Source organism: Leopardus geoffroyi, chromosome B1, assembly GCF_018350155.1.
Source record: "Leopardus geoffroyi isolate Oge1 chromosome B1, O.geoffroyi_Oge1_pat1.0, whole genome shotgun sequence".
NCBI lineage: Eukaryota > Metazoa > Chordata > Mammalia > Carnivora > Felidae > Leopardus > Leopardus geoffroyi.
Window position 1 is genome coordinate 44,455,069 of NC_059327.1, and position 104,398 is coordinate 44,559,466.

A 104,398-nucleotide genomic window follows, 5' to 3' on the forward strand; every position below is an offset into this window, starting at 1 on the left:
CTGCTTCCAGGATTCCCTGTCTCAGTCAATGGCATCATCGTGTGCACAGTTAGGCAAGCCAGAGGCCGAGAGCCAGAATATAATCTTCCTAAGGGCAGGGACCTGGCCTGGCTTGTTTTCTGCTGTGCCTTCATGACCTAGAACAGAGCATGGCACAGAGTGGGTATTGATTGAGTTCTGTGGGATAACTGCCTGCGCTCATTTTCCTCCATCTCCACCATTACTATTCAGTCCAGGCTGCTGTAACTTCTCGCCAGCACTGCTGCAAGAGCCTCCTGACTAATATTTCTATATATCTTCCACTCTAGCCAGTGATCGTTTCAAAACAAATCTGAATCTAAGGCAAGCGTTCTTGCCGTGGACTCTGAGGTCATACATGGTATGCATCCTATGACTCTTCTAGCCTTGTCTCGTATCACGATCACCGTTGCTTTTGAGATCCAGCCAAGTAGCCTTTTTTACAGTGCTTATCATTGCTTGCTCTGTCCTGCCACAGGGCCTTTGCACGTATTGCTTTCTCTGCTTGGAACATTCTTCTTCTCTTTAGCCACTTAATTTCTACTCATCCTCCTGATGTCACTGTCAGAGCTTAAAGTACTAGTTCCTGTGTGTCCCGATGTCAAATGTATTTGACAGAAAAATTGTAGTCAAAATAGCTTGAAAAAGAAAAAACTGCTGACAAGAGATAGCTCCATAGCACTTGTCATGGTTTCATTTTTACATTTGTCTGCATAATTACTTTCTGCATGAAACTAAGTTTTTGTCTGTCTTCCTGTATGAAGACAAGGATCTAGTTGAGGACCCTTAAAACATAAGCCAACCAGGGGCGCCTGGGTCGCGCAGTCGGTTAAGCGTCCGACTTCAGCCAGGTCACGATCTCGCGGTCCGTGGGTTCGAGCCCCGCGTCAGGCTCTGGGCTGATGGCTCAGAGCCTGGAGCCTGTTTCCGATTCTGTGTCTCCCTCTCTCTCTGCCCCTCCCCCGTTCATTCTCTGTCCCAAAAATAAAGAAACGTTGGAAAAAAAAAAAAAACCAAAACATAAGCCAACCTTTCTTTTTCTTCATGTATTTTTGGAAAGTACCATTAAATATATTTATCTGTATTCTTTTTTTCTATTGGATATACATCTTCAGAAGATTAGTAATGTTTGATTAAAATATCCCAGGAAGCTTTTCTCTCAGTGAGTTCCTCCTTAGTTCATGAATGCTATGGGATGGTTTAAGTGTCGTTCATCCTGGAGACAGGCTATGGACATTTAGAAGATAGAGCTTTTGCCTGTGATATCAGGATTCAATAAAATCAAGCAAAGAGGGCTCAACCAAGTTATCTTCTCCACTGTATATCTTCTCTTTTCTTGAAAGTTCCCAAAATGGGTAAGTTGACGGAATCTTATATATTATTAAGATGATTAGAATCACTCGGGCAGACTAAGTGTTTCAAACAGACCCTGTAAATATAAGAATTATATGATAAGGAAGGATTATAAATCCAATTAGGGAAGAGTCAGGTTATTCAACAAATTCCGTTTGAATATTTAAGTAGCACTTTGTGGGAAAAAGTAAAATTTATCTTTAAACCACATCATGTACTAATATAAGTTCCTGAAAGATTAACATGTAAAATGGTAAGAACTTAGGCCAAAAAAGGCTGTATGAAAACATAAGTGAATCGCACATCCAGAGGAAGACATTCTAAGCTTGAGAGCAATGGAAAACATGGCTTTCATCCCCCCAAGACAAAATGTTTGACTACATGAAAATGAAAAATTAATGACGAAGTTAAAAGGTAAACAACAAGGAGACCCTGAGTGGCTCAGTTGGTTGTCTGACTTCGGCTCCGGTCATGATCTCATGGTTCATGAATTTGAGCCCCGTGTCAGGCTCTGTGCTGACAGCTCAGAGTCTGGAACCTGCTTCGGATACTGTGTCTCCCTCTTGTGTCTGCCCCTACCCCTGCTCACACTCTGTCTGTCTCAAAAATAAACATTAAAAAAAAAAAGGTAAACAACAAAATGGTGAAAAAATAGGCTATCAGAAACTATGCAAAGGGTCAATGTCTGTATTACATAAGGACATTTATAAATCAGTAACCAAGTGCTAAGACCCCAGTAAAGAAATTGGGCAAAGGATACGAACAGACACTTCGCGTGTAAGATAAAATAATTGATTTGACGCGCAAGAAAATATTCAAACTTGCTAGAAATCGGGGGCTCCTAGGTGGCTCAGTTGGTTGGGCATCTGACTTCGGCCCAGGTCATGATCTCGCAGTCTGTGAGTTCAAGCCCCGCATCCGGCTCTGTGCTGACAGCTTGGAGACTGGAGCCTGCTTCAGATGATTCTGTGTCTCCCTCTCTCTATGCCCCTCCCCTGCTCATACTCTGTCTCTCTTTGTCAAAAATAAGTAAACATTAAAAAAAATTAAAAAAGGGGCGCCTGGGTGGCTCAGTTGGTTAAGCGCTGACTTCAGCTCAGGTCACGATCTCGTGGTCTGTGAGTTCGAGCCCCGCATTGGGCTCTGAGCTGATGGCTCAGAGCCTGGAGCCTGCTTCCGGTTCTGTGTCTCCCTCTCTCTCTGCCCCTCCCCCGTTCATGCTCTGTCTCTCTCTGTCTCAAAAATAAATAAACGTTAAAAAAAAAAAATTAAAAAAAAAAAAAACTTGCTAGAAATCAAAGAAATGCAAATTGCCTATTTTGCAGTCGCATAAATGCAAAAATTACATTTCAACCTATCAAATTAACAGAAATAAAAAGTGTATTATACTCAGTATTGGAGAAGGATGGATGAAATAGCTTTTCATCCAATACTTTGCTGTGGGGAAGTGACATTCATCATTATGTATAACGAATATTAAAAATGTTCACAACTTTTGATCCATTTCCCAGAATGTATCATTAGGAAATGTGTTAAGGAAGTAAGTCTAAATATAAGCAGTGTTTTATGCACAAAGATTTTCATGGAAGTATTACGTATAGTATTATGTGTGATAAGAGGGAGATCTCTAAAAAACGAGGGGACATTCACATAATGAAATTAAACCACCATTGGAAATTAAGTATATGAAATTTTCCAATAAAATGAGAAAATGTGGGCAAAATGGGATACAAAAGTGTGTGCTCCATATACTCTCAGCTACATAAAAGACAAGTGGGCAGAGAGAAACACCGGGAAGAAATATACTGAAACAGGAACAAAACCAGTCATTATTTTTCCAAGGTAGAATATAAGTGAATTTTTATTTTTACTTGTTTCTCTTTGTTTTCAAGATTTCCTACGAACCAATCCTCACTCCCTTCCTGTGGGAAAACAGAGGCCATGCCATAAAAACGCATTAAGTACTAACACAGGCTATGACCTGGACGAATCTCGAAGACACGAGGCTACGTGTAAGAAGCCAGACACAAAAGGCCACATATTGTATGATTCCATGTACATGAAACGCAAATCTACAGAGACAGAAAGCAGATTAGCGTTTGCCAGGGGCCGGGAAAGAGGAATTGGACTGATTGCTCATAGGCATGGGGTTTCTTTTTTGGGTGATGGAAATGTTCTGGCATCAGTGGCGATGGTTACACAACACAGCGAAGATACTAAAAAACCACTGCACTGCACACTTGAAAATGGCTAATTTTATGTTATGTGAATTAGATCTCAAATAAATAAATAAAGCTTGATATTAAACAAAGACAGAAACCGAAGTAAATGAGGGCTTTAGGTGAAGAACTAAAAGTCCATTTTCAAATGGTCATCTCTGCATTCTCAAGGGAGCCTCTCACTTTTTCCTGATAGGCGTCAAGGACCTCACTGGGTGGTGCGTAGTTCAGAGAAGAAGACAAGGAAAATGAGGGGCGCCTTGGTGGCTCAGTTGGTTGAGCGACCAACTCTTGATTTCAGCTCAGGTCATGATCCTAGGGTCGTGGGACTGAGCCCTGCGTAGGGCTCTGCACTGAGTGTGAGCCTGCTTAAGATTCTCCTTCACTCTCTCTTTCCCTACCCATCCCTCTCCCCCACCATGCTCCCTGCCCCATCCCTCTGTTCTCCCCATGCCCCTCTTTCCCCCCACCATCTCCCTCTCTCCTCCTACCGTCCCTCTCTCTCCCTCCCCCCTCCCCCCCATTTCTCTCTCCCCACCCCACCACCCTTCTCTCCCCACTCTGCCCCCCCCCTCGTGCTCTTTCTCTCAAATAAAAAGTAAAAAAATTGAAAAAAAGAGAGAAGGAAGACCAAACATTGCTTTGTGTTTTTAAGATTAAAAAAAAATTTTTTTTTTTTTAACATGAGACAGAGCACCGTAGGGAAGAGGCAGAGAGAGAAGGAGACACAGAATCTGAAGCAGGCTCCAGGCTCTGAGCTGTTAGCACAGAGCCTGATGCGGGGCTTGAACCCGCGAACTGTGACATCATGACCTGAGCCAAAGTTGGACGCTTAACCAACTGAGCCACCCAGGCACCCCTTTTAAGATTTTATTTTTAAGTAATCCCAATGTGGGGCTTGAACTTACAACCCTGAGATCAAAAGCCATGTGCTCTACCCACTGAGCAAGCCACGTGCCCCAGGATCAGAGAGACTTTACAAATTATGAATGGCTATTAAAAATGAAAATGGGGGCGCCTGGGTGGCGCAGTCGGTTAAGCGTCCGACTTCAGCCAGGTCACGATCTCGCGGTCCGTGAGTTCGAGCCCCGCGTCGGGCTCTGGGCTGATGGCTCAGAGCCTGGAGCCTGTTTCCGATTCTGTGTCTCCCCTCTCTCTCTGCCCCTCCCCTGTTCATGCTCTGTCTCTCTCTGTCCCAAAAATAAATAAACGATGAAAAAAAAAAATTTAAAAAAAAAAAAAAAATGAAAATGTAAAGTGATACTGTTTACAATAGAATCAAGAACATCAAATACCTAGGAATAAACCCAACAAAAGATGAGCAAGACCTACATAGAAAACTATAAACATTGAGGGAAATTAAATTTGAAAACGGTATATCTTGCACATTGTTTAGAAGATTCAATATTATAAGGATATTAAATTTCCCCACATTGATCTATAAATTCAACGCAATCTCAATTGAAATTTGAGCAAGTTTTTGTTGTTGTTTTGTTTGGTCTTGTTTTGTTTTAGAAATGAACAAGTTGATTCTAAAATGAACATGAAAATGCAACGGGCCAAGAATAGTCAAGAAATCTAGAAGGAGGGATGACAAAGCTGAGGCTTTACATTAGCAGATATCAAGAACTATTAGAAAGCTATAATAATTAAGACAGTGTGGTATTGGCTCAAGAATAGACTAATAGACCAATGGACCAGAATAGAGGTCAGAAACAAATCTGACATAACTGTGACAGTGAAGAGCTAGGTTTTTCAATAAATAGGGCTGGGTCTATGGGATATATTTGTGAAAAAACTAAAAAAGAATCTTGATTCTTATCTGATACTATATGGTAGGAAAAATTTATGCTTCCGTGGAAAACTGCATTTTTGTAGCATACCCTCTGGGTTATCTGATTGTGATTTTATGGCAACTATTTTATAACTCTGTAACTTGTAGATAACTGATAGCAAAGCAAAATTCATGAAAATAAATTCTGTCTCATGGAAGGATACCATCTCCCCCAGAGAAAAATTTATTTTGCCTCAATTTGCATATTCATTTCAATATTCCTGATCTATCAATGTGTGTGTTCTTTGGACTCACCTTTGAACAGGTTGAAACACCTTGCCAGTTTTGCTTCTTTATAAACTAAATAAAATTTTAACATATGTTTATTTTCTTTTTAAAAAAATTTTTTAATGCTTATTTATTTTTGAGAGGGAGAGTCAGAGTGTGAGCAGCGGAGGGGCAGAGAGAGGGAGACACAGAATCCGAAACAGGCTCCAGGCTCCGAGCTGTCAGCACAGAGCCCGACACGGGGCTCGAACTCACCAACCATGAGATCATGACCTGAACCAAAGACAGACGCTCAACCGACTGAGCCACCCAGGCGCCCCTACATGTGTTTATTTTCATATGTGTATGAGTGTCATGATTTTATGTTTTAAAATTTTTTTTAAGTTTATTTATTTGAGAGAGAGAGAGAGAGAGCGCGTGTGTGCTCACATGTGGGGGAGGGGCAGAGAGAGAGGAAGAGAGAATCCCAAGCAGAGATCCACTGACAACAAGAAGCCCGATGCAAGGCTTGATCCAGTGAATGTTGAGATCATCACCTGAACTGGAATCAAGAGTTAGAGTCTTAACTAACTGAGCCACCAGGTGCCCCATGATTTTATCTTAAAAAAAAAAAATTATCTTTTAACAATACATGCAGATTAATTCCAGATGGATAACGAACCTAAATGTGAAAGGTAAAGCAATAAAGCTTCTAGAAGATTATAAAGGAGAATATATTCATGACTTTGAGGGCAGCAAAGATTTCGTAAACAGGACACAAAAGCACTAACCATAAAAGAAAAGATGAATAACTCAAATTTCATTCAAACTAAGTACTTTTTACCCAGGAACACCACTGAGAGTGAAAAGGCAAGCCACAGAGTGGGAGAAGATATTTGCAAAGCATTTTTATGTGTTACATATATAAGTTATTATATATTATATGTATGATATGATAGAAATATGTTATATATATTATGTAACAATACAAATATTTATTACAAATCAATAAAATAGATAACAGAAAAGAAAAATGGACAAAAGACCTGAATAGCACATCACAAAAGACCATATCCAGATGGCTAATAAACAAGTGCTCAACCTCACGAGTCATCAGGGAAATACAAACTAAAACCACCGTGCATCTCCCAGAAGGGCCACATATAAAAGACTGACGATGCCAAGGTTGACAAAAATGTGGAGAAACTGGATCTCTCGAACAGCATTGGTGGGAGTATAAATTGGTGTAACTGCTTTAAAATATTATTTGGCAATATCTCCAAGTGCTAAACATATACCCAACCCTACGACCTGGCAATTGCATTCTTAGGGGTGTGTGTGTATGTTTATGTACATGTATGAAAAGACACATGAGAATGTACAGCAATTTACTCTTAATAGCTCTTTGTTGGTTTCCCGTGGCTGCCATAATGAACTACCACAAACTCAGTGGCTTAAAACAGTAATTAAATCTCTCTCTGTTGTCTCTGGAGCTCAGAAGTCTGAAGTCAAGATGTCAGGGCTACACTCCTTCCCGAGGCTCTAGAGGAGATGCTGTTCCTTGCCTCTTCCAGCTGCCAGTAGTGGCTATGGGCATTCGTTGGCTTGTGGATGCCTTTGCCTCTTCTCATGGCCTTGGCCCCTTCTGTATAACCTCTGTGACTCCTTCCTTTAAGAACGTCTGTCATTGGATCTAGGGCCCACTTGGACAATCCAGGATGATCTCCTCATCTCAAATCCTTAATTATATCTGCAGAAACACATTTTCTAAACAAGTAGCGTTCACAGGTTCCAGGGATTAGGACGTGCATACATTTGTTTTTGTTTTTTTTTTTTTTTTGGTCGGGGGGAGAGCGTCATTCAACCCACTACAAGCCATGTCTGTCAACTGTAGAATGAAAAATAAATTGTGATGTATTGCTATAAAACAATAAAGGTGAGGGGCGCCTGGGTGGCGCAGTCGGTTAAGCGTCCGACTTCAGCCAGGTCACGATCTCGCGGTCCGTGAGTTCGAGCCCCGCGTCGGGCTCTGGGCTGATGGCTCAGAGCCTGGAGCCTGTTTCCGATTCTGTGTCTCCCTCTCTCTCTGCCCCTCCCCTGTTCATGCTCTGTCTCTCTCTGTCCCAAAAATAAAAAAAAAAAAACAAAAAAAAAAAAAAACGTTGAAAAAAAAACAATAAAGGTGAACAAATTACTATACACGAACACCACTGGTGACTCTCGTAATACTGAGTGAAAGGAGCCTGACTCCAAATAAATACCTAATGTATGATTCATTTATACAATGTTCAAAAATAGCAAGACTAATGTAGAAGACAGAACCTGGGTTGGTGGTAGGTACCTTATGGAAAGGAGGGGACCCAGGGACTGAGAGGGACTCTAGCATGGTTTCTGCAGGTGTGGATACTGTCCTGTTTCCCGATCTGGGTGCTGAAGACTCACCAAGCTGAACGCTTTTCTGCACTTTTCTGCTGATAATGTTTATAGTACATTTTCCTTTTCACCTTCTTTCCTTTACTATGGCTGTGATTTAAAAAAAAATCTGTTTCTATGTTATACAGTTTCTTCTCTTTTCTGAATATATTAGATTCCAATACCTATGTTTATGAAAAATTATGAATGGAGGCACCTGGGTGGCTCAGTTGGTTAAATCTCTCAGTCTTGATCTCAGCTCAGGTCTTGATCTCAGAGTTGTGAGTTCAAGCCCGGTGTTGGGCTGCAGCTGGGCATGAAGCCTACTTAAAAAAAAAAAAAAAAATTATTAAAAAAATTTTTTTAACATTTATTTTTGAGAGAGAGAAGGGCAAAGAGAGAAGGAGACACAGAATCCGAAGCAGGCTCCAGGCTCTGAGCTGTCAGCACAGAGCCCAATGAGGGGCTCAAACCCACGAACTGAACTGTGAGATCATGACCTGAGCCAAAGTCAGATGCTTAGCCAACTGAGCCACCCAGGTATTATGATTATTGACAATATTTTCTTTCTTATTTCCTGAAGGTGGGCAGAGATTTCATCAGAGGGACTATAAGGGCAGGTAAGAAGAGGGTGCTTAAAGATAGGACCTGGTTTGAACCTGGTTCAAAAGGTTGCCTCCTAGAGGGAACCCCTAGGTAAGGAGCTTTATTCTGGCTGTGCTCCCCACCCCCAACCTTGGACTTAGTGAACTGTCAAATGCTGGGCTTGCCTTGAGGCTTCCCGGCCTGCGTTACAGTTCCTTAGGGTCAACAGTCGACATGCCCGTCAGCGCTGTGCCATGTGCTGTGGTTTTGAAGGGGAAGCGACGTGAAGGGACGGTGGGCTGCTTACACCACGTCTTGACCGGCTCTGCCTCCACAGGTCTGTGCCCAGGGCCCCAGCGGTTGAGAAAGTAGAGGCTCATGGACCAGCCAGGAGAACAAGGCCCTGAGGGGTAGCTTCCAATGGGACAGTTTGCAGAGGAGTAAATGCTCGGAACTTCTGCCTTCCTTCCCCCTATGCCGTGACACTGATTATGGAAAGACGAAGCATGGCTTGTATCTACAATGAACACATATTTCTTTTATAATCAGAAAGAATCAACCTATGTTTTCAAAAGACGGTTCTATTGGGTTGTGCTACCAGTGGCCTTGACTGGACAAATGCTGGAGGCTTCAAAGTCCTTTATGCCTCTCCTGCCTAACCTGACCTGCCTTCTGCTAGCAGGGCATCGGGAGATCTGGAAATGGGGAAGCCCACATTTCCTGCTTCCAGACGCTTACAGGTGAACGAAACAAGTGCCGAATCAGAGCGCAAGAAATAAGCTAGGAAACCAGAAGGAATTTCTCAAAGGGAGAGGTGCAGGGAAAGGTAAGGGGTCCACATTCTCTAGACAACTTTTCACTTGGAAGATTCCAGGGCCTTCTCTGAAGAGACTTGGCAAATTAGAAAGAGAATGCCTTTGTGTCTTTCATGACGCAAGCTTTGTTAAACAAAGTAACATTGCCAGCAAGACCCAGGGGGAAATGTTAGCCATTTGCCTCTTGGGACCATCCTCTGTCCAGTGCGGCCACAGTTTTAACCTCCGCATTGCCACACCCACTGGGGCAGTGGAAAGACAGCCTGATGTTGGGGACTTGTTTCCCTGGCTCGCTGACCCCTGAGAGCGGAGCCCCTTGCTCACAGATCCTACGCACCTTGATCGTCTCCTTGGTTAGTCGGGCAGCTGGACTTGAAGCCAGAAGGCTGTTTACCAAGCACGGCAGTGAATGAGTCATGTGTGGACATTTGTCACCACACCCCAGAGTCCGAGGCAAAGGAGAAAGACAAGCAGCCATTACCGGCCTCTCTCTGCTCCTCCCTGGGGCTGGCTAGCACATTAGCTCGTTCAGCGCCTCCAGAGGTGGGTTTTGAGTTGGATCTCTTGCAGTTGGGGGTGGACTGAGGAGCTGTGGGCAGGAGCGATTGGTTGGCAGTGGCAGAGTAGTGAACGGCTCTCCCTCTGTTCGCTCTTCCCACCCCCAGCATGGCTCTACCGGAGACCTCATCCTGGGGGATTGCTCCCGGCTCCTCCTAAAAGCAAATACCCCCCCTGGTCACCCAACCGCACAGCAGGTGTCTGAAGTCCTGGTGTGCTCCTCTGTGGGAGGAGGGCAGGAGGGCTAACCTGTCCAGTCCAACCTGCCAGGCACCTTGTCCACGTGCTCAGGGCTCACAGAAACTCTTTTCCTCTTTCCATCAGGGCTAGAGGCCAGCTGGCCAGAGGAAGGAGAAGTCATCTTGCCCCACCCCGGCCGGCCGTGGGAGGTGTTTATAAACACTCCCGGAATGCAGTGAACCTGCAAGGGGTCAGCCGCCCCAGGACCGCCCAGGCTGCCGGAGAGGGTGGGAGGGACACCCAGGTGGATTCCTCCGAGTGCAAGTGGGGAACAGGGCTCCTGGTCCTTGTCATTGCACCTGCACACCCCCCGGTCTGGACTGGGGGGCTGTAATATTGGGAGAAGACAGGCTCACCCCCGGGTGGTCAGCAAGTGAGTCTTGAGGGACAATGTGCTCTGGCTCCTGGCTTCTCTCTTCTCCGACAAATCTCCAGTGCCTGGCTCTGGTGAGCCCACACTCCTCTGAGTGAGCCCCTGCCGGTGTCCTGTGTCTGGAAGGATCTTCATCTTGATTTCTTGAGGTGGTGGGGCAGCCATGTCCTCCCCAGTCTACCTACCACCTCTGCTCTAACCACAGAGCCCATGTGTCTGACAGAAACCCAAACACGTGATGTCACAAGGTGCTCGTAATTTTTCCTCCCTCCTTCCCTCCCTCCCCACACTTTGTCTTCTAATCCTGTCCATGAATGCAAGGGATGCTTTGTGTCATACTCAGCCAATGAAGCTCTCCAGCTAGGTTTAATTCCTTGCTATCTTTATTGTGGGGCTGCACTAACAATGTGAGTATGGGGGAGGATAGGAGATGAGAGCTGAAAAACTTTATTCCCAGGGTCAGCTTTTTTTTTTTTTGATTAAAAATTTTTTTTAATGTTTATTTTTGAGAGACAGAGACAGAGCGCGAGCAGGGGAGGGCAGAGAGAGAGAGGGACACACATATACAGAATCCGAAGCAGGCTCCAGGCTCTGAGCAGTCAGCTCAGAACCCCATGTGGGGCTTGAACTCACGGAGCGGTGAGATCATGACCTGAGCTGAAGTCAAACGCTCAACCGACTGAGCCACCCAGGTGCCCCTCCCAGGGTCAGTTTTGACCCCAAATCTCTGACTTTGTTCAGCTGGGGTGTAGTTGAGCAGTGCACAGGTAGGAAAACCGGGAGGGAAGCATATGCCTTATTTAATACGGTACCAACTTGAAATAGACCCCGAGGATTAGTAAGTGGCAGGGTAGAATGGCACCAGAGGCAGGCAGTCCCCAGGTGAAAATGAAGCCATCTGGCTGTGACCTGCCATGATATTGGCTGCCAGGCTACTTCAGCTCATACCTGCCTTACAACTTGAAGCACAGCCTCATCACACCAGTGCTCAAAATCCTCTGAAGGTGGCTCACCCTGGCCTAACACGGTGGTATAAACTCCTTAGCCTGGTGTTCATGATCTACATGATCTGGGCTCGCCTACCTCGGCTGTCTTACCAAGGTATCTCTACGACCCACCCCCAGTGTCCTCCTAAAATATCCCACATTCCAGCCCCAATGGGGTGTTCATAACCCCTGCACATGCCATGAACTCTCTGGCCCTCATACCTTTGCATAGGCTGTTCTGTTCTTTCTGAAATATTCTTCCCCCATGCCCCCCTCTCTGCCTGTCAAATGCGGTATATGCCTTAGGGCTCAGCTCAACCGCACTTCCTTCATAAAAATCCACCCGCCAAGAAAAATCACTCCAACCTCAAAACCCCCAAAGCATTTTATTAGTACAGAACTTCCTTACAGCAGTTGTCAGTGTGTGCCTTGGAACTGGATCTTGTTCAGAAGGCTTTGTGCCCTCCGTAGTTCCTAGCACATGCCGGGCACCAAGTAAGTTCTCAATAAATCTTTATGATAGTGAATGCAGTCATGAGGTTGAATGACACTAATATATTGTCAAGAAAGGGAAATGGTTGGGGTGTCTGGGTGGCTCAGTAGGTTAAGTGTCTGATTCTTTTTTACTTTTTTTAATTTTTTTTTTTCAACGTTTATTTATTTTTGGGACAGAGAGAGACAGAGCATGAACGGGGGAGGGGCAGAGAGAGAGGGAGGCACAGAATCGGAAACAGGCTCCAGGCTCTGGGCCATCAGCCCAGAGCCTGACGCGGGGCTCGAACTCACGGGCCGCGAGATCGTGACCTGGCTGAAGTCGGACGCTTAACCGACTGCGCCACCCAGGCGCCCCTTGATTTTTTTTAATGTTTATCTACTTTTGAGAAAGAGAAAGCCAGAGCACGAGCAAGGGAGGGGCAGATAGAGAGGGAGACATAGAATCCAAAGCAGGTTCCAGGCTTTGAGCTGTCAGCACAGAGCCCAATGCGGGGCTCGAACCCACGAACCGCAAGATCGTGACCTGAGCTGAAGCCTGGGGCTTAAACAACTGAGCCACCCAGGTGCCCCAAGTGTCTGATTCTTGATTTTGGTTCAGGTCACGATCTCACCATTTGTGAGTTTGAACCTGGCATGGAGCTCCATGCTGACAGTGTGGAGCCTGCTTGGGATTCTCTCTCTCTCCCTCTCTCTGCCCCTCCCACAGGCTGTCTCTCTCTCTCTCAAAATAAATAAACTTAAAAAAAAAGGGGGGGAGGGGAATGGCACCAAAACAACAGAGTTCTGTTAGGCTTTCCCATCACTTACCTGTCTGGTGCCTCCTTTCTTTTCCCTTTCTATCACCATTAAATATTTATAATGTACTGAATAGGTCTTACCCACAGGGTGGCTACCCTCCTTTGCAAACCTGAGGCATAATGTATCTTCTAATCTCCTCCATGGTAACAGGAAATGCTATGTACTGACATAGGCTGGAACAACCGGCAAACTCTTCAATTCCACGGCACTTTGTGAGTACCTACGGTGTACCCAGGTTTCTGCCAGGGGCTATGGAAGACACAAGTAAGTCACCACCTGGTCCCCGCTCTGACAGGGACTACTGGAAGCTAAACCGTGGGGGAAATCTGAGCGAAGTCTCGCAGGATGGGGGTAGGCAGAGGGGTTGGCAGGGCAGCTACAGGACAACCGAGTGAGTACAGGCCTGGAGGTTTGTTTGGGAGATAGAGGATGAGTTAGGGTGGGGACAAAATAGGAATGCCTTGAAATCTGAAGTCTGAAGTATATGCAGTTGGTGGTGAGGCAAAATCGCAGGTTTAAACAGGTCGGTGAAGCAATGTGTAGTGTGAATTGAAGGGAGGATAGCCTAGTGATCAGGTGAGAAACTAGCAGCAATTCAAGATTGGAGTTCTGTAGCAAAAACATTGGACAGGAGTCAGGACACCTAGGTTCTAGTCCTGGCTCTGTTGTGGGACCCTGAACGAGTTACTTCTCTCCTCTGGGCCTTTCCTTAGCTGTATAACCTAAAACGTTCAAAGTGCCCTTTCCAATCTGATGACCCACCCATGGTTGAGCCTTTGAGGTAGCATATTGGGAACGAAGGGAATCTGCCAATCCAATGGATATCTGGAACAAGGAAGTAAATGATTGGGAGGCGAGAGATAAAAAGAAGGGAGAGACTGAAAAGGATCCAGCCAGGGAGAATTGGGGAACTGGGGGGGGGGGGGTGCGGGGGAATGGCACTCTGTTCCTGAGGTCTGGTTTAGCAATCCTAATTTCAGTTCCTCTTTCATTCTCCTTCCCTAATTTAGCCTCTTAGCCTCACCTTTTTTGGTGAGGGCAGGGCAAAATAAGACACTCCCACACCACCTCCAGGTCGTCTCCCCCGCCTTACCTTCCCCTTTTCTAGCCCTCGAACGATCCTCCTCCTCCCCCGCCCACCTGGCGCCATCCCAGAACCCACCGTTCTCCAGAGTAAGCCGCCGACTGTCCCAAACAGAAAAAGCGGTGAATTTGAAATCGCGTTCATTATCACCCTCATAGCTACTCTTGATTGAGAACTCACCGCGTGCCAGGCTACGTTATTATTATTATTTTTTTTTACAGCACTTGTTTGAGGTGATTGTTATCTCATTTTATGGATGAAGAAACTGAGACCAAAAGATGTTAAGTAACCTGTGCCAGCTCACACACCTGCCAGTTGGCGGTGCCAGATTGGAAAAGAGGTCTGACTCCCAAGGCAGTGCCCCGACCAGTTCCGGTTGGGCCGTGCGACCTTTGGCAGTTGGGGACCTCGTCCCTTAACTAACCACACCTCTCACGCCGGAATTCTCCAAGTCCCCGCCCCCGCCCGGCCGCGCCGGCCTCCCGCGCCCCGGTATTCTCCAGCCAGTGCGGCGGAGGCCCGGCCCGGCGCGGCAGGTGGGGCGGGCGGGGCGGGCGGGGCGGCCCGGGAGGGGGAGGCGGGCCCTGGGGGGGGCGTGGCCGGAAGCCTTAAAGCGGCTGGGGTGGCGGGTTGGGCCGCAGGGGCCGCACATCCCGGTGATCTTCTCTTCGCTTCAGAGCCGGCCGCGGCGCGGTCACCATGTCCCTGGCGGCCTCGGCTGGCCGGGGCCCGGGGGCCGTGTGGTCCCCAACGCACGTGCAGGTGACGGTGCTGCAGGCGCGGGGCCTGCGGGCCAAGGGTCCCGGGGGCACGAGCGATGCGTACGCGGTGATCCAGGTGGGCAAAGAGAAGTACGCCACCTCCGTGTCGGAGCGCAGCTTGGGCGCGCCGGTGTGGCGGGAGGAGGCCACCTTCGAGCTGCCGCCGCTGCTGTCCGCCGGGGCCGCGCCCGCGGCCGCCGCCACCCTGCAGCTCACCGTGCTGCACCGCGCGCTGCTCGGCCTCGACAAGTTCCTGGGCCGGGCCGAGGTGGACCTGCGGGAGCTGCACCGGGACCAGGGCCGCAGGAAGACCCAGTGAGTGCGGGCCGGGGGAGGGACGCGGAGCGGGGAGGTGCGGGGCGAACGTGTGGCTTGGCGCTGAGATCCACTTAGCGCGCGGCAGACACCGCGCCGCTGCGTCCCAAAGGGACGGACGGAGAGAGGCCTTTCGAGAGGGATCTCCCCGGCCGGTCACCGTATTCTCACCTAACTTCAACTTCTCCTTCGGCTGTCCCGCCCCAGCTCTCCCAGCGTGTGGGCTCTTTGCGGCGGGCGTGCGGGGTGGGGGCGGGGAGTACCTGGGGTAGTTTTGAATCTGCAGGGAGACGCTCAGCGCCCGGAACTTAGTAAGCGCTTAATGAATTTTTGATGAATTGAAAATACATGTGGGCTGACGAATTCTTCTTATTACTGTGGGTAGTGTGTATGTGTGATACACACATTAGCTTCTGTGGAAAGCCTCCTGGGTATTTCACTGTCCTAGCCACTGAGCTGGGAATGGCGGGGCCAGAACGCAGGGAGGATTAAGTGGAGGAGTGAAACCCACTGACACTCTTCGGGCCCCAGAGGCTCACCGAGGGGCAGAGCAGAGGCACTGCAGTGTGACCGCGCTGCTTAAGGGGTTGGTGAAGAGAATTTGCCTCTCTCTCCTCCCCTTTTCAGCCCCCCCCCCCCCCCCCCCCCCCGCTCCCCTGCCTCCCCAAAGCATGCTAAAACAATTTAACTTTTCAGACTGAAAATTATTAACCCTGTTTGTCCTGGGCCCCAGATTAGTAAGGTATGCTGGTTGGAGCCAGGGTCTGCCCTTGGCCAAGCTAAAGTGGGTGGTAGGCACTGTTTCTCTTGGGGGTTTGTCAGGTTCTCTCTGGTCGTACTCAGAATGGATGACTGCTCACCCGTGGCTTCTCGGTGGCTTCTAGGTGTGGAGTTCTGTGCTAGGGTATCTCGCTCCCACAGGGAAAGCTGGACAACACCCAGTTCACTTCAAGGTGGCACTCATTTGTTTGTTCTCTTTCACACGTGTTTGGCATGGAGCATTTGATTATGGAACATTTGATTATGCTCATATCCTATACCAAAAGCTGGGCTCCTTAGCTTAATCGGTTGCTTTGTGCTGGATGGTAAATAGGCACGTCAGTCATATTACCACAGGTCCTCCAGTTGGTGAAGCATACTGATTCACATTGGGTGTTTTAGATATACACGGCATTTTCACTTTCCCTTGTGAACAGGACAGTAAAAGCCAGAGGGTTTGAAGTTACCAGATTCCCTTTTCTGCAGGGTGGGTCCAATTTCAGCTTGCATGCTTGTGAATGTATTACCTGATTCACTTATCTGGCCAAAGATGAATAGGCATTTTCTGAATTCAAATCAGATAAAAATAGAGAGCCTTGAGGTGAGGATGGATAGGATATCTCTTGGCATCAACTTACAAGCCAGAAGGTGAGCAGTGTCTTTGCTAAGGAGGTGCTGAAGCAATGCTAATTTTCCATTTGATTAAATGACATTTGGGGCCTTGGGTTGGCTTCCTTTCCGGCTTCAACTGGGCGCCATTGGCTGTCCTTTGTCTTGTCCCATCCCAAGATGTGTGGATATTATCATCTGTTTCTGCCGTCTGTTTCTGTTGGAACATTTTATTCCCTTGAAGGATAGATCACATGTCCCTGCCAGAGATGAGGGTTCCAGATTCCTGGGTCGGGTGCCCACTTTGGTCCTGACTCATTGTTAGGCTTCAAGCGACTCGATCTCTAAACACCCAAGTTTCCCTATTTATACGTGGAGCTTGTTACCGGCTTAATTGATGTTTATAAGATGTTTCCAGGTTCCTGGATTAATGGGGCCTGTGTATAGGCTCAGAAGGTTCTGTTAACTGCTTTGTGAGGAATGAAAACCTCCTTAAATTCCCTATTTCAGAAAGGGTTCAGAGGTCTACATCTTCCTTTCTGTCATTCTCTCCAGTGTAATCCTAAACCTAGATGGTTCCTCCTGTCTATTGTAGGAGCTGATTACCACTTAGTCGCAGTATCAACTTCGTAGGAAAATGATGCTTAGTTGGTGTGTGTGTGTGTGTGTGTTTTTTTTCGTAACTGCAAAGGAAGTCTTCTTTGCCCCATCAGCAGTAGGTGAAATTGCAAGCTTTCCATCTGCCACTTCCTGGGACTTTCCAGGGCGCTAGGGAACCTAGTGAAACCGAGCTTCTCTGATGCCTTGGTACATCACTTGGGTGCTCAAGATGGCTGATATGTGGAGAGTGATGCATACCGAGAGAGGTGGAAGTTTACCAGAAGGAAACTGGTTGGGCTAGGAAAATCATTTGAACTAGTTATTAATGGTTTGACTCCACCTTAGACATTAAAAACCAAAAACAGGGGCACCTGGGTGGCTCGGTTTGTTAAGCGTCCGACTTCAGCTGGGTCATGATGTCACGGTGCGTGAGTTCGAGCCCTGCGTCGGGCTCGGGGCTGACAGCTCAGAGCCTAGAGCCTGTTTCGGTTCTGTGTCTCCCTTTCTCTCTGCCCCTCGCCTGCTCATGCTCTTTCTCTGTCTCGCTCTCAAAAATAAAAAACATTAAAACAGGATTTTTTAAAAAATAAAAACCAGAAACAAAACATAAGTTCAATTTTGGTTTCCAGGTGTGTGTGTGTGTGTGTGTGTGTGTGTGCGCGCACGCGCGCGTGCATGCATGTGTGTTAATCTCTAGCAAAGAAGAGTTGCTGCTATTTAGAGTATGACTTTCGTCACGGGTCCAGAAACTCAAGACGTTAAGAGTTAACTGTGCTCATACTTCCCTTTGTTCTCTTGATAAGCCCTCATCCATCATATGTTTGGAGTTCAGAAAATATGCTTTTCATGACTCAAATTTGGGGGACCTCAAATTTAGTGTGATGACACACATCTTTAAAATACCAAGTGGAGACTGACAGAGGTAGGATACTTCTAATAGGGAATAGTGTGTGGCCCCTTTTGTTAAGAAGAAATTGAAATGGGGGCACCTGGGTGGCTCAGTCAGTTGGGCATCTGACTTTGGCTCAGGTCATGATCTCACGTTTTGTGGGTTTGAGCCCCGCGTCAGGTTCTGTGCTGACAGCTCAGAGCCTGGAGCCTGCTTCGGATTCTGTGTCTCCCTCTCTCTCTGCTCCTACCCCACTCATGCTCTCTCTCTCTCTCTCTCTCTCTCTCTCTCTCAAAAATGAATAAACATTAAAAAATATTTTTAAAAAAGAAGAAGAAATTGAAATGTGTTTATTTTGCACTTATTAAAGACCTGGGGTCACAGTTGGGCCTTGCTGAAATGGGAACCAGTTAAGTCTCACGCTCATAAAACAGACCTGAAGCTGAGAGGCCAGAAGGGTGGGGGGAACCTTTTTAGGATACTAAGAGCAACAAAATTTGGGGGAAATAATCTGTTAAAAACAGATTAAAATAAACATCCATTTAGGCTAGTGACCGAAAGGCCATTGTGTAACTAAATATCATGACACTTAATACTGTAATAGTCTTCCAGCTGTGAAGGGAGAGTGAGTGATGGAGAGTCATTTTCTTATGTCTCTTGAAGATGCAAGAGGGAGTTTGGTTGCACATGAAAGATTTGAGATTTTGAAGAACTATAAGTGTAGTAAGCTGCTATAATAAGTTGCCAGAGGAAATCCAGGTTATTAAAAAGAAATAAAGGCTCAATGGTTGTTTTCCTGGGAGAGTTGGATGTGGAGAAATGATTTAATTGACCAGAGAGATAAATAATCTGTCAGGGGTACCTGGTTGGCTCAGTTGGTTAAACGTCCGACTTTGGCTCAGGTCATGCTCTCACGGTTCATGGGTTCAAGCCCCGAACTGTCAGCACAGAGCCTGCTTCAGATCCTCTGTCTCCCTCTCTCTCTGCCCCTCTGCTGCTCTCTCTTGTAAATAAATAAACATTAAGAAAAAAAAAAAAAGCAGTCAGTGTTTGTGCTTGTACTGTTAAGTTTCCTAAGTGCAGTTAGGTTTTTTTTGTAACCGATTGGAAAATTGGAGCAGTGTTACTGATTAAATTTTTCCTTTCTTGGGATTCCCCTTAAAGGTAACATTGGGCCTTTCTGGAAACCCTCCTGCCTCTCACAGTCCCCTTCTACTCCAGTGTAGGAAACTGACAGCTCAGTGCTTGAGACAGAGTTGTCTGTCAGCTCTGGGACAAGTAACCCCAACCTGGTTGTAGCCATGGAATGAAATGACTAAGAAGGGGAGAGTCATTGTTCCGGTGATGGGCAAGATGCTCCCTCATGTTCCTCATGGTATTATTTGTTTATTATTATTTTTTGAAGGGCAGGGGAGAGAGAGAGAGAGAGGGAGAAGGGGAGAGAGAGAGAGAGAGAGAAAGCCTGGGAAGGGCAGAGAGAGAGGGAGAGAGAAATCCCAAGCAGGCTCTGGGCTGTCAGTGCAGAGCCAGACTCAGGGCTCGAACTCAAGAACTGTGAGATCATGACCTGAGCCGAAACCAGGAGCCGGACGCTTACTTGACTGAGCCACCTGGGAGCTCATGGTATTGTTTGGTTACGATTTCATTTATAAGATATTTACTTAGCTTGGGGAAAGTTCCAACCACCCCCCCCCCTTTTTTTGGTCTTTAAAGTCCATATTTTTAGTACTTTTTTTTTTTTTTTTTTTTTTTTTTTTTTTACTGAAGTATAGTTGACCCACAATACTACGTTAGTTTCAGGTGTATACCATAGTGATTCGACAGTGCTATATGCTGTGCTATACTCACCGCCATCCGTCAATGCAGTGCTGTTACAGTACCACTGACTGTTCCCTATGCTGCACGTTCACGGCTATGACCGATGCCTTTCACACCTGGAAGCCTGTGTCTCCCACTCCCCTTTACCCCTTTTGCCCATTGCCACCCCCTCCCTTCTAGCAGCCACCACTTTGTTCTCACTGTATTTATGGGCCTGTTTCTGCCATTTGTTCCGGTTTTTAGATTCCACATAGAAGTGAACTCGTATGTATTTGTCTTTCTCAGTCTGACTTATTTCACTTAGCGTAATACCCTCTAGGTCCACCCATGTTGTGGCAGATGGCAAGATCTCATGCTTGTACTTTTAGTAGATGTATTTTAATACCTTCTAGGTGCCAAGCACTGGGGTGTAAACAATAGTGACCAAAACAGACATGATCCTTGCTTTCAGGAAGTTCAGAGCCTTGTGGGGGAGACAGACGTTAGGCAAATGAACACATAAATAAATAATCATGGATTATGATAAGTACTGTGGAGGAAGAGAACAGGGTGTCATAAGAGGAAAGAACAGGAAGGACATGGCTTAAAGAAGGGGATGCTTCTCTGAGGCAGAAACCTGAAGTACAAAGAGATTTTTCTGGTGAGAAGTAGAGGAAAAGGGCCTGAGGCAGAGGGAACAGCCTGCACAAAGGCCCTGAGGCTGGAACACCTGGGAAGCTGGAGGGATTGTATAGATTGAGGCTGAAGAGGAAGGCAGGGTTTTATTTAAGAGCAGTGAGAAGTCACCGAGTATTAAAATCAAAGGCTGTTGTGATCAGCGTTGTCAAAAACCACTGTGGCTGTTGGGTGGAGAATGGATTCAAAGCAGGCCTAGCCTGGAATCAGATAGACAAAATGGGAGGCTGTTACAGTAATCTAGGCCACCAGTGGTGGTGGCTTGCACTTGGGTGATGGCCATGGAGGTGGACAGAGGTGGTGGATTTCAGAGATATTTTGGAAGTTTAGCCGGCCTGATTTGTGATAGATTGGATGTGGGTGGGGGGAGAGAAGAGGAAGTGATAAGAATGAACTAATAAAATAAAGAGAGCTTGCTGTTGAAAATGAACCAGGAAGTGATGGTGCCTTCTTTCCCCAGCAGAGTGAGGTCACCATTACAAAGACAGCTTTGGGCAGTGACACCTGTGAGTTGAGTCTTCTGTTGGAAGGAATTAGTAGGAAACACCATTGAAACCAGGGTGGAAACCAGGGTGTGTATATGTGTGTCTCCAAGTATTTACAGTTTTAAAACAGGCCGAGTCTCTGTTTTGTAATAGTGTACGTAGCTAGTAAAATCTCACTGGTGCGCTCTAACACAGCTGATGAGGTCACTGCTTCAAGGAATATAGGACTAAGAAAAGGGAAAATAATACATAACATTAGGAAAAAGAAACCTATAAGTGAGAAATAAAACTCTAGTAAGTTAACCATTTACATGTTTTTCACATTAGGGAAGGTGAGCGTACAGGAGAGTCTTGTGCCTTTTTTGTTGTGCTTAAACTTCCTTTTGGTTACAAAGACCTCTATTGTAGTTCTGTAACTACCACCGGAGGGAGGTTTTTATAAATAGTATTTGATATGTCATTTTAATTGTAGCGATTAACCAAAAAATGTTATAATTACATGGAAAGCAATACATGTGCTTATTAAAATGTCACCCACTCTGACATAGGCTTGCTGACCTTACCCTTTTCGCCCTTAACAGTAATCTTAGGTATCTATTAAAAATAGTACAATTTTAGTTGCCATACATCCTAGAAAACTGTGCTCCTCACTCTACACTTTGGAGACGCCAGCCCTGGCTAATTCCAGAAGGATGAAGCCCTAGGCTAATGGAGAAAGTGATAGGAGGTCATTTTGGGCTTTATTTTCATCTCAAGCAGTTCCTTGTGTGACCTTTGGTTCTGGGTCTTGTGCAGATCTCTAAATCTCTGGGCCTTTGAATTCCCACAAAATCAACACCGGGACCCTTGTATTGGCTTTTGAAGAAAATCGGTCCACTGCCAAGATATTTGTTTGGGAAAAGACTTGGCAGTGAGTGCTTCTCCTCTTAAGGTGTCCTGGGTCAGATCTTGCGCCCGAGCTGTGGCTTAGGAGACCAAGTCTGACTCTGCCTGCCTTTCCCTTGGCCCCGGACCACTTTGGTCTTGTTCTTTGTTGTGTGACCCAACGCAGGGGCTCGTAACATCTGTGTGAGTGAGTGAATGGTTGAGGTCCCTGTAGGCACAGAGCTGGCGGTCGTTTGCCTGCGTGGACACGGAAAACTGTTTAATCTTAGAATTAGCCCAGTGGATCAAAGACCAGGGGTGCCGGAGGTATGAAGTCAAAGCTCTGCTCTTTCAGCTTCTTAGTTTGGGCTGTGGCTTGTCAGTTGCCTTTTCTTAACACCAAGGAAGCAGGTTCCCTTCTGCTAATGATGCCTTTGGCGAGGGAGCTGCAGTTAGCCACTAATGAGATGAGAAATTCCTTTCCTGCAGAGAGAAGGCTGTAGATCTTCTGTTAGAGAAAAAGCAAGGATTTTAGTCTCCAGGGTGTCCCTGAGGGACACATTTAGGAATGTGCCTGCGGAGAGAAAAAAGGCAGCGCTAATTAAGTGTCCTTTCCTGAATGCTGGGCTTTGAATGGAGTAGAGGGGAGGCATTTATAAGAAATCCCAGAAAAATGTTTCTAGAGGTGTGGCTGCTGTACGCTTCACCTTTTAAACACTCTTTTATGAGAAGGGACTTGGCTAACCTAGGTGGAACAATTCAGGCTTCCAGAAAGCCTGGTCTGAAAAGGCCTCTTGTGATCATGAAGAATGGATGTCCTGTGTGGAGGGCACCAGGCGGCACGCTGGGTCCCGGGATATTTCTTCAAGGGTGTTGCCTCTTCTAGCACCAAAACTGGGGTTTTCCTTTTATGCTAATGGAACTTTGCGTTTTTGCTAGTCATTTGTTGTTAAAACAGGATTTTAAAATGTGGGTTCCCCTCCTCCTCTTTCTTGGGCCTTAGCTGATTACACGATAAATCATGGACACTCTGCTTTCTTGCCAGGAACTCTCATAGAAAGAGTGTGAACCTGTTTGTGGGGTGGGGAGTGGACTGTTGGATCCCTTATGCTAGAGTGCATTTGTTTCCTTTTGTCCTGGTCCTTAGAAGGTGAACAAAAACCATTGCATGTTTGTCCCAAGTCTCTTTGCATGAATAATAAAGGACCCTGTGGTTGCCTTGACATTGTTCTTTGAGGGACCAATTGGGCAAGAGGCGAGATACCTGATCTGATGGTAGAATATTAACATTTGTGGCTTTTTGAGATATGATCAAGTAAAAAAAAAAAACAAAAACCGGCAAGTAAATGAATACAGGAGGGGTGCACTTCCATGTTTAAAAACGAGTTGATGTTTTTCTAATTTGTAGAGAATCTTAAAATACCGATACTTGCTATTTCTTATAGTCTTCACCTATAAGGAGTCTAGCATTGAGTGATTTCAACTTAGAAAACATGTCTTGATCCTTATACTTCAGTCACGCCATCTCGGCATATCCCTGCAGTAGTTTGGAAGCCCTGTGTCTTGTCTGCTGTGTAGAAACCCTGAAGGGTTTGATCTGAGGATCGTTACATCTCTCAGTAAGTTACAGAAAATACACACTGACTGTGGTGTTTTAAAAGACTCTCATGTACTTTTTAATTTTGGAGATTGCGTAATACAGACTTACTTTGTAACTGAGCCATTTCCTCCTCCCTTCAAATGCAAATCTTTATTGTTTGTGTTTGTTGGATAGGTTTGGTTATCTAGGGGCAGAGCCAGTCAGAAATGTTGAGATCTTAAATTCCCTTCTGAGAACTATCTGCGGGGGTAAACCACGGTATAGACGCGTTTGGCGGGAAATCATACAGCCACTAGAAATGGTGGGTATGAAGACTGTAGGGCAAGAACGCACCACACGCTATAAAAATAAAATCACATGTAAACTCTGGTTACAACCAAGTAAGGATTATAGCTAATACTTATTGAATGCTTATTAAGTGCCAGGCACTACATATATTAAGTCCCTTAATCTTCATTAGCATCCTTATGAATTAGGTGCTTTCAGCCCTGTTTCAGAGGAACCTGAGCCACAGAGAGGTTAAGTAACTTGCCTGAAGTGTCTCAGCTAGTGGTTGTTAAAATGTACAGGAAGGGGCGCCTGGGTGGCTCAGTGGGTTAGGCGGCCGACTTCGGCTCAGATCATGATCTCGCGGTCCGTGAGTTCGAGCCCCGCGTCAGGCTCTGTGCTGACAGCTCATAGCCTGGAGCCTGTTTCAGATTCTGTGTCTCCCTCTCTCTGACCCTCCCCCGTTCATGCTCTGTCTCTCTCTGTCTCAAAAATAAATAAACGTTAAAAAAAAAATTAAAATGTACAGGAAAAACACTTCAAGAAGATATGTAAAAAGGAATAATGGTCACATTAGCATGAAAGTAAGTCCATTAAAAAAATTAACAAAAAATTCTCTGTAACTTGTTGTGCTCACTTTCTAAGAGAATTTCTGTAGAGCAAATAATAGGGAAGGGACCCAGGGCGTTTTCAACCTGCTTTTTCTGTTCTGCCTCCTTTAGCACACCACTTAACCAGTTTTTAGGATGGAGTTTGGTGGCTACAGGTGGCCTTTCAGTGCCGCTAGAATGGCTGTTTTAGGGGTTGGGGTAAAAAATGAGCCATTTGCCACTCTCAGGAGTTCTTCCAAGTTGTTAACAACGGGCAGAGAGGAAGCGTCACCGAGGGAGGCAAGGTTGGCCGATTGGTCATTCTGTAGTCAGAGTAAGGTAATCAAGACCAGCTACAAAGGGCAGTAACAAAACATGTGAAACTGCCTCGCCTGTGTAGGGAACACCACAGACGTTTTATAGGCCATAAACATTTCTGTCCCTGTTTGCTCTCCATTGCTTCTAGGCTACTGGGAGAAGAGTCTGGACATTTCACCCATATAGAATCACTCCTTTTCAGAACCCCATTCAGATGTTCTCAACTGCTAACCCCACATGTTCAGCCTTCTTTTTATTCCCTGGGGAAGACAACGAATGAGTTGCTTTTTAAAAATTCTTCATCCATGAAAGATTGAGAGTGTCCTCTGTGTCAAACACTACATCAGGTGCCTTTCTGTTCTTCCTGCTTCTTCCCTCACCTGAGGCCATAATCCCCTGTGTCATGATGCTTGGTTACCATGGAGATGACTCATGCTGTAAGTCACGGTTGAGATTTTGCAGGGAACAGGTTGGGGCCGGGGCCAGTCTACCACTGACCCTGAGTCCAGACCAGACCCACAGACAGAGAGCCCTGGAAATTAACACTCATGAAAATGTTGAAGTGACTCGTAGAGCCATAGTGGTCTTTCTTTCCCTGCCTTCCCTGGAGCCTCCTGTGTCTAATACAAGTATGCAGTATTAATTCGTTTTGCTGGAGCCCCTAGGTAGGTGGTTCATATTTAATTTTGCTGAGGATCTTATTTGTGTGTGAGAGCCCTTATTTGGGATGAAATTGTATACGTTAGCAGGCATTTCTTTCCGTGTCTAATTATTTTCTCATGCTTCAAAGTCAGAAAGAAAAGGCAACAGTGGTTCTAATGGAGCACTTTGTGATGTTTGGTGAGCCAGCTCTCTCTCTTTCCCACTGGAGGGTATGCCTTTTAGGGCAGAATCTGGCCTTTTCATTTTGTATTTCCAGTGGCTGCTATGTAAAAAAAAAATTGGAAGCGAATCTTTGAAGTCATCATTTCTCTGTACGTGTCTGCCCTGCGGAATGTTTCAAAGGAAAAACATGTTTGTTTCAGCTGCAGAAAGGTTATTTTTGAGACATACCGGTCAGTCCTTTACAAGGATAATCCCGAAAGCCTGCATTGCTGTGAGACTTCTCATTTCCCAAGAGTAGGAACCATACTCCCCTCACCCTGCCGCATTCCGATGGAAGGCCCCCTGTGATCAGCTTTCCACGTATTTGAGCCGCGGAGTGAGACACGGTGCATTCTGAAAGCAGACTGGCCCTGAGAATTGGGCATGGTTGGATAATTCTAGCTCTTCTCAAAATGACTATTGAAAGGCCCAGAAGATTTAACGATGCGGGCCCAGGCAATAGAAGACATAAATGAATTTTTCTGTATTTTTAGCTCTTGCCTTGTCTTGTGTTCGATTAAAAAAACCTAAAACCCCAAACCCCCCAAAACTCTAAAATAGCAGGGTAGCCTGTTTGGATAATGGGCGTTTTTGTTTTTGTGTGCCCAGGACCATCATCCCTTGACTGAGGGGCATGGAGGGGTGGGAAGATTGAAGTTTTCATTTTGTACCATTTTGTATGATTTGAATTTTTACCCTATGCCTGTTATTACTTTCGAATATAGTTTTTTTTTATGTTTCCTATCACTTTTTATGTATTCAGAGATCCTTTTAATTTCTAAAGAATTGAATTTTTAATTATAAGTTAAAATAATTACTTGATTACAGAAGGGATCATTTGATTTTCTTGATAGGTTGCAGGAATTTTTCAGAAATATGGGCTTAAAAACAAACTCACTACCTTGGGATTATGGCTTTCTTTCTGTACCCTGCCCTTTGGACTAGGAAAATCAACCCAGCCCTGATTTTTGAGATAATTCAAGCTTTCTGGGCCTACCTGAAAGGTAATGCTGGAACACACCCACGCTGCCACCTTACCTACACTGGGTGGCTTTGCTGGGACTTTGTTATTCAAGAATTGCTTCCGTGAGGTGCTAGAATTAAGTGAGCTAAAAAACAAATGCATAAAAAGGCACTTAAAATAAAATTGATGCTTGAATGCAGAAACCCACAAAAGTATCTGGTTTGGGATTTCTTAGGGTGAGAGACATTTATGAATCATGGCTTTCATTTATTATAAAATTATCCTTGTGCCAAAGATTCCTTGCTTAAGTGGTTTGAATGTCATGTTGTTAGACGGAACAATTCCTGTATTCTTTTCCAGCTTTAACAAATCCAGCACAGATTGTTAAAAATTCTGAACGTTTGCATGGGACGCTTACCTGTGATTCAGTCTGCTTTTCACACCTTAAATAGCTCTGTGGCTGTTCTTGGCTACCTGGTCTTTGGTTTGAGGTTTGCCTGTGAAAATAAAGGATAGGAACAGTTGCTGGAGCGTCTATTCACACCTCCTAGTGGTTTCAGAAGTTCCCCAAACAGATCCCACTTTAGTTCCCTGGGGACTGATCCTGGGCATAGGTGCCCAGGGAGGATTCTAGAGTCGGTTGTAGCTTCGCTCAAAGTAAACAGGCTGGTGGTGATACTTTTGGAAAGGAGGGCTGGTCCCAGGAACTGTCGATGGCACGCTTTGAAGGTCATCTTTGCATCCCCTGCTTGGCTAACAGTACGAGTTGTGTGGAGGAGGCTGGGGAGAAGGCCGGACTGACCCCGCTTCCGTGGGCAGAGAGGTCAAACTTCTTGCGGCCGGTGTGGTCATCGGAACCTCTGCATTCAGCTTCAGCAACTTCCCCTTTCAGGTGCCTGCAGTGGGTATTTATCAAAGCTAACCACCCTTCATCACCAGGGCTACCATTTAGCCGCATGACGGGCAGATGAGAAAAAGAAATAATCCTCTGGACATCTAAACGACAAATAAACAAGCTATTCCAGGCTAGGTCTTGGAAAATATATTGTGAAGACACTAGGCTGGCAAGGGTGAGGTTGTCCATAAACACCTTGCGTCTCCCCCTGCCCCGCCCCCCCCGGCCCCCCAGCTGTGGATTGTGGTTTTAAAAACCATAAAAAATTTCCTCTAAAAGTCCAGAATCGTAGCTTATATTATTTTCTCCAATTTTTGGATGTATTTTTTAAATCAAGTTTAAGTTGTTCTTGATGACTTTGTATACTGGACTCTATATGTAATCTCATGATTTATGGTTGGTGGTGACTGTGGTGGGATTTCCCCCTTTTCTTCCTAGAACATTTCTTAGTACTTTTTTCCTCGGTACTTTCTTTCTTATGGTAGGGCCTTTTAAATGAGAAGCTTAAACCTGCCTCAGAAAGAATTTATTTATTTTCTTAAGTTTTATTTATTTATTTATTTATTTATTTGTTTTGAGAAAGAGAGAGAGCTGGTGAGGGACAGAGACACCTAGAGAGAGAATCCCAAGCAGGCTCACCACTCAGCACAGAGCCCAACACGGGTTCAGTCTCACAACCTTGAGACCGTGACCTGAGCCAAAATCAAAAGTCAGCCGCTTAACCGACTGAGCCACCCAGGCACCCCTCACAGCCCCCCCCCCCCCGCTTTTTTTTTTAAGTTTATTTATTTAGAAAGAATTTAAATTTGAATCTCCTCTCTGTGTGTTGCGAACATGGCCCATGGGAGGTGAGTTAGCAAAGAGTGTAAAGCAGGAATCTTGGGGTTAGAGAATGAATAGGACCTTTGGAGAAATGCGGAACTGATTCAGAATCCTGGCTGTGCCCCTTAACAGTGGTAAGACCTTGTACGAAACACCTAACTTGTGAGCCTCAGTGTCTTTGTAAAGTGAGTATAATGTCTACTGTGTGTCATTCTGGGGACACTAATTCCAGGATGTTCCTGAGTGTGCACAGTGCCAGGTTATGTTGTAGATGCTATTTAAGTGTTAGGTTTCTGCTTCCTTCTGCCCCTTTCCTCTCAGTTGTAAAACGAGCTAAGGTAGTGGGGCAGGGATCTGCCCTGCGAGCAAGACAGGCTGAGAGTGAAGGAGGAAACTGTGCTGTTTTGAGCAAACCCGTCATTTCCTTTACGTCCACGGCCCTCAGCTCTTAAGTAGGTCACCCCAAAGAACATCCAAATGCGGTTTCTCAGTTTGTACGGGAATGCCGGGGATGGCTGTCGGTGGACTGTGGATTCAGACCTATTTGCTCTGTAGTGGTCATGCCATGGATCCGCCTCACCTTCTTGGAGGTCACCAGATGGAACATGCCAAGGGGAGATTTCTTTTTCTGAAGTTTGTCTTTCAGTTGAGTTGGACTGATACAATACTTGCCCTGTCTTGAAGTAGTTTGCAAATGACCCATTGAAATACTTGGATAATGTTTGAAATCTTCTCTTTTTAGGAGTATTAAGCTAGGGAAGAATGCCTCCTTTCCACTTCTAATTCTTATTATTTTTTTAGTGTGGTAAAATATACGTAACAAAATTTACCAACCGTTTTTTAGTGTATGGCTCAGTCCAATACATTCACACTTGTGCCACCGCCAACCGTCCTTGTCCAGACTTTTTTATTTCCCGAAACTGAGACTGTACCCATTAAGGACTAATTCTTATTCACTTCTGGCCCCGGCCCTGGACATCCACCGTTTTACTCTGTGGATTGGACTGCTCTGGGTACTTCATAGAAATCGAATCATACCATATCTGTCATCTCGTGACTAGCTTATTGCACTCTTTTTGAAAAACAATTTTTTTTTTTTATTCTGTCCTGTGTTTTCTATCAACTCCCCGGCAGGGATGGTTCTACAAACCCTTGCCCTTTTTTCTGAGATTTATGTGTCAATTTCCATTTTGCCTCCTGTTTGTGTATGATCTTTGCATCTTTCCCCTATTGAAGCCAAATACCAGTCCTAGGAGAGGATTTGATGGAATGTTTGTTATATTTATTTTATTTTTAGAAATAGCTATCAAATAAAGATTTTAAGTGACTGTACGTTAAGTACAGAATCAGATCCTATCTTTGCCTACGGGGTGTCTTCTCAAAAATAAAACCACAGGTTCTGCCTTCATTCCCCCCCCCCCCCCGCCCCACCCTCTACTCTCCAAAGAAGAGAGCCCAGGAATGCATTTATGTAAGAGGTTGGTAGTAGCAGAGAAGAAGAGAGGCCAAGTTAATGGACATTGTGAACATTGTTTTAGGCCCAATTCAAAGGTAACCTCTCAGCCTTTCTCCTTGTAGGTGGTATACCTTGAAATCCAAACCAGGAAAGAAGGATAAAGAGCGAGGCGAAATTGAGGTTGACATCCAGTTTATGAGAAACAACATGACCGCCAGCATGTTTGACCTTTCCATGAAAGACAAGTCTCGGAATCCATTTGGGAAGCTGAAGGACAAGATCAAGGGGAAGCATAAGGATAGCGCGTCTGATACTGCTTCAGCCGTCATTCCCAGCGTCACACCCTCCGCCGACAGCGATGATGAATCTACTTCAAAAGACAAGAAAAAGAAGTCGAAGATCAAGACCTTGTTTTCCAAGTCAAATTTGCAGAAAACACCACTTTCCCAGTCCATGTCTGTCCTGCCTACTTCAAAGTCAGACAAAGTGCTGCTTCGTCCTGGAGGCTTTCAGTCCCGGTGGGAGGATGATGAAAATGAGGATGAGTCCTCCTCTGCCTCGGATGGTGAGTTTTCTCCTCCTCCTTACTTGGCGCTCGCTCTCTCTCTCTCTCTCTCTCTGTCTCTCAGTCTACTTTGCTTTAAGAGAGAAGAAACAATGTGGTGTCCTGGTGGCTCAGTCAGTTCAGCATCTGGCTCTTGACTTTGCCTCAGGTCATGATCTCACGGTTCCTGGGATCGAGCCCCGCATCGGGCTCTGTGCTGACAGCATGGAGCCTGCGTGGGATTCTCTGTCTCCCTCTCTCTTTCTGCCCTGATCCTGCTCACCTCACTCGCTCTCTCTCTCTCTCTCAAAGTAAATAAATAAACTTTAAAAAAAAAAAGAAGAAACAAATCTTAAGAGAAAGATTTTAATTCAGTTCCTCAGTTACTAAAATGGTGATGATGGTCATGATGATGGATGATCTTGGTTAGAAAGGCTTCTCGGGCCGCTTGGGTGGCTTAGTCAGTTAAGTGTCTGACTCTTCATTTCGGCTCACGGTTATAATCTCATGGATTGTGGGATTGAGTCCCGCATTGGGCTCTGTGTTGACAGTGCAGAGCCTGCTTGGGATTCTCTCTCTCTCCTTCTGTCTCTGCTTCTCCCCTGCTTGTTCATGCATGCACGCCCTCTTTCTCTCTCAAAATAAATAAATGAATGAATAAATAAATAAATAAAAAGAAAGGCTTCTCTATTTCTAAGCACTCTGGTTTCTAAGAATGCATAAATTCTTTTCTAAAACGTCTGGCTCTGTAACTGATGTACATTAATATAAGCTTTTGGAATTAACAAAATGTATGTATCCGGGTTTGTTTTTTTTTTTTTTTTCTAGTTAAGGGTAAAATCATGCAACCTTAGGGTAATTCTGATATTTCATTTATTCATCAGGTATTTATTGAGGTCCTATTGATGTGCGTAACCTTCATGGGCTACATCCTTAATGAAAGTTGAGGAATTCAGTTCCTTTAACTGTGAATTAAATGTGTGTTTTGAACTTCAATTTCAATGACCAAATCGTTGCTGTTGGCCAGATTCTGCCCTTCGCATTGGTTTAATGCAGGGCTTCTCAATCCCAGCACTATTGGTAGTTTGGGCCAGATAATTCTTTGTTGTGGGGCTGCCCCCTGTGCTGTAGGATCTTTAGCAGCAACCCTGACCTCTACCTGCTAGATGCCAATAACACACCCAATGGCGGTTTACCAAAAATGTATTCAGACGTGGAGAGACGGACCCCCTTCCAGTTGTGAACCACTCGTTTAACATCTTGTTTCCTTTGGATCTTTGCTTTTCTTCCCATAGTCCTGTCTCCCAAGAGAACAGAGAGTGCACATCCTAAGCAACTGAACCAGATCAATTTCAACCTTCCCAAGAAGGAAGGAGGACTCCCCTTTCTTGGTGGCCTTCGGTCTAAGAATGACTTCCTTTCTCGCTCTAATGTCTGTATCAATGGGAACCATGTTTATGTGGAGCAGCCAGAAGCCAAGAGCGAGACCAAGGACAGCACCCCTTCTTCTTCCCCGTCCCCCCAGGGCTTCAGGAAGAAGCATTTGTTCTCCTCCACCGAAAACCTGGCCACTCGGTCCTGGAAGGAGCCTGGGGACGTTGGGGCGGTGTCTTCCGAGAGACAGTTCTCTGAGTCTTCCACAAAAGACTCTCTGAAATCTATGTCTCTGCCATCCTACCGGCCACAGATCAGTGGGGACATTCAGGAGAACACGGCTCCAGTGAGCTTGGAGGCGGCAAAAGAAACCAAGGAGAGCAAGAAGCAAGAGAACAAGAAGTCCTCTTTGCTATCTCTGGTGACAGGAAAGAAGGATGCGGCTAAGGGCAGTGAAGGCGGAAGCCCCCCTACGGTCCCAGGAAAGGAGAAGGAAGGCACGCTTATGGAAGTCACACCGAGGGGGGACCAGGCGGGGCCTGACGGAGACCTAGTAGAAAGATCCGAGAAGGATACCACGGCTGTTGTCTCCGGACGCGGTAAATCCCTGAATCCCTTTGAGGACGTGCAGATCACAGAATCGGAAGCTGACCGAGAGCCCAAGTCTGAACCTACACCACCTGCTCCCTCTGTAAGGGCTCCGCAGACCAAAGCTGTCAAGCCTCGGTGAGTCTTGTTCCTTCTCATGCAGGGCCTGCCCCTCACTGCTCGGTGTAATCAGCGGGGTCTACCGTTACAGCACCTCTTGCGCGTCGTTCTATGGCGGTCCCTGTGTGTGGCAAGCATTTGATAGTCTAAGTGGTTTTCAACCAGCCCGGCCTGCCTGCCTGCCTGCCTGGTCCGCCCTGCACAGACGGCAGTGATGTGTCCCGGCCCAAAGCCACGGCCACCATGTGTGGTCTGCCCGTCTCAGTAGGACGTTCAGACCCCGATGGACTGCCGCAGGGTGTAGCAGATTCTAAGTATTGCAAGTTGGGAATACCAGATTGGGGTTGTGGTTATGCGCAGAACATGTGTGTATTTAAAGTTCTTACCACATATTTCCATTTGAGGCAGATGTTATGTCTCCTCCTTGCACTTCGGCTCTGGTCTGCTGGCACCAGAGACCCTTGATCCACCCTTGAGTGTGCCCGAGACAGTTCTCAGAGTGTTTAGGGTGCCCCTCGTGGCAGGAGCCTGGTGGGGGGGGGGGGTGATGCGTCGGGAACTTTCTGCCTTCAGCATGACTCACGTTCGCACGAACAGTATTTCTGTGGTCTGGGGTGGGGAGACTTTTTTTGAGATTCTGCTTACTTTGATTTCAGACACACAGACACATACACGCAGGCCATTCCTCTTCAAAATTTGTACCTGTTGCCTTGAGGTGCCTCTTGTACTGCTTTGAACTTTTTAGATGCTTTTTGTTTATCACCAAAAGACACTGTAAACTGTTGCTTTACCTGGAGCTTTCTCTTTCTGTGGCAACAGCCCTTGTGTGGCAGGTGTGCTTGGTGATCAAAGTGTCCCTTTTATGGGGCACCTGGGTGGCTCAGTCGGTTGAGTGTCCGACTTTGGCTCAGGTCGTGATCTCACAGTTCATGGGTTTGAGCCCCGTGTTGGGTTCTGTGCTGTCAGCTCGGAGCCTGCTTCAGATCCTCCCTCCAGCCCCTTTCTCTGCCCCTCCCCTGCACGCTCACGCACTCTCTCTCTCTCTCTCAAAAATGAATAAACATTTTTTAAAAATGTTTTAAAAAGTGTCCCTTTTATGTGTTAAATAATTCGTGTTTCATCCTTAACTTCTTTTTGTTGTTGTTGTTTCTTCCTTAACTTTTTTTTTTTTTTAAAGTTCACTTATTTATTTTCAAGAGAGGGAGAGGGAGAGAGAGAGCAAGGGAGGGGCAAAGAGAAAGGGAGAGAGAGAATCCCAAGCCAGCTCCACACTGTCAGCAAGGAGCCTGATGCGGGGCTCAAACTCACAAACCATGAGGTTATGACCTAAGCCAAAACCAGAAGTCAGATGCTTAACCAGCTGACCCACCCAGAAGCTCCCTCCTTCTTTAACTCCTTAAGATACTGCCCCAAGTATAAAAAAGCTCTCCCCTTTGGATCAACTTTATTTTTACATGTTTTTTTTTGTTTTTGTTTTTGTTTTTGTTTTTTTTTTTTTTTCTCTTCTGATGCATCTGCAACTGACCTGCAGATTTTATTTTGTCCTTTTTGCAGACTGGAAGTGTCTCCAGAGGCTCAACCCACAGCCAGGCTTCCTTCTTCCCCTGACTCTCCTCTCTTTTTGTCCGCTCTTCTTTCCAGCTCTGGCCAGACACCTGTCCTTTCTAAATCAGGTCATGGCTCAGAGACACTGTCCTCTGAATCTCCTTCTGTCTTCTTCTCTTTCTCATCTCCCGTAGCGGCCCCCATTTCCACATCCACACCGGTTGAAAACTGGCCTTCCACAGACAAGGGCCAGGCCGGTCCTGAAGAACCATCCTTACTCCTTAAAGCAGAATTGCAAAAGGAGAGTTTAACACAAGTTCCAAAGACTGTTTCTTGTGCCTCGGGGTCACTTTCTAAACAGCTACCCACTCCAGTGAGGAAAGGGCCAGAAGATTCTCCGAGGAAGACCAGTGAGGTAGGCCCAGAGAACACCATCAGTAATGACTCAGCAAAGTCTCTCCTGAAGCAGCCTGAGACCGAGCCACAAGAAGTTCTGAGGTTGCCCCCCTCAGAACAAGCCTCTGTCCCTTCATCTGAAGGGACCCAAGAAATGACATTCGCCCTTTCATCCCCAAGTGGCGAGATTGAAAACCCAGCTGGGAAGCCTCCGATGGGGGAAGACACAGATGTCACAAGTCCATGTGGGTCTTGTGGGGAGAACAGAGTGAAGGACGGCAGAACGGCTTCTGTGGTTCCAGAAGCAGTGTCCCCTCTTCAGATGGCAGAATCATCCCCCACTCTTGGCTGTGCGATGCAGACGCACGAGGAGAATGTCCACGAGGGCCGAAAGAAAATCAAGAAGCGGGTGTCATTTTCTGAGCAGCTCTTTACGGAGGAGGAGTTAGAGAAGTCCCCCGGGTTGGAGGAGGAGGATGAAGGGAACCCCCAGGAGCCGCCATGGGAAGGAGCCACGGCTGGAAATGGGTCAGATGGGGAGCCTGCCGGGTCTGTCTACACAGAGGACTCCAAGAGGGAAGCGGCCAGTCAGGGTGTGCTAGCTTCCACGGCCGATCCCCTTGCCCTCCCCTGCGAGGAGAGTTTCTCAGAAGGCCCCGTGAGTGAAGCAAGCTCGGGGCAAGACCTTCCCCTCTGTGGGGTCGAGGGAGACCATCTGCTCATGGCCGAGAATCAGAGCAAAGCCAGTGATCATGAAGGCTTATTGTCCGACCCCCTGGGCGGCCTTCCCTCTGCCCCAGGTGTTAGCTCTCCAGTCCTGGCTGACCTGGGCTTAACCCTTCCTTCCATCCCCGAAGTGGCATCGGATGACGAAAGAGTGGATCAGGTTGAAGATGACGGAGATGGAGAGACGGCCCGGGTGGCAGCCCCGGAAGCCGGGCCTTCTTCCTTGAGCGCGTCACCTGCCCGTCCTGAGATGGGAAAGGGGCCAAGAGGCCAGGTGGTTGGGTGGGCGGCGCCCACCGAGAGCCTGCATGACCCCCAGTCGAAGGCGCCCAAAGCATCCGTTACAGCTTCTTCTTCGGACCACAGCTTCCCGACCACAGCTTTGGGAATTCATAAACCAGATCGTGGCAAGAGTTCACGCTCGGATAAACAGCGGTCAGGTCCTGGCGGTGGCGAGAAGGAAGAGTTGCCGGGAAATGGGGGGCCAAGCCAGTGTCCTGAAGCGGCCCTGGATTCTCCTGTACCCAGCCCCTCCTTTTCTGAGACCTTTCCTGTTCCGCACTCTTTCCCTAGCTACCCACACGCTGACACGCACCACACCAGTACAGCAGAATCTCAAAAAAAAGCAACAGCAGAGGGCCCTGCTGGTAAGGTGGACAATTCTGGCAAGAGGAAGCCGCTTCTTCAGGCCTGGGTCTCACCCTCAGAGACACATCCAGTCTCAGCTCAGCCGAGCACGGGAACGGGGTCAGCCAAGCACAGGTGAGAATCGGGAAAGGTTGTTTCGACGTGAGCGATGTCCCCCACCCTGCCCACCCTGCCCTTTGCTTTTTGCCTGCCGAGGTTCTGGCTTTCTAACCGCACAGATATCTTGATGGTACATACTGTGCATTTGGCTGGTAGGGGCTGTTTTCAAAGGGTCTCCCCCTGCGGTGGGAATCCCTCCCCTAGACACTCCTACGTTTGTAGGGAGGACATAGTGACAGGCTTCAAAGCCAGTTTTGGAATAGTTCAGCATAGTCAGATTTGGGGCTCTCAGATTGCAGAGATGTCTCGTGACCAGCATCTTCCTCGTATCAGAAGCCAACGGAGACAGAGTGGTGGAACCTAGCAGGGTTGAAAGCTTGCGTTAAGCACCGGCCGATGTGAAGTGGGCGTGTTTGTTCTGAACTCTTCCTTTACTGTTGAGGAGCAGCAGGCTCTGTAGGGACTCACACGGTGCAATCTGAGGCTGTCGTTGTCTCAAAAGTAAGAGACCGTCTTTAATGTTCTTCTGACAATGATCAGGAGACCAGGGGTCTCGTGAGAATGTCAGGACCCCTGGCTGTCAGGTGGGTGGGCTTTGTTGACCCTGTGGCTGCCTTGTGCTGACTGCTTTCATTTCCACAGGAACATTGGTGTGTGTTGGACTGGGAGTGTGAACACAATGTATCACCACTCTGTCCCCTTGTCTGTCTTGCTGACTGCCATCTGTGAGATGGACAGTTTCTCAGTTTTGTCATTACAGAAAGGTCTAAGGATCCTATCCCCTTCTCTTTAGACTTCATCCCGTGAAGCCAATGAATGCAGCAGCCCCCAAGATTGTTAATTCCAGCTTGGGCACTGCCACCATCATCAGTGAGAACATGATCAACGAAGCCATGATGAAGGTATGCTTTCTCCAAGAAATAGGCATGCTAGGGGTGCCTGGGTGGCTCCTTCGGTTAAGCGCCCGACTTCAGCTCAGGTCATGATCTCACTCTCCGTGAGTTCGAGCCCCGCATTGGGCTCCGTGCTGACAGCTCAGCTCAGAGCCGGGAGCCTGCTTCCAATTCTGTGTCTGCCTCTCTGTGTTCCTCTCCTGCTCGTACTCTGTCTGTCTGTCTCTCTCTCAAAAATAAATAAACATTAAAAAAAAAAAAATTAAAAAAAAGAAATAGACATGCTAGTTAGGGATCTATACAAAACCCGTTTCTAGAGCCACCATTGTGTACACCTCCTTGGGTAGCAGGTAACGCCAGGAACAATTTAACCTTATGTCTGTGTCTTTGGATAATCTTTGGGAGCTTCTACACTTTCCACTGGATAATTACTATTCCCCTTATGGTTACTGACTTATTGTCAGATTGTTTGTGTCCCCAAGCAACGTGATTGATACTGTTACTTCTTTTCAGTAAGAAGAAAATGTCACCCACCATCTGGTCCATTCAAATTCGATATTTTCATTTCCCCGTGTATCTTTTCTTATCTTTTGGCACGAATGTAAAATTCCTGGGGTTGTAATCATGGCATAGATATAATTTTCTGAAACTTTATTCTGCAGTCATTTCAAAATTAAAAGTTGCAAGAATAGAACAAAGATCTCCTATATACCTTTCATCCCAATTCACCAATTGTTGACATCTTACCACATTGGTTTTATCATTGCCACCCTCTCTCTCCCCATCCCTGTCTGTTCTGTCTTTGTATATACATACTTTTTTTTTTTCTTCTGAACCGCTGGAGGGTAAGTTGCCTACCTCATGCCCCTTTTACCTCTAAAATACCTAAGCATGTGATTCCTAAGAATAAGGACATTTAATCAGGATCACGACTTTTAAAATTGGCGTAATCCTCTTTTCTCATCTCTAGCCCAAATTTCAGGTCCACCCGTTGTCTCATTAGTGTGCTCCTTCGTTTTTCTGTCTTTCTTTCTAGTCCGGGATCCAATCCAGGATCTCTCGCTCTTATGTTGCTGTGTCTCTCTAGACTCTTTTATCCTGGATCCCCCAGCCTTCTTTGTCTTTCAAGACCTTGACATTTTCTAAGACTTCAGATCAGTTGTTTTGTAGAGTTCTCCTCAGTTTGGATTTGTCTGCTCAAAACCTCATGGTTTGGTTGAGGTTATGCATTCTTGGCAGGAATTAACCATGCAAGTCATGTGTCCCTTCCCGGTGCATCATGTAAAGAGGCACATTGTATCAGCTTGTCCTGGTAGTGGGAGTGTTAACTCTGATGACTTTCTGTAGGTGGTGCCCACCAGCGTCTCTAGGATAACATTGCTATTTATCCCCTTTACAATCAATAAGAATTTGTGGGGAATTAATTTCAGACTCTGTAGGTATCCTGCTCCTCACCAACCTTTCATTCTCAGGCTTTTGTATCCACTGATGAATACATCAGTGGCCAAATTGGTGGTTTTCCAGCCCCATTGCCTGCATGGAGACACTGGTTCTCTTATTCATTTGGTGGTTTATCTAGTATATACCATAAGCATTTTTGTATGTTGCTACTTAAGTCTTTGAAATGGTTATGTCAATATTTACTTAACCTGTTCCCCTATTATTGGATATTTGGGCTGTTTTCTGTTTTTCAGTGTGAATGCTGTCATAGTCCATAATTTCTTGCATAGAACTCTTTCCCTTCTTAAGCTAAATCTCCAGGAAGAATATTGCTTGATTAGAGGGTCTCTTCTCTTTAAAAAGCTTGGGCTAACTTTAAAACAACAAATCCTGCCCACAAATCAAACAAAACCAACCCCTCCCCCCCTCCCCCCAGAGCCCCAGATGATCTCTGCTATAGAGTGTCTCCATTCTACCCTTTCTGGTTCAAAAATCAGGAGGATTTAGAACACTGCCTTGTTGCAGACCTCTGGTCTTTGACTCATTGTCACGTGGGCTGGAGGAGAATGATTTACTGAGAGACTGGTGGGCAAGGATGTGTTGCATTTCAAATATGTGGAGAGGAATTTCCTAACTGACTCCTGGGGTAGTCACTGTCAGTAGAAATGAACCTTATTTCTATTTTAGTTTAGGGCATCTAGAAATTGCATTCAATCAGAGATCTTACAGTCTTGTGCAGTGTAAGACATCAAGTAGCTTTTCTGTTTTTATTTTTTATTGTTTATGTTTTAAAGTTTATTTATTTTGGGGGGAGGTGGAGCACGAGCAGGGCAAAGAGAGACAGAGAGAGACAAAGAGAGAGAGAGAGAGACTGAGAATCCCAAGCAGGCTCCATGCTGTCCACGCAGAGCCTGATGCAGGGCTGGATCCCATAAACTGAGATCCTGACCTGAGCCCTAATCAAGAGTCAGACGCCCAACTGACTGAGCCACCCAGGCACCCCAGTTTTTGTGTTTTTATTCTTTTTTTTAAGTTTATTTATTTTGAGAGAGAGAGAGAGCGAGTGGGAGGGGCAGAGAGAGAACCCCAAGTGGGCACCACACTATTAGTGCAGAGCCTGATGCGGGGCTCGCACTCACAGAACGTTGAGGTCATGACCTGAGTTGAAACCAGGAGTTGGATGCTTAACCAGCTGAGCCACCCAGGCGCCCCAGTTTTTGTGTTTTTAAAATAAAAACTTTTCGCTCATGCCTCCTTTACTCCCGCAAGCATTTTTAAAGCATTGGTTAGTCGGTATTACCTCTGGCTCCATTGCACCTGTGCCACCAGGAGCTGGGCTAAAGGGTCCCTGAGATCAGAGATTCAGGTAAAGAGGCTGAGCGGTGATGACAGATGGTTGCTGCGAGCTGTTTAGCATCTTCCAGCCGCCTCGCCTTCTCTTTCGCTTGTACTACATGCTTCCAGGGCCGCTGGTAAGTAAGCATCATTCTCAGAATGATCAGCTGTGGCCAGTACGGTGTGCCTGCTGTGTTTTAGCCATAGCCTAAAACCACACCATAACTCGACCAACGCAGCTTGGCTGGTTTCTGTGGGTGTGGAGAGGAGACCGAGTTTATCTTCCTGGAGTTAATGATATTTACCAGGAAACCGGGCAAAAGGACAGCATAAAAGGGAGAGTAATGAAAACCAGGGTCGTGGAGCAGCCTCCCATCCCTCCTTCCTTTTACTGTGGAATGCAGCTGGGCTCCAAAGAGAAACAAACACCTAGCTGTCGGGAAGTGAGCAAGACCCTTGGCTCCCATTTTATTTATTCTTCAAAGCTCATGTAATCAGGGGCTTATCTCCTGGCCCTGATTGAGAGAATAACTTGCCTTACAACAAAGGCAACTGCTGCTTATTTTGCTTACGGTTTGTCCGCCCCACCGCTCCCCCTCTGGCTGACTGCAACAAAGCGCTTGGTCCTGGACCATGCCTCGTAAATATTCTGAGTAAATATGGAAAGTTTCCTGGAGACTGCTATTGGCCCTCTGTATAATAGATGCTTTGTACTAAGCCGTAAATAATATTTATAAAAGTAACTACTCTTTGGAATGTTGCAAAGTAAGACAGAGGTTAGGGAAAGAAATTGCATAGCTAAAGTTATGAAAAGATAGCTGAAGCATTGCTACAATGGCTTTTTTTTGGGAGGCGGGTTCATGTTTTAGGGCCTCCGTTCTTTCTAGATGATTTAAAACTTAGTGTATTATTTACCCAAGTGGCTTTAACACTTCCATTTAAAAATAATACAGCCACCTAGGGGCGCCTGGGTGGCTCGGTCGTTTGGGCGGCTGACTACAGCCCAGGTCATGGCCTCGCGGTCGGTGAGTTCAAGCCCCACATCGGGCTCTGTGCTGACAGCTCAGAGCTGGAGCCTGCTTCTGATTCTGTGTCTCCCTCTCTCTCTGCCCCTTCCCTGCTTGCTGCTCTCTGTCTCTCTCAAAAATAACAAACATTAAAAAAAAAAATTTTTAAATAATACAGCCACCTAGATCCAAAAATCATCTGTCCTATTAATATGGAAACAGTTGGACCCAAATTTGAATAGACATCATCATCGTTATTATTATTATTATTACAACTATGGGAGGGGGAGTCCAATGCAAAAATCCTGGAAGGAAATATGTGACAAGGAATTAACAGATATTTTCTTTGTACCTCTTCCTCACCATGGCTGTTGCTCACTTTTTGTAATGCTGGATTGTTTTGCAGTTTTTTAAATGATCACATGTCTAGGATCGTGTAATGATTTCAAAGTCTTACATTCTTTCCCCTTTGGATTATGAAATCAAATTGAATCGCTGTTTCACAGTTTGTAAGGTATGAAGTATGCATGCTCTTTCAATCCTCTGCATCTGTCGTAAGGAAATATTTTAGACATATGATCAAAGATTTCTGCTCAGGCATTTTAATAAAAACTGTTATGTATAATTTTGAAAACAACCTAAATATCCAGCAATAGAGAGATGGGTAAAGTATAATGAAATTTTAAGCATCCGTTAAAAAACGTGATTTTTGCCAAAATTTAATGACGGGAAAATGCTCACAAAACAATAATTTTAAAATGCTTTTAAGCCATATTCTGCGTGATGCTTAAAGTTTGAAAACATACCATAAAGAAACCAAGGAAACAATAGGAGACCCAAATGTTAAGTGTTGGAGTTACAGGCAATAATTTCTTCCCTCTTCTGTAGTTGAGATTTTCCATTATGAGGGAATATTCCCTTTAAAGTGAAAAACAGAATTCTGTTATTTTGGGGGGGGAGTCAATTTTAATCCATGCCCAAAGTCTAGCTGACTCGTCACTCCCATCTCTGAAGTTTGTCATGATCTCTTGTGTGACAGTGGGCTGTTGGTTGTCCAGCTCTCTGGACTCTGAGCCCCTGAGCCCCTGCGCGTACCTGGTCCCTACTCTCGAGGAATCCCTGCCTGTCCCTCCCTCCAGGTGACAGCTTCTTCATGTTTCTATCTCACAAACTGTCTTACAGAGAGGATCTTATGTGATCCACATTTTTTAATAAATAAAATCCTTATATGACAGAGTTATGATCTAAAAACCCTTGAGAACATATTCTTTGCTATTGTTTCCAAAGAGTACTTTTTTTCTTGATAGGATGTATCAATAGACATGCAACTAGTTTTTTAAAAATTGTGGTAGAGACACCTGGGTGGCTCAGTCAGTTGAGTGTCTGACCTTGGCTCAGGTCATGATTTCACAGTTCATGAGTTCGAGCCCCGCGTCAGGCTTGCTTCTGTTAGCGCAGAGCCTACTTTGGATCCTCTGTCCCTCTCGCTCTCTGCACTGCACCACCCCTACCTCCCCCCCCACCCACCCCCCGTGCTCTCTCTCTCTCCCTCTCAAAAATAAATAAACATTAAAAAAAAATTGTGGTAGGGGTGCCTGGGTGGCTCAGTCGGTTAAGCATCCGACTTCAGCTCCGGTCATGATCTCACGGTTCATGAATTCCAGCCCCACTGCAGGCTCTGTACTGGTAGCTCAGAGCCTGGAGCCTGCTTCGGATTCTGTGTCTCCCTCTCTCTCTGCTCCTCCCCTGCTCATGCTGTGTCTCTCTCTGTCTCAAAAATAAATAAAAACATTAAAGAAAATTGTGGTAAAATAAACATAAAACTTACCATCTTAAGCATTTAAAATTTTTTTAAATTATTTTTTAAAATTCAAGTGTAATTGGCATTTAGTATTATATTAGTTTCAGGTGTACAGTTTAATGATTCATCAATTCTCTACATTACTCGGTGCTCATTATGATATACTCTTAATCCCTTTTGCCTGTTTCAGCCATACTCCCACCTACGCCCCCTCTGGTAACCACTAGTTCTCTATATTTCAGAGTCTGAGGGTTTTTGTTTCTTTTTTTTCTTTCTTTGTTTTGTTCCTTAAATTCCATATGTGAGTGAAATCGTATGGTATTTGTCTTTCTGTGACTTATTTTGCTTAACATTATACTCTCTAGATCCGTCCATGTTGTTGCAAATGGTAAGGTTTTGTTCTTTTTTTGTGGCTGAATAACATTCCATTGTATATATTACCACATTTTTTTTTAAACCCATTTGTCTATTGAGGACACTTGGGCTGCTTCCATGGTTTGGCTCTTGTAAACTATGCTGCAGTAAACATAGGGGTGCGTATGTCTTTTTGAAAAAAAATTTTTTTTTTCAACGTTTTTTTATTTATTTTTGGGACAGAGAGAGACAGAGCATAAACGGGGGAGGGGCAGAGAGAGAGGGAGACACAGAATCAGAAACAGGCTCCAGGCTCTGAGCCATCAGCCCAGAGCCTGACTCGGGGCTTGAACTCACGGACCGCGAGATCGTGACCTGGCTGAAGCTGGACGCTTAACCGACTGCGCCACCCAGGCGCCCCTATCTTTTTGAATTAGTGTTTTTGTTTTCTTTGGGTGAATACCTAGTAGTAGAATTACCGGATCAGTTCTATTTTTAATTTTTAAAGGCACCTCCATACCATTTTCCACAGTGGCTGCACCAGTTTGCATTCCCACCACAGTGTACGAGGGATTTTAAGCACCTTTAAGCATACAGATCGGTAGGGTTAAGTATAGTCACATTGTACAGCCAGTCTCCAGAATTCTTTTCCAGGCATGCAACTTTGTAGCTGAAGGTTGTTTCAGAATTACAAATAGAGCGATTGAGGTCTAGAGGGATGTATGCCTTCAACAAGGTAAAAAACAAAAACAACAGAAAGATTAAGGGAGAAATTGTTTTTTGAAAAGTAGTCCAACATCTCACCTGTTTCTGTGCAGCCCGTGGTAGGTGAAAACCTGCTCTGCGGATGGAAATGTTGGTGTGGGCTTCTAAGCCAGTCGTACAAGCACTGTGCTTCCCTTCTGAGCCAGGGTGGGAGAGGTGGCCTATCTCTCTGATTTCTGAATAGTATGTAGGCAGCTTATGTCACGGGACTGAACAGGACCGTCTATGTGTTTTTGTCAAAGAGTGAATGATGATTCTTCTTATTTCTTTATTATAATATATCATAAATAAATATGTTTGTTTGTTTATTTTGAGGGGGAGAGAGAGTGGGCAGGGAAGGGGCAGGGAGGTGGGGGAAAAAAGAGGATCCCAAGCAGGCTCTGTGCTGCCAGTGCAGAACCTGATACGGGGCTCGAACCCTTGAACCATGAGATCATGACCTGAGCCTTGGTCATGACCCGACCAAGAGTCGGATGCTTAACCAACTGAGCCACCCAGGTTCCCCATGAGGGTTCTCTTGACTTAGCTTCTTGTAGAAGGTGGTCTCTTAGCCTTCCTAAGTGAAATTGTTTGACCCTCAGGGTGGTGAAACTGATTGCCTCCGAGTTCTGCAGGCAAAAGTGTCTTGAGGTGGCTCTAGGAATTTGTTTCTTTAAACTTCTAAATCCCCTGAACTACAAATTTCAGGAAAAGTTAAGTTGCGTCCGTCCCCCCCCCCCCCCCCGCCTCCCCCCGCCCCCTCCCCCACACAACTGGAGACTTGGTATGATTAGGCGCTTTTTATTCAGTCCTTACCTAGTGTTTCCTCACCGTTTGGGCCTGGTCACTTTACAGGTGGACATCAGTCATCCCAGGTGTTCACAGACCTCCTGTTACTACATTGAATAACAGGCAACAAAGGCCCTATGTGGCCTGGAAGGCCTAAAATATTCACTGTCTGGTCCTTTACAGAAAACTTTGTCAATAACTGCTTTTCCACCAGAACTGAAAACACGTTCCCAGGAGGCTCAGACAGCTAACATTTTCCTCTTTTGTATTTCTTTTAGATATTTGACTTCTTTGCTGACTTTACCACTTTTTCTCCCCCTCTCTCCTCCCCCTAAAGAAATACAACCCGACGGACCCTGCCTTCGCTTATGCACAGCTAACCCACGATGAGCTGATCCAGCTGGTCCTCAAACAGAAGGAGACGATAAGCAAGAAGGAGTTTCAGGTCCGCGAGCTGGAAGACTACATTGACAACCTGCTAGTCAGGGTCATGGAGGAGACCCCCAACATCCTCCGGATTCCCGCTCAGGTCGGCAAAAAGGCAGGAAAGATGTGAATTGTCAGCCTGCGACACCGAGACTTCTTTGTGAGTTTGTTTCCACCTGCCCCGGAGGTCAAGGACTCAGCATGCCTGATAACCGGCACACAGGCTCGAAATCACCATCTATCTCCCTTGTGTGTTATCTGGCAAGAGTCCGTTCTACCAGTTGAGACCAGGTTAATTATTACAATGAATCTTTTACTGTACAGTCCCAGGGTTTTGTTTTTAAATGCCACTGTGCCTTTGACTATCCTGTAAGTATTTTATGCCCTGATCGGAGACATGGTCATAAAAGATCTGCTCCTGGCCCAGAGATTCAGATGGCGCAGGGGATATTCATGTATTTAACATTGGGATGATTTTCTTTCTTTGATATTGAAATTTAAAGATACGTACCCCTTCCTCCCCCAGTCAGTAAAGCGTGGGGCGAAATGAGAAGGACCGAAATGAGAAGGACTGTGTGGTTGGTGTTGCGTTACATACACTTGCTTGGCTTTTGAGTAGCTCAGGGTGGCTTTTGGCTGCGGGTGCTAAATTCTGATACTGTGTGAACCTTCTGGGCTTCTTCGACTTGGTCTTGTTGATTTGACTGGAGCAGGGGAGTTTAAAGAAAGCCCCTGAGTGTGCCTTGTAGATTTTGAACAAGCTGCCTTTTCTAAACGTTAGCTACCACTACTCTACTCTCTAGCCTTAAAATGTGCTCTTTATTAATCCTTAGGGCGTGTCTGTAGAGACACGAGAAGTAGAATAGGGAATTAGAGAATCATTTTGCACTCACTTAATGGGGTTGGTCAAAGTCTCATGATAGCCGGGTTCCTAGCTGGCTAGAGTAGCCTAGTCGGTGCCTTGATAAGGGATTGGATGACCCATACACTCACTAAAATGGTTCTGCCAGGTACGGAATGATTTTAGTAGGATTCCTTTGGCCTTGCTTGGCCCCCGGATTTCCTCAGCAGCACTTCCCAGCATTTCCCCCACCTTACTATAAAATTATGAAGAGCAAGAAGATAACACTTAGTTTTGGTTTGCTGTATTTTTAAATCTAGGAGGATACCCTTTTTTTTTTTTTCCAAGCTAGGACACATCTTCACTAATAGCACCCAGTTCCGATCCTTCAGGTAGTTTCATTGTCCGGAACCTAATACTGGAATTAGAATATTTCTGCGTTGGTCAGTTTTTTCTCATGGTTGTGACAGGATCTGATCAAATCTTTACCTCTCTCCCCAGGGAAGAATATCCGAGGCTAGCATGGTGGGCGGGGCTTGAGGATTGGCTAGGGATCGCTTCTCTGTCTGTCCTTGTTATATGGAGGTTAGGAGGCAAGATGGTTGGCAGCAGAGGCCCTTGTCAGGATCACGTTTGCTGCAATGTTAGTTATATCGGAGCACTTTAATCTGAAGGATGATACTGTAACTTGATTTATCAAATTAGCTGTTAATTATCTTTAGCTATTTTATTTAATACTGTCTTACAGTAGTGGGGACCACTGTAAGCCTCTCAGATGCCTTGTATTTTTGGAGTGCTATGAAAGTTATTTACATACCTGCAAAAAGAACCTTATATTCCACTTGAACTCTGAAAATGTGCGTGTATATATTTATTCTGCAATATATTTTTTACTTATAAGTGTATTTTGACTGTGATAACCCAAGTGTACTGGGGGCAGGTGTGGTCTGAATGATTTCTCCTTAGAAGGGCTGGTGTGGAGACCTGTTCACAAGAGGCGGTTGGTCTGGAGATAATCTGCTTCTAGGACCTTGGGCACGTAACTAACTCTCGGTCAGTGTTTGAGAGGGAAGTCTGGGTAGAGGAGTGAATTCCTGTGCTCTGAAATGCCACTTGGGAACTCTGGAGAATGAAGGACAATTTACTTCAAGTGTGTCTGGCTTCTACCACTGCTGGAAAAAACCCGAATTCATAGCATTCCTGCACCTCTCAGTGTAGATCACCTGGAGGTCATTAGTTAACGACTGTCCTCAAGGACTCTCGTCTCTGGGGGAGAATTTATCTAGGAGAATTTTAGTCTGCTCTGAGCCATTAGCAAGGGTTGGAGCTCCTCTAACTGGCGGGGGTTGGGGGGGGCACACACCCAAGTACACAAAGAGAGCTGGGACCCGCCTCTGGCTGCTGTAAACGCTAACCCAGTTGAAGGACCCTGGGAGGAAGCTGTGTTCTGGAGAAGCTGGAGCAGCTCTCCTCTTCCTGGCCTTGCCCGGCTGCCTTCAGAAAGAGCAGTCAGGACGTTAGGGAAGCATCCGATTAAATACCAAACACCTTGCGGTGAATTTCATTTGGAGGTCAGACTCCTGAAAAAATGTCAGTCCTTTGCCCAACTACTTGCTGTCCATCTCATTGGACTTTGACAGGTTTCTTGCCCTCCGTCTTATTCCTATGTGTTAGCCACATCGGGGTGGCAGAACGGAGGAGCAAGAAAGTCTGCCCTTTGCCTCTGCTGAGTGGAGAGGTGTGTGCACGGATGGGGTGTATGCATACCGTTTCCAGCTTTGCCCGCAGCGGGAGGCGCTCAGAAGGTCAGAGAGGAGGGAGGATCCTCGCCGCTCAGCCACATACTGTGTTGAAGTCCAGAGGCAACTTAATGTTAAATTAGGATCTTCCCTCCCTGGGTCCTTTTTCCCAATTGACCTTTCTGTTTTCTTTCTGAGAACTAATGAATTATCCCTCAAGGCCGAAAGAGTCATTGCCTTAGGTGGAGAACTTAACCTCCTACTAGTCACAAGAACGGCAACTCTGGTTTCTCAGTATCTACTATGGGAGCGACTGACTTGACCTCTTCCTCCCTCCGATTGCCTGATTGCCGAGCATTTTTGGATTGTAAAACCATTCCCTGCCTTGTTACTTCGGGAATTTTTAACTTCTTTGGTTTCTTTTTTAACAAGTAACCTAAAATTTCTATAACACTAAATAAAATGGTACTACCTTTCAAAGATTTGTGTCTGTACTTTTGTGTGGGTGCAGCAAAATGTCTTCCGTCTTCTAGAAAACTTCTCTTGGGGAATGACCAGTGTTTCTCACCCCATGAAGGGTCTCTCACCTGGATTCCTGCTGCTTCCACCTTGCCTGGTGCCCAGAGGTCCCAATGCCCTTTCTCCCACAGAGGATGGAACGTCTCTGATCCCTTCCCTACGACACGTCCCTCAATCTTGGCCTGCAGGGACCGTGGCATTTACCAGAAGGACATCATTTGAATTTTCTGTCCCCGCTACTAAAAGCTGCCACCTGTTCCTCAGCACCGGGCACTTTTGGCTGAGTGTATGAGCAAGGTCCCTTCCTTGATCCCTCCACCCCAATCCCCCACCAGTTTCCTAGAGAGTGAAAGGTTCACTGTGGGGATGTGATTTGAATTCATATTGTGTTCACACTGCCCAAGATCTGGGAGCCAAATCCCTGGTTCAGTCAACTTGGTTTTTCCATTCCTGAATAGAGGGTACTGGGGAAGCACAGGGGATCTTCTCCTGAGCTCAGCTCTCCTGGAAGTCTGAGCCTTTCCTGATGAGGTGAGAGGTCGGCCTGCCTCCCAACCATAGTCCATGCTCCAAGGGCCCCGACCTCTTGAAAGGGAGGAGATGCTTTTTCTTGCCCTGCGATAAAAGTCACACTGTAGAGGGACAGAGGTGGGCCTGGTACAGGTACTGCCCTGTGAAGCCCCTCCGGGTGGGATGGGGGGGCGCCCCTGAAGGCCTCCCTGGTTACCCCAGCTAGTTGTCAGTGGTGGGGCCGCCATGTAAAGTGATATGAAAGCAACTTCTCTTAAAACACAGCCCTCCAGGTTCAATTTAAGAAAAACAAAAGGAAACAAAACCCTCTGGAAGGGGAGTCTTGGGGAGTCTTAGGGAAAGATTCTTTATGCAAATGACCCTAACTTTTCCCTCTGAGGTCCTTCACTTTTTGTTTTGCAGTTGGTTCTGGCACCCCCCCCCCCCCCCCCCCGCCCCCTCCGTGGCTGCCAGACCCAGCCCTCAGGGGCAGGCTGCTGTGTCTTTCAAACTCCGGGCCTCGGAGGGACACAACACTCTCCTTTCTCTTCTTAGCTTAGCTGCTAATAACAAAAAACAAACAAACATAACAACAACAACCAGGAAAATACAGAGAACGATTGTAAGATCTATGAACAGCATAAAGAATGAACTTACCCAAATCCAGGATTCTGAGCTGAAGGAAGTCAAGCCCCCCTGGACCCTGGGAGCTTGGGCATCTGTCAGGCGGCTTCAGGTTCTCACCTTGGCTTCCCGGTTGGTGAAAAGCCCTCTCCTGTTCTCCCTCTGAAGGAGTGGTGTCTTTTCCTCTCCCCTACACTCCCTTGTCCACTCGGCCTGTAGATTTTTCTAAGTAATGTCATACATGTTTATGCCCAGAACAAAAGAAATCCTAAGCTCCTCGCTACCAAGAGGTAACTAACCACTGTTATTTTGATTCTTTGTCCTGGCATTTTCCCTCTTATACAAATAGATACACTTTATTTTTTTAAGAAATTTAATTTGTGATGGGTATTGAAGAGGGTATCTTTTGGGATGAGCACTGGGTGTTGTATGGAAACCAATTTGACAATAAATTTCATATATTTAAAAAAAATGGCAGCATGACTTTCAAAAAAAAATTTAATTTGGATTTTCTTTTTTCTTTCCTTAATTGAGGTGTAGTTGACCTACAACATTGTATTTGCTTCAGGTGTACAACTAGTGACGTGACATTTTATATACATTAGGAAGTGATCATCATGGTCCAGCTCTTACAGTATGCACTAGACTCCTGTTGCAACCTGGTGTCTTAATTATCTAGATACAATTTATTAACTTAAAAAAAATGTTTATTTTTGAGACAGCAAGAGAGAGAGAAGTGGGGGGGGGGAGGGGCAGAGAGAGGGAGACACAGAATCGCAAGCAGGCTCCAGGCTCCGAGGTGTCAGCACAGAGCCCGACACGGGGCTCAAACTCACGAGCTGTGAGATCATGACCTGAGCCGAAGTCGGACGCTCAACCGACTGAGCCACCCAGGTGCCCCAGATACACTTTAAAATGAAGATGGGAGCAAAGCAGGACTGCTTTGAACATTTCTGCGTGCCTTTGGATACTGTTCTGCAACCAGGACGGATAGTGATCCTGGGGGAGAACGTGCCCAGCTAACTAACCGCCCCCCCCCGCCCCCCTCCCCCGCGCCCCCTGAAACACACATGCACACGGAAGAACTGTGGTGGCCGCGGATACCATCCAGGTTACTTCCGGCTCCGCTTATCATCGGCCGCCTCTGGGCCAGAATAAACGCTTGCTGGGGAAGCACCCCGCCCCGCCGCTGCCCGTGGAAAGCAGTCATTTACCGGGTGTGGTTCTGACGCTTTAACCAGGGCCCAGACAGCAGCAGCACAGGCTGCTGGAACCCAACGTCCACCAGCGAATGGATCCTGTTCCCATGGCTTCTCTCCAGGTGTTCTCTCTGGGGCTGTGCCCTCACTCTCAGGGGAAGGCGGATTCACATTCAAAACAGGCTTCCGGAGCTCTGTGAGCCGACGTGTCCCAAAGCCCCCAGATCTCGACAGGTTTACACAGAAACCTGTATCTGAGCCCTGGAAATAGTCCCCTTGGTGCCCTTGATAAGCCCTCAGAGGAGAGAGAAAGCTGTTGTCCTTGCCTATCAAGTGCCCTTCAGGCTAGCTTTGACTGCAACAGCATTTTTGCATTAAGCATTTGTATTCTTACTAGTCACTACACGCTGACACGTACTATTTCTAATTCTCATCAAGGTAGATAATATCTCCATCATGCAGATGAGGAAACAGAGTCCTAGACATGGGGAGAGTTTTAGTTCCCCTGGGGTGGCAGAGTGAGTAGTTAAGAACAGATTTCGGGCCACCTGGGTGGCTCAGTTGGTTGAGTGTCCAACTCTTGATTTCAGCTCAGGTCGGTGAGATCGAGCGCCTCAATGGGCTGTGCACTGACAGTGTCGACCCTGCTTGGGATTCTCTGCCCCTCCCTCTCTCTCTGTCTCTCAAAAATAAATAAACTTTAAAAAAAAGCAAAAAAAATTAAAAAAAGAAGAACAGATTTGAACTCCTTGTCTGTCTGACCTGGAGGTCTAGAACAGGGGTCAGTAAATACAGCCTGCTTCCTGTTTTTATATGGCCCTTGAGGCAAGAATGATTTTTGCTTTTTTTTTTTTTTTTTTAAACATAAAATGAATAAGTCTGGAGATCTTATGTGCCCATACAGAATGATGGGCATAGTCAACAACACCACACCGAATACTGAAATTCTTACAATTAAAATAACAGTATTTCATGACACACGAACATTACATGAAATTCAAATGTCAGTGTCCACAAAGTTTTACTGGAATACAGCCATACTCATTTGTTCCCATAATTGTCTATGGCTGTTTCCACGTTATAAAAGCAGACTTGAGGGGTTGTAACAGAGACCTTATCATCTGCCAAACCTAAATATTTGCTATCTGGCCCTTTACAGAGTTTGCTAACCCCTAGTCTAGGATCACTTTGGGAGTCAAGGAGATCATGTTGTAATTCTCCTGGGATCCTGGAGGACTGGCGCAGGCAGGGAAATGGTGTGACTCGATTCCCTCTCGAGATGAGGCCAGCTAAGCCACAGCCTCCCTGAGGAGGGACGTTCCAGGTAAGTAAGCTGACTGGTATTCACGCTCTCAGTCTGTGCAGCAAATGGTGGCCTGGGACCACCTTCTTAGAGTTATCGGATGCCTTTGTTCCTCGGAGTTCAAGAAATGGAACACATTAATCCTCAGCCCAGGAAAGGCGATGTGTGTAGTGGGGATGGCATGAACAATGCAAAAGGAGAAGGCGGATATGAGCAAGGGGAGTTAGCTGGCACCGGGATTTAGGTAGTTCGTGCTGTAGGCCATAGCGGTCTCATCGTGAGCGGTAGAGAAGATTGAGTTCCCACCAAAGAGTTGAGGTGATGGGAAGGCAATCCAGTCAGAAAGACTCCTCAGCCCGAGCCACCTGCCAGGCTTAGTGTGACAGGAGAGCGTGTCCTCAGGGCTCGGAGTGAAACTGGCTCAGAGTGATAGTGTTTCCTTTCGGTCCACTGAGCTGGGAGGAGCCCAGGGGTGAGGCCAGATTAAGGAGCAGAGGCAGCCCAGCTCTCCCTGGTGATTTGTTCTAAATAAGAATCGTCTTGTCTCAGAGAAGTTTAGTCTTAGAAGCTGTTGCTTCCTACAGGCCCACCTGGGACAGGTGTTCACAGGAGTGGACTAGCTCCTCACTGAATGCCAGCCCTCAGTATAGAAGGTGGCCCCTGGACACCGGGACGACAAAGCCACATATTCCCACAAAGACTTGCAATCAGAGGGAGAGCTAGACGGGCGAACAACTAAGTAGAATACACACATCTAACTGAAGGAGGACGCGTGGGAGTTTCCTTCAGCCCCCACAGCAGCAGTGTCTTCCTTTCCCCTCTCCTCTCTGGAAAGAACTGTGGCTTGAGGTCTGTATTTCACATCTGGACCATGGTTGGGGCAGCCTTTCCAACAGCCTCCCCTCTCCGGTAGTTTTCTACTCAAATCCACACGTTCTGGGCGCTCTGCATTCCAGAAGCCCGTGTGCCAGGCACCACGTGGGCACTGGTTATACAGAGACAAGAAACATGGTTCCAGTTTCAGAGGCTGGTGTGGGGGGTGGGGGTGGCATGGGGGAGAGGAGTTTGAGGAGCATCTGGTAAACAGATCATCACTATCACTGAATGACGGTGACTCTTAGAAGAGTCTATAACAGCAGGAAGGGCACTAGGAGGTTGTGTCGGTCCTAATTTCCAGAGAAAGGCAAATAAATGAACTTCCTCAGAGAGTGGAGAACCCCAGACTTACAAGCCTTAAAATTGGTTTTTGTAAATCTTAAGTACAATCTACCCGCCAGTGGGGGGCCCAAACTCAGGACCCCAAGAGTTGCGCGCCCTACCGACCGAGTCAGCCAGGCGCCCCTGGACTTTCAAGTCTTACTAGAGAGCGCCATCTTCTGGTCTGGGTTCTGCCTACCTCCCAGCCTGTCTGGGGGCCTTGTGATACCTTGGGGTATCACACACTTGTGACTGGAAAAGAGAATCACTCACTCCGCTACCCCTTATAGGCGCTGGTTGAAGGATCATAACACCGCTCTTCCATTTTACTAAGAGTAATGTTGGGAAAAGAAGAATTTTAAGGCGACTTTCATGGGCAGAGGACTCTAGTAAAATCCCACTTTTTTTTTTTTTTTTTTTTTTTAATGTAGTTAGGTTCAAGATCTGCACAAAATTGGGGGTGGGAGGAGTCTGATGCTGTTCTGTAGGGTAATGTAAAGAACCACTCCCGGTGCAATTATGTTGCTCTTGGGAACATATTTCCCCACCCCCGTAGGGATGTCGACTGTAGTGTCTAAAACTAATGGATGTCTCTGAGGGGTGTTTTGTGCACACACAAGCATGCCGGAATTATCAGAATTTATCTGCTGGACAGCCAGAAGTAAATCCTTATCACACACCTCGCACTAGTGGGCAAGTCTAGAGGAGACTTTGAATGCCAGTGCCCACCCAGAGCTATTGTGTTGAAGCCCCCTTGTGGTGTGGGGCTGGAGCGAGTAATTCAAATGTAAGGGAATGAACTGTTGGGGATTACTGTATCTTGGGTTGGGGGAAGGAGGTGAACGCTCCAGTGTGATCCAGTCCTGGGGTAGTAGGTGGGACTTCTCTAAAAAGAAGAGGTCCGCATGCTCTGAGAAAGCAGTCTTTTGGGGATGGGGTGGTATATTTAAGTATGCACATCAAGGAAAGAAACTGGAAAAGAGGGGGGGGTGACCACTTTTGAAGGTATTTTGGTTTGGTTGTTTTTTAAAATTTAGTTATTATTATTATTTTCTCTTGAGACAGATAGAGTGAGCCAGGGAGGGGCAGAGGGAGAGGTAGAGTCTTAAGCTGGCTCCATGGGTATGGGAGCCCGACACAGGTTCCATCTCATTGCCGTGAGATCATGACCATGAGATTATGACCGGAGTCAAAATCAAGAGTCAGAGGCTCGACTGACCGAGCCACCCAGGCATCCCTGGTTTGGTTGTTCTCTAAATGCTTATCTCTTGAACTGTGAGGAGAGTCTTAGGAAATTTCCCATTTTACAAACATACTTCTCATTTATGTTACGATCACCTTAAGTTCCTCCACCCTTCAGCAAGGTTCATGAACGGTCTCGTGATACTGGTGCAGAAAAGGAGAAAATGGAAGTCTGGCTGCTCTGTGCTCCCAGGTCAACTGATGACTGGTCAGTGGGAGAGCATGCGGCTAGCCCACAGAGATCCGAGGTGCAGGAAATTCCGTCGTGCGGTAGTAAGGGAGGGGAACAGCTGTGAGCAGAGGGGGAGGTGCTTGTGAGCCGGAGGGGCTTCCGTTGAACGGGCAATCCTTGTAAGGCACAGCACCTCCTTCCCAATTTATACTAAAGGTAAGCAACATTTGAAGCAGGGAAAGCTGATGCTTGGATTGCAGGTAATATGCAATCTTTGTGTCAGAGATGCCCTTGTTCCCCACTGTGGTCCAGGGAACTCACAGTCTCATTAGGCATACAGAGAGTCCTCTGTACCGACCACTGATTACAGCTCTTTCAAAAGAACCTACCGCCCTGTCTCCTCAGATCCCTTTCTTTTTTGAGGCCCCAACCCTTTGAGGTCTCTCTGGGTACATGGTCACTGTGTCGTCTGTCTCTTCAGGTTAGTAAGCGCCATTTTTTATTTTGAAATCTTTTCAGTTCTAGGACGCAGAATTTATTAGTCTTCTAAGGAAGGCAGTTGTATCTTATCTTGTAACCTGTAACCTGTACCTTATTCCTCAAGGGAGTATCCCAATTTGTTAAGGGGCTGACAAACATCCGTATTCCTCAATCCATTCTGCACAGGAGCTGTCCAAACATTTTCTGTTCTCAGGGAAAAGTGCTGATCTTACCTTCCGGCCCCAACCCCCAATGTAAGGTTGAAATTAAGCCCAGAACAGCTCTTAAAATCTGCTGATGCCAGGAGCCTAATTCTCCATTGTCGGCCCAAGAAACAGATTCCCCGCACACACTTTAGGCACGTGCTGTGATGACTCCCATCTGCTTTCTTGGAGTCATATGGACAGACTTTGGTGGTCCTTGTCATTTAACTCAACTTTCTTATTTTTCAGACACAATGGATTAAACCTTTCAGGCGTTAAAATCTTTATTCTTAACGAGTGTGATTACATGACTCTTTTGGCGACTTTTAATTTATATTCAAACATAACATACATAATTTTAAATTTGTAAGCTTGGTTTCTGTGATAGCATCACTAGGGGCACAATTTTGTTCAAGATTCTTGGAGTTATACTATAGCAAGCTAGGAACTTCGTAGCAGAATCTTGGAATATCTTAAAGCTCAGCTTAAGCTCGGTTTTAAAACATCTACATCTGCTTGAACCCTCCAGTTTGCCCAAAGCCTCATCACTCCATATTCTTTCACTATCAACTCCCTTGGATATTCCTTGCCTAGTCTCTGAAAGCATTTGAGTTTGCCACTCTGGATTAAAAAAAAAATTTTTTTTTAATGTTTATTTATTTTTGAGAAAGAGCGAGCTAGAGAGAGAGAGCGCGCAAGCGCTTGGAGGGGGGAAGGGCAGAGAGAGAGGGAGACACAGAATCTGAAGCAGGCTTCAGGCTCTGAGCTGTCAGCACAGAGCCCGAGGGGGAGCCTGAAGTCATGAATTGTGAGATCACGACCTGAGCTGAAGTTGGACGCTTAAACGACTGAGCCACCCAGGCGCCCCTTGTCACTCTGGATTTTAATTCAATTCCCTCATTCTATAGTTGAGAAAAATAGACTGCATAGACAGGAAACAACTTGCCTGGGAAAGCCACTCTGGAGAGTAGAACATAATTTCCTGCTTTCTCACCATACTTTGTACTATGGCCAAAATCAACATTTGTTACCAAAGAGTAACAGAATCTACGATTCCCCCAGCATTTCAGAAGTTAGACTTGTTTGGGAATGGCCACAATTTCTTGTCTGTTATGTGTGTCCACGTGAGAAGAAATCTCACCTAAATTCAACTCCCCCGCCCCGGTCTGGCCCACTTCAAACCGACCGCGGACGCCGGGGGAAAGGCAAGGCGAAGACGCGGTCCACACCAGGAACCTTCTTTCCTAGCTCACGTTTCTACCCGAGCCCGCAGAGAACCGGACCGGAAGTGGCGCTCCGCCGGCGTACAGAACTGCCTATGTAAACCGCGTTTGCTCTGGCCGGAAGAGAAAGGTGCAGCGCTTAGAAGGCTCCCCTCCTAGTACCGGCTTCCGAGCTGTTGCTGTTGCGGACGTGCGAGTAGATATCTGAAAAGCTTCCGAGACTCTGGGTTGTGACATGCCGGGCGGAGGCCACTGCCCCGATTGCGGCTCCACTGAGCTCGTGGAAGACTCTCACTATTCGCAGAGCCAGCTGGTGTGCTCAGACTGTGGCTGCGTTGTCACCGAGGGAGTCCTTACTACCACTTTCAGCGACGAGGGCAACCTCCGAGGTATTTGTGCCGGCCTTTCCAGGGCCGTGGGTATAGGCTGGGGTGGTGGAGGGATTGACATCAGATTCCTCTTATGCCTCTCACGCCCTCTCGTTGTCACGTGTACACTTAACTACGGGAGAAAGTGACCTAAAGTGAAGGAGCGCTGCAGGAGGGCAGGGACGGCCATTCCTCTGCGTTTTTCTAGCACCTGGTACGGTATCTGGCATGTATTAGGTCTCATAAACGTCGACCAAATGAAACAGAGAAACAAGAGTTTCACTCAATGTATCTAGTTTGGGTGTGATGGACGGATGGAATTCTTTACAAGTGCGGACAAAGTATGAGCCCGAAGGAGCCTTTAGCCCTAATTGACAAACACATCTTTTTTTTTTTTTTTTTTTTTCTTTCTTTCTTTCTGAGTCCCTGACCAGTGCAGCCCTCAAAATCAGCAGTCAGGAAAATTGCCTGGATTGGATATACAGGAAGGATGGCTGCAAATTTGGAACTCTTGAAGCCACTTTAGTGCAGTCTTAACCTTCCTCAGTCTCTGCATTTAAAAAAAATTTTTTTAACGTTTATTTATTTTTGAGACAGAGAGCATGAACAGGGGACGGTCAGAGAGAGGGAGACACAGAATCTGAAACAGGCTCCAGGCTCTGAGCTGTCAGCACAGAGCCCGACACGGGGATCGAACTCACAGACCGTGAGATCATGACCTGAGCCGAAGTCGGCCGCTTAACCGACTGAGCCACCCAGCACCCCTCAGTCTCTGTATTTGATACTGCTTGTGAACGTAGAAAACCAGATGGGCTTTTAATGTGCAAAAATGGGCACCTTCATGAGACAGGGAGCAGAGCCTAATGATATGAATTCTCCCTGGTTTTGTGTGGTGGGAGGCCAGGGGTCTGGTGAATAAAGGCTAAACAAAGCTATTTGTTGTCCCTTATCTTACAGAAGTAACATATTCCCGAAGCACAGGGGAAAACGATCAAGTGAGCCGCAGCCAGCAACGAGGTGAGACTCATCCTTTTATGATACAGTGGCCTTAAAGAAAATTCTTCTGATGGTCCAGCCCATCCTCTTGCTTTTCCTGATTTCAGCATTGCTATGTAAGGTAGAGTAGAAGAGAATGGTAGTCCGAAATAAAGAATGGAGATGGTCTAAGAGAGGTGGCAATTCAGTATACAGTGTGGGTTTGTCAGGGGTATGTTAAAGGTTGATTTAAGCATCCCAGGTCACATTTTGGCTTGGCTCTGAATCACACCAGCCCCTGAAGAGTGGTGGGTTGAAATGTGACTTCTTTCCCCAGATTTCTTTGTGTCTTTAGAATGACCTCACCAAGCGTCACTTCTGTCATCGTAGAAAAGTACATCATTTGTGCAACTGGTATGGGAGGCAAGTGTAGCAGAAGTTGCTAGGAGCCACTCAGTAGTGCCTTTGACCCCTCTGACTCTGGCTGTGGGCTTTCTTAGGTCTCCGCCGAGTGAGAGACCTCTGTCGAGTCCTGCAGTTGCCATCAACATTTGAGGACACAGCAGTTGCCTACTACCAGCAGGCGTACCGGCACTCTGGCATCCGTGCTGCCAGGCTGCAAAAGAAGGAGGTGCTAGTTGGGTGCTGTGTCTTGATCACCTGCCGACAGCATAACTGGCCCCTAACCATGGGAACCGTCTGCGCCCTGTTGTATGCGGATTTGGATGTGTTTTCTGGCACCTACATGCAGATAGTGAAGCTCCTGGGGCTGGATGTGCCCTCGCTGTGCTTGGCAGACCTGGTGAAGACATACTGTAGCAGGTACCTGCCTACCGGGAACCCCCGGGACCGGATGGACCCTTAGCCCTCAATCTTTTTACCTTTCTGTCACTTTTTCACCAAAGCGCATCTAAAGGGATTTGGGAGGAAAATCTATATTCTCCCTCCCTTGTGCTCTTGTAGTCTCTCTTCCTAGTACTTGGCGATAAAGCTGATTCCATTTCACATTTCTAAACTGTTTGGCATTTCCGAATCCCTTTGCCTTTATTGCATCCTGATGCCTGATGTAGGCAGCGCAGGTATCAGCCTTGTCACCGGGCCGCTGAGTTGCGGCTCTCACGTTGTGCGTGGCCTGCTTGGCTGTGTGCGACCGCCCTGCCTCAGCAGGATCATCTGTAAGTGGAGGTGACAAGGTGTTAGTGACCGAGCCAACGGTGGAAGCTACTGCTTTTTTTTTCATTTTATTTTCTTTAGGAGCCACGTTCTTCTCTTTTCTCTTCTCTTTTCTCTTCTCTTCTCTTCTCTTCTCTTCTCTTCTCTTCTCTTCTCTTCTCTTCTCTTCTCTTCTCTGAAAATAGAGTAGAAGGCACAGGCTACCAGTGTCAAGTTGTGTTGGGTTTGCTTGGTTACTTCCTAGGTGGATGACTCTGGGCCAGATTTTTAACTATAAATGCACATAATGGGGCGCAGAGTGGATGATAGGAGAGCATGTGTAAAGCACGGAGAATACTGGCCGACGGGGTCGCTGACACATTAGCTTCCCCCCTGCATGCTCCTGCCCTTCACCTCACGGGTGGGAGACGCAGCCTGTCTTCTCTCAGCACCTGTATAAACCCACTGCCAGCAAGTTTGAGTATTTGTTCCAAGAGGACAGAATAGCCCACCTGGAGTGGACTGCTTTTCTTCACTTGGGAAGAGCAGTCCCCTCCCCCATGGGCATCGAGACCAGACTTTCCTTTTGATCATTTCAGCTTCAGACTGTTCCAAGCTTCCCCATCTGTGCCAGCCAAATACGTGGAAGACAAAGAGAAGATGCTGTCGCGAACATTGCAGCTGGTGGAGCTGGCGGATGAGACGTGGCTGGTGACTGGGCGGCATCCCTTGCCTGTCATCACTGCTGCTACTTTTCTGGCATGGCAGTCGCTGCAGCCTTCGCATCGGCTGACGTGTTCCCTGGCCCGTTTTTGTAAACTGGCGAACGTGGACCTGCCCTACCCCGCTTCCTCCCGCTTGCAGGAGCTGCTCTCCGTGCTGCTGCGGATGGCCGAGCGGCTGGCCTGGCTGCAGGTTCTGAAGCTCGACAAGCGCTCTGTGGTGAAGCACATCGGTGACCTTCTCCAGCACCGCCACACGTTGGTCCGCAAGGCCTTTCGCGATGGAACGGCAGAGATGGAAGCTGGGGAGAAGGAGCTGCGGGGACGGTGTCAGGGGCCAGAGCAGGGAAAAGAGGAGGTGGCGAGTAGTTCCTTAGATTTGCCTGAGGGGAAGCGGCCAGCTAGTCCCACCCCTCTCCTCCCACCTTGCATGTTGAAGCCCCCAAAGCGGATCTGCCCCCCACCCCCAGTCTCCACAGTCACCGGAGATGAGAACATATCTGATAGTGAAATAGAGCAGTATTTGCGTACCCCTCAGGAAATTAAGGACTTTGAAAAAGCTCAAGCTGCAAGACAGGCTGCCAGGAGTGTTTCTAACCCTCCCTGATGTACATCCGGGGGAGCACTCACCACATTCTGACAGCAGCTTAATAATAATCCTGTCCTATCTGGAGAAATCAGCATATGTAAGTCCTTAGGTGTTTTCTTGTTTAAAGGAACCAAGGGACTCTGCAATTACCTGGACCCTGGGTCCTGGAATAGAAGTTGGGAGCAGTGCAGGGACGATTGGCTTGGAGAGAATCGGTCCTTTGGTGCCGGAGAAGTGGCCCATGTTTGTATTACGTGGGATGGCTTTCCTCCTAGACTGGTTGGAGGAGGTTAGGCTTCCTCCTGGTTTGAACCAGGTACAATGCTGCTGCTACAGGCCCGATGATGGGCCCTCGCTGCTGGTGTGGAGCGGGTGGTATCTCGAACGGTATCAGCCCCCAGAGGACAGGAACTGGGCAGCTGTGGGCCCAGTGTCCACCTATAGGCATCGATGAGTTCTTGTGTATGAGGTCATGAAATCCTCCACTTCATAACAAAAGGACCGTGGGTGGACTAAGGTTATAGCTCAAGGGCTTTGCAAAATTTTAATATATTAAAACAAGAGGCATCTGCTAGAAAACATTCTATTGTATAAAACTCAAGCTTTTAAAAACATGTTTTCTTTGGCACTTTTCATCCCCTCCCTCCCTTTTTTCCCCAGCGTATTGCAAAAGCTCTCCAGTGCTAAGGCATTGGCAGGGTATGTAAACAGCAGCCAGCATATGTGGAAGAATAATACGAAGCTTTTTTTTTTTTTCTTTTTGTCTAATATTGTCTGTGCAGCAAGCATAAATAACAGGATTCATCCCAAGGTGTGTGGGTTTTCTCCCCTCCCTTATGTCTTTTGCCTTCGTGATCAGGCTGCAGTGACATGGACGCTGGGAGGGGACCTAGACCAGGTCTTGTTTTCCTGTTCTTCACCAGGCCCAGGTTTCCCTCCACCTTCATTGGGTCCTTAGTAAAAGGCTGGTGGTGACTTTTTAGGTTGGGGGAAAATATGGGTGCTGGTGTTTAAAAGTAGTGAAGGCACAGGGCCCAGGTGAGCTGCAGGGACCCTACCTGATAACCTTGAGGGATTCAGCTTGGGAGTCTGTGTGGCAGGAAGCCAGTTCGATGTTTGGGAGGTTTCTCCCTAACCTGACTTAGAGGTCAGTTCTTGGACTGGTCCTTCCATACGGCCTCATGGAGGCAGGGAAGTGTCTTCCTCAGCCCCATGGTGTTAGAAAGCTGAGACTAGGGGTGTGGGGCTTGCAACTGAACAATAAGTGCTTCCCCAACACTACCTGCAGCCTTGTGGTAGAGCCTCTCTTCGGAGCACTGTTTATAGGGCCAGGTTTAGGGTGTGACTGCCTTCAGCTCCAAATCTAAGCACTACGACTCTCTACTTCCCTCAGATCCTTCCCAGGCATCTGGCAGAGTCAGCTTCTCAGGTGTAGGGCCTTGGCTTTGTCCTGGGACGCCCCCTCTACAGCCCTGCCATGTGGTGTGTGGACCACTCCTGTGGGAAGTGTCCCACCGTCCCTGATGGTGCAACCTTCCCACCTGCTCCCACCCCCTTCCCTAGAACTCCATCTCCAGAGCTGTTTTCACACGGTTCTACCTTCTCTTGCATAGTTTATCTTCAAAGCAGCACCTATAGGTCCTGGTCACCTGGCTCAACTGCTAGGCTGGCCCCCTGGTTGGCCAAGAGCAAGGTTGGGGAGAGGCCCTAGGATCTAGGCACAGCGGGCTGACTTCTGACGAGGGCAGTGAGGAGAGAACGCTGTTCCCAAGCTCCTGTCATCTGTGTCTTCCTGATCAGGCCGATGACCATCGGTGAGGCACGGTGGATAAGCTGTGGGGAGTACCTAAGGAGGAGCCCACCTGGGGGCTCTGGGGGGGCAGTCTCCCACTCCACGGGCTGGCAGGACCTCCCCTGCTACCCTGGACGGCACCGATTTGACTGCCAAAACCAGCCTGGGCTGGGACGGAAATGTATCATGCCTGTGGTCCTGGGATTGTCGCTACCCCAGAGGGACTGCCCTCTTGGCGGTGGCAGGCCTCCCCCTGTGTTTTCCCCAGCCTGCAGGACTAAAGCTGGTGTGCCGAGCCGCAGCCATGGGCGCCTCTACCTCAAACCCATTGATGTACCGGTTGACGTCTTTGAGGCCCCGCCCCCCCTCCCCCCCAGCAGCCTGGGTGACAGGGCCACATGGCCAGCCTGTCCTACAGCGTCGCCCACCCTCGCCCTAGACGGTGGTTTCGCTCTTCCATAGCCCCGTCTTCATGCAGGCGCCTCCGGCCGCCTCCGTGCCCGTCATGGTGATGTCGTCGTACTTGGCCCCCTTGGGCGCGCCGTTCAGACTGGCCGCGTTGAGCGGGTACGAGCGGCGCTTGCTCTCCCTCTCCAGCGCGCCGCCCCCGCCGCCCTTGAGGTTGTCGCGACTGGCGCTGCGGCGCTGGCCTGGCCGGCCCGCCTCGGGGGGCGGCGCCGCACTCGTGTCGCTGCCCTCCGACGGCGTGAGCATGGGCTCACCCTCGAGCTGGAGACCCGGGCTGTTGCGGCTGCTGCCCGGGTAGCTGTCGGACGGGCTGTTGTGCAGGCTGCCGCTCTCGCTGGACAGCAGCTCCGGCGCCCCGGCCGCCGCGCCCCCGCGCAGCGCCTTGAGCCGGTTCTTGGCGCCGGCCTCCCCCGCGCGGTGCCCCTTGACCCGACTCTTGTGCACTCGGCGCCCGTGGTGCAAGTTGTTGGCGTGGCGGGGCGCGAGGCTCCCCCGGGAGCCCGTGGGCTCTGGCTCCCCTTCCCCGCGGGCCACCACCCCGGCCTCGCACACCTGACTCTGGGCCAGCTGCAGGTTGGTGAGCTTGCAGGGGCCCAGGGGCGGCGCGTGGCCGCTGCTGCCGCTCGGGGAGGACTTGAGGGAGGGAGGCCCCTCTCCGAACACGGGGGAACCGTCCTCTGAGGCGGCGGGCACGGCCCGGGGTGAGGCGCCGGGGGCGGAGGCGTGGGGGCAGCAGGCACGCCAGGAGGCCCTGACGTCCCTGCGCCTGGCACAGTGGTGGGTGAAGACGAAGAGTCCCAGGGCGGAGGCTGCCACCCCGTACAGGCAGCTGCACACCACCCGGGGCAGCCAGCGCTGGGACACGGCCAGAGCCCCACAGGCCCACATGGCCAGGTACAGGAAATGCGTGGTCACCAGCGCCCCCAGTTGGACTCCCGGAGAATAGAGGCCGTCACCATCCTCCGGGGGCCCGGGTGTCACCACCCCCGCGCTCCCAGTAGCCAGAAGGGAACCTGAGTCATTCAGGAAGGGGCCGCTGCTCCTGAGCCTGGTGGAAGCCCTGAGCTCCTCCCCTGGCTCCAGGGAGACCCTGCTGGTGCCCCCCTTTGGGCTCTGTGCCAGAGGACCCCTTAAGCGCAGCCCTGCACACAGGAAATAGATCCAGGTGATCAGCAGAATCAAAGCCACCGGGATGTAGAAGGCTCCTAGGCTTGGACGCCACACCAGCCAGCAGCTGAGGGGAGACACAGGCAGTGGATGAGGAGGGGGAGCATGTCCGAGGTGGCTGGGTGGCTGGGGTGATAGGACATGGTGAGTGGAAAAGCAGAGGTTGGCTGAGTCAACATGCATGGGTTTGGGGTGGGTCGCCGGCTGAGCGGGCCTGGCAGGTGCCCCTGCCAGGGAAGTAGAAGGCGTCCAGTGTCAGGGTGGGTGGGTTTGGGGCGGGCAGGCAGCGGCGCTCACTAGGGGCTGTGGTCCCGGTAGTTGTGGATGTTGACAGCAGCTGTGATGCCACAGATAATGAGTGGGATCCCTCCAGCGATCAGATAGAACCTGGGGAGGAATGGGGTTTGGGGATCAGAGAGATGGGGAACCAAGGGAATTGGAACCAGGTGCCCAGAAACCTTGACTCAGGGTCTCTGTCCCATCCTCTTTCCCCTTTAAATTCTGTCAGAATTTTTTTGCCTGGGACGCAAGGCCCCTACGGGGCAGGCTCAGTAGATTCCTAGGGGACTTGGCCAAGACTGTTCTAAGGGACAGAGGCTAGAATTGCTCTCTCACCCTAAACACTGCAGAAATCAGGGTGCTGCTCACGTGGCCAGGATCCCTGTCCAATGCCCTTTGGAGTCTCTTCCTTCCCTGGCTTTGTCATGCGGGAAAAGCCCTAAGGGTGCACCCACCCCATGGCCTTGGGCAACCTGGTGCCACCTAGGGCCTTCTCTCTTTGGAGCATGATCTCCCAGGATCTTGGACCCACCCTGCATCCACCCTGGGAGGACAGAGCTTGGTGTTCTATACCCGCCTCTGAACCCTTCACCCTTGCAAAGCTGACAGTTGAGGCATGTACCGGAGCATGGGACGGGGAGCGGGCGGGGCAGAGTCCCCTTCTTGTGGAGGGGGCGCTCTCCAGGTGAGCTCCTTGTGGAGGACGCGGGCCTTCACACCCATCCAGAGCAGTGTGGACAGTGAAGAGTAGTGCAGAGTGACACCCACCTGCAGGGTGAGGCCACTGAGGCTGGGGGACGGGGCCGCTACGACTGGAGCCACCCCAGAGCCTCAGTGCGCAGCGTTCTCCCGCTCCTCCCAGGTTCCCATCCCCAGCTCTACCCAGATCCTCCTCAAGGTTCTGACCCCGTGGTCACCCTCTCGACTTCCAGCCCGGGGTTCTCTCCCACTCCGGAGACTTGACACCCCTGCTCTTGCTTTCTGGCTTGTCCCTGACCTCTCCTTGCAGACCCCATTCTCCACTTTGAAGACCCATCTCATAGTTTCTCTACTTCTTACCTCCCCTCCTCTCATGCCCCTGACCCCAGCAAGGCTGGACACAACAGTGGAGCTGGGGCCTGTTAGCATGAGTCCCCTTTTCCCCCTGCACCCACAGACTCTGTGCCTAAGCTGCCATCACTCATCTAGGAGCGCCCCCCGCCCCGCTCCAGCCCCTTCTCCTGCTTACTGCCTGGCAGACCGTCGGGTAGTTGGTGAGTGTGATGCCTCCTGCAAAGACGGCGGAGGTCATGGCCATGTGGAAGCACAAGTTCAGCAGCATGTGCCAGCCCTTCCGGGACACGTGGATGGAGCTGCCCCAGAAACAGTAATTAATGGGCCACTCCGCCCAAGATCAGGTCCATGGGGTCTCAAGGTAATTCAGAGAGCAAGAGGGAAAGGCAGATATCTATGTGCATACATGCGTGCGAGTGTGATAGAGGCCCCAGGGCAGGAAGGGCTTAACCCCCGAGGTGTGTTTTCCAGCCCTAGACCCTGCAAACAAAATGCTAGGCAAGGGCCCAAGAAAGTCATGTGGCCCCACTGGGGAAAGGAACACTTGGCCAGTACTTGGTGAGACCCACAGCCCTCCCTCCTCGCCCACCCCTCCTGCGGGCGCTCCCACCTGTGGTTGAGGATGTAGGTGATGATGGTGGAGAAGAGGCAGAGCAGCAGCAGGGCGGTGCAGGGATACACGACAGGGTGCAGCCCTGCCCCTGAGCCCCCTACCTCCCTGGGGAAGGCGCTCAGCTCCTAGAAAGAGTAGGAAAGAGGACGTATCAGGAAGCCAGGGGTAGAGGCCACCCCACGGAGTCCTGGCCAGCCCCCCAGGCCACTTTTCCTTTCCCCAAGCCCTGTCAGCTTTGGCCCCTAGTCCGTCCAGGTAGGTGAAGATGTAAGTGCTGTGAGTCCGCTCTTAGGAAGTCAGTCTTAGGCAGTGTTAATCATCTACTGCCTGCCTATTCCTCCCTCCTAGTCTCTTGCCCTTCCGGGGGCTTTTCTGAGCCTCAGCCTGAAAATCAGGGATGAGGAAAGAGGTGGAAGTTTCTATCATCCAGCTGATCTGGGAGAGCGGGGTGCAAAATGTGGTGAGGGAGTGGGGTGACCAGAAAGGAGAAATGTTCCCAGATTTTTTTTTTTTTTCCACTTTAACAATCTGGGTCTCAGAGAGTGCAGGATGTGAAGACCGGGCTGGGGAGTTCCAGGTCCATCTCTTTCAATGAGCGAAGGCAGAACCTCCCTGTCTCCTGAAAGATGAAAAGGTGTGGGGGAGGCCAGAGGGACGTTTCCCCATGAGTCCTACAGTTACGAGGCCGATAAGGCTGCTGTCCTCTCTGTAGTTCTCTGTGGCCCCAGGTGATCCGAACACCCCCATTCTCACCTCCCACACATTCCCCGGAGTTCTCCCAGCCTCTGGGCCCCTGTCGCACTCACCATGAGCACGGCCACATTGCCCAAGTGCTGGCAGTGCAGGGAGCTGACGTTGGGCTGGCTGGAGCGGAGCTGGCAGCCCTCGGGGCTCCAAGCCCCGGGGCCGCCCGGCCCGTCCTGGCTCCATCGAGCTGCCATGGGTTCGGCCCCTTCAGCCCAATGCCGTAGCGAGACGGCCACTGGCTCGGTCAGGTTCCCCACACCACAGCCACCTGCGGGAGACAGGGAGGTCCACACGGGTGGAACCGGGCTGCGGGGAGGCTGGCTGTATGGAACTAGGTGGCGGCGAGTGAACAACAGCCCGAGCGTGCACTGAACGCCTGCGGGCCGGGCGCCGGCCGGACTTCGGGACATGGTTAGGTGCCAGTTGGGGCCCTGCCTTCCAGGTGGTCAGTCTCACCAGGGTGACACAGGGATGGATCAAAATAAAGCACCAGGGGGCGCCTGGGTGGCTCAGTCGGTTAAGCATCCGACTCTCAGTTTCGGCTCAGGTCGTGATCTTGCGGTTTCCTGGGTTCGAGCCCCGTATCAGGCTCTGCGCTGGCAATGCAGAGCCTGTGTGGAGTTCCCTCTCTCTCTCTCTCTCTCTGCCCCTCCCCTGCTCACGCTGTCTCTGTCTCTCTCAGAATAAATAAATAAGCTTAAAAAAAATTTTTTTTTGAAGAAAAATAAAGCAGTGGGAGGTGGGCTGTTCCAAGTGCCGAATGAATGGTGGTGACCTACCTGAAATGAGGGGACTCTGGGGCTGGGGTCAGGGACAAGAAGGTGGAAGGTACTTGTACTCAGGGAACAAAAGGTGAAGTGAGGATTTGGGGATGGAGGGAGTGGGGGCACCTGGAGAGGGAAAGTTGGCACCAGGTTAGGAGGTCGGAGGGAGGGAGGGAGGCCAAGGTGGGTCAAGGGTCTGTGTTTTTAACTCTTGCAATTTGACAAATCTGGGATATAAATCCCAATGTCTTCCTGAGGCTTTTCTCCAGAAGCCCTTTACAGGATGTCTCTGTCCCCTATCCTCCTGGGAAATGGGGTGTGGTCACTCTCCTCTGCCACTCCCCTAGGCTCTTAGGGGGTGCTGTGGGTGAGGGAAGGGCAGGAAGGGGTGTGGGGAGTTCAGCGCCTTACTGGTTCCTGCAAAGATGACTGGGGTGGCCACGCCACGCCTCTTGCCAGGCCCGGGGGCTCCGGGACGTGAGGTGTTGCCGTGGCTGCGGAAGAGGCGGCCGTTTCGGAAGACAAGCAGTTGCAGGGTGCAGTCTGGGGGGACAGGGGGAGCCAGGGCAGCCGGAAGGGACGAGAACAGACTGGGCGGCAGCTGGATGGAGGCCAGGGCCACGCTGTTCTGGGGGGACATCGGAGTTCCTCAGAGACATCTAGGACCCCCTAGGACTCCAAGGCCTAACGGCCCCCCCCCCTCCCCTCTACCCCTTTTCTGGAGCAGTTTCCACTCACAGCGCCCGCTTCCACGAGGCACCTGCATCTGGGCACATCCCCTCTTAGCATCCACCCCCACACACCTCCCCCAGTGCCCACCTTGATGTGGAAGGACGACAGAGAAATGCTGGGCCTCCCCGTGGTACAGCGGAAGCGGAGCTGCTGATCGGCCAGGGGCTCTGGCTCCGGGGAGGGGTTCTGGCCGGGGCTTCCGGGCCGTATGCCCAGCACTCCCGCCTCCCTTCTCTGGAAGGCTGTGCAGGTCAGCCCCACGTAGCTGTGTGGCTTGATGAGGTAGGCCTCCAATGCCACGTTTCTTGAGTTCTAGGGACAGGGAACTTGTCACTCCCCCCCCATTTGAGATCTGGCGGCTCTCTCTTGGCTTCCTGCTGAGACCACACGGTCCCTCTCTGCGGGTTTGCTCAGGCTGTGTCCCCCTACGCATTCTTCCTTCGCATCTTCCCAAGGCCTGGCAGTCTTAGGTCTGCTGCCGAGTCTCCCCTACCCCTGGCGATGGCACCTTCTTCCTCCTAAGACCTTTCCTCCCACTCACACCCTACCTTGTATCTTGCTCACTTCTCAACAGATACTAGTTGTGCCACCCCAACTAAACCGTGGAGCAGGGTCCACGTCCAGCCTCCTTGTACCTCCGGAAGTGCCTAGCAGAGCATCTTGCTCCCCTGTGGTTGCTAATGGGTTCACAACCCACCCCTGGCGATCTCACCCTCTTTTCAGGGGACAGATGTCTCCATCACTCCTCATTCCATCACAGTGCTGTCACCCTGATCCCAAGCCCCTCTAGTTCCTTGGGCTGGTGCTACGGTTCCGTTCCCCACCGTGAAGTCTTGCACAACTTCTCCCTCTCACTGGCCCCCTCTCCTTTGCACTGCTCCTGACAACTCGGAACTGAATTCCACTCCACTGAGTCATGCTCCGTGCTCTGGCTAGCTGGGCGCACGGCAGGTGCATACTTGGAGGACTTGCTGCCTGAAGAGAGGAGTGTGTCTGTCCTGGCTGGTGAGGGTTGGCCCCTGTTGATTCTAAGGTCCCTCCCAGTGCGAGACTCCCCAAGGAGCTTCCTCCCAGCTGACCCATATTACCACAGAGATGTGCTGGGCATGGGGGCTGAGGGCAGCCCCCCCGATGCGCTCCAGGGCACCCACGATGCCGCTGCAGGCCTTGTCTTCACGCTGGGCCAGCCACAGCAGGTGCTCGTCTACCAGCATCAGGTTGCTGGCCATGTCCACCATCACCTCCACCAGCTGGCGGGGGGCAGGGAGTCACTGAGGGCAGGAGTCAGGTTTGGGGCCCAGGGGCGGGGACACAAGAGGCTTGAGCAAGGGACAGGGTGGTTTCCAGGGGCCCCAGAGGCCGGGTTGAATCTCACCTCTTTGATCTGGTCGACATAACCCAAAAATTTTTGGATCATCTGAGCCACATAGACAACATCCATCATGTCTGAGAAGCTGGCCGCCTCAGCCGTGTACACCCGCAGCTGGTGGGCCAGGGTCAGCGCGTTGGAGGCGTTGATGGGCATCTGGGAGAATTGAGGGGAGAAAGGAGACCGTCCAGTTCTGCTCCTTCTCCCCGAGAACTGCCCCTAGGGGGCCCCCTTGTCTGTGCTGATGCTCAGGGTGCCGGTGCCTGGGGAGAGGGGTCTAGCCCACCAGCTGGGTCTAATCAAGACAGGAGGCACAAGGAAGGAATAAACTCAGGACTCGAGGCTGTCCACTCCGAACACCACTGGCATAAGGACAATGGGACGACCTCACGCTGTCCTTGTTTTCCCCCTTAAGGCTGTCCTTGCTGTGTTTGGGACTAAAGATGCTCGGGGTGGCCCTGGGAGGGGGTGGTCTGAATTGCCTGGAAGAAGAAAATCGAGAGAACAAGAGACCCTCACCGCGCACACCCACGGACAGGAGGGGCGGCAGAGTGGCCGTGAGGGGGCCTCTGGGCCCCGTGGGGCCAGCGGGCTTCTCCCCTTCCCGTTTCCCGACCCAGAGCAGACGGGATGCCCCCTGCCCCTCTCCTCTCCTGGCCTCACCAGCACAAAGGTGTAGAGCACGCGGGTGATGTCGTTGGTGTACAGACAGTGGGAGTAGTCCCCGGGCTCCCAGCGGCCAGCTCGGTCACACCGGCGGGAGGCTCGGGTGCCCGGGGCACCCTCGCTCAGGGGCACTGAAGTGAAGGGGTACTGTAGGCAGGACTGGTAGGCTGTGATGCCAGCCAGGGTTCGAGGCCACCTGGGGGTAGAAGCAGGAGGCTGCTGTTGCCCCAGGCTCTTCCTTCCCTCAGAGCAAGGGTCCCTCCCCTGCCCTCGAGAACCTGGATGCTCAGGCCCCTTGGGACCTGGGGGAAGGCTTCAGAAGCGAGGGTTTGGACTGGCCTTCCAGGGGCTCCCGAGCCCCACCTTCTCTCTAACTCTGTGTGTGTTCAGAGTCGGAGCCCTGTGTTCAAGTCACTTAGCCTTGGCGCCCCTGAGTATTCTCAGCTGTACAACGGCGGCGAGAACAGACCCGCCCTCGCTAACTGAGGGGGCCATTGGGATATTACGGCGTGTTGTGCGAGAGTTTTGTGTACTGTTAATGTAAGGAAGCAAACCAAAGAAACAAAAAAATCCACCCAAACTTCCTGTTCTGCACAGCACATCTCAGATGGGGAGTTCATACCAAAAGACAAGGGCTCTGTCAATACAGCAGCGGGACAGTGGCACTTGGAGCTGGACAACAAAAGTGCTGTCTGCATCTCAGAGCAGATGGGGAGACCCTGGTCACCGGTGTTGTCAGACGCAGGAGCGGGGGTGGGGGCTGGGAGGGGGGGTCCTCTGGGGCAGCAGAAGCGACCGCACCTGAAGTCCCCGCGGTTGTTGGCCACTCGCTCAGCCGGGCAGTAGGAGGCCGAGGTCTCCAGCACCACGATCTCCACCTTCTTGCTGGCGTTGCCCTGGGCCGTGGACACCGAGCACTCCCACTCCCCTGATGCCCACACGCCGATGTGAGACACGGTCAGCTCGCTGCAGGCGGGCAGGGGGAGGGCCGGCTCGGCGAGGTGCTCCAGGTGGCCGCGCCACTCTCCCTGAGCGCCCCGGCCCCGTCCACCCGCATCACCCTGGCCTAAGTGTGCAGGGCTTGAGCTTCGGGGTTCTTTTTCCTTTAACTGAGCGAGGGATACAAGTACATACTCCTTTCATTCCCATCGGCCTTAAGATATTGTTTTCCTGAGCTTCAATTTCCCTGTGTGTATCAGGGAGATAATAATACCTCTCTCGAAAGTCTATTGGAGAGATTAAGTCTGATAATAGAGCTTTTACATCGTAAAGGCACTAAAGAAAAGTCAGATGTGATCCTTTTTTTTTTTTTTTTTTTCTATCAGGCATTTAATCTGTATTCCCCTATCCAGACCGTGAGTCCTGGATTTCCAGGCACACACACAAGCACACTCTTAACGCCCATGAATGTACTCCCAAGGACATCTGGGCACAGGGCGTTGGGCAGGCGGGGGATGGGTACTGTGGCAGCAGGGCCTGTACCTGGTGATGAAGGTGCAGTCATGGATGAGGCTCTCGGCCAGGAGGATGCCCGCCTGCTCGTCACCCTCCAGGGGGGCCCGGTTGTGGTACCAGCGGATGCGGGTGTCTTCGCCCAGGTAGCTGGCAGAGCACTGGAAGGGCAGTCGGTCACCCTGGAAGACCACTTGGCGCAGGGACGGGATGAGGTGGTGCGTGTGCAGCTCCAGGGCCCCTTCTGTGGGGGGGACACCAGGGCAGTGAGGCCCGCGTGCAGCAGCGTGCGAGATGCCGGGGGCAGGGGCGTGGTGTGCAGAGCCAGGAGTGGAGCTGCACTGGAGCCCACTCTGGCCGGGGAAAAAGGGGCAGGAGAAAGCCTCTGGAGATAAGAGCACAAGGAGGGGGCAGGCGGGTTTGGGGCAAGCAAAGAAAAGTGCTCCTGTGGCAGCACATTGGTCACCCCAGGAGGTGGGACCGGATGCAAACACAAAGCAGCAGCCCCAAAGAAAGTTTAGGAACAGCTGATGGAGAAGGACCCCCAGGGGGATCTGAGGGAGAGGATGCCCTGGAGAACGAGAGGCAGGGGGAGCCTCGAGCCAGTGGGGCCCTACAGGAGCGCATCTGCGCCAAGGGTGCAGGGTGAGGGCGTGCTTACCGCAGCGCAGCTGGGCCTCCTGGAGGCCGCCCAGGGCCTGGGCGTGGAGGGCACCGGGGTAGGCACAGAGCGTGTGCTCCGACAGCTGCAGGGAGCGATTCCGGGCCCAGGACAGCAGCCAGCGCAGGCGGCAGTCGCAGGTCAGGTACTCAGTGCCGAGATCCCTGCAGAATGGGTAGAGGGGCCACAGAGTAGAGCGGAGGGGGCGTGGGCTCAGGGGGTGGGGCTGGAGCCCTGGGAGGGAGACTGAGGCTGGGAAGGGCACATTTGGGTATGCGTTTGCCACCACCAGCCTGGCGATGGTGGGAAGGCAGGTATGATGCTTTCAGCCATTGCCTGTCCCGCCTATGCATAAGGCTGGCCACGGTGGTCATGATACTTGCATGTGTCCTTCCTGGGCAGAGAAAGGAAGCAGAGGTCTGAGTCCTTGGGCTGGAAATAGATACTCACACAACCTTAAGGGCTGGCAGCTCATCAAAGACCCCAGGTTGCAGACTGGAGAAGATGTTTCCAGATATGTTTCTGCAGGGGGGCAGGGAACAGTGAGCCCGGATCTCAGGGTCTCCCTGAGCCAGAGGAGGGAGGAGTGGGTGAAGGGAACACAGGGGACTCTGAGGGTCTGGTGCTGCCCTCCCTCCTCCCAGGCCCCTCCTCCCCACTAACTGCCCCTCACTTACAGTCGGAGAAGCCTGGGGAGGCCCTGGAAGGTCTCAGAGGTGAGACAGCCAATCCGGTTGTTGGATAGATCTCTAGAGAGACACACACAGCCTCAGCAAGCTGGCCGCATGGCAACATGTGGATCCACTTGTGGGGGACACAAGTGTGTGGCCGGGGCTCGTGTGGGGAGTAGGATGAACAAGGAGATGGGCTTGAGGTGTCTCCTCCATCAGCGCCCCCCACCCCAGCAATACAGCGTGTTGGGGACAGGGGCACTGTGAGTGGGGAAACGAGAAGGGACCCAGGGGACCGTCCCCAGGGCTAGGGGAGCAGGACATGCCACTTACAAGCGCTTCAGCTCTCCCAGGCCCAGGAAGGCCCCGGGATGCACCGTGCTGATGACATTGTTCCTCAGGTCCCTGTGGGAGGCAAGTGGGAGTACTCACACCTCTGCCTGTCTGGGCCACATGCTCTCCTGGGGTGGAGAAGCTTCACTTTTACCAGACAAGAACTAGATTTCCTTCTTTTTTTTTTTTTTTTTAATTTTTTTTTTTTTCAACGTTTATTTATTTTTGGGACAGAGAGAGACAGAGCATGAATGGGGGAGGTGCAGAGAGAGAGGGAGACACAGAATCGGAAACAGGCTCCAGGCTCCGAGCCATCAGCCCAGAGCCCGACGCGGGGCTCGAACTCACGGACCGCGAGATCGTGACCTGGCTGAAGTCGGATGCTTAACCGACTGCGCCACCCAGGTGCCCCTAGATTTCCTTCTAAATCTCCTCAGCGCTGGTTGGGAGGCTGGATGAAGGATCCCACCCCTTAGACGCGTCTCCGCGGCCCACCCCAGCTACCGTCAAGGGGTGCTGGTCAGAAAGGTGTCAGGAAGCATATGGAAGCCAAGAGATGGGGTGGGGCCACCTGGGACACAGAAGCAGTGCACGGTGGAAGCAAGGAGGGGAGCCGGCACTGAACTGGGAGCCGGGAGCCCTCGCTCCAGGTCGCTCCAATCCGAGCTACCCAGGATCTCACAGGGGCTGCTGTGTGCACCACTTGAAAATGGATGTGAAAGTCTTTTGTAAATTGCTATCCAAAGGTAAGATCTCCTGGAGTGTGGCACTGGGGGAGGTATTTTCATAGCCATCCTGTCCATGTTGATCTCTCCATTTGACAGGTGTGGAAACGGGTCAAGCAGCTGATGACCGCATGGGTGCTGACCTGGGTCTCTGATTCCAGGGCACAACCATTACCGTCCTCCTACCCCCCCCTCCCCCCGGCCCAGCGATCCCTCGTTCTTCAGGTGAGGAAGGCAAGGCTGAGGGGGTAAAGGTTTGTCCACCTGCCTTCCCGCCATGGTCTCCTAGGAGCCCACAGTACTGAGGGAAAGTGGCAAGGGAAACACCATCTCTGGGCTGAGCCCGAGCAGGTCCAGACAGAAGAAGGTGGTGCGCCCCCCCCCCCCCCCCCCCCGCACCTGCCCTCCAGGGCTTCACGGGGGCCAAAGGCCACCCACCGGGAGGAGCAAATTGTCTGTCCTAGGGTCTGGTTGCTCAAGCTCAACCACACATCCACACTCCAACCCTCCCTCCCTTTTATCACCTCCCCCAGTGGTGGCAGGGTAGAGCTGAAGGGGCAGTTCCTGCCCACTGGGGACCCACCAGTGCCTACCTGGTCCCAGCTCAAAACCTGGCAGACTGGCAGCTATCTTGGACCACTGAGGACCAAAGTGAGCACTGGCCCACTGGCTGCATCCCATCCTCTGCTTCCTGGGCACAGCCACTGGTGTCTAGACCACCAGCTGGCCACTCACCCAACTACTCAAGGACCACCGGAGTCTTTCCTGAGCCCGCCCAGCACGCGCGCAGCCTCACGGAGTAATGCGCCAGGAAACCTCCCTGCTCAGCCAGACTGCCTCCCCTCCTGGGACCGTGGGCTGGGGGCTGCTGCCTCCTTGTTTGCTCCCTTCATTCCGTGGTGCTCTCTGTGCATTCCCACCCCACCCCAGGCATCTAGGTAGATTATGAGGCAGAGGGCAAGGGTGGGGGATTCCTGGAGTAATCAACCTGTCAAAAGGGCCTGTGCAAGAAGGTGGAGATTGATAGAGATATCTGGGGCCAGCCTGCTTTCCAAGGCCCACCACCCTCCAGCCCAGAATGACACAGGGCGCACTTGGCCCTGCCTGCCAAAGTCTCAGGGACATCTGTGGATTATGGGCACGAGGGGGTTAACTAGCCGCTCCCAGCTCTGGGAGAGGAAATGGGTGTCCAGGATGGAGGGGGGGGTGCCATCCCACCAGGGGGCCTGTTTTCGCACAGACAGTCCCAGCTGGGGACAAAAACACCCAGAGAGAGAGAGAGAGAGAGAGGAGAAATAAAACACGCTGCTTAGTCCCGCCCATGGCCAAGGGTCCTCATACCGGAGCTCCCTCTCATACTGAGGACGTGGCCTCCATAACCCCGTGTCCCTTGAGAAAGAAGGGAAAGTCAGGAGAAGGGGCCAGCTTCCTCAAGAAGGGATGGCTTCCATACCCAGGCATGCTGGTAGTGCCCCAGCGGGGACTGTGCAAGTATGCAGACCCTAGATGCTTGCGCAGCATGGACACTGGAGAGGGACAGGAAAGGTGCCCCGCCTGGCCTGGGTTGCCCTTCCTGCCCGGCACCCCCCTTTTGGCTCCTTACTCTCACAGCACACCCTCCAGTGCTGTTCCAGCATGTGCCCCCTGGCCCCTGTTGGGGTCTGGCCATTCTCAGGGCTCTGCCTCCCACCCCCACGCGGGGGACGGGCAGAGGGAAACACATTCCTCATTGTGTCACTTCCCTTCATGGGCTGCCAAGGGGCTGAGGCCGCAGCCCCCCGCCCCTTCCCTCTCTGCTCACTGTGTTTATTCTCATTTCCTCCCCGGCCCCCCTTGAGAACCCCCACCCCGCCTGCCCCACTGATGCTCTGCAGATGGGAGCAAGGCGGCCACTCGGGCCCCAGCCCCTTCCTGCCCTGGGTTTCCTGCAGCCCAGAACCACGGGAGGGGGGGGGGGGGCTGAGAGGGGAGCTTCCCCCGGGCGCTGGCACTCCTTTTCCCTTGCCTCACACCCACAGAGTGGCTTTAGGGGTGACCAAGGCAGCCTTTCCAGAGCCCAGGCAGGCCAGGCCTGAGTCTTCTCCTGAGGAGCATAGGCCGGAGGCTGCTCACTGATGGGGCTGATGGGATCATGGACCCTAAGGCAGGGGAAGTGTGGCTCTGGGGCTGTACCCTCTCTAGCAGCAGGAGGAAATACTATCATAGAACTTGGATTTTTTTTTTTTTTTTTTTGGACCAGCAATGTCCCTATAGGTTGGTGCTTCTCGCTTTAGCACATCATTTTGAAAATCTGATGATGGCTATGGACTCCTGCTTCAGAAAAATGCACTACACCCAACACTGTATGATTTCTGAGGGCTGTGGCACCCAGGTTACAACCCCCTGTTCGGGATTGTCTAAATCCGATCCCTTCATTTCTTAGCTGAGGTCATGAGGATGAACAGATGTTTCTGTGATGTGGAATCTCTCACTTTCTCCTTGCTTCCACAGAGCCCAGGTCTTGTAGGCTGGGAAAGTTGCGGGGTATGGATGGAGCCTCCCCTCCCCACCATCCCTCGCCCAACCCAGAGCAGGCTACCTTGACTCTAGGCAAACCCTTCTCCCTGTACTGTGCCAATTTGGAGGAGAAGGACCTGATGGCAGAAGTCAGGCATGGGGGGCGGGGGTGGGATTCCTGAGAGCAAAACATACCCTCTACCCTTCTTGGGAAAGCTGGAGCTCAGGAGGCTGAGTGTGTAAGAATGAGTGTGTGAGCATCAGCAATAAAGGGGCAGATTAAGAAAGTGGACTTCGTAAAAACTTAAAACTTTTCCTCTCTAAAGGACATCATCAAGAAAGTGAAGGACAACCCAGGGAATGAGAGAAAATCTATATCTGATAAGGGCCTTCTATCTAGAATATATAAATATATAAATGAGAGAAAATATATCTGATAAGAACCTTTATCTAAAATATATAAAGGACTCTTCCAACTCAATAATGAAACGACAAACCTGCTGGGGAAAAAAAAAATGGGCAAAGGATTTGCATAGACATTTCTCCAAGGAGGAGACAGAAATGACCAAATAATGCATGGAAAGATGGTCAGCACCATTAGTCATCAGGGAAATGCAAAGAAAAACCACGATGAGCTCTCACCTCACATGCACTGAGATGGCTATAATACAAAAACAGGCAACAGCAAGTGTTGACGAGGGTGTGGAAAGACTAGAACCCTTATGCATTATTGGTGGCAGTGTAAAATGGTGCAAGCCGCTGTGAAAACCAGTTTGGCAGAGGAACTACAGAACCCAGGTGCATATCCAAGAGAAGTTCACGGAAACCTGAACGCAAATGGTCGCAGCAGCATTATTCATAAGACGGCCCAAAGTGGGAACATCCCAAGTGTCCATCAACTGATAATGCATTCGTGCTACATTCACACAACAGAATATTAGGCCATAAAAAGGAATGAACTGCTGATATATGCTATAATATGGACAAACCTTGAACACATTAGGTTAAGTGGAAGAAGCCAGCTATAAGGGATTACACATGACATGATTCCATTGATAGGGAATGTCCAGAATAGGCACATCTATAGAGGCAGAAAGCAGACGAGCGGTTGCTTCGGGCTAGGAAATAGCAGGAGGAATGGGGAGTGGCTGCTAATGATTCAAGGTTGCTTTTTGGAGACGACGAAAATGCTCTAAAGTGAGGTCGTGGTGACTGCACGACTGTGTAAATATGCTACAAAGCATCGGATCGCACACTTGCAGTGGGTGGACTTCATGGCATGTTAATTACACCTCCCTAAAGCTGTTAAAGAGCCGGTGTGAGCGACAGAGCGTGCACGTGTGCGCGGGAGCGCGTACCGCGTTTGGACAGGGTTGGGGCGGCCCCAAGTTGGCTCCCTCTGGCCCCCACAGACCTCCCTGCCTGTGGGTTTAGAAACCAAATTATAGGTTCGGAGGCCGCAGAGCAGCTTTCCCCGGGCCCTCCAGGACTTCCAGCGTTCATTGGAAAGTGGGGGCTGGCCTCCCCCCGCGCTCCGCCCCGCAGGTATGGGGGCTGTCTAGGGGAGGGCAGGGAGAGGATCCGGCTGGAGGAAACCTAGATGGTCTGGGGCTCTTCTTGTCTCTTAGGTCATCCAACAGGTATTTACTGAACATGTACACTGAACATGCCAGGCATCGGTGCTACAACAGCAAGCAAGAGGTCTGTCCCCGAACCCGTAAGCCTCCCTTCCCAGCCCTCAGCGGCTCCCAAGTCGGCCGCTTCTCTTCTGCATTCCTCCCCAGTGTGAGCGGGGATGGGAAGGGGAAGAAGGCGGGGCCAGGCGGCCTTGCTCTTGGCCCCGCCCACAGATTAATGGAAACCACCTGGCGGGTGAGCAGCGCTCCACCCCCAGGTCCCCCCCACCCCCCATTCCTTGCCATCGTTCCCATGAGCATCTGCTTCTAATGAGTGCCCGGCACTGCTGCATACCAGCCCCCGGGGCTCATTAATCTCATTAGGCAATGACAAATCATCCTGGGGCTGACCAGGCTCCCCTCACCAGGCCCTCTCCTCCAGGCGTGCACAAGCCTCTGCGGGCTTGTGTCCACACACAGCCACTGACTCGCCTGCATGCCCAGGCTCTCTCCCTTGGCCTCTTCTGGGGGCTGCCTGTCCTGTGGCCCACTTGGTCCCCGTTTGGGGGGCTTCTCACTGTGACCGTGGCACCCTCGGAGCCCTGGAAGGTCTTCTGGTGGCCTGCTCTCTGTTGAATGCGTGTGGTGGGGGATGTGGGCAGAGATGCTAGGGACCAGAGGAACGGGCCATCCGTGAGTATTTCTGGCGCCCACGTTTCAGCTACCTGACTGTCCACCCAAGGCTGGGGCGCTCTGGGCAGATCCTATGCAACGAGGGGCTGCCGACATAACATCTTGCAATTTCACACTCTTCCGAGAAGGGAACAGAGAGTGGCCATTTACTGACAGCTCTTGCTGTCCCCACAACAGCCTGTCCAGGAGTCCCACACCGCCCTTTTCCAGGAGAGAAACCCGAGGCTTGGACAGGCACCCGGAAAGTAAATGGTAGAGGCAGGATGCAATCCCAGACCTCGCTTACTCCAGAGTGGAGTTCTATGCCCTTCAAGACCTCCCCACCCCAGAAGTCTTTCCTCCACAACGGACAGGCTTGTCCATGCCGAGGGGAGCTGGGACACAGAGGGGAGGGCTCAGAGACAGGGTTTCTCACACCCATCTGGACGATTCTGTACACTCCTTGGCCATGAACTGCTCTGCTGGACCCTGTTTCAGGTTTTCTTGGCCGACAGAGCCCCACAAAGGGTGTCCCCATCTCTCCTCTCACCCCAGGTGCTCTCTGGAGCACCTGTCCTCCCCTGAGATCATCTCAGGCACGTTCCCACTTGGCGCTCTCTCTGTACTCCTCCCAGCCTCAAGGTCCTGCTATGCATTAACCAGGCCTACTCCCCCCATACGCTTATACTTAACCAATTTTCAAAGGCCAGAGGGGCGCTCAGCACAAGGAGGCAATGATGGCATTTTTTGCAGCCCTGACCTGCCATTTCCATTATTAGGCCAGGCCCCAACCCTCCCACGGGACTTGCTGCTCACAGGCTCTGGGATGTTAGGCTGCCATGGACTCAGCTGCCCAAGCCTGGATGTCTGAGCTTGCCAGCACAGAGAGATCAGTGTTTCCTGGCACCAACTGCACGCCAGGCCACAGCATCTCATTTGTGATGAATAGGCCCACAGTCTAGGGGTCATCTGGTCCACTGGTTCCCAACCCCGGATGAGCATGAGAATCGTCTGCATACCTTGTAAAAAATTCCCAGGCCCCTTCCAACCTGATGAATTAGCATCTCTGGGAGTGGGGCAAGGATCTCTCCCCATCCCTGGGATAGTGGGACACTGGTTTTTGATGACTAAGTTTTATGTGTTCACGTGGCCAGGCTATGGCACCTTGTAACTTACTCAAACATGAATGGAGGTGTTGCTGTGAAGGTATTTTGTAGATGTGGCTAAAGTCTACAAATCAATTGACTTTAAAGGAGATTACCTTTGGCAATATGGGTGGGCCTCATCCAATCAGTTGAAGGGATTAAGATTAGCAAAAAAGTTTCCCGGAGAAGAAATTCCATCTCGAGACTAAAGCATCAACTCCTGCCTGACTTTCCAGCCTGCTGGCCTGCCCTACAGATTCTGGATTTGCCAGCTACCACAATCACACAGACCATTTCCTTAAATTAAATCTTCTTTTTAAAGAACTAAAATAATTTCTTTTTTTATTTTTATTTAAAAAAATTTTTTTTAACATTTATTAATTTTTGAGACAGAGAGAGACAGAGCATGAACGGGGGAGGGGCAGAGAGAGAGGGAGACACAGAATCAGAAACAGGCTCCAGGCTCTGAGCCCTCAGCCCAGAGCCCAACGCGGGGCTCGAACTCACGGACCGAGAGATCGTGACCTGAGCTGAAGTCGGACGCTTAACTGACTGAGCCACCCAGGTGCCCCTAAAATAATTTCTTTATACAGATACACACACACACACACACACACACACACACACACACACACACACATCTCCTATTGGTTCTATTTCTTCTATTTCTCTGGAGAACCTGACTGATGCAGTGATCAGCTGGGCTGGAGATCCTGGGCTCCTCTGGCCCCTGCACTGCCTTCTATCCTTGAGAAGCATGAGCACCTACTGAACACAGCACACCCCTCTGCCCAGAGGCCTCCCCTCTTCTGGAAAGCCTGGCTGCATCATTGGGCGCTTTGATTTTTTTTCTTTCTCAAGCAGCACCTGTGGGTATCATACACACACACACACACACACACACACACACACACATACACCCCAACATCATAAAGTTTAAAATCCATAATGTGCCTTACAAATCACCCTGTCCCCCCTTTTTTTACAGATGAGGAAACTGAGGTCCCAGACCTGGCACCCATGCCTGCATCGCTCTGACTTCATTTCCTACTACCCCCCATTAACATGTCCTTCTTTTTTTTATGTTTATTTTTGAGAGACAGAAAAAAAAATGATGAGTGGGGGAGGGGCAGAGAGAGAGCAAGACAGAGAGAGACAGAGGATTTGAAGCCAGCTTTGCACTGAGAGCAGAGCCCAATGTGGGGCTCAAACTCACAAACTGAAATCATGACCTGAGCTGAAGTCAGGCGCTCAACTGACTGAGCCACCCAGGAGCCCCAACATGTCCTTCTTCTGCTTCTCAGACCCACTAGGCATACTGTGGATGTAGGGCCTTCCCCTCCAGATTCTTCCCTTCCTTAGGTCTTGGGCTCAGTCACCTTGTCAGCGAGTCCCTCCTTCACCTCGATACATAAAGTAGCAGGCTTCCCCTCTGCCATTGCTTTCTCCCCCCTTCACCCTGCGTTGGGTTTCTTTGTAGTACTTATCATTTCCTGATATCTTTGTACATTTATTTGCTATTTTCCAGGTCCCATCAGTTGAGGGTAAGTTCCACGAGGGCAGGCACTTGGTTTGCTGTGTTCACTCCCAGTGCCTAGAACGGAGCTCAGCACACAAACAGGGCTCTAGAATGAAGACCTTGGATGATTCCTAACCTCCAAGCAGGGCTCACACTCAGGATTCTGACTTCTCATCTGTCTCCTGCCCCGTGCGCCTGCCACGCCACATGATGTGGCAGTCAGTCATTATTCTTTGACTACTCTCATTTTTCTCTGATGGCTTCCCATGCTTTGAAAGCACCTGCTGTGCAGTGACCTGAGTCTGTGGTGCTGTGGGGGGGGGGGGGGGGTTCAGTGTGGTGGCATGGGTGGGAAGGGAAGGACTGTCTTTTTTCTTTATCAGAACGTTTACTCTCATGAGACTGAAGGATGAGAAGCAGGGAGACCCCTGTGGGTCTTTGATAAAGTGAGAGGGTAAAGATGGGAAGACGTCAGTGGGGCCACGGGAGGCTCAGAGCAGCTCTCGCTGGAGCTAAGAAGGGAGAGCAGCTCTGGGCGGTGGTCAGCTCTGGTGGGGGCAGGGCAAAGGGCTGGAGGCAGCTCTAGTTTGTCATCCTCCAAAAGATCCCTGGAAGGAGCGCGAGGTTTCCGGCCCCCCAGCCCTCTAAGACCAAGCCTGGGCTGAGTGCAGGAATCCGAGCATCCGCACGCTTAATTGCGTGTGGGAGGTAAAAGCTTTCCCTATTTGTTCGGACCCAAGGAGACTTTTTAATAGCAGCTTGGTGGCAGTCCTTTCTACCTTGTCTGGACCACCCTGCCTGTGAGCTGCAGAGCAGATGGTAGAGGGACCTGGTCACGGAGCTGTGTGCTTGCACAGTCAACATCCTGAGACCCCCTCCCACCCCAGCATGCCTCAGATCGGAGAGAACGTCCTCTGCCTTTCCACCCGGAACATGGGCTTGCACCTTCCACCCCTACTATCCCAGCCAGGCCTCTGAGCTTTCCTTATGGTCCTGGGGACTTTGGAGGAGAGGCTTTCCCTTCCCCTGTGAAGTGGGTGGTAATAGAGATGATCTCATAAGATCATGGTCATGGTTAACGATCTAAACTCCATGTCATGTAGCTACTGCATCCCAATTGCCCTTGAGTTTTCCAGCCCTCACAGATCAGTGAGGTTCCTCCTTTGGGCATTGGGGAAACCCTAACCCCCTTAATTCTAACACACGTGGCATTGTCGCGGTCTCCACTAGACTGTAATCTCTTGCTCTTTGAGAGCAGGCTTCCCCCTGATTCTTCTGTATCCCCCATCACACTGATCCAAGCCTGTCGGGTGAAATGGTACTAGAGGGGCAGGGGCCCTGTTGAAGGATTTAGGAATGCCCAGCAGGGTGGGAGCAGAGGTAGGAGAGAGGGTGCCGAAGGGGCGGAAAGAAGCAAGGATAGGGCTCCAGGAGGGACGGGGGCCCAGATGTCCTGTGGGAGGCAGGACCTAAAGCTGTCATACAGGCTGTGGTTCCTGGAGCTGGTCAGCTGAACAGGGAGTTGACAGAGGGGCTAGTTTGGCAGGTTAAGTGGCTTGCCCTCGACTGAGTCAGGTCCCCAACTCTGTTAAAAAAGTTCTTCCTGGCCAGCGGGGTCCTTGCAGTCCTGAGTCCAAGGCCAGCCTGCCTGGGCCTGTAGGGCAGGACGCAGCTCCAGACCAGGGCAGTGCGGGTGGGGGCCTTCTGGATGTAATCCACTTTCCCACCCTCGGCCCAGGCGCTAGTCCCTTGGGGCTTTGTCTGTTGGTTTGTTTGGCTGGGGGGAGACAAGGAAAGAGGCCCCAGTCACACTAAATCCTCCTCAGCCCTTTATGCTGGGCCCCCAGCTGGATGGGGGAGATGGCATCTGGCCAGCTAAGGGGCTCAGCCCTCACAGCTAATTGCTCATTAAAGAGCGTTAATGAACTTCCCTTAGCCCCATCCTTGCCTAAACCAGCGAGGCTTCCCTACTTCTCGCTGCCGTCACTGGTTGAAGGAGCCGGTCTCTCTCTATACCCTTCACCTGGTGGTCAAGTCTCACAGGTCTGACTCTGGGCCCTGCTTAGCCAGCAGGTCCTAGGGTTGAGAAGTCCCTCGGCACCCAGTGTTCCCCCTCCTGCCTGGACTGACTTTTTGCCCATGACCGTTATCCCCCACCTCCGCCCCACTTTGCCCCAACACTTACAGCTTCTCCAGCAGGGACAGTCCCAGGAAGGATCCATTCCGCAGCCCAGTAATCTTGTTGTTGCTCAAGAGCCTGAAGGAACAGAGAGAACACAGACAGGAGAACGTGCCGTTACAAGCCAGAAAGTGTGGCTGGAGCAGGGATGCGGTTTCACCACTACAACCATGTTGCTTTCTGTGTAAATGGTGCCCCCTTTCTTGTAAATGGTGCAAGACAGGAGCCCCACCCCCTCCAGGAAAGAGCCAGGGAATGGTTCAAGCAGATTGGTTAGCCCACTGAGCCCCAAATTAGATATTTCACCTGCCCTGGGTTCCCTGCCATGGCCCGCATCTGACTCAGGACTCTATGTAAGTGGGCTGAACAGGTGTCAAGTTGCAATGGCCCCTTTACACCTTAGAACCACTGCCTGAGCCACAGTGCCCTCCTCCTGCCCTCCAGGGCTCTTTCTCAGGTCTTCAGCCCCATACCCTGAGGAGAGTGGTAGGGGGAATGGTCTGAATTGGGTCAGGGCTCTGGCAGGTGGAACAGGAGGTCCAGTAGGTATGGAGGCAGGTGGGAGGAGCTGCCCATCCTTGGGCAACACTCTGTGAGCCAAGGACTTCACAGGAGGGGACTGTTCCCAGCCCTGGAAGGCCCCCAGTTCAGAGGGACTGCATACCCTTGCCTCCCTAAGCCTGGCTTCGGCCTCGACAGAAAACCGATAGAACCCTGTGCCTGGTGGAAGCCCGGGCCTTGGCCTTTGCCTCTGCCCACTCTGAGTTCTGTTTATTTATTTGTATTTAGAGGGGGAGGAGAGGGGCCCCAAGCTACTGACTAAACCCACTCTGCCCACCCACTTAGCCTTTCTCTGCCAGACTCCCTCCCTGGGAGGAGGAAGTTCCAGACCAGCCAAAGGGCTCATCCTTTGAGTTAATTGCTTATTAAAACGCTTTAATGAGCCTCTCAGCCCAAACTCTTGCCTGCTCTGGGCTGAAACAAAGGGTTTCACTTCTTTGCTCCTATTGGTGGACATGGAAAGGCCAGAGTTGTAGGTCTGGAATCTTCTCTCGAGTGGGCAGCCTCTGGGATGGACAGTAAAAGAGATCTTGGGGGACGGGGGTGGGGACAAGGCATGCTAGCAGCTGTCAAGAGTTCTGCCCACAAGCTTACTGGAAGTGGGTAGGTGAATATATCAAGACAGGTGTGAGATGGCCCCAGACAGCTGACATTCCAATACTCCACCTTCAAGAGGCTCATGGAGGACAGACAACGGCCAGGATGGAGGCTAGAGTGGAAGGGGGCTCCCTCCCTTCCCTGCTCTCCAGATAGACCCCTCCCACCCTTCTGGTCCCCAACTAAGGGTCCTTTCAACAGTGACACTTCCTAGCAGGGCCTGAATAGTGACTGTGTGAAAGCATTGCGGGGGAGGGGATGCTGGGTTTCCAAAGGGCTCACACACACACACACACACACACACACACACACACCCTTGACATTTCAAAAAGTACATCACAGTTGTCATTATATGAATAATTAGAACTCACATTGACCCTTTTATTCTCATTTTATGGATTAGGATGATTTTAAAACTTTAAGAAGTTTACTTATTTATTTTGAGAGAGAGAGAGTGAGCAGGGGAGGGGCAGAGAGAGAGGGAGAGAGAGAATCCCAAGCAGGCTCTGCACTGTCAGCATAGAGCCTGATGTGGGACTTGAACGCAGAAACCAAGAGATCATGACCAGAGCTGAAACAAGAGTCAGACACTTAACCAACTGAGCCACCCAGGTGCCCCTGATTGATTAGGATGATTTTAAATCGCATTACACATGGTGGTTATAAATCATAAATAATCTTGTCAGTTCTTAGGGCCTCTAATGGTCTCATTTAGGCCCTGGTGGGGCTGCAGGGGCTCCTTCTGTGGTGACGGGCTCTTGATGGTGTGACTTTTAAATCAAAGCCCACCTCGCCTCATCTCTTGTTCATTCCCTTCGTATGCTCAGAGTTTGAGGTTTAGAGGTTGCATTAAATGTCAGAGAAGGTGAGAGAGGACCCCTCGGTGTTTTTAGAAGTGTCAGGAAGAATAGTGGAGAAAGGGCATAGGTTTCAACCTCCCCCCGTCCAACCCCAAGGGTGTCCCCCAGGGACTGCCCTCTCCTTGGGTTTGTGGGGAATGGGATGCTGATAAGGCTGAGGGTACAGGGGAGGGGGAGGAGGAGGGAGAGGGTATGGTAGGAGAGAGAAACAGGGCTGCTGAATTATCACAAGCCTGTTCATGAAGGGGGAAGCCCGAGAACATTATTTCTCAAACTTGAGCAGAGTCCTGTTAAAGGGAGGAAAAAATATCTTCTTTCCTGAGAATATGTCTGAGGATTCTAGTTTGAGAAATATTGACTTTGGAAATGAAAATCTTACACTATGAAAATACCTTCTAATAATTATCTCAAAATTATCTGCAAAAGAATTTTGTTTAAATATCATTGAACAGAAAATTAAAAAAAAAAAAAAAAGTCCTCCAACTCCCAATCCCCTGAGATTAAAACCTGGGATCCTAATTTGAGAATCCTGTCTAGACAGGTCTAAAGGTGGCGTTGGGGTGCACCCCACATTCTTCAGACTCTTCAGCCTTTAACCTTTGAACACCTTTTGCATACCCCAAATTCTTTAACCCAGAGCTGGTCAATAGAAGTATAGTGTGAGCTGCATACATAATTTCAAATGTTCTAGTAGCCACATTTTTTTTAAGTTTAAAAATTAATTCTAATAATATATTTTATTTAACTCAAAGTATTAAAATGTTAGCATTTCAACATGCGATCGATCTACAAAATTAGTAATGAGATGTTTTCCTTTTTTCTGTTTTCGGTACTCAGACTTTGGAATCTGCGAGTATTCTACTGTTCCAGCATATCTCAATTCAGACCAGCCACCTTACAGGTGCTCAGGAACCACATGTGGCTAGTGGCTTAACCCTTATCCAGTTTCCTTGTGGCCAGCACCTCCCCAGGAGGAAGTCTGGGTTGCTTGAGAGATACTGAGGAAATTGTGTGTGTGTGTGGTGGGGGGGAAGTGTGTGGGGGCAGAGCAAAGGATTGGGGACCAGCCCAGAGTCAGGTGAGGATAAGCCTATGGCCCAGAAAAGGACCAACTCATCTCTTGGTGTCCTATCCCTCTCTGGCAGGGCCCCCTCTCTCTGAGGCAGCCCCTGTTGTGCTGGGGAGGTGCGGGGGCGGGGGGGGGGGTCAGCTGCAGCCCACGCTTCCGGTTTGACTAGCCCGGTGCAAACGCTGTCTTGAAATGAGATACTTTTTCTTGTAGCAGAGAACACGTCCCTGATCTCCCCCATACCCACTCTCTATAAGCCATTCATGAAAGCAGGGACACCAGGCAAACGGTGATTCACCCTTGTCCTCCCATGGGTCTCCTTCTTGCCATATTTCTAGTTCTTGGACAAACTTCAGGCAGATATCTGTATGATCCAAGTCCCTAAATACCCAGAATTGGATCATTTGGTCTTTGCAACCTAGATGGGGCTGAGGAAATTTTGCTTTGGATCCAGATTATCCAGAGAATGGCTTCGGCTGTGCTTGTTGGTTCAGTTCTCAGGAGGTGCCCTTTGTGAGTCTGGTGGGGTGGAGAGGGCAGTGATTTGGGACAGAAAGTGCTTGGGTCTAGTGTTGTCTTGGGCAAGTAGGAAGCTGGCAGTTAGTAGGGGTCGAAGAAGACACGCACAGCCTCTTCCAATGGGAAGAAGAATGTTCCCACCACGCTAGGCTGTCTCAAGGGGACAGAAACAGGCCAGGCGGCCCCAGCAATCAGGCAGGGAAGGATCGGGAGCCTTGGCCCATGGTTCCATGCAGCCTCACAGACACAGTGCCAGCTTGGGCCCATCTTAACCGCCCTGCCACCCCTACTGGACAGATACTTCCTCAGCCTGCCCCAACCCCTCGCCCTGCAACAGCACAGGGAGCCTGCCAGGTGGATCTCCTTCCCAACCATGCTAGCCCCGCTGCATGGACCTCTGGCTCACCCAACCCGGCCTCTCCAGCTTTCCTTCCCTCCCTCCCCGTCTACCACTCCGACATCGTCACATAGTCCCAGGAAGGGGGGCCAGTCCCTGGAGTCCCCTGTTCTCTTACCCTAGGGTCTGAAATCTGGCCAAGGAGAGGGGGCACACTGAGTCTATTCCAGAACTTTCTCCCAGCCAGGGTCCTATTTTAGGGAAGAGGAGCAAGCAGAGTTACCGCTAACGAGGCTGGAGGCCAAGGGAGCGAGTGGCTGGCGTCTACAGAGAGGCCCTGTGGCCTTTGGGCAGCCACAGGAACTCACCAGATCCCAGCCCAACATCAGAGATGACCCCGTAGGGGTCATGTGGGCACCACTCCGTGGGACATGGGGCAACACATGCCTGAACCAAATTGTTCTCTCAGATGCAGGAAGAGTCATACATGTCATACCCCCCTCCTCCACCGTGTGAGGGCCACACGTCTGGACACTTGGGGAATCTGTGCTCTCCAGGGAGTCTGAGCCTGGAATTCAGACCATCCTCAAGGCCCTCGGGGCTCAGGAGGACCTGTCTCCAACATCTGTTGCTGGCACCTTGGCAGTGTCTTAGGGACGCCATCAGTGAGGGATCTCAGGCCCACAGCCACTCTGAACGGTCAAGTGGAACCAGACTCCCAGCTCCTTCTGCGGGCACAGTGCCCAAGGCCTCTGAGCACTGCCAGGGCCCACAAAGATGTCTGAAAACGAAAAAATAATCACTGCCTCTGAAATATAAATGCTATAAAAAGCAAAATTGACATTAACAAACCCTTAACTAAATAACAACCAAATGTCCTACTATGTCGATTAGCAGTGATTGTTATGTTCCTCGCAGGCCGTGGGTGCATTTCAGTATGCCTGATATGACAATAGGGTCTCTAAAAGTGACACTGCCTCTGGTCCATAGGCCCTGCCTTGACACATACCCTCAGACGAAAGGCTGCCTTCCTGTGGCTTCCCCTCCTTTCCCTTCTCTTCAGGGCTGCCCTTCATGTCCATGCAGCCTGATTGCAGGGGACTTACATGTTGGAGGAGACATACAGTGCTCCTGAAATTCCCTGCCATCCCCTCCCTTGGCTGGAGGCCTGACTGGAAGGAGACCTAGGTAGGAACTTGCTTCCTCAGGCTGTAGGGGGTTGTGTCTGGATATGGTCTCTGATCTCAGCCTTGAAGCTGAACTGTCCAGGCAAGGGCCTGAGGTCAAGGCTGGGAAAGAAGATAGTCTTGGAATGGCTCCTATGTGTGGGGCCTTCTAGTCTCCTTTTCTCCAACCTACCCTCTGTACAAGGGCACCCTATCCTGGTGGGGAGCAGGCACGACCAAGAAATTGGGGCTGAGATGGGGAGGACTGACTGGAGAAGAGGTGCTACAGGTGCTTGTGGTTGGGTGGTCCGTGTGCCTTGATGGGGGCCTGGGGGCCCCAACACCCTAGCTTGAGCCCATGGAATCGAGTCTGCTATAATCATTCACACCTAGGCATTCATTCATTTATTCTTCAAATCTACACTAACGCCCATTGTGGGCTCAGCCCCGGGTAACACAATAGCACTACAAACATCAATGAGACACGGCGTCTACAATCCTCCATTCATGAAAGGTGGAGGGCCATGTGTCAGACAGGATGCAATGTTTGTGTGTGTGTGTCCCTGGATTTGAAGAAGCTGGGAAGTTACTCCCAGTCCACCTTAAGTGCTTCTCCAAACGGCCTAAAATCTCAGCCTGGGGTAGAGGTGGGAGGGGGCATGGTTTTGGGTGAAGAAAGTGGATTTCTTTTCAAATGCTTTTCAAAGACAAATAAACCTGAAAGGATCAATTTGTAATCAGCCATTTTTACCCAAGTACAAATTTGTCCTTTAATCTTTCTACCCCTGAAGTTTTCCTTGGGAGCCCTGAGGCCCCGATCCTGTCCTGCTTTTGTGAGCCAGTATCCAGTCTCCATGATGAGACTGTAAGGCCCCTGAGGTCAGAGACCAGGGTCTCTCGCCTCCTGGCACTGGCGCCGGGCTGGTCAACAGCAGGCGCTGGCTGAATGAATGGATGGGTATCCGGAGAGGCAGAGCTCTAGGGAATGTGGGGGTGGTAGATGGACAGAGTTCACGCTGAACCCCGGTTTCCTCCTTCCTCCACTCCCCTCCCCCTCCCCCACCCCCGCCCCGCCCCGCCCCCTACCGCTCGGTCTGGGCAGAGCTCACTCCTGACAGCTTGGAGACAGCTCCCATCCCTCTCCGAGCTAAGCTGGCTCCACAGTATAGCCCTCCTGAGACATCACCCACCCCCACAGGGGTGGCATCGTCCTGAAGCTGTGCGTGGTGCAAGCGAGGGAGAGAAACACCAGGAAGCATGCTTTAGACACCACTTTCCCCGGGTCCATCTGATTTCAAATACTCTGTGCAGTGATTCTGTACAGAGGTCCCCTAAGCACACAGGTATTTGCTAGGCTATTATCTACCCCTTAACCCTGGCTCATGTGTCCGTGTGGAGGAAGTGGATTAGTATATCTCCTCTGCCCTGTCCCCGGGGGGTATGCGGTCTCTGATTTGTCACTATGGGAAGAGGCTGAGAGCAGGAACCCTGGGTCTGGCTCCGAGCTGTGTCATCTTGGGCAGGTCAGCCCCTCTCTGGGGGTTTCTTCTCAGTAAAAGAAGGGTTTGGACAGAAGACTCCCACTCATTGTATTTGATGGTTTTTCCCATCCTGAATACTGTGTCTCCTAGAGCCTGAAGTCTGAAGTTTCTGCCTCACCACACGGTTCCCAGCAGGCAAAGAGCCCTGGGTGGGTGGGTGGGGGTGCAGCTCTCCAGGACCTTCCTTCTCTTTCCAGCTGGGAGATGTCTGGCCCCTCATGGTCAGGCTGTAACTCCCTCCTCAGGCTTCTCTCCACCCCGTTCCCTGCTCCTCTGTGACAGATTGGTTCCCCTGCCCCTCACCTGGCCCCATCCATCTTGCACACCCCTTTGCTCCCCCATCCTGCCTCTCCCCACTCGAAGGGCTGGAGAAGCTGGGTCCTGGGAGGTTGCCTGACTTTGCTACACTCCACAGTTTCTCTGCTCCCCCCACCCCCATCACCAGTCCTAAAAGCAAAGGAATGTTCTGGAGTTTGGGAAGGATGGGGGCCCGCCAGAGGAGGGAGGAAGGGGAGGAGGCAGCTTTGTCCTGTCAGTGTCTGAGCTCTAAATAGAACAGAGCGGCTGGGCTGGGGGAATGAAAATAAACAGCCCCTCCAAGCAGCCCCTTCCTAGCAGTTACCGGACTTGCCTTCTAGTTCCTCAGCCCAGGGCCATTTCCCTCCCCTCTTCTCCCCTGCTCTCTGTCTGGTCCCAGGGAGGAGTGGGGGCGGGGGGGGGGGGCTGTCTATACCTTAGAGGGAGTGAGGCGTACTGGTTCAGGCTGTGTGGCTTTGGGGAACTCACCTCCCCTCTCTGGGCTTCGGTGAGGAGAGCCCACTGAATGGAAGGATCAGCTCAGAGGTGGCTGGAACTTTTTCTCCCTCAGGAAAGGGTTCTTATCCCAATGATTCTCATGTGGCATAAACTTGGAAACTCTCTCCCTTTAAAAACATGACCCCCAATTTAAGGGTCAATTTATGGTCAGGTTCAAATTACACTGGTTTGCCTGTGCCCTTGGGGGAAATTCTCAGACTCACCCCCAGGACTGGGGATTGCCCACCACCCCATCCCCCAGCACAGAAGGATGATCCATGGTAGTCAGCAGGAAGGGACCTCCTTGGGGATCAGGAGTAGCTGGGTTCATGCACATGTTCTGAGTAGTTCAGGCCAAATTACCCGTTCTGGGTCCTGGAACCACTGGGATGCTGAATTATAGGGGTTGTCTTTGGAGCTCAGTGCGGTGGCCTCTCCAGTCTCATCGGCGGCGCAATGAGGACTCAACCAGTAAACCCCAGAGGGCTCTGGTCTCCGCCCAGTGCTTGCCCTGAGATGTGAGCAGGGACCCTTACATCTTTCACAAGAGCCCTAAGGGCAAGAGTCCCCAAGACCTCCAGGGAGGGGCTGGCTGCCTCCAGCTTCTCCGGGCAGGTAGTTGGAAAGTCAGGGGGGAACTTGGATTTCTTCTGGGCCCCTGATTTCACACAGGCGGGGTCAGAAGCCCACAAGGGCTTGGTGCAGCTGAGACCCTGCATCAGGAGGGGAAGGTAGTGGGTTGGAGTCTTCTAGCCTCCTCCCACCTTCGGCCCCCAGCCTCTTCCCTCTTTTCTTTCCTTCTTTCTCTCTGCTCTCTCCCCCTCCCCCTCCTCTCCCTCACAAAAGCTCTCTGTACACAGCCACTTCCTCTGGCTGCTGTCTCTGAGCCCAGACCTTATGAGAACCATATGGGGGAAAGAGGGTGGAAGAGAAGGGGGTGGGGAAGCTGGCGAGGGCCCGCCCCTCCAGCCAGCATCTTTCCACTCCCCTCAGGCTCTGCGCACGGGCCGTTGGCACACTTTGCCCCAAACTCCCCCAACTGGATCTTGGTGGCTGGGGTGAGGGGCACTGGGGGGAGGGCCCCGTCCAGAGCTGGGGCTTCAGAGGGAGATCTGTGTTCGAGAACCACTTTCCTGAGGCTGGAGCAAACGCAAGGGCTGTGAAGGGGCCTCCCCTTCCCCCATGCTGCTCCTAAAGACCACCAAACCCACAGCAAAAGGACCCAGCCACCATTAGGTGCGTCTGAATGGCAAATGCCCCTTCTCTTCCATGCGGGGTTTTGACATGGTGGGCCGCCCCCCGCCCCAGAAACGGGAGGCGAGGCTCGGGTGGGGGCGCGGAGGGGGTGTGTGGGTTCTGGGAGAGTCCGGAGTGACCAGTACCGCGCCTGCCCCCTCCGCACCCAGCCTTGGAATGTTCCCAGGTCAAAAGGGCCAAGGTTCTGCTGGGAAGGAACTGGGTTTTTGAAAGCAGCTTTTGTGTCCGCTGGGTCCCAAATCCAGCCAGGTGAGCACTGAGTCCCTCACCTGAGAGGAATGGAAGGCAGCCCAACCAGCTAATCCTGGCCTCAGTTTGCTCAGCCTGTAAGATGGGAGATGCAGGGCTGGATTTGCTGATCTGCAAGGGCCTTTTCAGTGCAGACGGTCTAGGAATTTATGTGGTGGCTGGAATCCTCTGAGGGGCTGCTCAGATGTCCTGCAAGGTCCTCGCAGGAGATTTCCTTCTGGAGTTATCTGTTATCAGTCCTTTCCTAGAATTCCTTATTACCCCTTGCCCCTCCCTCTCACTCCCAGAGCTGCCAAGCAGAGGGCAGGCCCATCAGCTGCTGCCCAGGAATGGGTGGGGGGTTCACAGGGCTCCTCACATCTCTCCCAGGCTCTCCCCAAAACAAGTCACCCACCACACCCCCCACGAGACCTTCCCCCTTGGGGGAGAGCCATAAAGGCTCCTGCTCCGGACAGGAGCCTCGGTGCCCACGGCTGTCCTGTGGACTGAGCTGAGGGGTGGGACCGATGGATCAGGAAGGGAGCCAAGAGTTCTGCTTTCCTGGAAAACTGTGCATGAAAATCCATTAGAAGGGAAAAGAGCAAAGGGTGGGGAGAGGGGGCACACGGTCTACAAAAACAGAAGGCAGAAGTTAAGATAATAGGGGTGGAGGTGGAAGGTTTTTCAGTGAGGTAAATAGGGCTGTTCATGGAATTGCCTCAGAACTGCCTGCAAGCTCTCTCTGAGCAGAGACGGGAGGCTCCTTGCACACAGGCACCTGATCTAGTGCTTTCTTTGCCTGAGTAATCCCAGCACTGGTGTCTACCAGGCTTCCCAAGGGGGAGTCCTGGGTCCCCTTGAGCAGGGTGGGGTGTAAGGGGGATTGGAACCTGGTGGCCCATTCTGGGGGGAAACAGGGGAGGAGGGAGGTAAAGCCATGATGCAATAAAAAAAACAAAAACAAAAACCAAAAAACAACAAACATCAGCCTAAGTCCTATTGTTTGTACCAGGTGACAGGCAAAAAGGTGAAAGGAAACAAAAAGAGTAAGGAGGAGGAGTTCGGGAGGGTGTGGAGAAGGTTTCCAAGCTCTTAGCCTCATGCTTTGCTGCCAGGCTGAAGCCCCTTCCCAGCCCTGTCTCTCTTCTTCCCTCAAGAGGCATGCTGGGAAGGGATGGGTATGGCTGAGCCCTGAGAAGAGAATCCCTGCCCAGCAACCAGGATCAGGATTATGTGGGGCCTGGAGGGAGAGCCTAAGAAATATGTCCATGGCTGGGATTCAGTCGCACTCTAGGCTGATGGGCCAGTGGGCTCTCAGGGGCTTCTAGGGCCTGCCCTGCCATCACTGTGGGGATGTCCAGCCAGGCTCAGGGGCTGTTCCTATGGAAGGTATCTTAAGCCAGCCAGGTCAGTGGCCTGGGACAAAGAAGAGGCCCTTCCTCTGGGAATGGTTTGTGATGGGAAGGTGAGCTAGCAGTCACGTTTGCTGCTGCCCTGTCACAATATATTCTCACCAAGAGTTGGCTGTGCCCACTCACTCACTCCTTGCAGTGGCGTCGGTGGGAATTAGCTATGGCTGGAAAGCATTAGTTACCAAATCATTCTAAGATGTACTGCAAAACCACCTTTTAATGTTTCCCCCCCTCGTTTCTGCCTTCAGTATGTTAGGATTCCCTAATCCCAACAAGCAGACATACAGAGGGACGGTGTCCCCCATATGTGTGTGAGCACAGCCACAAGAGCCAGTGCACAGACGCACAGACACACAGAGTCCTCTCTTGAACTGAGTTATCATTGCTCAGCGGGGACTCACACAGACTCCCGCCCAACCATTCCACACAGCAAGCATTTTTCTCCTCCAGAACTGAGTGGGCAGGGGAATGCCCAGGCCTGTCTGGACCCTTCAACACCACTGGACAATCAAAGAGACCAGGAAAGAGCAGCCACGGCTGCCTTCCCAGGCCACGGCCACATCCCAGGGCTGCTGCTGAGACGTGGGAGCCGGCGGACACATTGCCTCCACTCCCCCCAATGCACACACATACACGCGCGTGCGCACGCACACACACACACACACACACACACACACACACACAGCTGGGGAAAATGCAGGCCAGGCGGCCAACGTCAGAGGCTGACCAGTCGTGTCCTGTCAGGAAGCCGGCAGCCTCTGAACTCACCCAACCAGAGGCATTACTGTATTGTTCTGGACACAATCAGGATAGACTGTGAGCCAGCCCCAACTCTGGGCAAGGGGCGGCGGGGGACGGTTGCCACTGGGGTCAGGAAGCCAGGAAAGGGGAAGCGCATGCAGGTTAGGTAGGGGACAGGAAAGGCATGGGCCGCGGCTAGGGCCGGACCCTCCACTCCACGGCGTGCGTGGAGCTGGGAGCACGTGGTCAGGGCAGGAAATCGCCGCGGCGGGTCGGGGTCGCTAATTCTCCTGCGGTTGTGGGGGCTTCAGGCCCCCATCAAGGAGGCTTGGGGGCGGGTGGTGGTTCGAGCCGCGCTCGTAGCCAGCAAAGTGAGAGCTCGGGAGGGCCCTGGCTGAGAAAGGAAACGGGATGACGGAAGGAGGCTGGGAGGCAGCCGCCTCCCCCTCAGCCAGGTTTCTTTCTTCGCAGTCTTGGAGCGAAGAAGTCAATCGATTAACAGCCAAAGGTCGTGTTGTACCCAGGGGAGGTAAAGGAGAGGGCGGGATGCAGGACCCGGCGCACAGCTCACTTCACCGACGCGCGCAGAGGGAGAGGGGCCAGAGGGCGACCGGGACGCCGGGGTCTCATCCAGGCCAGAAGCGCCGCAATCCCAAGGACAGATTTTCCGAGCCCTCCCTCCCGCCTGTCCCGCGGAGACAGTCTGGAAGCTGGGCTGGCAGGCTCGTGGGGCGGGTGGGGCGCCCCCCACTGGAGGAGCCAGGCCCGCGGGGTGAACCCGGGAGATTCCTCCAGCCCGGCCGAGGACGCGTCCTCCGAGGTGACGACCGCAGCCACCCTTTGGGCCGCGGGTCGATCTTTCCTGAGCCTTCCCCCAGCCCACCCACCTCAGGTCCCCGAAGTCTGCAACACCAGCCCAGACTGGAAAGTCGAGGGGCGTGGGCATCCCGCCAGGGCGCATTCCCCTCACCTGTGCAGGTGAGTGGGCGCCCGCGGTCCCTCTCTCTGGGGCGCAGCCGCCCCCGAAGTCCCCTCCTCCCTCCACACCCCGGAGCCCTAATCCTTCCCGTACTGCTCCAAGCCTCCCTTCACGGCGCCTGGACGCAGGCCTGTCCTAAAGTCTCTGAAGCGGCGGCAACGTCCCGTCCCCCTCTTCCCGCCCCTCCCGTCCTGTCTTCCTTCTCGCCCTCGTCGGGGCTCGGGCCGGCCGAGTAGGGTACTCACAGGGTAACGGTGCCGTTAGGCAGAAGGCCGGGCTCCGGAGGCTCCGGGAGGTCCCCGCCGCCGCACACCACCCTCCTGCGCGCCGGGTTGGGGGCGCCGCCGCTTAGCCCCTTGGGCCGCTCCCCCGAGCATTTGCAGCTGCGGATGGGCACTGGGCAGCCGGGCGCGCCCCGGGTCTCGGGCGCCAGGAGCAGTAGCCACGGCAGCAGTGGCAGCAGCAGGCGCGCTGGCGCCCCCCGCATCCTGCGTCCCGTGGCGCCCATCAGCCCATCGCCCCGCGGGGACCCACAGCGCTGGGGCCCGTCTGCGCGCCGGCCACAGGGACCCGGGCTTGCGGGAGGCGTGCTCAGCGGGGGCCCGGGGCGTCCGAGGGCGGGGCGGGGGGCCCTGGGCGGAGGCAAGCCCCGGGGTCCCCGCCGCCGCGCCCCGGGGGCATGTCCGGCGAGCGCCCCGGCGGGGAGGACGCGGGCGCGGCTGTCAGCGCGGCGCAGGCGGCCCCCGGCGGCGCGGCCCGAGGCTCTGCGCCGTGCTCCCGGGCCGGCTGAGGCCGGACCGCTCCGCGACGCCTGCTCCCTTCTTGCCGGGCCGGGACCTAGCGGATCGCGCCGGGCTCCTGCTGCCGCCGCCGCCGCTGCCTCTCCGTGCCATGGATGGAGGCAGCTCCTGCGCGGCGCCGCTCCCGCCGCCGCCGGCCCCCGCCCGCCCTCCGCGGAGGGCGCCCTCCCCTCGCCGGCTCGCCCGTCCGCGAGGCCCTAGCGCCTCCCGACACGCAGCCAGGCCGCTGCCCTCCTGGGAGCGAGAGCGGGCCGGGCGGCCTGAGGCCCCGTTTGTCCCGCGAGCCCGCCCTGAACCTAGACTTTCTCCCTCCCGCCCCTCTTCTCCGGGCCGGGACTCTTCCTCTCCACACCCCGTCTCGGACCTCAGAGTCAACCACCATCACTTTCCACAAAACCCTCCCTGGCTCAAGCTCATCCAGCCCGCGCCCCCGTGTTCTGGGTCTTTCATTGCCCTGCGGGTTTGGCCGGAGATACCTGGTGCTGCCTGTTTGGGATTGTGATTGAACTTCGTTCACCGTCCTGGGGTCGCTGAGACTCAGCTTCGCTTGGCTCCTGACCTGATGGGCTAGTCTGGAAGCCGGCTCTCCCTCCCACAGACCTAGGAGTCTCAGACCCTCCTCTGACGCCGGTGACCTCACGCAGCGGGGGGTGCTTGTCACTCAGCCAAGGAGGGGTCAAAGGCCAAGGCAACAGGCTAGATCTGGCCTCTTATGTGTGTGCGCGTGTGCGTGTGGGGTGGGGGCACGCGTGTGTGTTTGGGAGGCAGTGGGAATGAGGGAAATGGGAAGAGAAAAAGCAGGGAACCTACCAGGGTGTGGAAAGAGCACTGCACTGTGAGTCAGGAGAGCCTCATTCTAGACAGCTCTATTTGACTTTGAACACAGCCTCTAATATCCTGGAGTATCTCTAGTCTCTGGGGTCAGAATGGGGCTCTGCCTGCCCCCTAGTTTATGAATGTCAGCTGTGGCATTTGAATGAGTGAGTGAGAGAGGGGCACTCAGTTTCCATAGGCAGAGGGCTGGGGGCTTTGGGTAGCGTCTGACCTTGACAACTGGGGATGGAAATGAAAGTTTGACCGAGGGTCTTAGATGCGCTGTAATGCAAGCTGGGAATGGGGCTGGGATCCGAGGGAAAAGGGAAGTGTGGTCCAGTGTGTCTGCTCCCTCAGTTTCTCCACAAAGTGGCCGTACCTGCCACTTAATAGACCCTTTGCTGCTGAGGAGCAGGCTGCCTGGGTTGGGGGATCCATGGGCAGGAGTCCTGTTCCTCATCTTTTACTGTGTCACCTAGGAAGGTCGCCATCTGCCGCCTTCCTTCTGTGCTCTTGGCCTTGTTGGTGTGTGTGGCACCTTTTCCAGCACTGTAGCCTTTCATCCAGTCTCCCACCTCTCTTTGTGGGGAAGCGCCTTCTCTTCCTGGCCCCCAGTGGCAGACACTGGGCCCAGACACTGGCTTCTTCACTTTCCCTCTCTGGCTCCACCAGTCTCTCCAGGCCGCAGGCTCTGGTTCCTTCAACTTCCAAAGATAAATAAATAGTGATTGCAAATGGAGTAAGAGAGAAGGGGCACCGACTCCCCAGCAGGAGCCCTCCGCGGGGCGGCAGGCAGGCTGAGACCGCATTCCTTTGGAAGGGTCGAGATAGAGCCACGGCCACAGGCATGGTCTGCCATTCAACTCTCCTGCTCCCAGGCAAGGAAAACTTCTCAGAGAGGAGGAGGAGAGGGCTCTGGCCTGGGTCACAAGGCTTCTTTTGTCAATTCCTTTTGCTAAACGAAGACAGTCAGAAGTCTGGACGGGAGTTGCTCTGTGACATGAACTCTCTGAGGCTGTACAGAGGCCACATGACATTTAATGAGGCAGAGCTTCCCCACAGGTGGGACCGAGGTGCCTCACGGGGACATTTATAAAATGCTGTCCTGTCCTGCTTGGCATCACGTTTGACTTCCATACCTGCCCAGAGGAGGTGAATGGGGGCAGGAGTCACTTTCCCATTTTCCAAGTGTGGATGAGGAAACTGAGTCACGAGCAGTAAACAGCCAGGCCTGGGAAGTTACCCTCTGACTGCTTTTCAGGTGCTCTTTCCTCTGAACCGTTCAAAGCTTTTCCCACAGGATGCTTCCTGGTTTAGCTGTTCTCAGAGGTGCAGGGTGGGATGAATGAGTGGCCTACATGAAAATCTTTTTGTTTCAAAGTTTGTTTGGGACAGAAGGAGAAGTCACACTTAGTCCCAATCTCCAGAAGTCTGGCTAGGGAGTTTGGCCAATTCAATACACCCGGATGGTGTGATGAACTCTTTAATGGGATAGGGATAAGGTACCATGATAATAGAGAGGAGGCTGAATTGATCCTACCGAAGCAAGAGAGAGGGGGCTTACCAAAAGTTTTAGTCCCATTTAGGGGAGACGTGTAACCCACCTGACTCTACTAAACCATAATTATTCCCTAAGGGTCTGGGGCTCACATCTGCTCTGTCGCTCTCAAAAGAAGTTTGCCTTTGCTAGGTTCTAGCTGCTAGCCAACCTCTCTGTGCCCCCAGCTTCGATGCTGATCCAGTCCTCCTTGTCAAGGGGTAGCTGGGGCCTCTTGACATGGGTCACCCCACGGGAGACCAGCCCCTCCATTTGGAGCAGCAGTGAGTGGAAGATGGGGTGACGGTTAGTGTCCCCTCCATCAGAGACTGGAGCAGACCAGAGCCACCACAGGGGGACCTGCACAGAAGGACACCTAACATCTCCTGAGTGCTTATTATGTGCCAGGCACTTGTTGACTCCATTAAAAACATTTTTTTAATGTTTATTTATTTTTGTTTGAGAGAGAGAGACAAACAAAGTGTGAGCAGGGGAGGACAGAGAGAGAGAGAGAGGGGGGACACAGAATCCAAAGTAGGCTCCAGTCTCTGAGCTGTCAGCACAAAGCCCAATGTGGGGCTCGAACTCACAAGCTGTGAGATCGTGACCTGAGCTGCAGTCAGACACTTAACTGACTGAACCACCCAGGTGCCCTGCTTGTTGACTACATTTTACAAGAATTAGCTCCTTTAGGCCTCCCAACATGGTGAGGATGTTTTAGCAGAGAACTGAGGCGTGAAGAGGCACCTTAATAGTCCAAAGGATACAAGCTAGTAAGTGATAGAAATAGGGTTTGAACCCAGGCACTCTGGGCTCCAGAGTCCAAATTTTAAACCACCATGGTCTATAATTTCTGGAGAGGAGAAGGGCTCTCAACATTTCCCCCCACTTTTTACTTCCCGTGAGTTTTTCTCATTTTTTTTCAATTCTGTTTTCTTTTCTTTTCTTTTCTTTTCTTTTCTTTTCTTTTCTTTTCTTTTCTTTTCTTTTTTTTTTTATATGAAATTTATCATCAAGGGGTTTTCTCATTTTGATTCCCTGGCCCTTTCAGAGCTGAACCTCTGTAGATGTCCACTCCCACACCATAGCTGGTAGTGGACCCAGGACTCCTATTCTAACAGACTCAGGGAAGGCAGAAACTGTCCAAAGTGGTCTCCCTGCTCAGCTAGAAGAGAGTTAGAGGTGAATAAAGACCGTAAGACGTGTAGACTCTGAGCCGGCAGGAGCTAGGGTTCCCAGCTCCATGTGCTACTCTGTCCTCACCCCTATTGTGTGGGGACCCCCTCCTGGATGTTCACCTTTGAATTCTTAGGTTTTCTAACTCCCTCTGTGCCTTGTGGCCTTTCAGCGGCAGGATCCCAACACAGACCCAGGACGACAGTACATGAGATAATGGCCCATAATTGGGTCGATGTGTCACATTTCTCCAGGGCTCCACCAGCTTAGACAGACGAAATGAAGGCACAGAGCCCATGACACCCCCATTCTCCCACTTCCCTCCCAGGAAGGCTGTGCCAGGCAGTCCTCTGGGCTCTCTGTCCCTCTTCCCTGTCCTGTACCTTCCTCTGGGGACTGGGCTGAGCTCCCTGTCCTGATGGAACATTCACACTGAGTATTTGTGACATGGAATTGCTCGTGCCCCAACCAGAAGGAATGGATAAGACTTGGGAGAAGCCACCCAGATAAATACTTGGGCCTGCAAGGGCTTCCCATTGGTGATCAGATGTTACCGCACGTTAGGGACCTGTGTATAATTTCGGTACTCCCGCAGGAAGTGGTCATGATCTCTGTCTCTATTCAGATTGGACTCACCCTTTAAAGTAAAATCTACTCGCCTTCTCTCAGATGATGGACTGGCTCCTGCGTTTTGAGAACAGTGGCTAAGAGCATGGGCTCTGCAGCTGGATTCAAATCCTGGCTCTCTGTTTTATGGCTCATGTGACTTTGGGCAAATCACTTAATTTACCTAGGCCTCAGTTTTCCCATCTGCGAAATGGGGGATAAACAATAGTGTCCCCCTCATCATTGTAATGATGATGTCAGTTGTGTATAAACGATGCCCCTGTGGTATAATCCAAAAATATACTTCGTCCTGGCTTCTGACCCAGAACCCCTCAAACCCTTGGCATTTCCTCAGGGATAGGAGTGTCTTTCCTTATTCATAAGGAGCCTCTTGGATCACACCTGAATTTCTGCTAATGCTGACTGAGGGTGGGAATCTGAGGTAGCCTCCTGAGAGAAGGCTATCTCCCGAGAGAACTAGTGGTTAGAGGGCTGGAAATTTCAGTGCCACGGCCTCTGCCTCTGGGAAAGGGGTAGGGGTGCTGGAGATTGAGGTCTATAAAGACTCCAACAATGAGGGGCGCCTGGGTGGCTCAGTCAGTTAAGGGGTCTGACCTCAGCTCAGGTCACGATCTCACGGTTCATGAGTTCAAGCCCCACATCAGGCTCTGTGCTGGTGGCCCAGAGCCTGCTTGGGATTCTCTCTCTCTCTCTCTCTCTCTCTTTCTCTCCCTCCATCCTTTTCCCACTGGCACTCTCTCTCTGTCTCAAAATAAATACATAAACTTAAAAAAAAAATGCCAACAATGAGATTCATGCTTCCAGGTTGGTGAACACAGCAAGGTGCTGGGAGGGCCACACACCTGGGGAGGGCAAGGGAACTTCGCCTCCTCTCCCCGTACCTTGTCCTATGCATCTCTTCCATTTGGCTGTTCCCGAGTTGCATCCTTAAAAATAAGCCAGCAAAGGTAAGGAAAGTGTCTCCCCGAGTCCTGTGAGCCATCCCAGCAAGTTACCGAAACTGAACAAGAGGTCATGGGAAGCTCCGATTTACAGCCAGTCAGTTGGAAGTATGGGTGGCCCAAGACTCCCAACTGACATCTGAAGTGGGGAGACTGAGCCCTCACCCTGTGGGGTTTGCACTGTTTCTGCGACCGGAGAGTCGATGGATGTCAGAGAACACCCAGCCTGGCACCCCCAAGTGCTCAGTAAATGTTAGCTATCCTCCTTCCCTTGGGTCTCCTGCTGTTTTCCTAACTGGTCGTGTTGAAAAAGAAACACCAGAGGCACGATGGAGTCACTTGTGCTAAGCCCCACATCAGCAAACCAAGACTTAATACCCAGCCTGATTTCTGTTTCAGGCCTCTCAGGAATCTGACCTTTGACCAGTCAATCTGGCATAACCTTGTCAGCACTAGTGAGGTAACCTGTGTGAAAGACCCCAGCTTTTTCCCAAAGGAAGGAGACCTCCAGGCTTCGCCAGAAACTTCCTTTTTCCCACTCCCTTCTGCCGATAAGCCCCTTCAATTTTGTGCAGCTTCGAGCTGCTGGATGGGGCGCTGCCCGGTTCATGAGTCATTGAACACATTTATTCAGTTGAATTGCATTTCTAAACGGTACCTACTCAGTTCTGTCCTCTCTTACAGTTCACCGTTTACATATTTGACTCTTCCATTAGAAAGGAGGGCCCAGCAGAGGGAATTCTTTCATTTCTAGGATTTCTAGCCTGTTTTCGTGCCCAACAGATAGAAGAGACATTTATTTCATTCGTTCGACAAAGGTGACAGAAGTCTTAGTCATTTATTTAAGCAACGCGTATGGAGTGGCCACTGTATGCCAGATATTGTTTCTGGCACTAAAGATACAGCAGCAAACCCAAAGAAAGTCTGTGGCCTGGTGACACTAACGTCATAGCAGAGGGGACAGATAACACGTAAATAACAAGTAAATAGGTGTAACCTAATAGATGGGGGTCAGATGAGGCAGCATAAGGAAATCAGGAATGATGAGGAAGACCCCTCCGACAAGGTGACCTCTGAGCAGAGTTCAGAAGGAACGGGGGGGACAGGTCGTGTGGATTTGGGGGGACAGAGCGTTCCATGCACAGGGAACAGCGAGTGGCAGCAAGGTGGGAGGGCACTCCCCGTGCTCAGTCACGGAAGAGTTGGGGACCAGTGTGTTTGAAGCAGCCTAAGCCGGAGGAAGAGAAATAAGAGGTGTGGTCACAGTGCCCTTTGAGCTCATGTCCCCCTCACCCAGGGTATTGAAGACCCTGGGAAAGACTTTGAATTCTATTCTGAATGAGAAGAAAAGCCTAGAAAGTTCAAAAAAGAGAGTTACCTCATCTGAATTAGACTTTTATTTATTTATGTTTTTTAACGTTTATTTATTTTTGAGACAGAGAGAGACAGAGCATGAACGGGGGAGGGGCAGAGAGAGAGGGAGACACAGAATCAGAAACAGGCTCCAGGCTCTGAGCGGTCAGCACACAGCCCGACGCGGGGCTCGAACTCACGGACCGCGAAATCATGACCTGAGCCGAAGTCGGCCGCTTAACTGACTGAGCCACCCAGGCGCCCCAGACTTTTATTTTTTTAATGTTTGTTTATTTATTGGTTTATTGATTTATTTTGAGACAGAGAGAGTGTGTGGGGTTGGGGAGGGGCAGAGGGAGAGGGAGAGGGAGAATCCCAAGCAGGGTCCCTGCTGTCAGTGCAGGGCCTGACGCGGGGCTCGATCCCACGAAGCATGCGATCGTGACTTGAGCTGAAAAAGTCAGATGCTTAACTGACTGAGCCACCCAGGTGCCCCCGAATTAGACTTTTAAATCTCCTGTCTGGCACATGGGGGATGACAAATCAGGGACGCAGGGGACCAGTTAGGAGGCCTGTCCGGTGGAGACGCTGTGGCACGTTGGGCCAAGTGGGTGGTGAAGGAGGCAGAAAGAGGTTGGATCCTGGATGTGGGGAAAGCGAGTCCAGCCGGATTCCCTGACACGCTGGAAGTGGGGTGTGAGAAAATTTGTCAGGAATGCCCCCTAGCAGGTGGTGACCACACTTAGCATGGTGAGCCCCGTGTAATGTGTAAAACCGTCAGATCACTGTGGTGCATACCTGAGAGTAACATAACATGGTGCGTCAACTACACTTCAATTAAAAGAAAAGAAAAAGATTGACCTCCTAGGCGTTCGGGTTGAGCTGTGAGAAGAATGGAGCCACCATTTACTAAGCTGGAGAAGAATCACGAAGGATAAAGTCTAGGGAGAAAATCAAGAATTTGGCCCGTCACTATGTTGGGTGCTGGGGATACAATGGTTAAAAAAAAAAAAAAGTTGTGCTTGCTGCCCTTATGGAGTTGATAGTCTAGTAGGAGAGGCTGTGATTGAATAAATAAGGGCACAAATGGCTCTATAATCAGGATTGTGATGGACTGTGAAAGGAAGGGGGCCGCTAGATAGAATAATGGAGGGACAGAGAGCCCTTAGTTTCCACTGGGGGCCAGGAAAGGCCTCGCTGAGGAAGTGGCTAAGGTGACCCGGAAGAATAAACAGGCATCAGCCAGGCAAAGAGGGAGGCCAGGAGCTTCCCTAACCCTGGGCAGGAAAAAGCTTGGTGCCCTAGAGGACAGACCCATGTTGCTAGAGGGAGTGATGGGGGGGCCGGTGATGGAAGGGCGAGGGCTCTCCTCCCTCCTTCCTCTCCCTGGCCAGCCCTGAGGCACGTCTGAAGGCTCCAGGGTCCTCAGAGCTCTGGTCTCACAGATGCATCAGGATTCAGGAAGCCTCTTGATTCACAGCCTTCTCAGGTCACAGAGGGGGAGGGCTTTTTCTGGTGGACTGAGGCAGCCCAGCCCATCAGGAGCTATGGTTTCATGGCTCCTTGGGGTCTGTGACCCATTTCTTCTAGGCCCCCTTGGAGGACCTGCTCCACCCATCGCCTTTTTTCCCCCAGAGGCAGTGGAGAGGATGAAGCCAGACACAGGCTGACGCCCCTCTTCCTGAGCCCTGTGGGGGTCAGACTATTCAGGTGCCAGAAGGCAGGCAAGCAACACTGGCCAGAAGGAGAGTGTGTGAGTGTGTGTGGGTAGGGGTGGGATGGGCGGAGGTGGCCGTGCAGGGGAGAGAGAAGGTGGCATGGGGCCAGCATTTTTCCGAAGGTGTGTGGACATGAGGCTTCAAGGTTGTAGGAAAACAAGCATAGAGGAGAACAAGAGTGACATTTACTGAGGCACTAAGGTGCTGAGCACATCGTGTGTGCTACAGCTGATCCTTGAACAACGTGGATTTGAACTGTGTAGGTACACTTCTGGGTGGGTTCCAGAATCCGAGCTGTCAGCACAGAGCCCAACGCGGGGCTTGAACTCACAAACCACGAGATGGGGACCTGAGCCGAAGTCGGACGCCTAACTGGCTGAGCCACCCAGGCGCCCCAGTTTATTTATTTATTTTGAGAGAGAGAGAGAACAGGGGAGGGGCAGAGAGAGAGAGGGAGAGAGAGAATCCCAAGCAGGATCCGCACTGTGAGAGCAGAACCAGATGCAGGGCTCGGTCCCACGAACCATGAGATCATGACCTGAGCCGAAGTCAGAGGCTTGACCGACTGGGCCGCTCAGAAGCCCCTGTGGATTTTTTTTACAGTACAGTACTGTAAATGCATTTCTCTTTCTTATGATTTTCTTAATAACTTTTGTTTCTTCTAGCATACTTTATTGTAAGAATACAGTCTATAGCACGTATAGCATGCACAGCATGTGTTCATTGACTGTTTATATTACCAGTAAGGTACTTGGTCAACTGTAGGCTATTAGTAGCTAGGTGTTTGGGGAATCCAAAGTTGTATTCAGATTTTCGACTGTGCAGGGCGGTCAGTGC

The 104,398-nt window shown here is 50.6% G+C and overlaps 3 protein-coding genes across 7 annotated transcripts; 2 read left to right on the forward strand and 1 right to left on the reverse strand.

The window, feature by feature from the left end:
• The first annotated feature begins 14,562 nt into the window (after positions 1-14,562).
• RAB11FIP1 (RAB11 family interacting protein 1) lies at positions 14,563-47,417 on the forward strand. 3 transcript variants are annotated; one of them, XM_045460644.1, is made up of 6 exons: positions 14,580-15,053; positions 29,651-30,093; positions 31,368-32,172; positions 33,709-35,583; positions 36,362-36,470; positions 44,269-47,417. In XM_045460644.1, the coding sequence occupies exons 1-6, from the start codon at positions 14,677-14,679 to the stop codon at positions 44,485-44,487; spliced, it is 3,828 nt and encodes a 1,275-aa protein (XP_045316600.1). In that variant the 5' UTR covers positions 14,580-14,676; the 3' UTR covers positions 44,488-47,417. The 3 variants fall into 3 exon arrangements, with proteins under 3 accessions (XP_045316619.1, XP_045316600.1, XP_045316611.1); XM_045460655.1 differs by lacking the exon at positions 14,580-15,053 and adding an exon at positions 24,710-25,192; XM_045460663.1 differs by lacking the exon at positions 33,709-35,583 and having other exon boundaries at positions 14,563-15,053.
• An 8,289-nt stretch (positions 47,418-55,706) lies between these two features.
• Positions 55,707-60,029, forward strand: BRF2 (BRF2 RNA polymerase III transcription initiation factor subunit). Its single transcript, XM_045460711.1, has 4 exons — positions 55,707-55,998; positions 56,935-56,994; positions 57,453-57,774; positions 58,704-60,029. Exons 1-4 carry the CDS (start codon positions 55,845-55,847, stop codon positions 59,431-59,433), a joined length of 1,266 nt encoding a protein of 421 aa, XP_045316667.1. The 5' UTR covers positions 55,707-55,844; the 3' UTR covers positions 59,434-60,029.
• On the reverse strand, positions 59,934-95,542 carry ADGRA2 (adhesion G protein-coupled receptor A2). 3 transcript variants are annotated; one of them, XM_045460686.1, is made up of 19 exons: positions 94,842-95,540; positions 82,541-82,612; positions 72,183-72,254; positions 71,856-71,927; positions 71,629-71,700; positions 71,179-71,342; positions 70,548-70,761; positions 69,867-70,031; positions 69,063-69,261; positions 68,406-68,555; positions 68,119-68,280; positions 67,118-67,342; positions 66,710-66,926; positions 65,594-65,802; positions 64,785-64,912; positions 64,350-64,473; positions 63,744-63,889; positions 63,140-63,229; positions 59,934-62,909 (listed from the first exon to the last, which is right to left on the reverse strand). In XM_045460686.1, the coding sequence occupies exons 1-19, from the start codon at positions 95,102-95,104 to the stop codon at positions 61,643-61,645; spliced, it is 4,011 nt and encodes a 1,336-aa protein (XP_045316642.1). In that variant the 5' UTR covers positions 95,105-95,540; the 3' UTR covers positions 59,934-61,642. The 3 variants fall into 3 exon arrangements, with proteins under 3 accessions (XP_045316642.1, XP_045316631.1, XP_045316653.1); XM_045460675.1 differs by having other exon boundaries at positions 70,548-71,342; positions 94,842-95,542; XM_045460697.1 differs by lacking the exon at positions 67,118-67,342 and having other exon boundaries at positions 94,842-95,541.
• Positions 95,543-104,398: the final 8,856 nt, after the last annotated feature.

Coding starts and splice junctions, on each gene's coding strand:
- RAB11FIP1 (XM_045460644.1), top strand. CDS start 14,677: ATGTCCCTGGCGGCCTCGGCTGGCCGGGGCCCGGGGGCCGTGTGGTCC. Junction 15,054..29,650: donor CAGGGCCGCAGGAAGACCCA/GTGAGTGCGGGC, acceptor TTCTCCTTGTAG/GTGGTATACCTTGAAATCCA. Junction 36,471..44,268: donor TCAACGAAGCCATGATGAAG/GTATGCTTTCTC, acceptor CTCCCCCTAAAG/AAATACAACCCGACGGACCC.
- BRF2 (XM_045460711.1), top strand. CDS start 55,845: ATGCCGGGCGGAGGCCACTGCCCCGATTGCGGCTCCACTGAGCTCGTG. Junction 56,995..57,452: donor GAGCCGCAGCCAGCAACGAG/GTGAGACTCATC, acceptor GGGCTTTCTTAG/GTCTCCGCCGAGTGAGAGAC. Junction 57,775..58,703: donor GTGAAGACATACTGTAGCAG/GTACCTGCCTAC, acceptor TGATCATTTCAG/CTTCAGACTGTTCCAAGCTT.
- ADGRA2 (XM_045460675.1), bottom strand. CDS start 95,104: ATGGGCGCCACGGGACGCAGGATGCGGGGGGCGCCAGCGCGCCTGCTG. Junction 82,613..94,841: donor CCTAACGGCACCGTTACCCT/GTGAGTACCCTA, acceptor CTGTTCCTTCAG/GCTCTTGAGCAACAACAAGA. Junction 70,032..70,547: donor GACTGCACCTTCATCACCAG/GTACAGGCCCTG, acceptor GCCCGCCTGCAG/CGAGCTGACCGTGTCTCACA.